Raw genomic sequence first — 103,399 nt, forward strand, 5'->3', positions numbered from 1 at the left:
CGGATATAATGAATATCACATTCGCAGTCGAACATTTCCCGACAGAGATTTCAACTTAAAAAAAATATTACGGCCATAGTTTAAAGAGTGACTCAATAAGCATGGCATTGGGTCATTTATCAGTACAATAACATACAGGGTGTCCGGCCAGGGGCGTAGAGGGGGACCGGTACCCCCCTCGAGCCAAAGACTGGCTCTAATTTACTAATATATACTTAGCGAATATGACTAAGCCAGAGACGCAGAGACACTAAGAAATACTTGAGACGCGAATAGAACAGAAATTTTTTGGCGCTTCGCGGACATGTCTCAATAAATAACTAATCCAGATCCATGTAAGGGTTTAACAACCTGTTGACAGTATACATTTTAATTAGCGGTTTAAAGTATATTTTTTGTAAACACAAGAACAAACCATCAATATTATAATAATTTGGTATATTATTGAGCACTGAGCCAACCCCTAGACATTTAAAAAATGATGTTTTTTTAACCTCAAATCAAAGTTTTTTTTTGCTCTTTTACTACTGGATTTTATAATGGTATGATTGGTAATTATTATTCCATATTTCAGCTCATAAAAAAACCAATTGTGATAGAATAAAATAAAAAAGATCAAAACTCGAAAAACATATTTATTTGCGAAACAGTTTTCGTTACAAATGATTTACATTAGTTTAGAAAATTTAATTTTATTTAAACAAAAAATGAAGTCTCACTTTAAATTTATCATGTTTTGTTTAAAACTGAAGATTTCCTAATATTAATACATTTTTTTTGTATTATTTTCATGTTTAAAATAAGCTAAAAAGCAGATGCTTATGACTACTAATAAATGACTACAAGATAAATCTTCAGGACTACAACTACATAGAAGCCGGGGTAGTGAATGATGAAGACGTCTTCGTCGACATCGTAGCCCTCACAGGTTCCTTTACAGATCCAACCATCATCTGAGGATTAAAATAAATCAGAATTTTTAGCAGGGTCGCATCAAACAAATATCTCAGGAGGGGGGGGGGGGGTATATGCGCGCAATTTTTTACTCCCCCCCCCCTTTAAAATTGAACAAAAAGCAGAAAAAGGAAATAGATGTGTTTATGAAATGTTTGCCACTTTTTTGTCTAAGATTAAAGATACACGAAGTGTTTCAATTAGACAGTCGAAAATAAGTGGTTTTAAAATACCTTAGATATTTGTTCCTTGGGTTGAGTTTGATTATAATTCTGCATAGCCATCATATACTTCTCCTTCTCTACTATTCCTTTAGCTTCATAATCCTTCTTGGTTTCCTCATCCAACATTCCCCATCTTTTCCCCAGTTCCTTGGCTAATACAGGCACAGATACATTTCCCAGTTCTGCTATTATGTTTGCTCTGTTATCTTGGGTCCATAGGAAATATCCACTAAACATTATATTAATGTATATATATTTATATAGAATATAATGTCAAAGGTCCATGTGAAATATCCACTAAACAATACATTTTATATATAAAGTGGATATTTCCTAATGACCCTGGATATTATGTTCTATAAATATATATATATAAAAATATCCACTTTATATATAAATATATAACACAATATCCTGGGTCCATAGGAAATATCCAATGAACACATAAATAACCCACAACTTAATTTAAGGGACTGTAAAGGAAAACTGAAAGCGGGTATAGGCTGCACGACCCACCAGTGTACATTTGAATATTCGAGCTGGGCCAACCTTTGCAGTCCTACTATAGACGTTACCGCCAATTTACAATTAATAAAGCGGCAGAAGAGTGTGGCTAAAACCTAAGTATCTTAGGCGTTGATTGAGACACTTGAGAGTTCTAGCTAAAGTTCCTGTCTCAAGAAATTGATATAAAACGGTGTACAATTTATACGAAAATCTATATATATAAAATTTTGAATAAAAATAGTAGGTTTACACAAATTATATTCAGCAAATACGCAACTTGTCTGAAAAAGACGATATCCCAGAGGAGCCTATAAGTAACTTAGGTTTGCTCATATTATAATTTAATGATTTTCAGTTTTTATTTTTAATAGATATAATTGGTATGGATTCCGGTTTTCCTGTTCCCGGATTTTCAGATTGGTTGCATATTTGCTGAATATGATCTGTTAAAACCTACGATTTCTATACAAATTTTTATATATATAAATTTTCGTATAAATTTGATTCAGTTTTATATCAATTTCTCGAGACAGGAACATCAGATAGAACTTTCACGGGTCTCGATCAACTCCTAAGATATTTAGGTTTCAGTCTATACCGCCTTTCAGTTACCCTTTACAGGCCCTTTAAATAGTTCATGGTGACTTAAATATTACCTGAGGGGTCTCTTAGGAGCACAGGGATCCTTCACCTTGATCTTGTTGATCTTCTTGAGATCCTTGATCTTCTTGAGCTCAGTTTTCTTCTTGGCCAACTCCACCTTGTTTAGGAACTCCTGAGTAGGATTATAATCCTTCATAGAGTTTACGAACTTCTCCTTCTCCTCCTTGGCCAGCTGTTCATACCTTGTCTTGATCTCAGGAATGATGTTTTTCCACCTTTGCCCAAGCTCCCTAGCAACCGTAGTTACAGAGATATTTCCTAATTCAGCAATAACCTTAGTTCGTTCATCCATACTCCAGAGCATATAGGAACTAAACAGATAAATTTAGGATAAACATGATCAATATTATTGATATTATTTACTCCAGAGCATATATGAACTGAACAGATAAATTTAGGATAAACATGATCAATATTATTGATATTCTTTACTCCAGAGAATATAGGAACTAAACAGATAAATTTAGGATAATCATGATCAATATTATTGATATTCTTTACTCCAAAGCATATAGGAACTAAACAGATAATTATAAGATAATCATTATCAATATCATTTATATTTTTTACTCTAGAGCATATATATGAAATAAACAGTGTGTTAAAATGTATTTACCTCAAAGGTCTCTTAGGGGCCTCAGGGTCCTTTGGCATCTTCATCTTCCTTTGCTTCTTTACAATCTTTTGTCCATCACCTACTGCCCCTGGGTTCTCAGTCTCAAAATCAAAGGTAGGTAAGCTCTTCTCTAAGGTACTCATTTTAATCTCAGTTAAACCTAGAAAAACATTAAAGTTTTGATCATAAAATTGGTTAAGTTTATAAAATATCACACAAAAATGTTAACAAATCATTATCAAGTGCTCAAATGTAATGAGTTTAAATATGAAAATGTTAAATACACAAAGAAAGGTTTCCGGCCAAAAACTAAAATTATATAAGTTACAAATTATTTGTTCAGCTCTTTGCTTTAAAAACATAAGAATTCTATTGATGAAAATAAGACCCTGATACAATTATACATTTAGATTAAAATGTAATGATGAAATCTTGCATTGAGACATTCCACTTGCAATAGTATTTTTTCTGAGCGTTTGGTTTAGGACTTTCCAAATACTACTACAGTACAACATATTCAAGAATTATAAGACATAACCTTATTACGAAAAAATAGAAGCACTCAAAGATAAGACATTTTTAACAACCTCGATAAAATCTGCTAAAAGCTAATTTTGACAAACTCAGTGTCAAAAAATGTTAGCAACCTGCATACAATGGTTTAGTTTAATTTACATTGTTATTTTCTGGTTATATTGCACAGTGACCAATGAATGTACTCTGCATGGTTTCTAATAATCCTCCGACACATCAAGGTCATAAGAACCATCCTCCGAATCCTCCAGCTCATTTGGATCATCCTCGTTTTCATCGCATTTAAAGAATTCCTTTATAAACAGCTCAACAGGACTGATCTAAACAGAAAATAATGTTGAGAAATAAACCTATGAAGAAAACATTAGTTCTTTAAAATTAAAGTATCTAACCATAGAATAATTAAAATAACAGAAAGGACACTTGATGTAATCTTTACAAGAATTAGGGGGTTTTTCGTTCACAATAACCCAAAGGTAGAAGCCCAAAGGAGTTACGCGCATTCGGCGTAGAACAGACCTTCTGCGTCTGTTATTCTCCGCACCATGCGCGTAACTCCTTTGGGGTTCAGTCTCAGGGTTATTGTGACAGAAAAACCCCTAAATCTGGAAAAGGCGACTCCTTTTTTTCAATTTGTTATTTTAATTAATTTACGTATTTAACATTTAATATGTGATCAATTCGTGTAATTACCTCGATTGAATTAGATTTCCCTGTTAATGAGTGTATCCATCTTTTCTTGGAACCCTGCTTCTCTTCTACTTTCCACTGAGTCCAAGCAGCAGACCAACAATCCAGGGTTAGATTCCTTTTCTCCTCGGCGTTAAGTTCTCCAGACAGTATTCTCTTCATCCAATCATTTCCAGGTCTTCTGTCCGCCTTCCCTCCACGCGCATTCACAAATACAAAATCCTTTCCCTCCGCATCAGTTCTGTATATTTTTATGTAGTTGTTTACAGCACTGTAAAGTCCTGGCATAGAAAGCCGAAGTCTGCCGTAAGAAGTTCTGTAAGGACTTAATACCTTGACAACTTGACTGGTTCTTCCCTCCCGGCCCTGAAGTTAGCTATCGTCATGCTGGTAGTGAACCCAGGTCTGAAAGCACCAGTTGTAGCACAAATCAAACCAATGAGAGAGCTTCTAGCCTCAAACTCTTCCTTCTTGTCAATACATATTTCTTCATCATCATCTTTTCTCTTCTTTGCAAGGACCTCAAATGTGTGCGTAGATCTAAGAACTACTTGGAGCAACTCAAACATACGTTCAGGGTTAAACTTCAACATGGTTTCATCCTTTCCAGAGATTCATATAGTTAACAAAGATAAGGTACAAGAAGAAATCATATCTTTGTTCCAAAATAACTAAATTAGATCTGGGTACTATCGTGTTGGATACTCATAATTCCGAACACTTGATCTCGATATCCCTTGTCAGCATTTTTAATTTAAGGATATATATAACCTAAACCTTTCCATTTTAGATATTAATCCCCTCAACAAAGCTACCTTCATCCTTTTACTGGGTTCGATTACCATGCAGGATATCGAATAAAGATTAAATTAATCTGCAGATTAACGAAAAAACTAAATCAAGCACTGATCTCGATATCCACAATACAAGAGTTCCAAGCTTTTGGCATTTAAACATCATAAATATAAAAATATAAAATTTATATCTCTTCCTTGGATTTCTGTAATGAGACCTCAGCACAGATCTTAGTTTCCAGGTTCTTGATCTGCTTGGAGAATTCCCTAGAATTGTTCTCCAGATAACTCACATAGCTCTTCTGCTCCAGTGGTTTCATTGTCTGGTCAACTTCAATTATGTCTATACAAAATAATATGTCTTAAACAATCCTTTATCTTGGTTTTATAAGTCTGCCTTTTCCAACCCAAGTACTCAGAGAGACAGCTTATACAAATTGTAAGGCTAAGTTATAAATAACTTTTTATTCTTATTCAGTTAAATGTTTAAAAATTGTTTGAATAGGTATTATTTTAACGATTTAAGATGGGGCGCAGTTAGCATTAACCAATGACCAATAACTAGTTCAAATTAGTCATTATCAGCAAATCAAAGAAATTTGATTTAATAAAAAGAGAATAAAGATGTCTGTTTACCTATTATAAACTGAATAAGATCAACGTAAGCCAGGATTGCACTCTTCTTAAACCTAGGAGATTCCTTCTGCTCCAGGTAGTCGCTAAGACTGGGCAACATGAAGTTGCTCTTCTCCGGTGTGATCAGGTCACATATGCTGTTGAAGTTATTTATCTCCATCTTCCAAAAGGATAAAATATTCTTTAATTGTTTCTTATCAGTTCTCTGATTCATCTCAACTTCCCAGTTCCTCAGTTTCTCCCAAAACACAAATTCAAGAACATATACATTGAAGTCTTCCTGCAACTTTCCAGGGTTAAATATGTATTTAATTCATCAGATAAAATAAGGAGAATTCCACACTTTTGCTTGTTTACTAAATCATACATGAAGGATATATATTTTGAAGTGAAGATAATTATTAAGTTAATAATTCTGTTTGTTTCATTTAACTCAATTTCTAGTTTGATTGTTTTAACCCTCACCTGATAGGAAACTGTCATGGTCTCAATATCTACAGTAACTTTAGTTTTTAAACATTTCTGTTTAAGTTACTCCAGACATGCCTATTCAAAAAGGGATATAAAAGAATGCTTTAGGACTTTTTCGTTGTTAAACAAAAAGTTCTTAAAAAGTTGCAGATTTCTGGCACCCTCTGAATCAAGGTTGTATAAGATGTTTGATACTCTGGGTTCACTTCAATGTAAATTTCGTCTTTATTGCAACGGACACCCTAAATTCTCATATGACGTCACTTAAACTTTAACTAACAATCATCACATTTACCAAACATTGATTTTGCTAACAAGCTTAAAGCTAAAAAATGCAATTCTAATTCACGTTTTCCTTCCTCTAGTTTTCATTTCTTTACTTAAACTTAATATATATTTAATTATTAGCTGGACAAAGAAAATTGAGTATATTATCATAGAATAATAACAATACAGATAGAACAATAGATGTCGTCTTTTCAAAATTTAGAGGTTTTTCGTTCACAATAACCCATAAATTTTGAAAAGACGACATTTAGTGTTCTATCTGTTATTGTTAAGTAATCTATGTAGTAATATATCATCAACCAAGAAAATAAGTACATTTGTACTTACAACACAATTCTCACTTTTAAATATCAGCAATCTTTACTCTGAGTGCCGTGTTCATAATAATTGCAGTAACAGTAATGAACATAACGGAATTATGCTTATTAATAGCGCCGGACTTGTACAAACTGTAATTAATGTGATTTTAAGTTTTACATTATTTGTCAGATAATTTTCAAATGGATGATAATGGATTAAGCTACTTGTGTAGATAATGTGATTTTATGCGAAGATTTGCTATTAAAGCTGATCAAATATAAAATAAACTGAAAGGAAGCTACATAAAATGAATAATAGACTGAAAAGAAGCTACATGAATAATAAACTGAATTAAAAGCTACAAAAGTAATAAACTGAAAAGAAGCTTCATGGATAACAAACTTAAAAGAAGCTACATGAATAATAAACTGAGAAGAAGCTACATGGATAACAAACTGAAAAGAAGCTACATGGGTAATAAACTAAGAAGCTGCATGAATAAAAAACTAAAAAGAAGCTACATGAATATGAATAACGTTTTATAAATTGGAGAGATTTAAGGATTCACAGGCAGCTTAATCTTCTTTAGTTTCTTCAAAATCTTCCATCCATCCATTTTCCACCATCAATGGTTGTTATCAGCTCAGAGCACATACATCTTCTCATAAAGACAGTTTAACTCTCATTTTCGTTATTCATTTTAATCTTTATAACAAGTTTAAATACTTAGTAATTTCATTATACAATTGGTCAAATAACAGTTAATATTCTTTTAAAAAAGGTCAAATTGTTTTAAAATCATGGCCTTTAAAAATGTTATATATCTATATATGTTTTATCACATTAAATTAAAATTTTTAATACGAAAAAGGTTTCCGACGGAAAAACAACATTTTTAAAACAAATGCCAGATCATTTCCGATTCTGACAGATGAATTTGATGAGAGTTCAGTTGGAAGTTTGCTTATACTTCTGCATAGCCATCATATACTTCTCCTTCTCTACTATTCCTTTAGCTTCATAATCCTTCTTGGTTTCCTCATCCAACATTCCCCATCTTTTCCCCAGTTCCTTGGCTAATACAGGCACAGATACATTTCCTAGTTCTGCTATTATGTTTGCTCTGTTATCTTGGGTCCATAGGAAATATCCACTAAACATTATATTAATGTATATATATTCATATAGTATTTTCAACTTTGTTCAGTTTAAATATACATTTTAGATGTTTAAATATATATTTTTTTCTGAGACAAAATCTTTTATGGGTCTAACCCAATCATCAGTTGGAATAAAAATGAATAAAAATATGTATATATATTTATAACATCTTACTAAACATTATGTTTCATGCCTTGCAGAAATTTTCAAATCCGATCTAGTTTTGACATTATATAACACCAAACATTGAAATAGCCTATGACCTTAGTCTTATTAATCAAGGTTAATATATTACCTCATGGGTCTCTTAGGAGCACTGGGATCCTTCACCTTCTTGATCTTGTTGATCTTCTTGAGATCCTTGATCTTCTTGAGCTCAGTTTTCTTCTTGGCCAACTCCACCTTGTTTAGGAACTCCTGAGTAGGATTATAATCCTTCATAGAGTTTACGAACTTCTCCTTCTCCTCCTTGGCTAGCTGTTCATACCTTGTCTTGATCTCAGGGTTGATGTTTTTCCACCTTTGCCCAAGCTCCCTAGCAACCGTAGTTACAGAGATATTTCCTAATTCAGCAATAACCTTAGTTCGTTCATCCATACTCCAGAGCATATAGGAACTAAACAGATAAATTTAGGATAAACATGATCAATATTATTGATATTCTTTACTCCAGAGCATATAAGAACTAAACAGATAAATATAAGATAATCATGATCAATATTATTGATATTCTCTACTCCAAATGATCAATATTATTGATATTCTTTACTCCAGAGCATATATGAACTAAGCAGATAAATTTAGGATAATCATGATCAATATTACTGCTCATCCTTACTCCAGAGCATATATGAATTGAACAGATTAATTTAGGATGATCATGATCAATATTATTGATATTCTTTACTCCAGAGCATATAGGAACTTTACAGATAAATTTAGGATAATCATGATCAATATTATTGATATTCTTTACTCCAGAGCATAAAGGAATTAAACAGATAAATTTAGGATAATCATGATCAATATTATTGCTCATCCTTACTCCAGAGCATATATGATAGATTAACTTAAGATGATCATGATCAATATCATTGATCATCCAGCGCATAAAGGAATCAAAACATATTTATTTCAGATGATCATGATCAATTTTATTGATATTCTTACTCCACAGCGTTAGATTATTTTGACAAGATATTAAACTATAATAGTTCAGTTTTTCTTATGATTGTTTTCATCAATAAAATAATGTAATGAGCAATGAGCACTATTTGATAAAATTCACTATAATATCCAGGGTGGCCAAAACTTTTTTTGAAAAAATCCGTACATTTTCAGAGGAAATCCGTACAATCCGTACAATTTTCGAAAAAAAATCCGTACAATCCGTACAATTTTCGAAAAAAAAGAACTAGAGAACTAGAGAACCAGAGTACCAGAGTACCAGAGAACTAGAAAACTAGAGAACTAGATAATAGAGAACAAGAGAACTAGAGAACTAGAGAAATAGAGAACTAGAGAACTAGAGAACTAGAGAACTAGATAATAGAGAACAAGAGAACTAGAGAACTAGAGAACCAGAGAACTAGAGAACCAGAAAACCAGAGAACTAGAGAACCAGAGAACCAGAAAACCAGAGAACTAGAGAACTAATAAACTAGATAATAGAGAACTAGAGAACTAGAGAACCAGAGAACCAGAGAACCAGAGAACCAGAGAACCAGAGAACCAGAGAACCAGAGAACCAGAGAACCAGAGAACCAGAGAACCAGAGAACTAGAGAACTAAAGAGCGTTGATTCTAATTTTTAAAACTGTTTAGATCAGTGTGTAGGCCATTTAACAACCAAACAATTAAGTTATAAATAGAAAGAGTGGAGTGTAGATTTAGGATCTAATATAATTAAAAATAGCGTGGTACAGGGGTTGCACACTCAATTAAAAGAAAGTTAATATTAAACTAAAAAAGAAAAGATTTACAGATAAACGGAAGAAACCTGAGAGGATGTTCTCAGATCTGATAAAGAGACAGATAGATAGATAGATAAACAGACAGACAGATAGATAGGCAGAGAAACAGATAGACACATACACATATAGATATACAGAGAGACAGATAGGATATATAAACAGATAAATAAAAAGATAGATAAACTGACTTGCAGATAGATAGACAGATGGATAGACAGATAGCTAAATAGATAGCTAGACATACAGCTAGACATATAGCTTGACATATAGCTAGACAGAGAGCTAGACAGATAGATAGACAGATAGATAGACAGATAGATAGACAGATAGCTAGACAGTTAACTAAACAGATAGCTAGACAGATAGACAGATAGATAAACACAATCTCAAATAACACTTCTGGAACATATTCTCAAATGAACACTTCTGGGATCTTGAAAATTATGAATGAATTTTGATTGTCAATTGAAACGTTAATCAATCTAATATTATTTAGAATGCAGAAAATAAGTTAAACTAACTTCAATTTGACGAGATTTTTTTGTTGAAATTTTCATGAAAAACTTGCTGAAATGAGTGAAAATAAAAAAAAACCCGGTGTATTTCCAGGATAAAAATCCGTACAATCCGTACAATTTGAAATAAATCCGTACAATCCGTACAATTTTAGGGTTACAAAATAAAAAATCCGTAAAATCCGTACATTTTGGCCACCCTGAATATAAGTAAAATAATTGCATTATTTTGGTGCAATCAAAAGAAATATACTCGTTAATTTTATTATTGTGAATTAATATATTAGATCCCGATCTGATGCTGTGACCAGGGTACAAACGTTATAACGCGTTAGTACTCTGCGTCTACGACACCAAGTGTTCTGACACTGTTGCTTGAGTGCAAACAGTACAAGGCATCAGTTCGCTGCAGCTATGACACTTAAGTGTTCTGACACTTTGGCTAGAGTGCAAACGGTACAAAGCCTCAGTTTGCTGCGGCTATCACACCAAGTGTTCTGACATTTTGGCTTGAGTGCGAACGGTACAAAGGATCAGTTCAGTGCAGCTATAACACCAAGTGTTCTGACACTTTGGCTAGAGTGCAAACGGTACAAAGCATCAGTTCGCTGCAGCTATGCCACCAAGTGTTCTGACACTGTGGCTGGAGGCAAACGGTATAAATCATCACTTCGCTGCGGCTATGACACCAAGTGTTCTGACACTGTGGCTAGAGTGCAAACAGTACAAAGCATCAGTTCGCTGCGGTTATGACACCAAGTGTTCTGACACTGTTGCTTGAGTGCAAACGGTACAAAGCATCAGTTCGCTGCAGCTATGATACCAAGTGTTCTGACACTGTTGCTAGATGCAAACGGTATAAATCATCAGTTCGCTGCGGCGATGACACCCTGTGTTCTGACACTGTGGCTAGAGTGCAAACAGTACAAAGCATCAGTTCGCTGCGGCTATGACACCAAGTGTTCTGACACCTTTGCTTGAGTGCAAACGGTACAAAGCATCAGTTCGCTGCAGCAATGACACCAAGTGTTCTGACACTTTGGCTAGAGTGCAAACTGTACAAAGCATCAGTTCGCTGCGGCTATGACACCAAGTGTTCTGACACTGTTGCTTGAGTGCAAACGGTACAAGGCATCAGTTCGCTACAGCTATGACACTTTGGCTAGAGTCCAAACGGTACAAAGCGTCAGTTCGATGCGGCTATGACACCAAGTATTCTGACACTGTGGCTAGAGGCAAACGGTATAAATCATCAGTTCGCTGCGGCTATGACACCATGTGTTCTGACACTGTGGCTAGAGTGCAAACAGTACAAAGCATCAGTTCGCTGCGGCTATGACACCAAATGTTCTGTGTTGCTTGAGTGCAAACGGTACAAAGCATCCGTTCGCTGCAGCTATGACACCAAGTGTTCTGACACTTTGGCTAAAGTGAAAACTGTACAAAGCATCAGTTCGCTGCCGCTATGACACCAAGTGTTATGACATTTTGGCTAAAGTGAAAACTGTACAAAGCATCAGTTCGCTGCGGCTATGACACCAAGTGTTATGACACTGTGTTTAGACTAAGCAAAAGACTTATACAATGATTTCATGATGTACGTGGAACACATACTTGTACAATGTATATTATACATCTCCCAGGGTGCATATTTTCAGAATTATTATTTATGTTTTGGTAAACAAAAATCAATAATTAGACATCTAAAGACTTATTTCATCATTCTTTTTGATACCTCTTACACAAAAATTCATTTAGTTTCCCCAATTCACCGAGAAAAGAACCCTAAAGAAGTATAAATTCTAGGTATTTTATTTTTAAGGGGGGGTTGAGAAAAATGATTTTTGGAGAAAATATACACCCCTGTACAATGAATCTCTAAAGTTATCTGTTTACTGAAAATATACACCCCTGTACAATGAATCTCTAAAGTTATCTGCTTACTGAAAATATACACCCCTGTACAATGAATCTTTAAAGCTATCTGCTTACTGAAAAAGTTTATAATTCCTAGATCGTTGACAGAAATGTGTAAAGCAATTTAAAACTATTCACCTTAGAGGTTTCTTAGGGGCCTGAGGGTCCTTTGGCATCTTCATTTTCCTTGGTTTCTTAGGGGCCTGAGGGTCCTTTGGCATCTTCATTTTCCTTGGTTTCTCACCAATCTTCTGCTCATCTCTAGTTGAGCTTCCAGGCTCAAGATCACTCTCAGAAGTCTCCATTGAGACAGATAAACTCTTGTCTTCAGTGCTCATTTTAGTCTTGGAGATATCTTGAAAAAGATACATTTTAAGTACTAAAAATACCAACGTTACCAAAATGAATGCTTTAAAATGGTAAAATAAACGAAACAATTGTTCTTAATCAGGATTGACATGAAAAAACCCACCAAAAAACTAACAATAAAACCCAACTGAAAGTGGGCTTATTGAGTTTTATTGTCTTTTTTAGAGTTTTTCTAATTATTGCCTTTTCTTTTCCCCTATAATGACAAACTCTTCAAATAAAGATCAGGTCAGCAATCAATTTTATTGCTTTTAAAGGGAGTAAATACAGCACTAAAACTGACACATTTATTCTTTTCTTAAGAGTTTTGTTTCGATAGAACCAGGATATAAAATCCCTTTATCATTCTTTTGTCTGAGTAATCTAAAGTTTTTCGGTATTGTACAGTTGTCTTCCTTCTTAAAATTATCTAGGGATTAATCAGAGTAGACCCACCAACAATCAGAAATATGTATCCAAGTAAGAAAATTGAAATAGTCTGAAGGAACAATATAAAAAATTGCAGTATTTCCCCTTTGAAGAAGGGAGGTGATATTGTATTTGAAGAGTATTTATATTTGATTGTAAGGCCTATTATGACAACATTATTATTACTCATGAATATTAAGTTCACCTATTGCTTAACTAGTCTTAAGAATTAGTATTTATTTTAGTAGACTTTCAAATTGAAGCCCCAAAAAAAAAAAACAATAACACCCACTGGGCTGTTTTTTAAACCGGGGTTTTCCCAACCCTGGAAAATCAAATTCCTTTAGTAGATTTGGTATTAATAGATAAATTAACATTTTATCAATGAAGAAAAGTTTTCAGACCAACAACCACTTATATATGACCCTGGTAATTAGTTAAGTTTTCGATATCACAAAAGTAATCTGTTGGGGGCAAACAGAAATATATACATTCCTATTAAAAGATCACAATAGAAACTTCTGAGTACATTCATTCAGACCATGATTCATTTTTAATGGAATCTAACGATATCTACTTGTTGCAGAGACTTTACACTTTTATATACATTCCTAGGCTTTGTAACGCATCTTAATAATCGTCAACATCAAATGTGTCATGAAAAAAGCCTCATTAATGGTTTATTTTCATGTACTTAATAAACATCATTTTTATCTGCTTACAGTGTACACTGTTCAGACATATTTTTTGTATATTAAAATAAGATCCTTAAACTCCTTATACTAAACAATTAAATCCGAATACTCTTCCGACTTTCAAGGTCACTAGGATCATCCTTTATATCATCCAGGTCATAAAGATCATACTCTGCGTCCTCAAAATCATTAAGATCATATTCTGTAATCTTCGGATGATCGGGATCCTCCACAGTATCCTCCAGCTAAATTCTATGAGCCTCAATGTCCTCCCGATCATTAATATCATCCTCAGTATCCTCCCGATCAATGGGACCATCCTGAATAGCCTCAAGTTTGTTGGGATAATTCTCATTAGCCTCCAGCTCATTAAGATCATCCTCAGCATCCCACAGCTTATTGGTATCATCCTCGTATTAAGTATGCTCCTTTAACAAGCAGCTCTTCGGACTGATCTGAACGATTAAAAATTTATATTCAGGGTGGCCAAAACTTTTCTGAACAAATCCGTACAAAAATCCGTACATTTTCCGAAGAAATCCGTACAATCCATAATTTTTTTTTTTAAATCCGTACAATCCGTACATTTTTTTAAACCAATCCGTACATTTTTTTAAAATCCGTACATTTTTTAAGAAATCTGTACAATCAGTACAATTTTCGAAAAAAATCCCATTTTTGAAAAAAAAACATTAAAATTCAATTTTTCATTCATTGTCCTTTGTGTTCAGTTCATGTAAGAGGATTTAAACTTCTTCAGCAAGAATCAATCTGTAAAAAATTGGCTTCATACATATATACAAACTAAATACTGGGTACATGATACTAGGTGCATGATACTGGATACATGATACAGGGTACATGATACAGGATACAGGATACTGGATACTGGATACTGGGTACATTATACAGGATACTGGATACAGGAAACTGGATACAGGATACAGGATACTGGGTACTGGATACAGGATTCTAGATACGGGATACTGGATACAGGATACTGGGTACATGATACTGGGTACATGATACTGGGTACATGAAACTGGGTACATGATACAGGATACTTGATACAGGATACTGGATACAGGATACAGGATACTGGATACAGGATACTGGATACAGGATACTAGATACAGAATACTGGATGCAGGATACTGAATGCAGAATACTGGATGCAGGATACTGGATGCAGGATACTGGATGCAGGATACTGGATGCAGGATACTGGATGCAGGATACTGGATGCAGGATACTGGATGCAGGATACTTGATGCATGATATTGGATACAGTATACTGGATACAGGATTCTGGATTCTGGATACTGGATACTATATCAGGATACTGTATACAGGGTTCAGGATACAGGATACAGGATACTGGATACAGGATACTGGGCACATGATACAGGATACAGGATACAGGATACAAGATACTGATACAAGGTACTGGATACAAGGTACTGGATACAAGATACTGGATACAGGATACTGAATACTGAATACTGAATACTGAATGCTGAATACTGAATACTGAATACTGAATACTGAATACTGAATACTGAATACTGAATACTGAATACTGAATACAAGATACTGGATACAGGATTACTAGATACAGGATACTGATACTGGATACAAGGTACTGAATACAAGATACTGGATACAGGATTACTGGATATAGGATACTGGATTGATACTGAATACAGGATACTGGATCCAGGATACAGAACACAGGATACTTGATGCAGGATCCAGGATACTGGATTCAGAATACAGGATACTGGATACAGGATATAGGATTCAGGATACTGGATACAGGATACTTGATACAGGATACAGGATACCGGATACTGGATACAGGATACAGGGTACAGAATATTGAATGAATACTGGATACAGGATATTGAACTTAATACAGGATTCTGGATACTGGATACAGGATACTGGATACTGGGTACATGATACTGGGTACATAATTCTGGGTACATGATACTGGGTACATGATACTGGGCACATGATACTGGGTACAGGATACTGGGTACAGGATACTGGAACATCTTCTTGAATAAGCAATCAAATAAGTACTTATGGAACATATTCTCAAATAAACACTGCTTGGACATATCTCGAAAATTATGAATGAATTTTGATTGTCAATTGAAACGTTAATCAATCTAATATTATTTAGAATGCAGAAAATAAGTTAAACTAACTTCATTTTGACGAGATTTTTTTTTATTTTCATGAAAAATTTGCTGAAATGAGTGAAAATTTAAAAAAAACGGTGTATTTTCCATGATAAAAATCCATACAATTTGAAAACAAATCCGTACAATTTTAGGGGTAAAAAAAAACAATCCGTACATTTTGGCCACCCTGTATATTACTAGACTTTCTTATTATAATTTCACATGTTAAATTCTATTTCATAAACTTTTTTCAAGCTAACAAATTTATTTTAAACAATTATGCTGAAATACTCTTATCCCAAGGTATTTTCATTCGGGGAATATGTGATTTAGTTCATAAAAATCTATATCAAAGAAATAAAAAAGAGGTAAACATCTTAATAGAACCAATTTCGTCCATACACTTTCAGAATTTAGCCATGTTGACACCAACGCATTTTATTTAACATATTGTTATATTTTAATACGCATCACCTTGTGAGTAAAGGTTTATTGGGTGCTTGCTTGAAGATCCTAGAAAGTTTAACTTTAATTGATCTTCCAGCAGTCTTCTGCCTTGCATTAACCACAAGGAGGTGCCTTCAGTAGAATTGTGTTTTGTAACCTCTATTTCCAACAGATAAGTTCTTATCTTCGGCATTCATTTTTTTCTTCAAACACGGGTTAACAATTTAATTTTTCATTGAAAATACAAAATGTTTTAGTATCAACTGCATGTTGATTCATAAGGTTTACAAGCAAAAGCAAAATTGTGGCTCATCTCACTTACAATTTATTTATCATGTAGATACTCACAATATTAAATAAAAAATTGTCATGTTTCGAAAATACTGAAGATTTGATGTGTCAAAATATATTAAAACTTAACGTAAAATAAAATAATTTAATGTATCAGTTAATTGAAAAATATCTTTTCATTTAAAATCAATTTAGTTGTAGGTTTAATCAAAATATCTCCGTGAGCACTTAGCAGGTTACAAATAATCAACATTGAAAAATATCTTCTCATTTAAAATCAATTTAGTTGTAGGTTTAATCAAAATATCTCCGTGAGCACTTAGCAGGTTACAAATAATCAACATTTAACAGATTAAGGGCGACCAAAAATTCATTCTTTCTTTCACTTGGCACAAAAAGCAGGGGTGTATCCTCAATCAAATACAAAATTTCCCAAAACCAGAAGGAAAATTTATTTGAAGGAGGATCTCTAGGATTCTAGAAAAGACGGAGAAGACCTGTCTCGTCGAATCCCGCGGCGTGGCCAGCATTCCTAAAGTAATTAAAACATCTATGTTAGATCGAACAGATTGGCGGGTCAAAAAATCTATATTATTTTTTTATAGTTAAGATCATGAAACTGGCCCTTTAATTTTACATAGATGGCTTATAACAAATGAACGTAAAAGGCATTTAGGCCAACATGAAATTGTGTGACAAGGTAAGCTAGATACATTTTTAGAACTTATTACAACTGAACCACCCTGTACTACTAAACATGACAATTACGTGCATAGTTGAAAAACTGTTATAATACCCTTCCAAACAAAAAAGAAACCTCTCTATACTTAATGGGGCATATTTAATTATGTTGAGTTCATCTGCAACAATTCATAAATAAACAATAATAAACTTTGCCGTCTCGACATTGTCATCTATAATGAGAAACACTGTATAAATCCATAAAGGTAATCACGTTTTAGGCAGAGGCTTGAAGGACTTAGCTGTTTATACTTTAAATAAACAGACAAGTTCATAAACCTATGTATAAATTCTGCGCAGATCAAGACGACCTTTTAGACATTTTAACTGGGACTTCCTGTACCTGACAGTGAAGACGGAGTTCTGTCCGTTGTAGTGCATCCTCCTCTCCTGAGCCTTGATGAAGATATGACTCTGATCTCCCAGACTAGCGGTTATTGAGGCGAACTTGTTTCCCAACCTTACCTGACAAACATTGATTTATATATATTTAATTCTATTTCATTGGATTCTTTCGATTTGAATCCAGGTCCGGGATCTTACAATTTCGTTAAATCAGATAAGTTTAAAATATCAAAAGTATACACCATCAAGCCGCAAAGATATAGGGAATTTAAATTATTACAAAATTTGTATTTCTGATAAGAGTAAGGGCCAAAGGTTTACATTCAGAAAGTTAAAAGTCCTAGGTTTAAGCAAATAAAATAATCTAAGAATGCTTTATTATTAATAGCTGGAGTAACTATGCTAGCTCCCAAGCTAGTTTTTTCATAAGTTAAAAAATGTAACCTACTCAATTCCCATATATGAAAGTATAATTTAAAACTGTTGCTAGTGCTAACAGTTTCATCATATTAAAAAATGCACCAAACATGATTCTTTTCATTGGGTTGTTTAGGTTTAGAGTATTTACCTTCCCAGTGGATGGACTAGACTTGAGAAGGATGAACTCTTTATCATTTCTCCGTTCCACAACAGTTAATCCGTCCGGCTTCTGTTGTATATGGATCTATACCACAACATTTACAGCAGAGATTAAAAACTGTGCTCTGTATTATTTAAGGGGATATTGTATGAGTAAATGTTTATGTTTGTTTATAATACTGGTGAATAAGTGAGTCTTTTTTGGTTAAAATAATTTTCTTTTAAATATTAGGCCAGTACCTTTTCCTTTCATTCCTTGTAGGCAAAAGTGTAAATGAATTGAGTCGTTGCGACTTACAAGATTTCTAATCCCTACATCTTTGCAACCTGATGATGTGAACCTTTGATATTTCAAACTAAGATTATTTTGATTTAACATGATTTATAGTTTAAATATCTAAGGTCTACAACATTGAGTTACAAAGATAAAGGGTTCAGAAAATCTGAATTTGTGCCAAAGGTTCAGTTTCTTTCAAATCCAACACATAACAATTCAATTTCTTTCCATCCAAGTGTATTGTAAATGTGTAAAATGTTTCCTGTCCAAAGACCCAGCAATCCTCGTTCTTATAGTTTCTCCAATACTGAGCTTTACTGAGCTCTAGAGAACAGATATCCACACTATCCTCCAGATTCTGTTTACACGATTCCCTGGACAGTGAACAATAATTTAGTTAAAAGATAGAAAAAATATTCAGAAGACTATTAGATCTGAGGCGCGGTTTGAGAGGAATTAGCAGAGCTTATGATCAAGATCAGTTGGATCCGCAACATTTTGACTTTCTTTTTCCGGATACAAGAGTTCATCAAGTTTCAGCATAAAAATAAGCGGGAAAAAGAAGAACAATTTAACTTTATCGACCTCCTTGTAAATAAGTAGAGTAAAATTAAATAAAACTATATTTGTTGTTGTAATGTTGTATCATGAGTGCGAGAAATGTTTTGCTGTGATTTTTACTTTTTCCAGTTTGTTTTCGATCAAATTAAAGTATTTTTATTTCGATCTGAAACAAACCAGAAAACATTAAAATCCTGGCAAAACTTTTATGTTCTGAATAATACCAATTACAATGACATAAAAGAAATTTTCATGAATGGATCCGAATCCGGATCCGTTTTTTTAGGGCGGATCAAGACCTGGATCTGTTTCCCCGCATCAAAATGAAAAGGATCCTTGGCACTGGAAATTAGTCCTAAGACTCAACTGCCATTGAGACTAAATTAGTCTTAAGCTATGAATAATATCGGAGCCCAGTCTACCTTAGATTATTGGAGTTGAGACTAGTGGATTTAGAAAAAAGACTATGCTTTAAATCGTGGCCTCTAAGCGGTAACTTTGACGAGATAAATATGATCAAATATTAACATGCCAACGCATGTATATTATTTATATCGATTAATACAAGTATCAACACCTGCCTCGAACTCTTATATTAAATCGCTATATTTTTAAAACCTAATGGTGTAAAACTTTCAAACTTAATAACTTTGTTATGAAATCAGCCACCTTGAAAATTATCACTGTTTATTGCCTTCCCAAAACTTTGGAAAAAAGGACAGAGACTCAATAAATACTACATCTCACTAAATGAATCCCTATATCTGTGCAACCCGATGTCGTAGACCTTTGATATTTTAAACTGTGAATTCTGTAAGATAAAATAATTTAAGTTTAAAATATTAAAGGATTACACATCAACTAAAAAAGATTTTAAATATCTTAATAGTTAAATGTTTAAAATGTTGGAAAGATATAAGGAATAGAAAATTAGAGTTTAAGGAGAGTACTCTGTTGAATGATCTACCTGAAGAGGGTCTCAGCAACGTTGTTCTCGTAGAGATCGTGGAACATATCTGATGTAGTTCTAGCTCCAGCCACATCCACCAGGTATACCAGGGTACAGTTGTTAGCAGTGAAACTTATACCTGGATACAATAATATTATCATCCTAATTCTTGTTTCAAATCTTCTAAAGCCGCTCAATCTTAACAACATGAACACTTAAATCCGACTTAAAAAGAACTATGTAGGTTTTTTCTATTAAACTAAAAAGGAATTTTTTTAGAGTTAAAGTAACAACTCCTCTTAGGTCTACATTGATTGGGAAGAAAGGAATTGAGGCTTTGCCACAAATTTTCTTATCCCTATATCTTTGCAACCTGATGGTGCAAATCTTTGATATTTTTAAAATATGTAGTATTAATATTTCGAAATATTTAAGGTCACGAGGTTGGGTTGCAAAGATATGGGAATTAAATAATCAGAGATTGTGTCAAAGATTTTAAATTCCTTTACAAATATCAGTCAAGCTCTTCCGTAAATAGTTTAACATTAAAACTATATTTTCAACTTGTTGAAAACAAAATGTATATTATAACCATAAATTTACTTTCTACTTATAACACAAACCTTTAGGATACATCTTGGCGTTCTTTACACTGATATCATCCATGCACTGTACCTCAATCCTGGATCCGTACTGGAGCACACGTCCTGATTATCATTATCATTAGTTTAGTTTATTGAAAAATCAACTTTTTTACCATTTCATGAAATAATACAAGAACCTTTCCAATGTAAAAGAGATTTTCATTTTATGTTTTCAATAAAATTAAAGAAATGATTTTCTTGCAGTCTTAATAGATAAATGTAGAAACTCAGCGCTGTGCACCCTTCTTGTGAGGGATAAAAGCTTTAAATTTAAATTGAACTATTTTTGTCACCCCTTTCACAATACAATTTAACAAAATCATACTGACATCCTTCAATCATCATTCAGTGATATTTTTGTCTGAGGGGAAACTTTTTATTTCTCATTTATAAACTGATGGAAATGATGGAAAGATATGCTTAGATGAAAAATAGGATTAATATCAGTTTAGATACAAGGTTACCGACATAAGGTTCAGATTCACTGTACAGAATAGTTTTTTGCATTTTTGGTTATAAGCAATTGTATATATTTTTCTTCCGTTGTCAAATCATGAACTGTACCTTAACAGGCGACAAATTCAGAATTAGTTTCAAATTTTTGTATAAGAAAGGCATTAATAAAGTCTCATTCTTTTGGGGCAATCCTGTCGCAGGATGGTCTATTACAGCCAGACATTCTCCTATATTTCTGTGCAGTTCTTATGAAATCTATTTTTAACTTAAGATTGAAATCTTACCTTTAGGATGAACCATGGCCATCTGTAGACCACAGGCAGACACTGCCAGGGCAGTATGATTCTTCCCGTCTCTAATTCTAATAGCCTTCAAACACAGTTAACTAATACTTTATTTGTTTATACAGTATACAGTATCTGAGATTGGAGCTTCTCTGTAGAATATCGTTCATTTTAAACGCGCGCTTATTCTTGGAATCCGATGTGTGCAATTTAAATTTTGAGGTTGAAGCCTTGATCCCACAATTCAAATTATCCCGACAGGGTATTGCCACCACGGGATAACGAACAGGATAAAAATTAATTCCTATATCTGTAAAAGACGGAGATCAATGCATGCTGAGATTCATAAAAGATAAGTTCCGACTTTTGGCCTCTCCCAGAAGCGTTAGAAATAATTTTACCTCGGACTTAAGTTTTACAAATCCGTGTCTAGAAACAAACGGTTCTAGACTTGGATACGCAAGTTGTGAATTTTTATTTATAGTGACATAAAAAGCACATATTTCTTCATGAAAGTGTAATTTATGGTAAAAATAATAATTGCAAACGATTTTCGGTTAATGAAACATAGCCCCAGATTTCACAATTATTTAAAAAGACTAAAAATGCCGAAATAATTTCAGATGACAAAGCTTTTTATTCTGTCACTTTTAACCCATTTAAAAATGTTTTTTTTTCGTATTTCCTTTACGTGCTTCTAGCTGTTAAGTTAGACTTTTAGATAGGGTAGATCAAAACAATTTAAAAGTTTGTGTGAAAAGTATTGTTTAGCTTCCTTGTTTGCTGATATATCAACCACAATCTTGTGGTTAAGATGTAGAGTTATATATCCGTCTATATCAACAAAAGCTGGGACGCCCTCCTAAAACATTTCAGATCAAAATGCTGAAAATATTGTAGCATTCTGATTTTATTGGTCTTAAAAACCAGTATATTCATATACTTTTACTTTTACTTCATATCAATAAACTGTACACGAAATAATATTACTTCATTTAAATTCCCAAACGCCAAAATTTTGTGAATGTACATACAGGGTGTCCCACGAAACATGACAGTTGGTGAATAGTTTAGAATGTCTTTTTCCATAATTTGTTAAGTTGTTTGGTACCAAAGATCAATAAAAATATTATATGGGAGCATGCTATATTAAAATTACTTTCAAAGTAAAAGATAATGAAACAAAAGATTTGTTTAACTTAAAATAACGATTTATTAAATGTCATGTTTCGTGGGACACCCTGTACTTGCAGAATGTGAATTAACAACAAATAGATCGGATGTTATATCTCCTGTCTGTTCAGTACAAGAGGTTATGGTTTACAAAGTGTACAGTACACAAAGTACAGAGTACATGGTAAAGAGACAATGCACATTGTACATTGTACCGGAAGTCCACGTATAAGATAGCTGACCTGATCTATAGGTTCCACGTACTGCTGGTGTACGGGAGGAGGGAATGGGAACAGGTTCACCTAAAAATACAAGTGCTTAGGATCCGGATTTAACATTTCTTCTCCATCCGGATGCGGATCAGTATGCGAATCCATTTGAAAAAACATCAGTCAAAACATATAAAAAAAACCACTTTTTTAAATCTAGATCGTTCTTTCAATATAAGCTTTTTTCGGAGTTCATCTTCATTCCCAGAAGTCGTAGACCTTTGAAATTTTAAATTGTGAATCCTGTCAGGTCAAATACTCAAGTTTGAAATTATTTTAAATATAAGAGATTGAAACCATCAGGTTTCAGATATAAAGGGATATCCAAGGTTTACCAAATTGGGTTGCAAAAATATTGGGATTAGAAAATCAGAAAAATTCCGTTTTTTTTTATTCCCGACAAATACAACCTAGTTTCATTTTTAGCAAATGATTCACTAATCTTTATTTACAAGATAGAAAACAAAATTCAACCGTCGGTTAGATTTAGTATAGTTTAGTATGGGTCCAGGTCGTCGTAAAAGTTTCATCCTTAGTGGGTCACTCTGGACAGTGTACAATATTAACAGTAAATCTTTATAACAAGATATTCATATATATATGTTGCGTAGAGCCTGCCAAACGGCTGGACCGATTAAACTGAAATTTTTTTATGGACACTCATTGGCTGAAAAAAATTCGAAAATTCATTTTTTTTTCTCTCTCAAAATTGTTATCGAATAAAACCCTTCATGTGTTATTTCTCTGTCGGTTTATAACATAAGTAATTTTGGATATTTGTTTTAATTTTCTTCAACTTTAGCTGATCAAGACATTTTCTTATTCCTTTAATGAAAGTCAGTACATTTCATAATTCTGTTATTCTCAAATGAGAGATGTTAAAATTTGGAACCTTTTTTTAAAGTAATTGATACAATAAACCAGCACAAAACTATGTTTTGAAAATTCGTTTATTTTCATATTTTTTCTTTACCTTTACTCAGGGGTTTAACAATTGTAAACAATATCATACATAAAACAAACTAACAAAATAATAGTAACTACTCCTATACTAGACTACCTAAGTATATGGTCCTGAACTACTCATAGACTGACTACCTGAGTATATATAGTCCTGAACTACTCATAGACTACATGTGTATATAGTCCTGAACTACTTATAGACTAACTGTGTATTTAGTCCTAAACTACTCCTAGATGACTACCTGAGTATATAGTCCTGAACTACTCCTAGACTGACTTCTACCTGTGTATATAGTCCTGAATTACTCATAGACTGACTACCTGAGTATATCCTGTGTATATAGTCCTGAACTACTCCTAGACTACCTGAGTATTAAGTCCAGAACTACTCATAGACTAGACTACCCGAGCATATGTCCTAAACACCTCCTAGACTAGACTACCTTAGTATATAGTCCTGAACTACTCATAGACTGACTACCTGAGTATATATAGTACTGAACTACTCCTAGACTACCTGTGTCCTCAACTACTCCTAGATGACTACCTGAGTATATAATCCTGAACTACTCATAGACTACCTGAGCTGAAAACTTTAGAATGAAATATCCAGAGAAGCTCCTAAATCCTTAATATCCAGATTAAATATTGCTTGTTCTCCACATGAATTTAAACTCCAGATTAATTATTCGACGGGATATCTGGATATTTCATTCTAAAGTTTTCAGCTCTGAGTATATATAGTCCTGAACTACTGATTGACTGACTAACTGAGAATATAGTCCTGGACTACTCCGAAATTGGACTACCTAAGTATAAAGTCCTGAACTACTCCTAGACTAGACTACCCGACTACCCGAGCATATATTCATAAACACCTCCTAGACTACCTGAGTATATATAGTCCTGAACTACTCCTAGACTGTTTACCTGAGTATATAGTCCTGAACTACTCCTAGACTACCTGAGTATAAAGTCATGAACTACTCCTAGACTAGACTACCCGAGCATATATTCCTAAACATCTCCTAGACTAGACTTCCTGAGTTTATAGTACTGAACTACTCCTAGACTAGAATACCTGACTATATAGTCCTGAACTACTCCTAGACTAGAATACCTGAGTATATAGTCCTGAACTACTCCTAGACTAGAATACCTGAGTATATAGTCCTGAACTACTCCTAGACTGCCTGAGTATATAGATAGATAGATAAATATTCATCATTAAAGGTTTTAATTTTACATAGTTATATCTTTTTATATACTAGACTACCTGAGGAGGAGAATATAGTCCTGAAGAGAAGATATCATGAGTAGTACTAGAAAACCTAGGAGAGAACGGAGATCCAGCCAAACTGAGCAGATACAAAATTAACAACAAATTTAGGTTATAAAAAGAACTGTTGAATAAAATAGTTGATTAAAAAATTTACTTAAATCTGTTTTGGTTTACAAATTATGCAATGGCATTTTTATATATTACCGATTAGTTCAGAAATAAAATTCGATCCTATATGTGAAATGTGAATTTAAGTAAAAGAATGGTTTAAGTTTATATTTTGTGTTGATTTTTCATACTTTACTCAGTACATACAAAATATTCGTTCATCGAGCTTTGAACTTAACAATTTTTAAACCCGTTACTGATGCATACCTAACATTATTCTCCGTAACTCTGAACTCATCCCTCGGCCAGCACTGTTCCTCTCTACCACTATTATCAAGCACTGCAAAGAGCTGAGGTGATCCAGAAAAGACAGGGTTAACCCCACGAATATCTGGCCTGATCTCATTGTATCTCCTTTCTTCAAACCTCTGTGGAGAGTTGATTATTATATTTGGTTCCGCTGATATCCTAGATACAGGAATACTTCTCGTCTGCAGCGCCGGGGATCCGTCGGAGTTCTGGAACGAGTAATTACTATTCCTTACAATCTTCAGGTACTCATTCCGTTCCTGTTCCTTGGAAGCCTCCTTCCTTTTCTCGATAATCGAAACTCGATCTTTGGCTGGGACTGTCCCCGTTTCTACTGGAACCTTTTTAGCGATAGGAGGAGTAGCAATCCTAGCACTTAGATCTGGCACTTGCTCCGGGATTGTGATACTTTTAGCGTAGGATTTCTTGGCAGTAGCCTTTACCACAGGAGTGCTCCTAGGAACCCTTGGAACATCATCATTCCGGGGTTTCAGGACTGGCCTTTTTTCAGGCTTTAAAGCAGATTCTTCTGATTTGATCGGGGTATTTGACTTTAAGATCCGAGTACTCTGCAAGTTCTTTACCTCACCAAGAACTTTGGTCTCAGAGATCTTTCCGTCATTTCCGTTCCTGTTCTGCAGGGCGAACTTCTCTTTGAGAACAGGTTTCTCCTTCTGTCCTCTGGGAAGATCATTTTTGACTCCGATATTCTCCTTGTTCTCTGGTCTCTCCTGTTTAGTCATTGTTCCGTTCTTTGTTCAGATCTAGCAATAGAGCAATATACATTATAATATATTTTATATGCAATTTAGCAAAAGCGTAAACAAACATAATCACATGAACGACATTTAACGGTGTTAGAAAATACAAAGTTTTACTCAAGGATTTAGCTTCTATTTTATAATTTTTACAATGTATGTATAAATTTACAAAAATTTCAATATTCTTGGTAAATAATTGTAAAATAAAACATTTTTGATAATAAACTTGTTTCAGTTGATAAAAAATAGCATGAAAGTTTAAAATAATTTAATGTCTCCAATTTGAAAAAATCGTTATTCTACAAATCAAAATAGTCTACTGGACAATAATATATTTTTTGAGACAAGAGTATGTCTTCGAGTTTAGTTTAAACTGGAATCTTTGACTGCTAATATGGAGTTAAAGACGTTTTTATTACTCCATCAAGGCAATCCTGACTTCGGCACCATGACAAACTCACGAGAAAGAAAAAACCAACTACGGAAATTTTAAACCCCTAAATCTCCGCTCCTATCATATATAATCTATACTCTTAGCCCCCCTGGCAGCCTACGGTGCCTTAGACGGCTAAACCTGACCATTAAAAATTAGGCAGTTAAAAAAGTTATGCATTAAGTTAGAGAAGGAAAACCCATTTCAAAAAAACTATTTGGATGATAACTCCCCTTAACCACGAATGACGTTGCTAGTTAGTTATGGGTTTTAAGTTTTTTTTTATTAGCCAGGGTGAGATTATGTCTGTGTAAAACCGAGTTTGAGAAACAGTTTTTTTGGACTATATACTGCATTGTTGATCTTTAGAACTTTCCGTTCATAATAACTCATAGGAACAATGGTTTTCCCAACTTTATAACTTTCAAGAGATAAGATGATTAAGGGTTTTTAGCAAGGGTTATAGTAAAAGTTGCCGAGCACTGCGGCAAGGATAGGCTTAGGGGTCAAGCGCTGCAGCCACATTATCAAATTGAAAAAGTGATGATCTGTGGGCTTAGGTTAGGACTATTTCTGGGCCAAGCGCTGCGGCCACATTTATCATTTTGATAAAGCAAACGCCGATAGGAGGGATTAGATAAGTCAAGACAATTTCTGGTCCGAGCGCTGCGGCTACTTAATTCTGTTCATCAGACCTATACGAAATGTGCATGCATCTTTCCTACATAAGTGTACATCTAACCTATATAACGTGTGTATCCGACCTACAAAAGTTGTGCATCGATCTACTAAGGTTGCACACCTGACCTACAAATGCAATGCATCCGACCTACAAAATGTGTGCATCCAACCTACTGTAAAGTTTGCAACCGACCTACAGTAAGTCGGATACACTTTTTTTTCAATGGAGTTCAGTATCCGACATACAGTTCAACGGACCAACAGCAGCTAGAAACTGCTGAAACACTACGTTCGGGTAGGTCCGAAGTATCGTAGGACAGATTTAATACAATCGACCATTTGCTAGAAGATATATTGGTGCGGCTAAGGAAGCGCTATGGGTGAGCGCCTTGACGCAAGATAATGCTTGTGAATACATTGCGGGATGAAGGCTTCACGGGTGTGGCCTGCCTTCCCTCCCTCCTCAGGATAGATAAAACGTGATTAAGAGAATTCATGAAAACTGAAACCTTCATGAAATTAAGAAGTTATACATAGCCTTTAAATAACCATTAACTGTAAATCACATAAACTCCATAAACTTGTCATAAAAACAAAAAATGAAGAAAATTGCTTTAATATCCGGTTGCAGTGCAAAGATAATTTAAAAAACATTTAATTTCTTTATCTTTTCCCAACGCGATTTAGACTATGAATACTGTTGGATAAAAAAGATTGTGTTTAAAATATCAAAGGTAATTAAACGATCAGGCTTCTAATATTGGATTGGATTTAGGTTTGTGGCAACAACTTGGTTCTTTCCGATACGAACACATCTACCATGAATATTCCAGTATTAATTCTTCACATTTGGTTTCTAAGACTAGTTAAAAGTACGCTATTAATCAGAGATCCCACAAGTTTAATAGAATCTTTCTCGATCGAGAGCAGGTTGGATTCCAGTATCCATTCTTCACATTTGGTTTCCAAGACTCGGTAAAAAATCCTCTACTTATCAGAGATCCCAGAAGTTTGATCGAATCATTCTCGAAAGAGAGCATGTTGGATTCCAGTGTTCATTCTTCATATTTGGTTTCTAAGACTCGGTAAAAAAATCCTCTATTAATCAGAGATCCCAGAAGTTTGATAGAATCTTTCTCGATCGAGAGCATGATGGATTCCAGTGTTCATTTTTCATATTTGGTTTCCAAGACTCGGTAAAATATCCTCTACTTTTCAGAGATCCAGAAGTTTGATCGAATCTTTCTCGAAAGAGAGCATGTTGGATTTCTATTCTGACGCCATTCTACTCCCTTTTCGTTGATTCATCATCGCCACTGTATACGAATTTCTGTCCAATCTACTTATCACAATCTCTCAGAAATAGCATTTTCCTTAACATGACACAACACAAAACGTAATAAAATGAAAATGGTCGGAAAAAAAGTACTCTTTTTACGAGCTGTCTGTAAAATGTTTCATAAAAAATCGAAATCACAAATACACGAGTTTAAATGTTTAGTTCATAATTACTACTTCAAATTTACATTGTAGGATGCATATATTTAATTTATGTACAAATTTCAGAGTTTCTATTTACAGAACTACTAGTGTGTGTGTAGTGTACTTTATGATTGTTTACATCTGCTTCAATTTAAGCATTATTTTAAACAATTCAAATTCAACAAAAAGTTTAATAAATTTTCTCTAAAATGCTTCTCAGGTCACGATATAGCCGCTAGTGAGGTATAAGAATATAAGAGTACAATTATAATTTCAGGTGCCACAAGGCACTCGGATCATCATTTCCGTCTTAATCCAATCTTTGCTCGGCTTAATTTTGATAGCGGAGTGGTTTCGATTCCTGTTATTGATTTCCGTGCGGGTTTCAATACAGATTTACCCACATCCTTCGGCTGGAGTTTGGTTCGCCCTGCCCAGGTGACGGTTCTTTCCCGCTTCATAGGAATCTGGTTCTCTGTCTCTCCTCTCTTTCTCTTGGTTCCACTCACCGGGGTTTCCGTGTTCCCGTTCCGGTTTCGGAGAATCCGAGGAGTTTCAGGATTCTTAGACTTCTCTCCCTTCTCCAGGTTGGACCGGAGAGCACGCACCTCTTGGGTGAGGTGATCAGTCTGTTGACTAACCTTCTGCTCCATGGCCTGAAAGAACAACAGATTAAATAAGACAGAGATAGTTGTCGACTAGTAGTTAAGATTAACATCTAGGTGAAGAAAAAAAAGACTTCAAATGGAGGGCATGGAGAAAAAAGTTACATGGAAGCATAATACGAAGCCAAAAAATGAAGTAATTATCAAACAATACCAAAGATATCTCACCTTTAATTTATTGGTTAGATCTTGACACTTTTTCTCCACCTCTGCTAGTTTAGCGGCAGGAACCATATTGTCGGAGATATTCTCCGTATCAGAATCATCCCGTCCCAACCCTTCAATAGATCGTTTACGTCGACTAGGTTTCAAAACCGGTCGTCCACTAGACTCTCGTTTCTTAGATCTAATATTTGCGGCAGGACTATTTATGGCAAGGTTGGCTAGTTCTCTACTGATAGATTTTCTAGCTCCAGGTTTAGGTTGAACTACAGGACTATGCTCTGTATCGGAGCTTGAGATCTCATTCACCTAAACGTAAGAATTATACATAAAAATAAAAATGGAAATATTGATTTTTAATTTTGAAATTTTGTAAAATCGAGAAAAAACAACATTTTTGATCTGATCGATCATAAACCTTTTTGACGTTTATTAAATTCAAACAACCGAACCCAAAGTCAAGACCTTCATTGGTCTTTTTTAGCTTTACCGCTAAAAAAAGTCTAGTCTTTCAACAATTTCAGTTTGAACACGTGTAAGAATACTATGATACAAGTCATACAACTTGTTATACAGCTTTTCACCCACCCCCCTCATCCTTCCCTATAATAGGCTTGAAAATACTTGAGAATAAGGCTTGATTCCAGATTGCTATACCTGAAGTGTTTTATCATTGGTTGGAGGTTTAGCAGCAGGTTTAGTGTTGGAGGTCGGTTGCTGTTGACTGGAGGTAGAGGAACCAGGTAGTATCACGGCACTCAAACTATTGAAAGTTTTAACCTGAACCTTCTCAGGTTCCGACTTCGTGGAGTCGTGAACAATACGGGACGAGGTTTTCGGAGACTGCTCTCCGAGAGAATCAACCAGGTTTTTCCCCGCTGCCTCCTCAGGTTTCTTCGAGTTGGGGAATCTTTAAAAAGTTCCAAAATTAGCTATTATTTTTTGATTATATATCCAAAAAATGGGCACAGAATTCCTATTGGATACTTAACTAGCTTGATCAATACTTAAGTGTCTCCAACTTTAATCTTCTCACTTCAATGAATCAACCCTTCCGTCGCTTTTCACAAAAATCCATAGCAGGAAATAAGTAATTGGACATCTTCTAATTTTTTATCTTTCAGGTTATTTACTTAAAACTTCCATTCTTTGGTTTGTTAATTTAACAAATTTCGTTGCCATATAAGTTGTGTTTTTACAGCTTTTTTCCATTAAATTAAAATAGGGACTTAAAATTTTTTTTTGGAAGTCAACTGACCTGGATATAATGCTGAGGCCTTTAGATTGTTTGCAGGGTTTAGGAGGTAGAGGAGGCGCATTAGTGTTGTTACAAGGTTTCTTGGCAGTATTTGATCCTCCACGTTGAAGTTCCTTCTGACGTCGTAGAACTTGTGCTCTAGGAGGCCCTGGAGGATCCAGCATAACAACCACTACACTGGTATTGTCTGCTCGCAGCTTATACATTTTCCACCTAAATTAAGAATATTGAAAATCTAAGAAATTAATGACATTGCATTTTTTAAATATTCAAGATCGATAAAACACTAAACATAAATACTACACTATTCAAAAGTTAGATGATCTCACATAATTTGTTTTATTCTATGGTAATATTCCGTAGATATGAAGAAAATATATTTGACCGTCTAAATAAATAAAGAAATTATCAACCCCCTCCTTCCCTTGGAAATTAAGACCGAGCCCCCTTCAAAAATAACAGAAATTAATGTAATAGCTATAAACAGGTATTCATTCTATTAGAATTAAATTAGAAATTAGAAATTATCATCTATCCCAGTATACCCCTACCTATCCACAGCCTGATCGACTAGACGTTTACTGGGGTTCTGCCAGGCGTGCCCTGCCTCAGGGTCCAGCATATGCTTCTCGTTATTCTTCTCCGCAACCTTGACAGCATTGACAGCAGCCTGTGGGGACAAAACATTCCAAGCTCCATCTGTACCCAGCACCAAACATCTGCAAGTAAACACTTTTTACTTCAATAAAACATTTGTGCACTTACTTGGTAAAACTTTGTAGCATAATTGAATAAAAAAAAACTTTAAGATCTGAAGAAAATGTTCTTTGTTGTTAAAAGAAACATTGAAGAAATTATAGATCGACGAATAATTTACATTTTAAAATTACAAGTGAATTTATTTGGAGTAGGTTCTTCTAAATGTAGGGGGGCCAAAATCTTACTTCAATTAGAACCATTTTTATCTTTTAAATAAAAAGAATAAAGTTTTTTGGGTTTTCTAGAAAGAAGGAATTTTTACTGGCGAACTTGTTCACTCTTGACCGGCCATGAACCTGACGCTTATTGAAAAAACTAGCAGAGAGTAAACAATACAAATATAGATGCCAACTGACCTGTGTTTGCTAATATCTATAGAGTAAACATGAAGATCTGGTTCAGGAGAAACGACAAACACATCCTTCTTACTGTTGTAGGACCAGAGATCTCCAAGTGCGCGCGCCACTGCCAGGAAAGGAACTTCATCGATAGGTGTGCTACGGCGAACAGGGCCGGTATGACCTTTATGAACAAAACAAAATAATTTTCGAACTTATTCATAAATTTTTGGAACCGGATATTGGTATGACAATATTAAAATAAAGTGATGACATAAAATTTACCAAGAATCTTTCATCTTAAGTGTATTTGCGGAATTCCGATATCCGATTCCCGGAATTCAGATTTAACCAATTTTTTCGTATTTTTGAAATCGAAATCTGAGCTTGGATTTAGTCTTATTTTTAACTGTGAAAAGTAAGAGAAAATTTTCGGAATATTTGTTCAGAAATTCCGGGAATTATCGGTTAGTGAAAATTCCTATGTTATGTGGCAATGGTACATAGTGATAATAATTTGTACATAAAAATAACGATTTGTACATAATAGTAATGATAATTTTACCAATTTTAGGACGGTTCCATACAACTCGAGGAACTCCTGACTTGTTAACAACCTTCCCTCCAGCAGCTTCAATCCTAGCTAGCTCTATCTCACATTCAGGTTTATGGTCCCGGGTTAAAGGCCTAGAAGTAAGACATGATAATATCATAAATTTGAAGGAGACTAGAATTATGGAGAGGGAGTAAGGGTTGCTTACGTATTACGCCAACTCAGGAATTGGTTCTTACTCAATAACAAAGATTGGAGACAAGAGCGAGGGGAAAGCTGTCTCTAACGTTACGTCACTAAGAAGAGGGAGCTTAGTAATTTAGTGACGGAATATGAAAGTTAAAAACTAGTTTTGTGATTAGCAATTAACCGACCAGTAATAGCTAACGACAATATGTTTTAAAACTTTAATCTGTAGAAGTTTGCTTTTATCAAACAAGCAAATGTGTTACCCTATTGCCCACCACTATCTACAGTTTGACACGAACCTAAAACAACCCTTATCCAACTCCATTCAATTCTATATAAATAGAAAAACACTTGAAACAATTCGCCCGTTTTGCATTAAAGCATAAATTTCTTAGAAGATTGTATACGACTTAACTAATCCAAGGATTTAACTAAGATGATTCTAGGTAAATATTAAACCATGTACATTGTACAGTGTTCACAAAGAAGTTTTTTTTAAAAAAAAACATGCGATAAAGACGCAAAAAAAAATTCACTAATAATATTAAAAAGCCCATTAAATTTCTAGTATCTAAATAAACCCCGAAATTGATCTTTAGTAACACTTACACAGCGTTCCATACATCAGGATGGTCAGGGTCCTGTTCTCCTAGTACTATTCCACTGTCGCCAACATGGCCTAAAAACAACACATTCAGCGAACAAAACTTCGAAAAACATCTCGGAGATAGGGAAATTCAAAGGTGGGGGGGGAACTTGTATTGAAAAAAAATTGGGTGAAAAGCTAGAAAAGAAGAGGTTTTAAAATGTACTGATTTGTTTTAATACTTTCTCCCAATCATCAAAATTTAACCCAGTGCATAGGATCCATTTAATTTTTCTTTAAGATACAGATTTTTTAACAAACAAAAGTTTTAATTAATTTTCTTCGTTTTTTTTCGCTTAATTTAATGCTTAAACTTGAGGAACCATTCTGCGATAAGAAAAGTTTTGATTATCTCTCTAATTTAACAGTTTAGATTTGAGTTTTAGGAGTGAAGTTTTTTAATCACAGTTTTTGATTGATATTTTGCCCCTTGGATCAGGCTCTGTGGATCCGTTTTCTTTGCAGATCCGGATCCAGGAAGGCAAAATAATGCGGATCCGGATCCTTTGCACTGGTTTAACCCCTCCTCCCACAAAAATTAAACCCATCTATTATTACCTACGAATATCTTCCCCCTTCTGATGAAAGCAATACTGGCAGTAGTCCCTGCCGTGCTGGGTAGTCCTGAACCAGTCTTAGTCCAGTTCTCCAGGTCCCCCCACATATCCTGCTGGGTCTTCAAGAACCCCTCCCTAACCAGCAAAATCAAACTCACTTTTTTGGATAAATAAATTTCTTCTTTAAATATCATTCCTACTCCCTCCCCCTTCCCTCTCTAGCATTCTGGGTGTTAAAGGGATTGAAAGCGTAATTTCAAATTACCCTTCATGCAAAGATCGCGTTCGATTTACAACGGTGCCCTTAATAGCTCTGTCTCATCAAGCATGAATTAGATATCTTCATTTAGCGGTTTCTTTGCGAACAAAACTTGCGCCTTTCTTTAAAGAAGTAATGGAGAAATTCTCGGAACTAAACATCAGTTTTTCCCACATTTTTGATCAGATTAAGATTTCGAGGGTACTGATGTAAATCAGGCATTGCCATTTTTGCTGAACTGAGTAATTGGAAATTACACTTTCAGTTTGAAACAGCATATTTCTCTCGCGGTATTATTATTCATCTCAAAAAGGTAAATTAAAATGATGTAGACAAGCAAAAGGGCAATTTCTTTTTCCCTTCATAATAGAAACAATCATCAAAAGAAGATCAACCCAGACCGAAATAATTTTTCAACAAATGTGAAACTAACAATTGTTTTATCTAATCTATAAGGGTTTAATTATCATTAACACCAAGTTTTAAATATTTCTCTCTCTCTCTCTGTCTCTGAAGAAGCAAACCGGAAAATACTTTTGAAGAGTTTGTTTAAAATTTCCCTAATAGATTTCAAAACCAGATCGTCATTCTCTGACCAAAAACTGGGATGCTTGGTTATGTTGTCCATCAAATGTTCCTAAAAATATTTAAATTAAGTAATTTATTGAACCTCGTCGTATGTCGTTCTATTTATACCCGAGTCCTTAAATTTGATTTGAGCGCGGTCATTTTCATCCCAGAAAGGTAAATTTGTAAACGAAAAAAAACTCTATTTCGTATTGCTAAATCTTTTAACTTTCACGAATTACACAACAAATATGAAGCTATACTTATGACAAACGTTAACTGCTGAGTGCTGGGGTATTTAAAGATTGATCCTTCTAAAAATAAGTTAAAACTGGGGAAGACGACATTTCCCAGGAAACATTGACACCGTAGTTCTGATGGCAAAGATGTCGAGTAGATAATTATGGACTTTAGATGTTAAAAATCATCATGTCGGAGCCTAAATATTTGCAGGGTCAGACCAGAACACCAAAGAATAAATTGTTAATATTAAAATGTGAGAGAAGGATCCAAATCAAATCAAGCCTTTAGGGAGGTCCTACTATCCCCGCTCTAAATTCAAAACGACATTACAATATCAAAAACGAAACAAGTTTGCTTTAAACTATTGGCCAATATCTGATCATAGGTGTTGTGGTCAGACCCTAACTCAAATTTTAGCCCGAAACCTCGAGTGATTAAAAAATATACTTTATAAAAAGTGATGATCCATAAAGTTCTGAAAATATGACAAACTTTAACAACTAAGTGTCTAATAGTCGCAGTCGCTCGGCCCCCCAACCCATCTTAGCCGCAGCGCTCGGCCCAGGCATAGTCCCAACCTATCCTAACCCACAATATAGATAACAAGAGTAGATTGTAGTTGTATAATAATTAGATGTAAAGAAAATGTGTGATTGTAAAAGGTTTCGCGGTTTATTACTTTAAGTATGTATGGATATTGTAGCCTAAGATAGATGGACAACTTATCACGTGACCTATTAGTTGGATTTGAAATGTAGGTCCACTATCCCGCAATAAGAATTGAACCAACTATTGGACTTAAAATCTTTTGCTGAAGTTTATGGCCTTTAAATAGAAAAAAATGGCTTCTCTTTGCACAGAGTTATCGCTTTAACTCACCTTGGCAAATAAAGCTGCCTCCTTCCCTCCATGTCCGTCATATATACCGAAGAAGGCGTATTCCAGGTCTAGTTCGTCCTCTGTTTGTTGATATGCCACGGAGAACACATCCTCCATATACTTCCGTCCTCCCTGGTTACAATGCCCGGTCACGCGGAGGTTAAGTCCTAAACAATTGGATGGTTTATGGTTGAAATTTGTAAATAAATATAATCAAGTTTCGGGGGAAAAATCAGGATCGGAAAAGTTTTCAGTTAAAAACCCCTTAATAATTCCTGGAGAACGATTTTTGAAAAATCGTTCTCTATGGGACGGAGGGGCTATCACAATTTACTATGCAGTTTGGACAGAAATCTGAACAGTTTATAAAACAGCTTTTAAATTTAAGTTTACGTAAAACTTCCAATCGTAAATCATGACGAACCCCCGATACGTGAAGATAAAATGCTAATAAATACGTGTGGCCTAAACACTTCGATCCGTGACAAAGTAGTTTAGGTAAAATAACTTACCAATGCTAGGTGCCATCTCTGTCTTTAATACTCCAATTTGTCGTTATTAACTTTATTATTTACAAATCGGACTTAATCCTTGTCAATATTGTACTCTACAGATATTGATCACATTTCTGAAATTATAAGAAGTTCAATTTTCACTTATCAATTCCATTTTCATCTGCGTATCAAAATTTCAACAATTTCTTTCACAAAACTATTACAAATCCGTTAAACTAAAATTTCTTAAATCCAACTGGGTAATTTCCTAGTATACGATATGAAGCCTGGTTCAATGATAAAATATGAAATATTGAATTTAATGATAAAGGAATGGATTGTCAGACTCAGAAACGTTTGAATATTTGAACGGTGCGTGTTGCCGTAGAGTCGACTAATGGCGCAACTGTATGTGACTATGTGGGCCCAGCCCGCCTTGTCTGAGCTCCACTCCAGTCTAGACCAAGAAAGGCAGGTAGATATTCAAACAGTTTAAATCACCCTAGCTACAGGGGAACTAAATATTCTTCACATTTTCAAGGTCGTAACAATTTTTAGTATGCACAAAATATTAAATCTATTATTTATTTAAAAATATTCTTTTTTATTAGAGAGAGAATAATTGGTTTTACCAATATTTGTGGGTTTATGAAATTTGGGCGGGAAGATAAGATTCTTCTTTCGCGGCACAAAATTAGACATTCCCCACATGATTAATTGATTGAAACACAATTACACAAATCACATTATGAATAAAATAATAAGGCGGCCTGCTTATAAGACTGCTCTCAACATAAAGATGTATTATGTATCTAAATAATGTATAAATCAAATACCACAGCACCAAGCAAAATTTAAAAAAGGTGCCAACAGGATTTTTTATGGACTTTAGATGTNCATTCGAGCAGCTTAAGTTATGCAGAGGAAAAACAGGCGTACTCGAGGGGGGGGGGGGCTTTGAAAGCTTAATCCCCCCCTTGAATCAGTAAAATATCATGATTTCCTGGGGGTTTCAGACCACAATTTGTCTGCAGAGTCATGATCGCCCAACCCTTCCCAGAAAACAAAATAAAATAATTATAGGGAAATTAAAAAGCACGTTTGCGAAAATAAAATAAAAAATAAATGTTTGGGGCACCATCAGTCAAACATCAGTCAAACATTTTGGATTCTCATTTTTTCAGAAATCCCGTGTATTTATTTCAAACGTTTTGTTCAATTATTAAAAAAAAATTAGCAATTTGATAGAAAAAAAAGCTTTAAATGCACCCCCCCTTCTTCTGAAAGGGGGGTGCAATGACGAATTGCACCCCCCCTCCCCCGTCCCATTTAAAAGAAATGGTTTCTCATAATTTTCTAAATCTAGCTACCAATAATATAGCTCAAGCAAGAGTTGATTTCCTTCCCAAACCAAATTATAATCTTATTGTGTTACTCATTATAATAGCTGCATTTTAGGGAGTTTCAAAACATTATTTTAAGCAAGGATATTTGTCATTTTTAGTCAAAGTAGAAGGGTTTTTTGAGTACTCAAAAATTCACTAAGAATGTCTCAATGTCTCAATGTCAATAAATAAACTCTTTTAAAGAAAATATTAGAAATTTTATTTTTTATTCATCTTTATAATATCATGATGAGGCTGAGGGACAAGAAGCCTTGATTTTAAATAATGAATTTTTTCCTTAAGCTAAAGTACCATTATGGTACCATTCATTTATTTTTATGTATATTATATATTTAAACTGAAAAGTTTCAGACACTAAAATGTAACCCTTAAAAGCTTAAATACACTTGTTAAAAAGGTTAGTCTTTATAGTGTACATTGACAATGTAATAAAGAAAACCATATACCACCATAAAAACAAATCAAGCAAATGTTTATTTGGGCACCATCAGTCAAACATTTTGGATTTTCATTTTTTAGAATATCCCGTGAATTTATTTCAAACGTTTGTTCAATTATTTAAAAAAAAAATTAGCAATTTGATAGAAAAAAAGCTTTAAAAGATTTCATTATTTAAACAGAACCAAACTGGAATTTTTCTTTAGCAATATCAGAGAATAGAATAAAATCTTGAATTTTTATTTCTTTTTTATCTATATCTTCTAATAGGAAAGATAAGGAAGGAAAACCCCCCCTCCCCCCAATTCGACATGAGCATAGTACAAATAAACAATGAAGATGATAATTTCTCATATATTATCTAATAGTTCCGAGTCCGAATTAGAAGATTTTAGAACAATTAAACAAATAAAATACTCACAACATCATTTACGACTTTGCCTATAAATATTATATAAACAATTGATCGCTCAAAAGAACATATTTTATAATAAAACAAAAATTAACAATTATTTACAAAAGAAAAGTTGATTAAAAAATGATTTACCCTTAAAATGTTATCTATTGATTAGTCAACTTTATTTTTAGAACAATTAAAATTGTGCATTGAAAAGAATTCAAATATAAGTGTTAATTTTTTAACCTAATGTTCCTTTGCCAAAGTTTGGAATTGTAATAACTGACGTGAAAAATGTAAAATTAAAAAAAAACTTGTGCCTAATATGATCATTTAACATTTGGACTAACCTACAATATATATGCACTAAAATATTCATAAAAATCAAGTGAATTTGATTACATTTCGGTGTGGAATTGAATTTTCAGTAGTCATCAAAATGGTAATTTTTAAGCGACAAAATATTTAAGCGCTTTAACATACTTATTATGTATCTGGAATCAATTGCATGAATTGTATTAATAACGATCTTTTGTACCAAAATTATTTTTCTTCGAAATATTGTTTCTTCCATTGAATCATTTTTTATTATGCATTTATGTCCAAATTAAATATAACTATAGGCCGGTTTTGATCAGCTAACATTATTTCAGTCTGACTAAAATCAATCAAATCGGTAAAGAATCTACAAAACAAAGGAATGTCGGTTAAGTAAAATGATAAATTACAAAATAAAGAGAAGCATTTTGGTGAGCAACGGTTCATGAAATTGACCGTTGGAACATCCTTCAGAAATTTAGTTGAGTGCAAACTCTAAAAACTATAAAATTATTTAACAGCATAATGAGGGCATACAAGTTGTAAAGGAAAAAGGTTCCACTGCCAAATACATATTTAACCATATATTTAGAAAGCAGATTGTCGGGATATTTCGAGACATGTTAAAATCAAAAATAAAAGAAATCTTATAAAATATCACAGTTTATGNTTCTAAATCGAATAAATTTACATTAATTTTCCCCTTTTCTATGCTCATTAACACAAAAATAATCTTGTTTTCTACATGATCAAACAACCGTCTTGTGTTAACGTCCAACTGTAAGAAGAACGCCAGCTAGTGATGGAGGCCAACTTAAGAAGAACGCCAGTTAGTGATGATGTCCAACTGTAAGAAGAACGCCAACTAGTGATGGTGTCCAACTGCAAGAAGAACGCCAGCTAGTGATGATGTCCAACTGTAAGAAGAACGCCGGTTAGTGATGGTGTCCAACTGTAAGAAGAACACCAGTTAGTGATGGTGTCCAACTGTAAGAAGAACGCCAACTAGTGATGATGTCCAACTGTAAGAAGAACACTAGTTAGTGATGGTGTCCAACTGTAAGAAGAACGCCAGCTAGTGTTGGTGTCCAACTGTAAGAAGAACACCAGTTAGTGATGGTGTCCAACTGTAAGAAGAACGCCAGCTAGTGATGGTGGCCAACTGTAAGAAGACCACCAGTTAGTTATGGTGTCCAACTGTAAGAAAAACACCAGATAATGATGGTGGCCAACTGTAAGAAGAACGCCAGTTATTGTTGGTGTCCAACTGTAAGAAGAACACCAGCTAGTGATGGTGTCTAACTGTAAGAAGAACACCAGCTAGTGATGGTGTCTAACTGTAAGAAGAACACCAGCTAGTGATGGTGTCCAACTGTAAGAAGAAGGGGTAAAACTGCTCCTATGACCAGCATTGCTAGTTCAGCTTTAGAAAATCCTCCAGCTTGTTCTCCATGCGAGTGCCCAATATTTGTTACCTAAATATAAAATATATTTCAGGTCGGTTGGCCGATCTTTTTGGTTTATTATGAGAACAAAACTTGTGTCTTAAAGGAACTGTAAGCTTAATTTCAAGTGACCCTCCATGCAAGGACGGCAATGTACGATTTACAACGGAATCCTTACAATCTTTGTCTGGTAAATTATGAAATAGATATATATTACGTTTCTATTTTTGATACTACTTATTTTTATTTGTCTACAAAATGGTGTATTTCTTGCTTATAAGAAACAATTGATAGATGATCTGAATTAAACGCTTAAAGGGACTGTAAAGGAAAAATGAAAGGGGGGGATAGGCTAAAAGCTTATCACTTTAGCTCTTGATCGCGCCCCATGAAAGTTATATCTGTCTAGAGAAATTGATACAAAACTATGTCAAATGTATACGAAAATTCATACATATAAAATTTTGTAAAGAAATAGTAGGTTTTAAGGGCTCATACTTAGGTTTCAGCCTATTCCCCCTTTCATTTTCCTTTACAGTCCCTTTAACCGAGTCAGAAAACGACGTTATCTTCCACATTTTTAAACAGATTAGCGTATAAGGGTACCGTTAAAAATCGGACATTGCCATCTTTGCATGAAGGGTAACTTGAAATTACGCTCACAGTCCCTTTAAATATCTGATTACTAGGTTTAGCTGGCTAATTGTCCCGTTGACGGCTAAACCTTCGCTGCTAGGTATTCCTTCATTCATGTAATACCCTCAGTTTAAAATAATCAATAAATAGATTTATTAAACTCAATTTGTATTTCATACCTCTGGCAGAACATGAACTGTTGCAACGTACAAGAATGTTCCAGCAGAGAACAGCATAGCAATACCTAGACAAAAAACTTTAAATTTTACTTTTTAGAAGGGGGGGGGCAGTTATTCGCAGAGAACTTGGACAATTTTATTTTAAAAATGTTCTAGGTTTCAGTATTAAAAATAATGAATCAATTTAGCCTGACAGGTTTAAGAGAATAGCAGATCACACAAAAAGGTAGACGTGAACAAAAATCTTTTGACAGAAAACAGCAAATAATCACTGTGGCAATTGCATTCACTCTCCAGTTAGTTATCAATAAGTATTAAGTACTGTAAGAAACAGGATCATATTCTTCCAAAAATAATTTAAATGTTTAAAAAGCTGAAATTTATCCATTTTGTAATGGTACCTGTAGCACTGAATGTATCTAGATTCTCTCTCATTTGTTTGTTTGTTTGCTGTTTTGACAGAAAACAGCAAATAATCACTCTCCAGTTAGTTATCAATAAGTATTAAGTACTGTAAGAAACAGGATCATCTTCTTCCGAAAATAATTTAAATGTTTTAAAAAGCTGAAACTTATCAATTTTGTAATGGTACCTGTAGCACTGAATGTATCTAGATTCTCTCTCCCATGCAGGGTGAGCAGAAGAAATGTAACTATAGCCATAACCGGAGCAGCCAGGGCGAAAATTAAAAGATGTCTCCTGAAAAAAACGTTTGATGCGATTGTTTCTGATTGTTTTTGATTGTCATGACTTGGAAAGTCAATTAATTGCAGTGACAGTTCACCTCAAAATTGTATCCCATTGTTTCCTAGACTAGGTATGCAATCAACTACCTGATCCTTCACCTCTTTAATCTCATATGTAGAAAAAGTATAACCATATACCTGTTCCTACTCTTCTAGATGAGTAGGAACAGATATTTCTAATCCATCCTGGAGTAGGTAGGTATGTAACGTACTAACTACCTGATCCTACTCTTCTCTAATTCCTCTTGGAGTAGGTATGTAAACAACTGGTCTGATCATATTCCTCACTAGTCCCTAGTGGAGTAGGTATGTAAACAACTGGTCTGATACTACTCCTCTCTAATCCCTAGTGGAGAAGGTATGTAACCAACTATCTGATACTACTCCTCTCTAATCCCTCCTGGAGTAGGCATGTGACCAACTACATGATCATTCTCCTCCCTAATCCCTAGTGGAGTGGGTATGTGATTAACTACCTGATCCTACTCCTCACTAGTCCCTAGTGGAGAAGGTATATAACCAACTTATACCTGATCCTGCTCCTCTCTAATCTCTCCTGGAGTTGGCATGTGACCAACTACCTGATCCTTCTCCTCCCTAAGGGTATGTGATAAACTATCTGATCCTACTCCTCTCTAAGGGTATGTGATAAACTACCTGATCCTACTCCTCTCTAATCCCTCGTGGAGAAGGTATGTAACCAAACCAAAGCTGGCGGGAGCTTTATGCAACATTATTGCAAGGAACACGATCATTTCTACATCCGTCTAGTTATCAGGAGCCAACAATGAAAATATGATAAAAGAAGGATGGGATAAAAACATGAATAAGGGGTTTGGTGGAAATAGGATAAAAGATGGATGGGATAAAAACATAATTCAAGGGGGTTGGTGGAAATAGGATAAAAGTGTGATGGGCTGAAAACATGAATCCCGGGGTTTGGTAAAAAAATATAGGATAAAATTAGGATGGATTAAAAACATGAATCAACGGGTTGGTGAAAATATATAGGATAGAATTAGACGGATTAAAAACATGAATCAAGGGGTTTGGTGAAAATATATAGGATAGAATTAGATGGATTGAAAACATGAATCAAGGGGTTTAGTGAAAATATATAGGATAGAATTAGGATGGATTAAACACATGAATCAAAGGTTTAGTGAAAATATATAGGATAGAATTAGATGGATTAAAACCTGAATCAAGGGGTTGGGTGAAAATAGGATAAAATTAGGTAGAATCTAAAAATTAAACATAAGTAAGGTTGTTTTAAAACATAAATTAATTGGTTGCATTCTAAGTATGACTACAAGGACCCCCCGCCCCCCCAGAATACTGGGGTAAGATGAGTAATATTTGAATTGACTCCCGGCTCCCTGATTAGTAGTTGCAGCAGCTCCAAGAGCAACACCATCTGCTGCTGCATGAACAACTAGGCCTGAAATATACGTTTTTGGGAATTTTTTGCATAGATTACATTTTGAAAAATATATTGTCGCAGAATTTCTTCTGGAATGAATTACCCCCCCCCCTCCCCCCTTCCCTGTTTTGACTCTGGACAAAACTCTTTCACAAAATTTTGTACAAAAATCTATTCAAGCAGGCTTTTCTTTTTCCCTGTTCAAAGTCCTCCAGTAAATTTACCTAAAATGGGAGTTTCCCAAGAATTTCTTTTTTGCATATTTTTGAACCCTTTTAAATGATATTAATGATTTTTAGTCAAATTAAATGTTTCACTATAGTTCTAATAAGTAATAAAAAAAAAGAATCACAAGAACCTTGCACCTGATTTCTTTTCACTGTTAACTAATCTAAATGATATTCAAAACATTTGTTTGATGATTTTAATCAGCTAAATTATTCTATGATTTACATGATAATCAGAATATTTTAATCTTAAATTTTGGTTGAATGAAATTAAATTAGAAATATTTTTGTTCACCTAATGTTGCAGTCCAGGAAACATTGCCTTTCCTCCCTGCACCACCAGATTCTATATCACGGGACTTACTTACAGCAATCTAAAATTAAACTATGTAATAAACTTTTTTAACAATTTTTTTAAAGGATGGTGAACGTAGCTTTTCACACCTTTATCTGAGCAATAATGAAAAATATATCGGCGTTTCTCTATCTTAAATTGTGATGAATTCTGTCAAATTCCTTCTTGGACCACAGTTAAAAATTATAAACTTCCGTCCAGAGAAAAACAAAATTATCTTAGTAATTTGGTACAATTGTGAATCGGATTTGCCACTTTATAAACAACAAGATTGTAATGCAAGGAAAGTTATTTCAGTGGTGTATGCATCTTATGTACTTCTGTGTACTGTCTCTGCGCGGTAATGTAAACACAAGACGGATGTCGAAGCATGACATGGGATCCATCTTTAACTTAAGAAATCAATGAAATAGGAAACTATTATGTGAATTATCAAAATTATCAAATTTTAATGCTTTTAACCTCCTCGGATACTAAACGAACACTAATGCATCTATTCTTGTTTACAAATTCCGCCCAGAGAGAACTGGTTTCAATATGTGCGCAGAGTTTACGCAACTGCAATTAGCTTTCCTTGCATTACAACCTTGATAAACAAAGTATCACTAACAATCACGCGGAAATTCCATTTTTTAAAAAGAAGAGAGAATCTAATTCCGATCGAAGATTTTGAAAAAAATCGACAACAGATTAAAATGAATAATTTTCCACCACATTAAGTTAAAGCTTTAAATCTCAGTCCAGGTTGAAATAAAATCAGGTTTTACTAGGACCACTGGACTTAAATATAAACTCCTCAACAGTCCTTTTAAACTCCAAATTCCCTCTAACCTGATCCACTACAAGCATGAATATGAATCCAAGAACTAAAGAGACTCCGATAAGATGAGGAACAGGGTTATCGTGATCCTTTCTATCCTCGCCATGCCCGTGATGCTTTTCACTGAAAGTATATATACCCTAAATATTTATATTAAGTAGTATTCTCGTTTCGATGTCCGATCATAACTTAAAAACCTCTTGACCGATTTACCTTAAATTTGTATGGGGGAACTCGGTAAAACACTGGAATGTTCTTAGCTTGGTTTAACGTAAATTAACCTTTTAATTGAAAATTTAGTTTCCAGGCAAAGCTGGGTTCCCCAGCTAGTAATTAATAATAATAATAAACAGTCAACCAACATTCTGTCGAATTCTAGGTCTAGTCTCTTGATCAGAAATAACCGTCGAAGGACGGAAATGAAGGGCAACGAGTACCGCAATGTTAAGTAACAGGGCAATGATTGTCACCTGGACTAGTCAATCCCGGCACCATTCGTTTTCATATTAATAACCTTTAATTTTTGTTTTTTTTTGGTTTCGAATACATAAATATTAAATCATCTTAATTTATGGAGGTAGAAAAAAAACCAACTGATCTTCATTCATAAAGAAAGTAGTCATTACTAAAAAAAGAACTTTTTTCACATACCTGTAGGCCATATTTAGAGTTTCCATTCCTTCCGGTATAATCACGCTTAGAGCAGTACCAACCAACAATCCTGCTCCGAGTACAGATACAAGCTGAAATACAAAGGTTTAGAGTAATCCTACTCCTAGTACAGATACAAGCTGAAATACAAGGTTTAGAGTAATCCTACTCCTAGTACAGATACAAGGTGAAATACAAGGTTTAGTGTAATCCTGATCCCAGTACAGGTACAAGGTGAAATACAAGGTTTAGAGTAATCCTACTCCTAGTACAGATACAAGATGAAATACAAGGTTTAGAGCAATTCTACTCCTAGTACAGATACACGCTGAAATACAGGGTTTAGAGTAATCCTACTCCCAGTACAGGTACAAGCTGAAATACAAGGTTTAGTGTAATCCTACTCCCAGTACAGGTACAAGGTGAAATACAAGGTTTAGTGTAATCCTGCTCCCAGTACAGATACAAGGTGAAATACATGTTTGACAGTTTCAAACTAGGGTAGTACCTAGATGGACTATCCTAGGTGGCTGTTAGTTAGCAGTTGGGCGGTGGCGTGTGTCATTGGTCTGTACTTAGAAAGTTGTCCACACTTACACAAGTGTTGTAACCAATTGGTACATTAATAGCTGTTATGGCTATTTTTGACGAAGTCTCAGCCCTGACATCTACGGAATGATGGTTTAACGCTTGTTTGTTTGTGTAAGCATGTTTGCATTATTAATAATATTACAAAGAATATAGACCTGGAGTTTCTCCTCTGAGAATGAGATGAAGAGAGGAATGGATCCGGCGAGGTATGATCCAAACAGCATCACAATACTTAAAACATCGTTTCATCTTTTATAACGTAACTTTTTAAAAAGTATTTTTTTTGTACAACCCCAATAAATTTATTAATTATAAAGATAGAAATCTGGTATTAGATATTAGAAATTCATTCAGAATAAGATTTGAAAACTTTTTGTCTTAAAAAATGTTGATGAAATTTGCAACTGCTGATTAGCGATTATCGTGAATTGTACGAAATATTTTCATACAAAAAATAAAAAAGAGAAAAAAACCTGAAAATGACAAGTTTAGTTGATCCATCCATGATTGAAGCTAATCCGTCGGCCTCTGGATTGTTATCTGTCAAAACCTACAATAAACAAAACTCGTAAATAAATTTGTCAAAACGAACACCTTTAATCAGAGCTTTAAGTTGACTTAGAACAATGAAAAAGAAGTTTAATTAGTTTTTAGTTTTCCCATTTAATCTTCAATTTATCAAGAACCCCCTGCTAAGATGTCCATGCCCGATTTACAGCCGTGTCTGATCCAAGTATGAATTTTTGTTTTAGAAAACTCTTAATTTTGATTTGATATGTCTCTGCAGAAAATGACTATTTCTTGCTCAAACGGATGACTGCAGAAATTATCAGAATTAAAACTTTTCGAGTCAGAAAAACGACATTATCATCGACTTTTTATCAATGGTACACTGGTACAGTCTTTTTGGTATCTTTGTGTTGACCCTTTTAACTTTATTTTCATGCAATAAATATTATTTAGATTTAAAAAATAAATGTTAAAAAGAAAATATCATGAATCTTAAAAAGTATGTACAAATAATTGCTACCTGGCTTCAGTGAAATGTACAAATCATTGAATCAAGCCAAACAGTGCAAATTCTATCAAAACCAACTATGCTTTATATAATTAATTATTAAGGAAAACAACAAGGTAATCTCCAGACGTTTTTGGGAGGTTGAGAGGTTGAAAAATCTTTCTTTCTCCTTAATACATTTTCCCAAATTAAAATTTGCCAATTATTCTCATTTTTATTTGTCAAAGAACAACAATATAGATTAGTTTGTTGCTAGGACAAGCTGCGATATTTAAATTAATTAATGACAAACAAAATTCTTGATTTACAAACCATAATTAGTATCATTGATCCCTTTTAAAATAATCAAAGACTTTATTTTTATTACTTTAATTTTAAAGGGAGTGTTCGTGAAAATGAAGAACACCAAACAATCTAAATTAAAAATCTATCCCTAAAACATCGAAATATTTTTTTTAATGCCGCCTTGCTGGGACCGCAAAAGAAGACAGCTCGGTAAGAGAGCACCTTGATCGACAAGCAAATTATTTATGAGTAATTCTAAACCCCTTTTTAAATTTTCACGATCACTTCCAAAAAGAAAAGGAAAAGTTTCAGGGGTGTATACTTTCTTGAAAATCATTTATTTTTGGGGGTTTTATTCGCTATATTGGGGAAAATACATAAAACTTTCGGTAAAAAGTATGAATTAGGATGAAAAAACTTGCTTTGGATGTCAATAGGGGGAATTCTTAAAAATATACATCCCTGACTGGAAAACTATATAAAGAAGACGTGAAGTGCTATCAAGGCAAATAAAAATAAAATGAACAGAACACGTGTTAGTTGTTACAAGAACACGTGTTGTTTGTTCCAAGAACACGAGTGGTTTGTTACAAGAACACGTGTTCTGTTTACAAGTGCTATCAAATAAAACCAAGTGTATCACTGAAAACAGCATAATTGCCTCGGAGAGGTTTATCTGTTCCTCCCCGCCAACATTCAACATTTCTTCTGAAATTTTATTCTAAAAAGTCCAACAATGAATAAGTGTTTAAAAATAGTTAATTTAAAGGGATACTTCAGGAAAATGTTAAACTTTTAAATCTGTTATGTATAGGTTCAAATCAATTTTGACAAAAAATAAGAGTTGGAGGGAGTAAATCGATTGTCAAAAATGAAAAGAGATATCTAATCTTTATAAATGACTTAAGATCTAATCATCAAGTATCGATTTTTATAAAAAGGGTTCCAATCGAAAATTAAATTATTTCTATTATGGGTGCTACAATACATAAACTGAAGAAGTCTTCTTATCCGAAAGGTAAAAACTGAGATGTAATAAGTTCAAAGATCTTGTTCTATAATGTAAGGAATGGAAATTAAACGGTGTTAAAACAAATTCCTCTTCTTAATTCGATGCGGGGATTTAATGCCCGGTGAATAAGGATAAGGAGTAATATAAAAAGCAATGGGTAAAATTCTATAATTAGATCGGAGGTGCGGGGGGAGGGGAATGGCAAACATATATATCATCGAAGAAATATGCAGGGTTTAATAATGATTGAACTGTAAATAATATGTTTTTAAGCTAAATAAATAATTCGCATATTTTTAATCATAAGTTTTTCAGGATTTCTGAAATTATTTCAAAGCTGTGATGTTTGAAAAGTGTTGAGATAAGGAAGTGTAGATATATCTCCTAGATCTTCTTGAGGGTATTTCAGAACTGTGAAGTGAGACTAGTTTTGAGATAAGGAAGTGTAGATATATCTCCTAGATCTCCTTCAATATCAGGATGCCACGAGAAATTGAACAAAGAGGCAGGAACCAATCCAAGATCCTAGGAGAAAAAAATTCAGAGTCAAAGTTTATTCCGAAAAAATGATGTATTCCTTATATCTGTCAAGGGTGAAAAAGAAAATAAGATTTGAGATGGAATTTAATGAATTTGAGCCGCGGTTTAAATCCGCCAAAACCCGGTTTAAATTCAGCGCCGGCTTAAATCTTGAAACATTTGATACAATTTTAAGTGGAACCAACCATATTTAAACCGCGACTTAAATTTAAACCGCCGCTCAAGTTCTTTAAATTCGCCCACTGGGAGTCTAAAACTTTTCACTTTTCAGACCGGGTTAAAACCGGTTCAAGGATCCTGATCCGGAGATAATCCCAGCTTTTATTCGGATCAAGTCTACAGAGAAAGTGAATCGAGCTTTAGACTCGCAGCACTGGAGATAAATTCAGGAAACGCCCTGTATTTTATGTTTTATTTTAAAAAAAACTCACTAGAAGAGAAGATTCTTCATTGGTGAACTTAGCTCCGGTAACCGAGTCTAGTAGAAGGAACGGGAGCTGGTTCTCCAGATTCTCCGTAACATACTCGTGGACAGCAGATATAGATTCGTATACAGAGAACGTTCCCTGTAGTATAAATCCGTCTGGGAACCTAATCCGAACTAAACAGTATTTATATTTACGCCTTCCAACTGATGCTTCCTTTTCTCGCATCGCCTAAAATACAAAAAAAAACATTTCAATATCAATTAATAGAGAATAAGTTCGATAAAAAAAATGCAATAGAATAAAAACGTAAACTTATAAACACAGAGAGAAATATGAAAAATATACATATAACAAGTGTTCACAACCAAGTCGCTAAATATCAACCAAAATAAACACAATAAACTATTTGTCTACAGAAAACTTCAAGTATTGAAAAATGAGAATCAGTTCTTTTATTGGTCAATACTCAATAATAATAATAAGTGGAAAAAGATGAATAAGTTTAGAAAACGCTTTTGTAAAATAAATTTGAAAACTGACGTGAATACTGTAAATGATTCTAATACATTTAATGTTTTAGTTTTATTTAGTTTTCTTGAACATTTCTGGTTAACAAATTATATATCCAAAATGTTTTCTACGAGATTTCGTCCTGTATACATCCCTCAAAACCGTCTCCATATTTGCTTTGTATTTGTTTCTTCCGCGGTTTTTTTTTGAACAAATTCTCGGTGAGTAAATATAAACTGTCCTTTTTAAGTAACTAACCTTGGTTCTCAGCATCATTTCTCGTTCTAGTAATTCAGATTTATTCTGCTGATCCTTCTTGAGTTCCTCTGAGGTAATGGAGAAGAAATCTGAGGGTAGGGATCCCATCCCAGATACTCCACCGCTACCTAGAAGAATAACAATCAGCCCTAAACGAAGTTATTAATCTCATAGCCTTCATAGCAATCTGTACTCTTCCGAGATCTTTACATGCTTTAGAAGATATTTCTTTAAATGAACTTAAGGTTACATACAAATTGTTTTTAAATCAAGCTGATGATGAACTCAGGAATATCATGAAGCATAAATTCTACTACAGTAAAAGCTCTGACATACCATGGACATTCAACTGTAAACCCAAAAGTTAGCTCCGCTTTCCTTTTTGTTTTATCTTATTGACTTAGAGGTTCTAAGTGACTGTAAGCGTAAGTTCTAGTGACTCTCCGTGCAAGGAAGGCAATGTCCGATTCACAAAGGGTACCATTAAAAGCTTCGTCTGATCAAGCATGAATTATATATCAATGTTTATAATTTTAAGAGCTGATTATTTAGATTTTCTCAAATAATGTGACTTGAGGATTTCTAATACTACTTTATAATATATTGAAGTAATTAGAATTCAACATTTTTAAACCTATATAAACCTATAAAGTATACTGTCCACAATGTTCATCAGATAAATATTTCAAGGGTACTGTTGTAAATAAGACATTGCCATCTTTAATTGGAGGGTCACTTGAAATTATACTTACAGTTAATTTAAACTACCCTAGAAATAAGGGACTACAATGGTAGATATTACAATAGTAGGGACTACAATAGTAGATACTACAATAGTAGATACTACAATAGTAAATACTACAAAAGTAGAGACTACAATAGTAGGGACTACTGTAAAAGGGACTACAGTGGAAGGGACTACAGTGGAAGGGACTACAGTAGAAGGGACTACAGTGGAAGGGACTACAGTGGAAGGGACTACAGCGGAAGGGACTACAGTGGAAGGGACTACAATGGAAGGGACTACAGTGGAAGGGACTACAATGGAAGGGACTACAGTGGAAGGGACTTCAGTGGAAGGGACTACAGTGGAAGGGACTATAATAGAAGGGACTACAATGAAAGGGACTACAGTGGAAGGGACTACAATGGAAGGGACTACAGTGGAAGGGACTACAATGGAAGGGACTACAATGAAAGGGACTACAAAAGAAGGGACTGCAATAGAAGAGACTACAGCGGAAGGGACTAAAATAGAAGGGACTGCAGTGGAAGGGACTACAGTGGAAGGGACTGCAGTGGAAGGGACTACGGTGGAAGGGACTACAGTAGAGGGGAATACAATGAAAGGGACTACAGTGGAAGGGACTGCAAAAGAAGGGACTGCAATGGAAGAGACTACAGTGGAAGGGACTAAAATAGAAGGGACTGCAGTGGAAGGGACTACGGTGGAAGGGATTACAGTAGAGGGGAATACAATGGAAGGGACTACAGTGGAAGGGACTGCAGTGGAAGGGACTACGGTGGAAGGGACTACAGTAGAGGGGAATACAATGGAAGGGACTACAGTGGAAGGGACTGCAGTGGAAGGGACTTCAGTTGAAGGGACTTCAGTGGAAGGGACTACAGTGGAAGGGGCTACAGTGTAAGGTACTACAATGAAAGGGTCTACAGTGGAAGGGACTACAGTGGAAGAAACTACAGTGGAAGGAACTACAGTGGTAGGGACTACAGTGGAAGGGACTAAAATAGAAGGGACTAAAGTGGAAGGAACTACAATGGAAGGTAATACAAAGGAAGGGACTGCAGTGGAAGGGACTGCAGTAGAAGAAACTACAGTGGAAGGGACTTAAATAGAAGGGACTGTAGTGGAAGGGACTGCAGTGGAAGGGACTGCAGTGGAAGGGACTACAGTGGAATGGACTACAGTGGAAGGGACTACAGCGGATGGGACTACAGTTGAAGGGACTACAATGAGAAGAGATATATTTCAAAAAGTCAAGCAATGAATTCTACTGGAAATAACAACTCCGGTTTACCTGGAGGAAGGATGATAAGACCTCGATCAAGTTCAGCAGTGAGAGGTTCGCAACTCTTCAAGGAATCCTAAACAAAGTTAAGGATGAAATCAAAAAGATGAATATGTCTTAAAAATGTTAATATATATATATATTGAAAAATATCAACTAAACCTGGAGCATCGCAAGATGTTCGATTTCACTTGATTCTTCAAGAACCCAAAACTCTTCTTCTCCCCCCTCAGGTCCAGGAAGAAAACAAATCTTCATAAAACCAAAATTTTCGATTTTTTAAAACAATTAAAATTGAAATCGTGTTTAACTTAAAAAGAAATATAAACATAAGATACATGATATTTCTTCCTGTTCTTAGGTAAAAATATCTATTTATGCAACTGTCTGTTATAATGCGGGACAATATGTTATTTGGCTGCGATTTTTACTTTTTTGTTTGTTTAAGGTTTAAATTCAAGATTTTTAATCCCTTACGTAGTGAGTGATTAAAAATCTTGAATTTAAACCGAAAACAAACAAAAAAGTAAAAATCACAACAACAAAAACATAATTTCCTAAATAGTAACACAAGAGAGTTGGAGAATGCATTTTAAAAATTAAAATCCGCGAAATTAAAAGGGAAACCTGCTTTGCCGGTATAAAATGTTACTTATTTGCCTCGGAACCAATAAAAAACTTTTTATACTCAGGATCATGAAATTGTGAGTAAAAATGCGGGTTAAAAAATCTTTCAAAATTGAATAAAAAACATCCTTGGTTAAAACAAGTAAGAAACTTTTGTTTACCTTGAATCCACAAGCCAGGAGAAACTCCTCGCTTCCTTCCATGCTTCCAACCCTCTCCTTGAACGCTTTGTTGCTCTTCCTGATCTTCCTGAACTTCTCCTCGGTCGGGTTTAGTAGAATATTGTCAATATACTTGCAGAGGGTGTCCACTCCGAGCTGAACCTTGTCCCTAGGGCTGTTGCAGGTGTGAATAATAAGAACTGCAGTGAGTCCTCTCTCCTGTTCCAGCTGACTGTAGAGAAATTCTTTAATCTTCATCTTCATCTCTTCCCTTGGTAGGACGAATTCACCAATGAGAGGACACTTAAAGAACACACCCTGAGCAGCCAGCTGGGACGGAGCCTCAAACTCTTGAGGTTCACGCTCTCCGTAAACACTCTTTAACTTTTCTATCTCCTTCTCCATCATCTGCTCCTTCTCCAGCTCCCTCCTTGCCTGCTCCTTGATCAGCGCCCTCTGCCTGTTCTTCTGGAATTCTTCGGTCTGCTTACTCTGCTGCTCCGATATCCTGTTTAGTGCTGCAGCTCCAGCCTGCTGGGCGGAGCTGCTTGGATGTTGCCGTTGTGCTGTCTTCTGTTGCCTGGCGGCGGCAGCAGCTGAAGCGCTGGAAGCTGCTTGTGCTGCTGCAGCATCTCCAAGCTTATGTCCTCCTCCAGCAAGCTTAAACTTTGCCTCAACCTTCTTCTTCTTAAAGAAATCTTTGATTGCCGACATTTTCTCACAGTAACTTCTTATGAATCTATCTTTTTAATCATTTAAATTTAAAGTCCATCTCCCCTGGAAGTTTGAGTTCTGAACAGCTGACGCGGAGTTCGTCGAAGTTTCTTCGTCCTGCGAGCATAAATTTACTCCTAACATAAAACTATCCTCAACTCGTGTTCTTTTAAATGTTAAAATTAAAACACTTGTAAGAACTTATTTTTTCACCTTTTTGCTCAGCCTTCTCGAGTGTTAAAAGTCATGAGCTGAAATAATTAAAATCAAGAATAAAACTTGTTTGAAAATAATGTAAATCAATATTACACCGCGACACAAGATAATTGATTTTATTTAGAATTTTACAAATATAGTTATAACCCCATCGCGGTTTGGTATTTTTTTTTGGGGGGGGAGGGGGAAGACCAATTTTTCAAGACCTACTCATTTTTGAACATTTTAGACACCTAACTTTAATAGTTGAGGTAATACGGGAAGGTTTAAAAATCTTTCAAAAAGTACGTCAGACAAAAAATCTAAAAACTATTTTCAAAAATTTTAACACTTATTTTTTCAGGGCTTTTCAAATATTTAAAATGTAGATTAGAATCTATTAATAAATTTCCAAATTTTCCCCCACTTATTTAGTTAGAAAAGTGAAAAAGTTCTAATGAAAGTCCTTTTTAATTCCAAATAACATGTTATTGGGGGAAAAAAAAAATCCCCAACTCCCAATTGGGTTAGAGTTTCAGAAGTATTTGGTACGAGTAGAAAAGTTTTCCTGATCCTTTCTCCGTACCACTTCCAGGCAATCAGAACAAACAAACTATTTCCAAGGATTATCAAGAAGAATTCCCTTAAATCAAGAAATTGTCAGAAATATTGGTGAGACAAATCAAGAAATAGTTAAATAATTTTTTTTTAATGTTAGATAAATCAAGAAATGGTCACATAAATCAAAAATTGGTCAGAATTAATCAAGATACAGTCAGATAAAACCAATAAATATTTAGAGAAATATAGAATTTTTGAGAGAAATATAGAATTATTGAGAGAAATATACAATTATTGAGAGAAATATAGAATCATTAAGAGAAATAGAGAATTATTGAGAGAAATAAAGTATTATTGAGAGAAATATAGAATTATTAAGAGAAATAGAGAATTATTGAGAGAAATAAAGTATTATTGAGAGAAATATAGAATTATTGAGAGAAATATAGAATTATTGAGAGAAATATAGAATTATTGAGAGAAATATAGAATTATTGAGAGAAATATAGAATTACTGAGAGAAATATAGAATTATTAAGAGAAATATAGAATTATTGAGAGAAATAAAGTAATATTGAGAGAAATTTAGAATTATTGAGAGAAATTTAGAATTATTGAGAGAAATGTAGAATTATTGAGAGAAATATAGAATTAATATCTGGTCAGAAGAAGCCAAAATCTGGTCAGAAAAACTAAAATTTGTCGGAGAAATTACAAAATCAGTCATTGAAATCAAGAGATATCAGAAAAGAGAATTTAAAAACTGGTTAATTGCCAGTAAATTAAATCTTCAAAACAACAAGCTGAATAAATAAAGTTCCCAAAAAATGATAAAAGTTTCCAGAAGTGAAGATTCGTGTTCGAACCTACCAGATAAGTTTAGACTGGAATGATGAGAGTTGAAGCCAGGAAAGAGCAGAGTTAAATGATCTGGTTGTAACCTCCTCGTATCTTTGGTAATCTCCGTTCAAGGAATATTTTACGGCTTCCTCTGCGTTCCTGAGTAATGAACATTACAGTAGAAAATTTCAATCAACTTGCATATAATTTACAGCGGTGTTCCTAACTTACAAAACCAAAAATTGGTTTCATTGGTGAGATAATTAAAACATCTATTTTCTATATTCATTGGTACTTCAGCAGTTAAGCAAACTGTCAAGCTTGTTTTAAAAAAAAACAGGAGTTAAAAAAAAGTTTTTTCTAACCATAGTTTTCATGGCTTTTTATTTCAAGTAATTTATTTTAAAAATTCTGGACGCTTCTTAATTCAGACACCTTCGTATTGAAAATGACTGTTTTGCAGATTCTAAATAATTTTTAATATATTACAATATTACCTAAGCAGAAACCCTCCTAAAGGAAGCAGGGCGTAATCGAGAACTATTCTTTGTAGCTCCGAACCTATATCTGATATCACACCTGTCCAGTCTCCTATTTGTATCATCATTATTACGGTTATAATTGAGAACTATTCTTTGTAGCTCCGAACCTAATCAATAATTACGGCTCCTGTAGCAAACTTCAGACCATGCGTCCTAGACTTTTTTCATAGTAAATACGACCGTTATTGGTCTGATGAGTTTTTTCATAGTAAAATACGACTGTTATTGGTTTGATGAGTTTTTTCATATTAAAAAACGACTGTTTTTGGTCTGATGAGTTTTTTTTTCATAATAAAATACAACTGGAGTTATTGGTCTGATGAGTTTTTTCATAGTAAAATACGACTGTTATTGGTCTAATGAGTTTTTTTCATATTAAAATACGACTGTTATTTGTCTGATGAGTTTTTTCATAGTAAAACACGACTGTTATTGGTCTAATGAGTTTTTTCATGGTAAAATACGTCTGTTATTGGGCTGATGAGTTTTTTTATAGTAAAACACGACTGTTATTGGTCTGATGAGTTTTTTCATAGTAAAATACGTCTGTTATTGGGCTGATGAGTTTTTTTATAGTAAAACACGACTGTTATTGGTCTGATGAGTTTACAAAGTATTTCAAACTATCTTGAAACCAACACTTGAACAAACATTGAGTGTTGTCTCAAATAGATTTGCTATTACATATTAACAATCTTACTCCGCCTTTTAATTACAACGTGGGTACCCCCATTAGTAACTAAATTAGACGCTAACAATGCAATCATGGAAATAGTTTTAACGTAGAAAAATAAATAGTGTGTTATTTACTTACTCTCAGTAGAAACTGTAGTATTAAGACTAAGGATGTTAGCTAACCATTCCATGACATGTTTCTGAAGGAGAAAAAATATACAATTGAACACGGAGAAGATTAGATTGGCAAACAAAGGTTAAAAAACATGATCAAGGATCAAGAGATGATTATGAAAATCTCCAGAGTTTTAGAACATGATCATAGAATGAGCATGAGGCAGCTGTCGTATCATTTATCCAGTCTGCTCCGTAGGATAAACTCTCTTCTCCATGCTTGTACCTGAACAGAGTTCGGAACTAATAATAAACATGAGTTAAGTTACTTCGGCTAATTCAACTAAATTGAAACACTTTTTAGTTCGAGCTAATCTAGGCGGCACAAGAGAAGTGTTAAAACTAACTGTAGCTAGTTGAACTACCTCTCTCGTTTTAATAAATTGTGACCTCAATCAACATGATCTTATTATCTTGCTACTAAGCTGAAGCATCTGGCTTGATTAAATAAAAGCAGAAAAACTTCCAATATGATATATTTGTTGGTTCATTTCATTAAAATAGTTATTAGTGTATCCAACCTTGCAATTATATCCATATTATCAAGAACCAGGTAGCCTCCGTGCATAGCTGCTACTAGGAACCTTTGGCCTCTCTGTTTAATTCTCCAGACTCCGCCCCCCACCTGGATACTGTCAACCTCTCGCTTCAGGTTCCTTTCGTCCCATCTCCTCAACCATTCATCATAACTACCTAAACAAGAAATAACAATAAATAGCAATAAATAACAGAAATAGCAGCTATAACAATAACGGCGCTACGACAGTTGTGCAAGCATCTTTTTTACTCTATGTTATTTTTGTTATATATGGCATTTTTCTATCTGTAACTATAACAAGCTAAAATACCGAAGTAAAAAATCATTCAATCAAGTCAAGTTAGTCAGATGTGACGCGAAAAAAAAATTAAAAGATATGTCAAACTTAAAAAACTTTTTAAAAATGTAAAAAAAAGATTTTCTAAAAAGAATTGTCAACGTATTAAAACTCCTCAAGGATATAAAAAATAATTTTTAAGATCTTGGTCCTAATACTTAATAATGGAGAAGCAATCAAATTCTAATATTTGAGTTGTTGCATTTTTGTGAAATCGAATTTACAATTCCCGAGATAGATTAGTTCGAACCTGTGATTAATTGATGCTCCTTTTCCCTGTCTGATATCATAGCTGTAACTCCCATACTATGGATTTTAGAGTTTTTATGTACCAAACCATCCGTTCTCAGATCATAGCAGTTTAAACTACAGATCTAATAATATTCTTCTTCTATGTTGTTTCAGACATCAAATATATTTTCAAGACCAACTTAAAGGGACTTAGCAGGAATTTTAAGTAACCTTCAATCTGTAGAGTGGCATGTCCGATTTACTTTGGTACCACTTGGACCTTTATCTGATCAAGGTTAAGCTTACGCATTTTATCTTAATAGTAACTGTCGTTTTAAATTTTTTAAAATATTAATATTTATTTCCGGGAGACACAGAAAATAATCATTTGAATTGGAATTGGAATTTGTATTTGAATTTGTAAAAAATCTAGTTAGGGAATTATGTTACGTCATTAAGGTAACACTAAAGGGCACTTAAGATCTTGGCTCAGCGAGAAAAATGAAGATTTCTTTATCGTTGATGACCAGACTGATTAGTCAAATAATTTGACTAATAAGTCTGATGATCAACGATGAAGAAACTCAAATATTTAAAGGATACAACTCTTTAATTGAAGGGTCACTTAAAATTACGTCTTTGAGTCCCTTTAAGGAGACAATCCGGTTTCTGAGTTGGGTATTCGAGGGATCAGAGGCCGAATTTAAAGAATTTGAGAGAGACTACATGAATATTTTGGTAAAAAAAAGTATCAAAGAGGTGTAAATTAACTAATCATTTGAAATCTAAAATAATGTTTGAAACGCGGCTAACACCATGGTTCCACTTGAAATCGTATTGAGTGTTTTGAGATTTGAGCCGGCGCTCAATTGGAACAGGTTTTTGGCGGTTCAGCGACGCGGTTTCAATTCTTTAAATTCGGCCTCATAATAATGTTTCAGAGTAGAATATTATCCTGCCTACAATCATCTCCCCCGGAGAAAACTAGATTAGGATCTCTAGCAGAGAAACAACAAGTCCAGGACTCGTAACCATGTTCACTGTACTCATTAATAACCACTGCCAATCCATATTTTCATTATTTCGATTTTCCCAATTATAATGTCAGTATCTTATTTAGTTTAGTGTTTAAAGTTTTTTAAGTATTTAAAAACACTTGTAAAAACTTTATTAAAAATAATTTTTTAACTTTATTAATTTGAATATTTAGCCCTTAGCCCATTAAAAAGTAAAAAAAAAAAATATTTTTTTTCCATATGAATACTTGAATATGAAAATATGCCTGGTTCTGAGTCTGTATAGTTTAAAACTCGAACCTTCCCCTTGGAATCACTATAAATCAAAAACAACATTAACAGAGCTTTGTGGATTTTATCAATCATTAGATGAAGTGCCCGGCGCTGCCCATTGAATTTCAAAACACCTCAGGAACAAACAAATTTCGGATTAAAAAAAAATTTTTAAGTATTTTAGCCTCTGCTACCCGGCCCCAAGGTAACCATGGGTTCCTTCTAATTAATATACAAGGGTGTACTGGTCTACACAATATTTAATATTTAATATGGTATTCTGGTCAACACAATGTCAGCTATTGGGTCCAGTCAATCCAGTCGTTTGGCTAGCTTGATTTAACATTATTTTAGATTTCAAATGGTTAGTTTTCCCACCTCTTTGATAATCTTTTACCAAAATATTCATTTAGTCTCCCTGAAATTAACAATCATTTGTCAGGCCAATTCATTGGTATACCATGCTTAGATTTTTTCACCCAGCAAATTCTCAATAACGTGTGGGGCCAGATCTTTCAGAAAAAATGTACCCCTATTTCAATTTTTCGATCGGTCTATTATCATTCTTGATAAATACTCATCAAAAAATTTTACACCTAAGAAAGAACACGTACAGGTCAGTGAAATCAAATTATGTTTGACAAGAAATGTTAAATTTTACACCTAAGAAAGAACACATACAGATCAGTAAAATAATATTACGTTTAACGAGAATGTTACAGTGTACACCTAAGAAAGAACACTTACAGATCAGTAAAATAATATTACGTTTAACGAGAATGTTACAGTGTACACCTAAGAAAGAACACTTACAGATTAGTAAAATAATATTACGTTTAACGAGAATGTTACAATGTACACCTAAGAGAGAACACATACAGATCAGGGAAATCAAATTATGATTAACGAGAATGTTAAATTGTTAAATCAATACCTCACAATAAATTATGTTTATCGAGAATGTTAAATTGTTAAATCAATACCTCACAATAAATTATGTTTAACGAGAGTGTTAAATTGTTAAATCAATACCTCACAATTATACGATCATAGTAAATGTTCCATTCTAATGCCAAAGCCAATCCTGTAAATAAACATGATAAAAGATAAAATTTTATCTGGTTCAGAATTCATTAAATTTTTTCAACGCACCCATTATTTTTTATCCAACCTATAAAAGTGTCACCGTTAAAAAAAGTATTTCGTACAAATTGTTGAAAGAGTAAAGCTACTAGGGGAAAAAAGGAAGAAAATGGAAAGAATTTAAAAATACCATATTTTTGACTCGCGTACCTTCTGATATATCTGTTGAACTAAGCATAGAAGCAGTCTGTTCTTCTGGTGTATATTTATAAATAACAAGTTGACCCTTAGCGTTAACAACCCCCAAAACCGGTTCACGCATACTCCATTTCATATCCAAAACTGCAGGACTCTCTAAGCGAGATACAAGGTGGGAGTCCAGACCCACAGGACTCTCAGGCTGTGAATCAGGGTTTGGCGTGTGAGTAAGCTTATGAAGGTATATGCGTCCTAACTTCTCTGTTTCAGGACTTTCAGATTCAGGGTTCAATTTGTTAACCTAAATTTCAAAAAATAAAAAATTCGATTTTTGAAATTTTAACCTTTAGTTTAATTCAAGAAAATGAAGTGAAAATGTTGACAATAGCATTCCGTTAAATAGAATACCCAGCTCCGGATTGTACCTGATATGTTCCAGAAGCTAGAATACTTATACCTTATATAGTTACTAGAATACCCAGCTCCGGATTGTACTTGATATGTTCTAGAAGCTAGAATACTTATACCTTGTATAGTAACTAGAATACCTAGCTCCGGGTTGTACCTTATATAGAAACTATAATACCCAGCTCCGGGTTGTACCTTATGTAGTTACTAGAATACCCTGCTTCGTGTTGTACCTTATATAGTAACTAGAATACCCAGCTCCGGGTTGTACCTTATATAGTATCTAGAATACCCTGCTCCGGGTTGTACCTTATGTAGTAACTAGAATACCCAGCTCCGAATTGTACCTTATTAGAACTATTAGAAAAGGAATCTGAAAAAGAGGTCCCGTTATGAACCCCCCAGACCTTATATAGTAACTAGTACGGGTTGTACCTTAGTCACTATAATACCGAGCTCCGGGTTGTACCTTATATAGTAACTAGAATACCCAGCTATGGATTGTACCTGATATGTTCCAGAAGCTAGAATACCCAGTTCCGGGTTGCAACTAATATGTTCCAGTAGCTAGAATACCCATCTCCGGGTTGTACCTGATATGTTCCAGTAGCTAGAATACCCACCTCCGGGTTGTACCTAATATGTTCCAGTAGCTAGAATACCCAGCTCCGGGTTGTACCTGATATGTTCCAGTAGCTAGAATACCCAGCTCCGGGTTGTACCTGATATGTTCCAGTAGCTAGAATACCCAGCTCCGGGTTGTACTCACAACTATCAGCACTGTATTCTGTATCGAAGGAGAAAAGAGTTTCCGGCCGAACCAATCCTTGCTCTTCATCTGTCATTATTTCTTAAAATATAATTCAACTAGAAACATAACATTTAAATTTCTAGACAATTTATCATATTTATAACATTTATTACAGTAAGACTAAGGAGTATTTAACAACAACAATATCTGGAAAAAATTTGAATATCTTAAGATTTAATTTGTAACATCCAAATGTCTGCAAAAACAGATCCAAGTTACATTAAAACAAATTAAGCTTCTTCATCATTAAGAAAATAAGTATATCGTAAAACTCGGTTATATTTTATTCTTTTAAATATCAGATGATATTTCATGGTTTTTGAATTGTTAACCCTGATGAATTGCTACCAGCTGTTAATTCTTGCAGTACACGAATTAACCAAACAATAGAAGAAAAAATTATAAACATTATTTTTAAAAATTAATATATTGTTACAATTCTTTCTTAAACTTAGATTATGACTAGGCATAGTACAATTCTATCAAATATAACTTGGCATCAACTGAATACACTTGGTTCTCATTTTCTAGTTGTAAATTTCTTACTTCCACTATTTTATTACATTACTATATATATACAATATACATTTAAAAAGGGTGAACTGTTTAATTTCATTAATTTGTGCAAAAGATGAAACTTAACTTTTCGAGATTTCTTCATCGGCAATAGTGATTAAATATATATCATAATATCACATGCTAAAATTATATAATAAAGAAAAGGTTCCAATTATAATATATAAATATTGTGTATTCATTTCAATTCAACTTGGTATTAAACTAACGATAGATAAACGAGCTATAGGATCACAATGTTGAGTGTGGGTGGAAGGAGTTTATGAGTTTTTACTAGCTCTAAGTCTAGCTAGACCAGTACTCCGGGAGGAGCTCTGTACTGGAGCCTGAACTCCAGATGATCCAGCCTCACCACCCAGCCTCCGGTCCTCCTCGTCGTCCGAGGTGTAACTGGCGACAGCTCCACGGGCCGAGGTTGCCTGCATGAGATCTTGATCTGGTCCTGTTCTGTTCTCATAGAGAAGACAATTCAAGGTTTCCTCGTATATCCGAGCCTCAGGAAACTCAACCTAGACACATTTGTAATTCCTTTAAAGGGATTGTTACATAATTTGATGATAAACGTTCGCTAATGGCATTTTTAGACGTCTGTACTCTAGAAAGCAGACAAAAAAAATAACAAAATTTGTCCTTCTTCAACATCTTCAGCATCGATTACCAATTAAAGATGCAAATGACTGTTATCTTAAAAAGTTTATACTGCTAGTTGTTTAAACAGGTTCGGATTCGCATCTGACAGATATCTGAACTTTTCAGAGGTATAACATTTCATGGACACATTTCATGGATATTTATTTTCCTCCAAAAATAAATTTATTTTTAGTCCAAAAATATATTTATTTTCCTCCAAAAATATATTTATTTTCCTCCAAAAATATACTTATTTTCCTACAAAAATATATTTATTTTCCTCAAATAATTATTTATTTCCCCAAGCAAACATGAGTAACTTCTAAATTTGGAAGATACAAATTATTTTCAGAAAGGAGGGGTGGTTTTTTAAGAGAATATACAACCCGGTTTATAAAGTAAAATGGTCCGAATATATTTTCCTTCATGAAATGATCACTTAGAACTCATTAAAGAACTATAAAGTGCACCTTTGTATTTTTACGATCTGTAGCATAGACAATAGCAGTACAGCAGACTTCAGCAATCTTCTTACCGTGACCATAGAACGTCCAGCAACAGATTTCATTGGATCCTAGGCAGGGTGTATATTATTATTTCATCTTAAAGGGACTGTACACTTAAATTAAAGTTACCCTCGTCATAGAGTGATATTTCGGATTTATAACGGTACGTTTAAACCTCAGCCTAATGAAATATCCAAGTATTTCTAGCTGATAATTTTTATATTAAATTGAATTTTACTGCATAAATAAATTGCGGATTTATGAAGCAGAGACATTGCAGGAAATTTTCAAGATTTAACTATTTTCAAGCAAAAAAATCGGCGATGTTTTAATTATTTTTCTTTAACAGGTAACACTGTGAGCGGACATTTTGCGTTCAAAAAGTTATTTTTATTTACCTATAACATCCTTGATGAACAGAACCCTATTACTAAACCTAAGAGAGAGTTTATCAAAGAGTTCAATATTCTTGAGAAGATTGTCGTCGCTAGCCCCGGTGTAACTGTACTTGTTATTGTGCCGGTTGATCAATAGCTTCACCACGGGTTTCATCTTGTTCCCGGAGATCAGAGCCTGCTCCTCCCTAAACCAGGAGATTTTAAAACTAGATCAATCTAACTTTACCCAATTTCATTTTTCTAAAACTATCAAGATTTTAAAAATCGGTCATGTTACATCGTCTATACGCAACATCCCTCTACTGAACTTCTGACCTACTAACTTTCCGACCTACTGCAATATCGGACCTACGCCAGCTGTTAATTTTTGTATTATTTGAAGGTTGGGTTAGGTTAAGACCATTTCTGGGCCGAATGCTGCGGCCACAAGTCCATATAGCAGCTGTAAAACAACGTGCTAGCAGGTCGGATGTGTAATATGGAGGATTTGGCGTAGGTCAGAAGTGGAGTATAGCGGATTTGCGTAGGTCGAAAAATACACCATCTTAAATATCACTACAGCTGTATTCACAGATAAGAGGAAATTTTTTACAATTGAGAGGCGACATGAAATTCGTCTTCTATCTTTGAAATAATTTGCGGCATTCGGTAGTCAAACTTATCTTACACATATGGTTTATAAAAGAAAAATTACAGAATAAACTAGTCCTGCGAGTTCCAAAATGTGGTCTGCCTTTTTTGTGCTTTCAAAATTATAAGTGATATTAGAAAATCAAAGATGATTTTCAAGTCGTCGCTTTTAAAATCCAGCGATATAATTCCTCCATGCAAGCACTAGAATGTGGTATCTACCTAGTACTTGTGATTAGAGGAACACGACAGATAGGAACTACATCAGCCCTCGAGTCCCCGTACTGTCCTAGCAGAGAGTCACACTCCTGGGTCAACTCATCGATACAGTAGTACTTAGACTCAGCCTAGAGAACAGATAACATATTCAAAATATGTCCGATTCACAACGGTTCCCTTTAAACCTATGCATACGATAACGTACATTTTATTCTTTAAAAAATTCATTACTTTTAACTTGGGGTTCGCTGTGAAAGTGACTTGCGGATTTGTGCTGCAGTGGTAATGAAAGAAATTGGAAGAATATAGCACTCTTCAGAATAGAAAAATACGATATATTTATCATTATTACACATATAGTGAATCCGACAATGACATGCCACTCAATAAATGGAGGATTAATTAAAGTTAAGTATTTATTCCCTTAATTAAGTTTTCAAAATTCTAGAATTGAGATTATAAGAGGCTTAAAGTTATAATTTTAGTTTTAAAACTCAGTTTGTTCTTTTGATGGTAATTACATGAGTGTGTATTTTTATGTTTGCCGGCAAAATATGAGCTTTCATTGGGTTTGAGGGAAAAAATGAAGGGGAAAGGGAAAGGGAAGGGAAAATGGAAGAGACAAGGGAATAAGGGAGGGAAAAGGGGACGAAAGGAAGGGAAAAGGGGAAAAGAGGAAAAGGGGCAAAAGGGAAGAGGAAAGGGGCAAAAGGGAAGGAAAAAGGGACAGAAGGGAAGGGAAAAGGAAAGGTAGTAAACAACAAAAAAAGGGGGGGACCTTGAAGTTAACCTTTTTAGGGCACCAAAACGCTCCATTATAGTACTGAAATCCAAAAAACTTCTTTGTATAAAAATGTGATTCTGAAAAGGGGGGGGGGGGGCGAAAATATGCGCCTCACAACTAATATACACCCCTGGGTAATTATCGACTTAAAGGGACTGTAAGTGTAATTTCAAGTGACCATCCATGCAAAGATGGCAATGTCCGATTCACACCTTTTTCCAGGCTTAAAAGTGTTTAATTTTAATAATTCTCATATGTTTTCCTGCCGTAGAATTGAGCAAGTAACCTTTGAAGAGACCCTACACTTGAAAATCAGTTTGCAAAATTATAATCATTGCCATCATAGAGGCTTTCTTAAAGTTCCCTTTTGAAGAGGCAACTCAATATCACCAACAAAAATCCCTTATATCTCCCTGATCCCTAGAGGTCAAGCTCATCTTACCAGTAGCTCTTGTAGTTCTCGTTTAGTATCCGGGAGCGGAACTGCTCCGTCCCGAAGAAAATTAAGAATACTCCCAAAATGTCTCCCGCTCCGATCTATCAAGATCCAACCGTCACTATCTGTAAGAACCTCTAGACGACCGGAGAACATTGCTCGGAGCATATTGTCATGTTTTGTCAGAGTTCCTGCAGAAAAAAAATGTCAGTAATCCATTCGAAAATTAATGTTTTTGTTGTTTATTATAAAAAACAAGGATTTGGGTTTGCATCTTCATTTGAAAAATTCACAATCTTTAGCTACAGGATACCGTCTCTTGAAAGGGATGGCAAAGGGAGAAAATATCCCCATAAAAATTAATTTAAATTTGAATAATGATCCGTTCAGTAATCTTATGAGTATGTATCCTATCATAATAGGAATGATAATAATAATTATAATAATAATAGTAAGATCTAAAAAAGCACCCGACCTCGAACCCCCAGATCACCTTAGGAGGAGGGATTTTAATTAAAAAACTTTTTTTAAAACCAACCTATAGTTGTGTAGTGTAGAGAACCACCAACATTTAGTTTAACATACTGAGATGGATTTCCTTTAACAACACTAGACACATCATTGTTAGTCTCTATCAATGCCTCAGCCATTATTCTGAAAAATTGATTTGTATTAATTGTGTTTATTGTACTTATTGTTAGGTTTAAGAACGATCTCTTCTCCGATCTCGTGAACGGCTCCGTCTCCGAGCATCTTTTCTTGGCCCCCGATCTCGGCTGATACTTCGGTCCTTTCGTCTTACCGGAGACCTGCTTCGGGACCGTTCTCTCCGATAGGGAGATCTAGTCCGGGGTTTATCTTCTCTCCGGAGTTCACTTCTACTTTCATTCTCCTTCCTGTGTGAGTTACCATTGGAGAACTTGTCTCTTGGTTTAGGATCAGAGAGTTTAGAACTGTTTCTAGGTTTATCATGTCCTTTATCACTGCTCTCGCTATCCGAACCACCCTTCTCCTTCTTTTTCTTCTTCTTTTTGTGTTTCTTTTTTTCTTTTTTCTTCTTTTTTGATTTCTTTTCTTCCTTGACTTCCAGATCTTCCTCTTCTTCCTCGCTGGAGGATTCCGGTTCGGATTGAGCAACCGGAGCAACTCCTTCCATCAACAGTTGTCTCTTGTCTTGGTCTAATTTCTCCAAATCCTAAAACCCCGAACCCTTCTTTTCTACAATTTTACCAATATTTCACTTATAAGGGGACTAGTAACGTAAGTGAATATTAATAACATCACTATTTTTGTACCTATGGCAGCATTCTAACTTAGTGGAAAATAATCAACATATTTAGCTGGATATGAGTAAAGAACCTGGCAAGCTAAAGGGTGATATGGAAACGGCTTAAAAGTGACTTTTGAAGAATTTCCGTCTATTTCCAAGATTTATCGGATATCCCTCAAAAACTTAAAAGTGTTGAGGATTTAAGAATATTTTCGACCCGTTTCCTCAATATTTACAGTTGATTCGTTTCCCATTTATTTTCATTAGTTTCCGCATAATTATTAATTGGTTTCCGGTTTAAAGAAAAAGTTTAAAATTTTCATGTTTTTTTATCAGTTTCCTGTTTTTTTACCCGTTTTTGAATATTAGATGTTGTATTAGCTTACAAATAAAGTTGAGATAATTTAAAGATGTGTAGAAAAGAAGTTGAAGGTTCCTTTGGAAGTTTGTATTGATGAATATGATCAACCCTGATCATTTTACCAAGGATCTTGAACCCGTTGAGGTTATCTGAAGCTAGGATCGTACTCCGCTGATCTTCGTAGCATAGAAACCCAAATCCCTGAGACAAACACTTTTATAATTTGAACTAATGAAATACTTCCTTCTATAACGTGCGAATATTGACAAACTTTGAAGAAGAGAGAAAAGTGAGCTTAAGTTTAGTTTCCAATTACCCCTATTGGGATGTAGTGGAGGTTGCAGTGGTTAATAATGCATTGGAAGGTTCTTTTTTTATTCTTAAGTAAAATGAGGCAGATTAAATACATATTCGCTTTTTATATAAAAAAGAATTCAGCAAATGTTTTAGGACTTCTTGAGAATTTTTAATTTTTTTTTATTTTTATGTGTAGTAAAAAATCTTTTTTCTTTTCTGATTTTTTGTAGGTATTTTGGCCATTTCAGATGCTTTTATATCTATATAATAAAGCTCTCCGCTTATATATATATATATAAAAATAAGTATTCATAACATGTTTTGAAGTTTTATTGTATCATATATATATGTGTGTCAGCTATAGCCGGCCAAACGGCTGGACCGAATGAGCTGAAATTTTTTTTTGGATACCCTGGGGGTAACATAGGTTAAAGTATTTCAAAAATATTTTTTTTAATTAGAAATTTTTTCCCCGATGTTCTTAAAATCCGCGGGCAACGCCGGACACTTCAGCTAGTTAATTATGCATTGTAACATGGTACATACATAAATATTCATCAACATTCATTATAAGGCATTTAATTAATAATCTACCTTGCTCTTTCCGGTTGTATGATCTCGGATAAGATTGATGTGAACAACTTCTCCGTACTGGCTGAACATACAGATAACATCTCCCTCTGTCAGCTGATAGGGTAAACCTCCCATAAACACCCAAGCAGAATCCTAACAATAACATTATTTATCGGTCTGGAAAATGAGATGCAATTTCTCTTGTATTCTTTCTGTTTTTTTAACACATCTTTTGAAAACTTGAGGGTTAATCAAAATATAAAATTAAAAGGTAACCCCCAACCCACTCCCATTCCACCAACCAGTTTTAAGTTTTGTTCACCTAACTAAACACTTCATACGTCAATATCGGTCAGTAATAAAATTCTTTTGATCACATGGCCGCAAAGCTCGGCACAGAATTGTCCTTACTAAACCTAACTCATAATATTGGATAAATAGCATGGTTTTAATTTTTAAAGGATAAGGTGTGCTAGCTTAACTTGCTTTTCATTTTAAGGACTTATGATGATGTAAAAAAAAACATTGTAATATATTCCCTACTTTGAAGTTGTCAATTTTTCATTTTAAGGACTTAGGATGATGTAAAAAAAACATTGTAATATATTCCCTACATTAGTTTTTTTTGTATATTTAGTGGGAAAAAAATTTAAAGATGCGGGATTAACTCTCGAGCAATGTTTGATCCAAATGAACTAATCTACTCTACCTTATACTCCTGATGCCAGGAGTTCTTTGTGCCCGCTATTCCCATCTCTAGCTCCCTCTCATTCATCTTCATCTGGTTCCGTGTCTGAGTGAGAGGATTCATCTTTAATCTGAAACATAAATAAATGCAAAACCTTTACCTTACACAACGTGTATTCAAATGAAAATTATAAAAGAACCAAATGTTTAAGAATTTGAACAATCGCTGAATCGGACAGATTCATTTCTTCTTTTTGGATTTTCCGTCGGACACGTCGTTCTCGTTCCTAGCATCCTGCCACTTCAACGGCTTAGACCTAAAAAATAAAACATGAGAAAATAAGAAATAATATCAAAAAATCTGATTCCAAATTTTCCCCGGGGCAAATGTTTTATTTGACAACGATTTCTTGGCATGATGATTGCGTTTTATGATGCGTTGGAGAACAAATTTATAAATTTGAAATCACCGTTTAATAATTTTTATCCCGGTTCATTTATTCTCCAATATTTAGGGAATAACCTTAAAAATAAATTTAAACATGCAGAAATAAGAGTTTTTGAGGGAGGGAATGATTTACCAAGAAAATATATCACCCATTTCCATATTTTCTAGAAATACGGAAAAGAGAAAAAATGGTTATTAAACCAGTACGGTATTCTTTTTGTTACGGAGTACGAACCTGTAAATCCCCCAAGGTGGAATAGTGAGAAGGCTGGCAAGGAGTAGACCGGCTCCCAGAATATAAACAGTCTGGCTAAACTGTTGGATCGTATACCCCCAAACCAAACCAACTGCTCCAAACAACACTTAAATATTTTTAAAATTAGAGTGAAATCTATTAACCTAATGCTATTAACGATCACGGCATTACATAAAATATAACAAATTCATCAATAAAATCTCTTTTAAAGAGACAATAAGCATAATTTCTAGTGACCCTCCATAAAAGTCTAACTGATTATTTCTAGCAGAAAAACATACAAATGTTCAGAATAAAACACTTTCAACATAGAAAAACGACAATAAAATTTTGATTCTGGCATCGCCATCTTTGCATGGAGGATGAATAAAATATTTAAAATTAAACAAATATGTTCTCTTAGTAAAGAAAGTAATTTATTAATACAAAAGCATTTATATACGTAATAAGGCAAGAGTGATATATCAACCAATCACTCAATCAAGAAGAAGACCAATCAAAGAATCAGTAACTACAGGGTGTCCCACGAAACATGACAATAGCAAGACGACTTGGAAGTAGTCTTTGGTATTTGAATTTATTTGTGACATTTAGTCTTCTATCTACTTTAACATGTATGATTCTTGAAACAATTATCACATAATTCTCCTAGCCCTGGCATTTCCAAAAAGTGGTTTGCGTTTTTTGTGCTTTCAATATTACCGGAGATATAAAGAGTTTGGTTGAGATTTCAATTTTGTTAAATAAAAGCAAAATTGTCGAAATCTGAACGAAATTCTTCATATCTCGGGCAATATTGAAAGCACAAAAAAGGCAGACCACATTTTGGAAATGGCAGGACAAGGGAAATTTTGTGATTATTATCTCTAGAAATTTACTTTTAAAATTAGGTTGACAAATAAACGCAGCAAATTATATCAAAAATCAAGACGACATTCAAGTCGTCCTGCATACTGTCATGTTTCGTGGGACACCCTGTATGAGATTATTGTTTTCTATTCTACTACTCGAACCTATTATGATCTGATACAGTTTCTCTGCTCTACCCTGTCCTACATAATCCATGTGGGTTGGGATTCTCTTGATCATATCCATTCTGATTCTGCAATTTAACGTTATAAATTATATAAAAATATAAATGTATCAAATTTCGGGTAATCAAATTCTAAAATATAAATAATTATTAAATTTAATCAATCACAGGTTTAATCACAAGGAATTGTTAACTGAAATAAAATTTAACTACAGAGTATTTTCAACGATATCTCTGTTCACAAAAGGATCACCGGGGTTGAAATTGTTTAAATTACCTCTCAATATAAAGTGTACAAGTGTCATGATTTAATACTGCGTGTTTTGTATAATGTAGTTTCTCTTCAAACTATGGAAAGTTAAACTAAAAGCTGATCAAAATTTGTTTGAATAAAGGCACTATCATTTGGATTCTATGGTATACGTGACATAAGTTTGTTAGGAGAGGATCTCCTGAACTATTTTGACGACGGTTTCTGCAAGTTTATCGGCCTCCTCTTTAGTTTCAGCCTCAGCGTACACACGAACAACGTCCTCCGTTCCACTAGGACGCACAAATGACCGGCCTCTAAACCAAATTTAATTAGTATTTCTACCATGGGTATATACTTAAATGAAATATCAACCCCCTCGACAATCTTTTAAAAAAAAGATTTTTTTCCTTAGAGAGATGGGGAAAATACATGAATTTTGGGAGGAAAAGATAAAAATAGGGAAAATTCTAAATTGTTGAAAATTGATTATCACAGTTCTATTTTTACTCAAAAATTCTCCTGAAATTACTTATCTCATTGCCGGGGATATTGATTAAGTGTTCACACCTCTGTGAAATATATTTTACAAAAATTTTTATGTTACCTTTTAAACTTACTTTTAAACATATTTGTACATATTTTTATGCCTACACCATAAATAGATTTAATTTTTTAATGTATTTTTACTCTATAAAAGTTTGAAAGAAAAAAGTAAAAAAAAAAACCTTTTAAACTCCGCTACTGCCTTGTTCACCCGTTCTTGAAGTCCTGCTGGAGACAGAACCTGCCTCTCAGCATCCCCTGTTGTTATCAGGGTCCGGTCTTTTACACTGGCCTAAACATGCTTTGTAATTATTATACTTTAAAGGGACTGTAAGCGTAATTTGAAGAGGCCATCTAAGCAAAGACGGCAATGCCCGATTCACAATGGTACATTTGAAACATATATTTGTTCAATAATGTGGAAGATATTTTAGTTTTTTTTAACTTGAAGTGTTCATTTCTGATTATTTCTACATGTTTTATTTCAGTAGAAATGCGCAAGCCTCTTTTGTAGAGAACACGCATTTGAAAATTATAAGTTTTAAAAATTATAAACATTAACATCTAATTCATAATTGACCCGGGTTCTTAAAATAACAGCCCAGAGGGTTTTAATGGATTATATTGGGTTATATTGAGTTTTATTGAGTTTTATTGAGTTTTATTGGGTTTTATTGGGTTTTATTGGGTTTTATTGGGGTTTATTGGGTTTTATTGGGGTTTATTGGGTTTTATTGGGTTTTATTGGGTTTTATTGGGTTTTATTGGGTTTTATTGGGTTTTATTGGGTTTTATTGGGGGGGGGGGGTTTAAATGGGTTTTATTGGGTTTTATAGGACTTTTCAATTTGGATGTAGTTAAAACCTACTAAAATTCATAATAATTCATAATAATAAGACTATTTAAGCAATAGGTGAACTTTATAGTTATGAAAAATAATAATATTGTTGTGATGAGGGTTTGCATGATTTCCGTTTCTTTCTTCATATTTATTAAAACCCGAACCTTCATTAGTTTATTCGGAAGATCTGAGTACTGGTGAAACCAATCCTCCGCGCTCCAACCTCTGAAATGAACCAAATTTAAACAAAACAATAATTTGTTATATATATAAAATTTTGACCCAAGACCAACTTTTATGAATAACTAGAAGTAGTTTAACTATGTAGGCGTAGTTGAACCACTTCTCTTATGCGCCAGTTTAAGTTGAAGAGAAGAGTCTATGTAGTCGATGATGTTCAAACTACTTCTCTCTATTCATAAAGTTTCATCCCCGATGATTAATCCTTTTAAACCTGGCGGCTAGAACACACTCGACAAGAAGCAAATCGGAGATTGCGTCTCCAACAGTTTGGTTTATCACATTCATTAACATGGCTAAACTTTGAGCTGACGGCGTCTCCTAGAACATCAAATTTAAATTATTTCTTTTTACAAATATTAACCATCGGACTCAATTAATTAATTGCGATAAGTAGCTTAATTATGTTAGGCTAGATGAGCTCTGCCACTTTCTGTTGAATATTCTCATTTAATCTGACCTCTGGACTATGGTCAAACCGAATTTATTGTTACAAACAATGCTTAGGATCAGGGGCACGGACAAATTAGACCAAAATTAGGATAATTAATAGGAAACAATCTCAGGATTGGAATAAAGAAAAGTCCCCGATAGCATCTTCCCATACGTATTTGGGAGCCGGGGGGTGCCGGAGCTCTTGGGAGTTAGCTCCAATGGCGGTCTGGGCTCTCCAAGATGGGGGGGGGTTTCAGATCTAACACTTATCTTATCTTATATTGTGATGTTTAGTGTCAACACTGACCAAAATTGATATGGATTAGACCTAGCCCCAACAAAGTACCGCTTCTATGGGCGTTTTCTTTTACTTGTAATTCAAAAAAATTTATTTTATACCTTGATCAGTTTTTGTGCTCCTTGGCTGAATACAACGGTTCCATGTCCGTTGGCCTCGAAATATACTCCGATATCAAACTCCAGTGCTGCGTGATGAAGGAACTTGACTCCGGTAGGAACACAGGAGACAGGGACACCCAAGCTCTTGGTCATATAGTCTGTAGAGCTTCCGTTAGCGTAGGCAGTCTGTACACAACCAATTCTACAATTTGAGGATTTTTAACAATATTACAAATAATGAAATTTCTTTCGTAAAATTTGATCAAGATTAGTATTGCATAAAATTAGACATTAAGTAAAAAAGCAAATCTATTAATTTAAGTCTGAAAGCATATTTGAAGTGCAAGACAAGTTGAGTACATGGCTGTAACTGAGGCCCCCCTTTGTGATCAAAGGAATTGAGTCTTTGCCACAAACTCTGATTTTCTCTTCCTAAATCTTTCTAACTCAATGTCACAGACCTTAGATATTTCCAACTATGAATTCTGTTAGCTCAAATAAAATAAGTTTGAAATACTATAGGTTAGCACCATCAGGTTGTCAAACTATAAGAATTAGAAATTTTTAGCTTGTGGCAAAGACTCAATTCCTTTCAAGTGAAATAAGAGCTTTTTTGCTGTTTAAAAGGGCTTTGACCCTCCCCACTATTTTTCCCTATGTGCCCCGCTCTACAAAAATCCTCCAGTTCCTGGTCTTCATACGAAATTGAATTTCAGAATGTTGTTGTTCTTTACTCCTTGTACCTGATTTTATCCGAGAGTCCTGACTCCGCCAGCAGGTGTTTGAGATATCCAGCAACTAGGGTTGCAATCCTGTCTCCGTCCAGTAGATGGAATACGCCTGGATAAATAATGTATTTTTCTTCTTAAAGAAACTGTTACCGAAATAATGACCATAATCATTATAAGAAATTAACAACGGTATCCTTTTAACTCTTTTTCTAAAAAAAACTTTTACTTTAAGTAAAAGTATCCAGGATTCAATCCTGTAAAAAGGCCAGAGTTTGCACGAAAGATACATCCCGATCGTAAGTGCTATGGTCGGCACTTTCCTAAATTATCATCCTAGGTTTTACGTACTTCATATAGAATATACAATCTGAGAAAAACCAAAAATCCAAAATATAAAATATCAAAAAATCAAAAAAAAAAAAAAAAAAAAAAAAAAAAACAATTTTGTAAAAATTAAGATAAAAATGAGCTAGTGCTTTGCCATGAAACACCGGGAAACTCAATATTTATCAAATTTTCGATTGTTTACAGATGGGTAAAAAATACATCATGACTGGTTGAAACAGGTCCACTTATACAAATTTCATTAGTTTGTTTTTTTCCAAAAGCCCAAAAATGCACCGAAATAATGACCTATCATCTTAATAAGCAGACCTCAACGGTAGACATTTAACCTTAGTTTCTATGTGGTGTACAAATTCTGTCTACCTACATAAAGAAAAACAAAACGGTTTCTAGTAAAATTTGTCAAGGGTTTATCATTCACCTTGTTTTCTATAAAAATAGATAACCCTGTCTGCATCTCCATCCACTGACACACATCTAAATAATTTAAATCAAATTTTAAAGCTCTTAAGATTCTGCTATAACTGTAAATTATTCTTTTCTTTATAATCAAGATTTTTTTATGAAGAGTAATAAGCTTAAAATACTAAAGCTGAGGCTCTAAGGTAACTTTAAAATACGAGTTAGTCCTAAAAATAATAATAAACATAAAATGATCATTTAACTAATCATGAAATATTCATTGAACTGTGTATTTGTTCAATAAAAATATTAAAGACCAAAGGGGGAAAATTTTAAAGCTTAAATGATCTGAAGAGTCTTTATTGGATAATTCTTGGTAAAGAGTTAAATCCTGAAACTGAAAAGGTTAAACTATTCAATCTCTGAAGCAAAGCACTATCCCGACAAATATTTTCGCCTTCTGAATAAATGACAGATGACTTATCTGACCACAAGACAAATACATACAGAAATATCTAAGAATGAGTTTTCACCTAGTATTCTCAACTGCTTCCAATCCTGCTGGAGCTTCTTGATGAACCTTGACAAAGTCTGCTCCGCAACCTGAGTTCAGCTCCCCAGAACCTAAACATTATAACTAAACCATCCAATCCCAAAACCTTGACATTATCTGCTTTGCAACCTGAGTTTAGTTTCCCAGAACCTAAACCTTAAAAATATCCTTCCAATTTTAAACCTTGGCATAATCTGCTTCGCAACCCGAATTTAGTTCCCCAGAACCAAAACATTAACATCACATCCCCGAAACCTATACATTATCATTAAACATTCCAACTCTAAACCTTGACCTAATCTACTCCGCAACTCCCCGGAACCTAAAATTTATAATTAAACCTTCTAAGCCCAAACCTTTAAGTAATCTGCTCCGTAACCTGAGTTACCCTCCCCGGAACCTTAACATTATCATTGAACTTTCCAATCCTAAACCTTAGTAAAATCTGCTCCACAACCTGAGTTCAGCTCCCCAGAACCTAAACATTAACAATATCCTTCTAATCCTAAACCTTGACATAATCTGCTTCGCAACCTGAGTTCAGCTCCCGAGAACCTAAACCTTAACAATAAACCTTCCAATTCCAAACCTTGACCAAATCTGCTCCGACACATGAGTTCAGCTCTCCGGAACCTAAACATAAACATTAAACCTTCCAATCCTAAACATTGGTAAAATTTGCTTTGCAACCTAAGTTTAGCTCCACGAAACCTAAATGTTATCATTTAACCTTCCAATCCCAAACTTTGGTAAAATCTGCTCTCCCGCCTGAGTTTAGCTACCCGGAACCTTATGGGATCGAAACCTTCTACATTTTCAATAAAAGTAAATAACAGAACTATTATTGATGTTTTTATTACTATTTTTTAGGGTGAAAATATTCAAGATTTTGTTTTTATTTCAAGCCGTTGACTAACCTGTATTGAATGCAGTAACCTCTAATATTCCCTTTAGCCTTGTCATGAACTCCTGCATAGCGAGAGCTCCGACACCATTAGCTCCGTCAAACATAATCTTGGGAGAATAGTTCCCAAACTCTTTTATCCCTCCTAGGAAACTGGTAAAAGCTGAGGATAGTTTGGAGTAGTATCCATCCAGGGTTGGTTCTCCATATCCACCTCCAGTATTGGTGGCAACTACCATGTAGTGGAGCTGGGGCGTACTCACAACTCCGATATCGGTTGCCACGCCTCCTGCCGCTGCTATACCGGCTAAAACGGCGTTGGAGAGGGCGGGACTAGTCTTTCGTGTATCTCTTCCCACAAATACACGTCCTGCGCCTTCAGTAATACCACAACCACTAAAGATTTGTAAATATTATAAAAAAAATCTTTAACATGCAAAATATGTTTTTGTTTGTTTTTGAGGGCGGCGAAGGATATTAATAAAGAAGGGAAAAAACTGGTGAAGTCAAAAACCCTTATAAATATATTTGTAAAATCCCTAATGATGGAGTCTAGGACGTCAGGAATCTCCCGGTCGGTGGAGTTGGCGAGGTTGGTTGCCAAGGACTCCCAGGAGAACTCAAGCATCTCCCCCACAGGGTCAACCAACTTCACGCCGTTATCACATTCCGGGTTGTGAGAAGCGGTGATCATCACTCCTGAACATGAGATAGGTAAGACGTGTATATATTGAAGAAATACCGCCCTGAGGAGGAGGGGTGAAATATTTTCGGTGATTTGGGGGGAACATCAGCTTGCAAGTTTTTCTATCCTTTTGGTACTTTTTTACCAAAATTAATTTTATCTTTAAATAAAATGATTAGTTTTAAGAATATGTATGAGAACATATTTCTTCAATGTAATATGTATCAGGGTTTAACTCAATGCACTATCAGTAGAAACAAAAAGGATATATTAACTCGCTGAAATTGTCACAAGTGATCTCCCAGCGAAAAATATTCCAACAATCCAGTAATGCAGTAAATGAAAGGTGGAAAAGAATGAACCAAAATTAAATTATTAATTTATCACTTTTATTTATTTCCGATGATTTCTAATTGGTAAATAGCCCTGTATCAGACAGATCCACTGCGAGGTTATTGGAGAAAGGCGTCAAATTCTTTTTACAGAAACATCAGAAAGAAGATGTTGCTGTTACAGATGTATGATTAAATAATAGTGTGTCCTCTTTTTATGCTAATACTCCCTTCAAGATCCTTTATAACTTACCGATAACCTGTCCAGACTTAGCCCAGGACCTATTTCAACACACAGTTTATAGACTTGTTTTGAAACAAAGATGGAAATCATTCTTCGAGCCTATTCTAGTTTCAAATAGAGGATCTAAATCTATAAGCAACATGTCCCGGAATACATTTTTTCACACATGATTGATGAGCATGTGCATACACTATGCAAAAATTAATCTTGATTTAAACATAAACAACCTTATTCAAACAATTTAATTCTCTAAAGTTAATGGAAAAAATAGGAAACTCTAAACCAAATTACGAATTGATTCCAAGACTAGTTTGGATAGAAATGATAAACTGTGTATCCCTGAGGACTGCCATGGCACCCATCCTGTACATCACATGATCCAGAAGCTCCGCCTTAGTCCTGAACCCAGCTGTACCATAGCTAATCTTTGTATCAATAGTCCTAAATCAAAACTCTTTAGAGTGCCTTAGTTCTAAACCCAGCTGTACCATAGCTAATCTTTGTATCAATAATCCTAAAGTAAAACTCTTTAGTTGCTCCGCTTTAGTTCTAAACCCAGCTGTACCATAGCTAATCTTTGTATCAATAATCCTAAATTAAAACTCTTGAGTTGCTCTGCTTTAGTTCAAAACCCAGCCTTATCATAGCTAATTTTTGTATCAATAATCCTCAATTAAAATTCTATAGTTACTTCGCTTTAGTTCTAAACCAAGCTGTACCATAGCTAATCTTTGTATCAATAATCCTAAATTTAAACTCTTTAGTTGCTCTGCTTTAGTTCAAAACCCAGCCTTATCATAGCTAATCTTGGTATCAATAATCCTCAATTAAAACTCTTTAGTTGCTCCGCTTTAGTTCTAAACCCAGCCTTATCATAGCTAATCTTTGTATCAATAATCCTAAATTAAAACTCTTTAGTTGCTCCGCTTTAGTTCTAAACCCAGCTGTACCATAGCTAATCTTTGTATCAATAGTCCTAAATTAAAACTCTTTAGTTTCTCCGCTTTAGTTCTAAACCCAGCTCTGTACCATAGCTAATCTTTGTATCAATAGTCCTAAATTTAAACTCTTTAGTTGCTCCGCTTTAGCAAAACACAGCTGTATGATAGCTAATCTTTGTATCAATTGTCCTAAATTAAAACTCTTTAGTTGCTCCGCCTTAGTTCTTAATCCAGCTGTACCATAGCCAATCTTTTAATCATTAGTCTTAAATTAAACTCTTTAGTTTCTTCGCCTTAGTCCTGAACCCAGCTGTACCAAAGTATTAATAGTCATAAATAAAAAAGTCATTGACAAGAGCATCAAGATAGTACCCTAAATGAAACTGACCTAAGTGTTTTTTGACATAAGGTTTTTCTGGCATAAGGTTTTTTGACCTGAGGGTTTTCTCACCTCTCAAGGGTTTTCAAGCAAAAATTGTATTAGATCTTGAAATAGGCTAGGTTAGGTTAAACGTTGTAGGTATAGATGCATTGGAATAAGACTTATTTTAATGGGGAGTCGATTTTAATCCGTAAAAAACACGGTGGAAGTGAAAACTACTGTACTTTTTCTTTAAAACTTTTCGATAATTAGGTCGGGGTAAGTTACCATAGTATCGATAGGATTTATCTGACATTTGACAATATTTGAATTGTAGCTCTTTATCCCAATATTATTCTCGACAAACTTAACCTTGCAATTCATGTATATAAATATTTTACAGATATCTATGTATCACTTACTGTTGTACAAGTAAAAATATCTTCATCCTATAAACAAATATTAAGAAAATTGTGTTACCTAGGATGGGAGGCAAGTGCGACTTCAAGAACTTTGGCCCAGCGGGACATTTTCGAATCTAAAAAAATCATAATTTTTTCATCTTTTTTCTTCTAGGACTAGATGAAGGTTTCTTCTGCACCCTGTAGAACGCAGACAGGGTTCCAGGTTCTGTAAATTCTTCTTCTCCCGGCCAAACAACCTTTTCAGATTCAAAATCTGGAATCTCCTCATAGTCAGATTCATCCTGCTCCTGCTTGCTTGGCAACCATTCCGTTGACTCCGGTAGCCATAAAGAGTTCCAAGTTTGGTTACGAAATGTTTTCGTTAACTGATCTCCCCAACCATTCTCACGTTTCCAACCTTTATTTGCATTCTCTGTAGGAATTGATAAACCCAAATCTTCGATTGTGTAAACTTCTTTTGCATCTTTAGAGTTGGGAGATATATCTTCTCCTAATGCTGCTGAGAGTAGAAGATCAAGCTGTGCTTCCTTCTTCTTACTGACTCCGGCCAGGTTGCAGAAACATGGAAGCATCATCTGGACTAATCTGCTAGGTTCAGATATCCAGGATTCAAGATGTGAGATATCTGTTCCGTGAACTTTGTTTAATTTCAAGGTTTTAGAATGTCCAAGGAGTCCCTCGGATATCTCAACCACCCAGGCAGCAGCAAACTCCTTACTACTCTCCTCCACATCCTCACGTCCTATCCTCTCCACCAGGTTATCTATTAGAATTCTAGCTCCTCTCCGCTCATCTATCTTCTCTATAAACTCCTTCCAGACTAGAACTAGGTCTGGGGGGATCTCGACGTTGTCCTCCTCTTCCTCCCCCTGCAGGGTCTCCAGGAAGGATTGCTCAGGTACTAAAAGATCTTCGTTAACTAGAACCCGGGCCAGAACCTCGGTTTCTATGTCTAGGTTCAATATCTCTGCTCTCACTACACCTGAAATATAAACCGTTTACAAACCTTAAAGGGATTAAAAGCTTAATTTTAATTTTAATCTGATCAATAATTTGGAAGATATTGTCTATTTCCAGGCTGTAATTGCTTAATTTTGATAAATTCTTATAAACAATAAATGCGCGAGTGACTTTTGCAGAGAAACTGCAAATAAACATCACCATTTTAAAGAAACTAAAACATGGATATCTAATTCATACTTGATCAGACAAAGCTTTCAAGGGTACCGTTGAACCGAATACTGCCATCTTTACATCTTTACATGGAGGATAACTTGAAATTACGTTTAAAGCCGAATTTAAAGAATTTGAGCCGCGGCTCAAATATGGTTGGTTTCAATTAAAATTGTTTTCAATTTTTCAAGATTTAAGCCGGCGCTCGATTGAAACCTGTTTTGGGGTGATTTGAGACGAGGCTTAAATTCATTAAAGTCGGACTCTGTTCCTTTAACATTGAATGTTTTCAATGACAATTAATGAAAGCTATTAAATTGTAGAAAATGTACACCCATGTTTGAAAATCTCCGATTTTTTAAGGCTCAAATTATTCAATATTTAGGGCAGACTTAAATTTTAAATTTGACTGGAAAGATTTTCATGATATATGGTTTTAAAATCTAGGCTAGGTTTGTATTTGTGATAAAATCTTACGTTTTTAACAGTATCTACCTTGTGCTTGCTTGACGGTAATATTATTGAGGTTTCCTACGTTCTTGAGTTTATATCCGAGAATGTTTGACCAAAGGCTCAGTATATGGGAGTAAACGTCCTCGTGGGTCTCCTCTGCAATTTATGATACATCTTAGATATTTTTCAATTAAAACGCTTAAAATTTTGGTCCCCTTTGATATATAATTATACAAACACGCGAACAAAACTTTAATAAACATATCGAAAAGCAGAAAAAGAACAATGATTACAAATGTAACAAATACTAATTGCTTATTCTCACCTATATCCTTGACATGCACAGTTCCCCAGATATGATAAACCTTAAGATACATGAAGCACTCCAGCATCCCAGCTAGCTCGGCCTCGAGGCTTCTCCAGCCTCCAGGTCGAGGTTCAGTTACAGCCTTGAAGTCTCAAATATTAAAATTAGAAATAAAACTGGTTGCAATTTGACAACGGATATCTCATCTTTGTTTTTAAATAAAGGAAAGCTTAATCCAATACAACCGAAGTTCATGAATCTGAGAATCTTATGCGTGTATCTTATTTGTAACAAGAAGCAAATGATTATATTTGAATATGGAGATTTTTTCCCTTGTTTTGCCAGTAGTTTGTGCAGATCCAACTCCAACATACCTCAAATCCAGCTCTAAAAAATAATCATGAAAAAAAATGATATGGAATAAAAAAATAAGCAAAAATTTTAAAAAAAGTATTAACAAACAATATTTAAACTAACCGATACAAATCTGCCAAAAATATATACATAACAGAAAAAATATAATATTATAATTACGATTTCACTAAAATTGTCAAGCTCTATTTCAAAACATTTGTCAGTATTCTCTGTCGCAAAAGAGGACACGCTTGTACGGATAAAACAAGAATGAGTATGAAGAAATGATTAGAACCCATATTGAGAACGCACATTAAAGACGAACATTTAGAAATCAGATTGAGCACTTACATTAGGCGCACATTAAGAACACATTATGAAGGACGCACAAAAATAGGACAAAATACTTACATCGCAGCTGTATATAAATAGGACAAAATACTTACATCGCAGCTGTATATAAATGGGACAAAATACTTGCATCGCAGCTGTATATAAATAGGACAAAATACTTACATCGCAGCTGTATATGAATGAAAAAATGAAGCAATTAATGAAAGAAAAATGAAAACTATATTTATTTCACTACCTGAGTATTGTGTGACTAGGCATGTGTCCGTGTGTTGTTTCGTGTCTAAAAAATATATTTATAAGCCAACAGTAAACATTAACAACTACAAAAAGATCTAAAATATTTGTTGTTAAAAAAATATTCAAATTTATTGATTATTTGCTGAACAGTTCGATAATAAATACAAAATCCAGTTCTATGAAAGACGTTTTAACATAACAAACTTGATATTTACTATTGCAGGTTTAAATCCAAACTAATAAATTTAAATCCCTTAATTGGTTTATTTAAAACCAAAATTTCAAATTTGAATTTAGCAGGTCAGATACTCTGATTTAATTTGGTTCTGGTAAAAACCGTGTACTATTTCCTTGGCGATAATATATACATAAAGTTGTAATCTCCGTTTGTTAGTTTGTTTGAATGTCCGATCATAACTAATGAACCCCATGACCGATTTGCCTGAAATTTTTATTGGGGAATTCGGAAGAACCACGGGATATTTCTTGGCTTGGTTTTGAGATTATAAGTTAAGTGGATTGAGTTTTACAGGAAAAAAATAGCTAAAATTGTAATTTCAGACCAAGCACGGGTAAACGGCGTGAGGAACTATGAGTATTCTGGGCAACGCTGGGTTCCCAAGCTAGTATAGTAAACAAAACTGGACTAACCTGATATCAACAATCCAACCTGGAACCTTCAGCTTCTCCGCCGCCTCATGCAGCTTACTTACACCCCAGGTGTTCATTCCTGAACAATAGGTAGCAAAGTTAAATGTCTTCTTGATAATTCACCCCCCCCCCCAAAAAAAAAATTTAAACATATTATATTTTAAGGGGGTTCCTCGCTTGCGAAGAATTAATGAATGAGTTAACAATTTATCCTGTTAAACCTTACCCTAAATTCTTTTCTGAATATTCATGGTTCAGGGATATTAATTCTTCAATCTTACTAGATTCAGTTAACGTCAGGAATAAAATAGGATTTTTAAAATAAATGTTTTGTGAGCAGGGAAGCATTAAAATAACTACAACTCTAAAAGAGGAGAGGCCATCACTCTTTTCTACAAACATCGTCAGCAAAACTATTTTGAACTATTTGAGACAAAAGATTGGCTGTATAATTCAGTTCAGCTTTCTTTCAGTCTTGTTCACTTGAAATTTTCAGTATTACTGATCTTTGTCAAAGAAAAATTAAAACTTTGAAGTAAAAATGTTGGATATTCAGTTTTGAAACCCAGAGGTATAAATATCAAAACTGGCATTTTTTTTATCAACCAACATTTTCAGAGTTTTAAGGAAACAGTGTTTCTTTTATCTCAGTTAAGTAGTATACTAAAGAATTTATTGCTTGTATGATAAGAACCCTCCAGGGGTCAATAATAAATCTTAATTTTGTTTTATCAAGGTCAATATTACTCAAATGAGTTTTAAATCGAAAGTTTATTAAATTATTTTATTTCCCCTAAAATTACGAAATGGAGAAAACACAAATACATCTTTAGGGAAAAAATTCTTTCTTAAATTGTAAGATTTATCTAATTTTTCAATTATCGTTAAACATTATAAAGCCACAAATTTACTTTTTTAATATTTCAACAAGAACAACCTTATATAAAGAGAAAATAACATAACTAAGAGTGGATTGAAAGTACATATTTAAAGACAATTCCGTTAGTACTGGTAAAAAATAGACAGTATACACCCCTTGTTCAGATTAAATTGAATATTTACATATTTTAGGCCATGGTTTCTATATTTTTTTTAATAATTACCTATATGTGAGACGTGATTCAGAAATCTGTTAATCGACATAGACAAGCCCAGTTCATTGTTCATGTCTCTGCTCGCCTAGTAATTATATATGTTTAAAAAGTTAGGAATTAATTAAAAAAAATTAAATGTATTAGGACTGATACTGTGTTCAAATATTTTGAATTTAAAACGTCATTACAAGTGAACTTCTCACTAACACTTTGCATCCACGCATCACAACGGTACTCTTTACACCTAATCATTAATGAGGAAGATATTGACGTTTTTTTTCTTATAGCATGTTGAATTCTGTCTCGTTCCATATTTTTTTCTGCTAAGTATATCCGCAAGACACTTTGTTTAGCAACCAAAACTGATTACTATTAATTTTCACATGAAGAAGCAAGAATAATCTAAAGAATTTTTGATGATACGAAGGTTTCATAAGTACCAAAGTGAATCAGATTATTTTACCAGGGGAAAAGATTTTACTCGCTGAACCAGGAGAAGAAGAAAACGATTTTTTTAAGCAAATAAAGGCATTTTTATATAAAAAATATCGAAATTAATGAAAAATAATGATATCCAATATTTCATTTTCCCCAGGTATCAAAATTGAGTAAATCTAGAAAATATATACCAAAATTAATGAAATATAAAAAATATATACCAAAATTGAATAAATCTTGAAAATATATACCAAAATTGAATAAATCTTGAAACTATATACCAAAATTGAATAAATATTAAAAATATATACCAAAAATTGAATAAATCTAGAAAATATATACAAAAATTGAATAAATATTGAAAATATATACCAAAATTGAATAAATATTAAGTATATATACCAAAATTGAATAAATCTAGAAAATACATACCAAAATTAATTAAATCTAGAAAACATATACCAAAATTGAATAAATATTAAAAATATATACCAAAATTGAATAAATATTAAAAAATACATACCAAAATCTAAAAATCTAGAAAATATATACCAAAATTAATTAAATCTAAAAAATATATACCAAAATTGATTAAATCTAGAAAATATATACCAAAATTGATTAAATCTAGAAAATATATACCAAAATTGATAAATCTAGAAAATATATACTAAAATTGATTAAATCTAGAAAATATATACCCCTCTGGAAGCGTATCTGTACCTGAAGCAAAGATATCGTTGTCTCCACACCAGTTGGCATTCTCACACACCTACTACTCCAAACCTAGAAATTACAATATAATCTTAACTCTGATAAGGGACTGTAAATGTAATTTCAAGTGAAAGAATGTCACTATGGTACCTTTAAAAGCTTTGTTTGTTCAAGTATGAATTAAATATTTATGCTTTAGTTCATAAAAAGTTTATTTTTATTTGTTTTTTCTTCGTAAAAGTGGCTTGCGCATTTTTTGCTTGAGAAACATTAGAGATTAAACCACATTAAATCTACCACATTATTGACCAGATTAAGGTTTCATGGATACCGAGAAACCATATTTGAAAATAAAAATTCATTCTTGATCAGACAAACCTGTACCGTTGTGAATCGAGGATGCGCCTATTTCAATGGAGGGTCACTTAAAATTACGTCCACGACAGTCTCTTCAAATTTAACAAGTTTGCATTGCCTCTCCTACAGTTATAACCAGAAAGACCCGGAATCAATTTTAGAATCGTGTTTGATCTTTGAAATAGTTTACGACATTCATGCGTCAATCTTATTTTACAAATATACTAATTCTTTAGCTAAACTTGACTTCACAATCAATTCAGTGGAAACAGAAACAAACTGCATTATTGTCAGTGTCTAAAAAGCGTTTGCAAGTGGAGGGAGATGGTAGATCCGTGCTTCTCAAGCTGAGCCCATTCCGTTGCCAGTTGCAGTTCGTAGTCTGAATTCGTTTTATAAGCAATCTCTCTCCGTATTGGCAGTAAAGCAAAGTTGTTGATAGGTGATGAACCCTTGAGTTCAATGTTTATTTTTTCACTGATATGCTGAAGAAGGCATGTGAAGCAAAGAATTATTATTTTTCTCGAATAATCTCAAATTCTCAAAACGAAGAGAGAAATCTAATTTTACAAATATCCAATTATGATTGATGAAACAAATGTCACAAACTAGCTCTAGTCCTGCCATTTCCAAAATGTGGTCTGCCTTTTTTGTGCGTTCAAAATCACTAAAAACTAAAACTCTTTATATCTCGGGACAAAAATCGTTGGGAAATTACCCAAAGATCTAACACGACGGAAAAGTCGTCTGATTAATTGTCATTTGGATCCAGGTCATTCTGGCTATGACTGTGTGTAATCTACGTAAGACAGGTCCGTCCTGGAATACGATTTTTGGAAAGTGTAAATTTTAGAAGACAATATTTTTTACTCCTTATCGTTCATGATTGTTCACCGCAGTCTCTGGTTTGATATTTATAAGAATACACAATTACAACAAAAAATATAAGCTTAAAATTAGTACCTGAAAAAAGTCTAAAGCCTTAATATCCCTGGTCAGCACTAATCCTTTCACATAATCCCATTCTCCAGCTTCAAACCAGGGGTTTAATCTTTTACTCGTCATTATTCACTCACGCTTTATTCACATTCATAAACTTCTGTAACAAAACAAAAATAAATTTCACAACCTCGTTTTTTTATTATTATGATAAATTAAAATCGTCAATCGTCTTGTTGTGGCCGCCGACTATTTATAGATGTTTTCCTGATGATACGTGTTCATTTCATCATGCGCAAGTTTCTATTTATGCCCCGTTACGGTATCTACAGATTGAAAATATCGTCTTTACAATATTCACTCTATTCGCAAATAATGGAATTAGTAGTGATTTTCAAAACTACAGGGGAAATTAGTTTCAAACCTAACAATTGGCCCATTTATAACACTGAGCGCTAAAAATTGGCCAAATGTATGCATCTTTAAATCCAAGCCGAGTTAAACAAAACTAAACCATACATTTATAACAAATGGCTATAAAAAAAAAACTATTTATTGGAGCAAGAAATATACCAACAAACCAATAATAAGGTGTGATAATTAGTTTATGATGATTCATGTTTTCATTTTCAAAATTATCCCTATTTTGAAATAATTACCGCATTATTTTAAACATTTCCTGGTTTGAGACAATTACTCTAATTCATATAAAAGTCGATTTTCAAGTATTTACCCAATTACGTCAAAAAAAAAGATTTTTGATAAGGTAAAATGTAAACAAAATAGAAAATAAAAACATATGGTTTTTGTAAGGAATAAAACATTACGGCATTGAAAGATAAAAATATTTATTTTATTTTGTTCTTGCAATGTAGATTTAACAAATACGGGATTTTGATTGTTTAAAATGCAGGAAACTTAATCAACTTTATTCTCATATTTAACGAATAAAATGTGAAAACTTAGATTCTAAATATAAATGTTTTAAGCCGTTTCATTGCATAACTTTTTGATAATCGAAATCTAAATCTTAAAGAATAAATTTGATCAATATATAAAATTAATTACATATATAAAATATTGGGTGTGCTAGAAATTGAAATCGAATTTGCTACCGATGAAATTTTTCTGTGTTTACTAAAAATCTCTGCGTTCAGTTCAAGTTCAAGTGTGAATTAGATAAGAAGGTTAAATTGATAAAAAAATGTTATCTTTTTTAATTTTATGTTTTGTGAACACTAACTCATGTTGAATTTTGCATAAATGTAATTTAAAATACTGAAGAATCTTATACAGAGAATGTAAAAACAGACCGCAATTTTGTGGCAAATTAGCATATAGTGATCTTTATTTAGCAATTCAAATAACTCATAACCAAATTTTTTATATAGATATATTTTATGTAAGTTAATGTAAGTTAAAAAATGTTTTCATAAAATTCCATTCTAACCAATAATATAAACACTTCTATCAAAACATTTCAGAAATAAACAATGCAATATACTTTATCATTTTGAAGTAATCACACCAATAAATCCCTAAATATGCAAACAATGATAACCTATATAAAGCCAGTGGTAACAAGTCGTTTTTATCAAATGTTTTAAAAGAATTTACGTAAATATTTTGTTTTTTAAAATTATTCAAAATTTATCTAATAGTTCTAATAGTTAAAGATTTGCAAATACATGCATCGAGAAATTTCAAATTAAAAGATGATAGAAAGAAGATAGCCAATTCCACTCTTTTAACGGTTTTTACTGTACGTTTATTAACTATCAAATTTAAAGTTTTGAACCACAGGGTGTCCCAATAAAAATGGAAACTAAGAGACGACTTCAATATCTTCTTTGATTTCTAATAGTTGAGAAATGACATAAATTGCATTAAAAAAAGAAAAGAATGAAAGTCGAATGAGCTTTCCAAAATGTTGTCTACCTTTTATGTATCTTTAATAATTGACGGAGTTATTAAACATTTGAACCGTTTTATTGAATTTTAATAAATTGGAATCTAGACAAATTTCCTAATTTCTCCGTAAAGGGTTTTGAAGGTAAAAAAAATTGTAGACTATTAGTTTTCGGTGTTAAATGTTTAACTACAAAGTTATGTTTTCTAAATATTAAGCATGGAGCAAAGACTATAATTGAAGTCGTCATTTCATTCCCATGTTTATTTGGACACCCTGTATGTTATTCTGCTACTGATTTAAATAAAACTGTTTATGTTTCCTTATTTTTGATTTCAGGAATCCCACAGAGGACACAATTAATGATGGCTACAGATAAAAAACACGTTGTGATAATAGGTAAATTTAAAAACTCATAAACCACAGTGGACCCCATAAAATGTGGAATAGAAAGAAGACTGTTAGACTCAATTTATGATTTTAATTAGTCCAATCAGCGTGAAACACAGCATTTATCCAGTTCACAGTTAGACAGTTACTTAATAAGTTGATTTTTAAGCTTCTTGTGAAACTTTTTACTTTTGTAACCACATTATCCATATTATAACCACATTATAACCACATTATAACCACATTATAACCACATTATAACCACATTATAACCACATTATAACCACATTATAATCACAGTATAACCACATTATAACCCACATTATAACCACATTATAACCACATTATAACCCACATTATAACCCATATAACCCACATTATAACCCACATTATAACCACATTATAACCCACTTAAGATTGCTTAAATTGCAGTTTCACACTTTTATGGCTCTGACTACAATAAACAAGATTAAATTAAAAACACTTAAATGCTTAATTAGGTGGAGGTATTATTGGGCTCACCACCGCATATGAACTCAGTAAACATTTCAAGGTCACTTTAGTTGAAAAAGAAAAGGTATTTTATGAATTTTTATATTTGTATTTTTAATAAAATAGCATAACAATTATTATTATTTTAGTTTATTATTAATTTTAATTCTAGTTTGTTTGCAACAAAATAAAATCAAAATCAAGCGATATACTTACAATTGCTTAAGTATAAGTTTTAAAAAAGATTTATGAATGAGTATCTAATCTTAAAAAAGTGCTGGTAAGAGAAGAAGGAAAAACGTAAATACAGCGGAACCCCCGCAAGTGTGGGATAAGAATACGATTGCTATACTTAATTTTTTATTCTGAACAGTTTAATGGAAATTAACAGCTATTGTCCTGTTTAAACAGATCCATTAACAAGCTGATTTTTAATATACTGGATACTGGTAAAAACTATTTACATTTTAGGAAAATCAAATACACATCAGATTTTTTAATTGTCGTCTTCCAATTTCACAATTTTGTTGATACTATTGTACGTTTAGGAAGTTTGTCTTGGAGCTTCCTTCCAGAATGGTGGAGTTATTAATGTAGAGAGTATAACTCCGGTCAACTCATATCTTAGGTAAAACTAGACGTTTCTAGTTTCTAAAGTTTTTGATATCCTTGTTTTTCTAGTTTCTCTACTTTCTGTCATCCCTGTTTTCTAGTTTCTATAATTTTTGACATCCTTGTTTGAAGTTTCTCTGGTAATCTAGAACCCTTGTTTTAAAGTTTCTCTGGTTTTCTAAAATCCTCTAGTTTGATATAGTTTCTGATATTCTTGTTTTTTAGTTTCTAAAATTTCTTGTTTTCTACTTACTATAGTTTCTGATGTCCTTGTTTTCTGGTTTCTCTGGTGTTCAGAATCCTTGTTTTCTAGTTTCTCTTGTGATCTAGAATCCTTTTTTTTACATTTTCTCTGGTGTTCTAAAATCCTCTAGTTTTCTCAAGTTTCTGATATTCTTGTTTTGTAGCTTCTTTGCTGTTTTAAAATTCTCGTTTTTTAGTTGTCTGGTTTTCTAAAATGCTTTTTTTATATTTTCTCCTGGTGTTATAAAAGCCTTTTTTTAGTTTCTCTGGTGTTCTAAAATCCATTTTTTCTAGTTTCTCATGGTGTTTTAAAATCTTTGTTTTCTAGTTTCTCTGGTGTTCTGAAATCCTCTTTGATATCCTTGGTCTCGAGTACTCCTAGCAACACCTTTCTCCGTCCCTCAGCTCTTCTTCAACCCAACTTCTTTCTCTGGGTAAAGCACTTCTTCCTGAACACCTCCCAGGAGAGAATACTGTACCACTCCAAGGGAATGATGGAGATGGGTGAGTTTGCTGCAGTTTTTAGTTTAAAATAAGAAAAATAAAACATATAAAAACTAGTCAGGTTGAAAAAGAAGAATTATATTATGTTAAAAGATTTATTCAAACACAAAGATATTCATAAATATACTAATGGTGTGTTAATTTTTTTATGTTAACTGATTGACTGAATAGAAAAATGTATACTTGATCATAATCTTGATTATACTCCATTCAGTTCTTCTATTTAAGTATTAGCAATACAGCCACTAGTTCAGGATTTGTTTTAAGATCTAGGACTCGACTGAAGAGAACATATATTCTCCATGCAGTTCTTCTATTTAAGATTCAGTAATACAGCCACTAGTTGAAGAGTTGTTTTAAGATCTAGGATTGAAGAGAACATATATTCTCTATTCAGTTCTTCTATTAAAGGTTCAGCAATACAGCCACTAGTTCAGGAGTTGTTTTAAGATCTAGGATTGAAGAGAACATATATTCTCTATTCAGTTCTTCTATTGAAGGTTCGGCAATAAAGCCACTAGTTGAGGAGTTGTTTCAAGATCTTAGATTGAAGAGAGCAGAACATAATCTTCATTATACTCCAGGTCTACTTCTCAGGTCAACATTTTTTGAATCAATCACATTCACGAGGTACACGGTTGCCCGCAAAGGATGAGACTGTAAAAACGACCTGAAACTTTTTAATATGATGATTCCAAGAATGACTTAAGTTTTATTACTTTAATATAGTCTTTTAATGGCGTATTTATTAATTTAGCAAAGAACGAAAGTTTACAGGTCCAGTGGCCAAATTTAAAGAATTTGAGCGGCGGTTTAAATTTAAGCCGCGGTTTAAATATGGTTGGTTCCACTTAAAATTGTATCAAATGTTTCAAGATTTAAGCCAACGCTTAATTTAAACCGGGTTTTGGTGGATTTAAACCGCGGCTCAAATTCTTTAAATTCCATCTCAGGGAATTTAAATATTTGTTCCACAAGTTACCTCAATTATGTTTTAATTTTTACAGAACCAACTGAAATTCATAGACTTGAAGCATTTTTTATAACTCATTTTACTATGGTTACCGACAAAGGATGAACTTCAATAACGACTGTACAGATTTTCATGTTTATCTTCTCTTAGATTCATGATTCAATAATTATTGTCTAGATATTGTGATTTATATTATAAGAAGAGAATCAAAGGAATTGAGTCTTTACTACACACTCTGATTTTCTAATCCCTATATCTTTGCAACCCAATCTTGTAAACCTTAGATGTTTCAAACTATAAATTCTGTTAGATCAAATAATCTAAGTTTTAAATATTAAAGGTTTACACCGTCAGGTTGAAAAAATATCGGAGTTGGAAAATTTGATTTTCTGCAAAGATTCCTTTTACCTTTATAGATCGTTTCGGGTTTCGATAACATTCTCAATCTTTGCTTACAATCTTTTTAGAATTTTTTAATAAAAGATGGAATCCTTGACAAAAAATATTTAACTTCAGTTTTGAAGTCATAAATTCTGATAAGGTGATATTTAGTAAGGTTTCTGACCCTTCCTTGACCGTCTCCAACAAGAAGAAGATGTTTGATGAAATATTCCCTAAGAACTACAGTATCGGAGCAGACCTTGAACAGATCAAATCTAGCTCCGGTATCCACGGAGTAGAGGAATACAACTACGGTTGTATTGAATTAAATAATATAACAGTAAACACAAGGAGTCTAGGTTAGGCTTTGGAAAACAATTATTTTCATTTTTTTTGCTAAACTTTTTTTTTTTTTTGGCTGAAGGTTATAGGTCCGGGGACCCTTTAAATTGGTGTATAGGAGTGGACGATATTTATGTAATCTTATTCTAAAAATTGGTCTTTGTACACTACACTCATATTGTTGGACTATTTTTAATCATAACTTAAGTCTAACAGTCGTCTTTTTCTTTCACAGTTTTGCGTGAACCTGTTAGACTTAGTGTCATATAGTCTAAAATCTTTCAGGGTTAAGCTTGAAAAGAAAACTATTGGAGAGAAAGGTTGAATTTATTGAGGGTGAAGTAAGCCAGGTTATAACTAATGAAGATGAAGTGCAAGGATTAAAACTTAAAGATGGCGGACTAGTGGCTGGAGATCTCTACGTGGTTTCAGCAGGTTAAAAACCATTCTCTAAACATAATCTGACTTTTCCATATCATAGATAAGACATTTCATATATAGGACATTTCATGGAAATACATTTTATAGAAAGAGATTATTTTTCATAGATAAATTAATTTTTTCTTCCAAGAAATCTTATCTAATAAATTTTACTCTATTCTTTCTACGATCTCGCTAATTTTTACTTCACTTTTTATTAATATTTCTGTTTTAAACTGATAAAATATTATACTGTTGATATCTTGTCAAACTTATCACATTTTCTAAAATTGTAATGCGCCGTCTACATAGCCAAAACCTTAAATATTGTCTCTGAAAAAAATGCATTTAAAATTGCCTATCTATGAACATTTTTCTCTGTCTATGAAATTGCCTGTCAACGGAAAAATGTCCTATTTATGAAATCTCCCATCTATGAAATGTCCTGTCTATGAAATGTCCTATCTATGATTTTGTTATCTATAAACATTCCTATTCATGATTTTGTTATCTATGAAATGTCTTTCTATGATATGACCCAACACCATAATTTCAAGTAATCCTCCATTTCTAAGTGGCATGTTGGATTCTCAACAGTAACCTTTCTCTGACCAGTAAAGAAAGAAACATATGTTCAGAAAAAAATCTATTATTTTCTATTGTTGTTTCTCCATTAAAGTTACCTTGGGATTTATGGTGCAGAGACAATGGAGGAACTTGTCAAAATAGAAAAACAGCGATATCCTTCTTAAACTGTATTACATAAACAGTCCCTTTAATAAAAAAAATTTAGTGTCATTGAAAACATGAAAATTTCTATAATATTTCAGGATATCAGTCGTCAAGAATTCTAAAGAATATCGAGATAAGTATTCCTCTGATGCCGATAAAGGAAATTAAACCTAATACTAAATTCAGCAACTATTAAAACTTGTCAAATATTTGTGCAATATATTTGCATGGAAAAAGGTTTAGAATTGAATTTATGAAGCGTTTGAGTGCAAAATATTTCCTGAAATATGTTGTTTCATAATTTTGTTCTTTGCAGAACTAGTTTTTATACCACAATGAGAACCAGCAAACAATAGAATAGAAAGATATTATTAAAGCAATAAAAGTGTTTTTGATGTGTTTACAACACGTCTAATATGTAACCGAATAAATTTGCTTTCTCATAATTGTGCCTTAAATCTGATCTAGAGGAGCAACGAGGTCACAAAGTCGTCCCAGCACTCTCAATTGAATTTGACTTTTTCCTCCTGGCTGGTTTGCAGTGACAAAGCAAAATTTTTATCTTGTAACTTATTAAATCACTTATTAAGTGAACTGGGTCTGTGTACACTGCACAATTGCTGTGTTTGTGTTCATTGAACTATTGAAAGTCATAACTTAAGTTTTATAAAGGTCTTCCAGAGTTCTCTGGTTCTCACTGTATAGGGTGTGTAAATTTTTAGGTATAGTGCATTACATTTTAATTTATATGAAATTTTGTGAAATCTTTTTTGCCCCACAGAGAATCTAATAATACGAAAAAATATTAAGTCTGATACTGATCAGTATATTTAGATGATCCATATTCTATGTAATAAAGCTCTTCGCTCATATATATATAGCTGGCCAAACAGGCCTAACTAACTTAGCTGAACATTTTATTGGGAACTCATTGGTACCCCGGGGGTGACATAGGCTAAAAAACTTGGAAATTAATTCTTTTATAAAATTTAAAAAAAAAATTCCAACGTGTTTTCAAAATTCAACGGGCAACGCCGGGCACTTCAGCTAGTTCACTCTGAAATAAGAGATGGTTACGTTAGGATTTAATCTCAAATGTCAAACACTGGTTTCATAAACTTCTGAATTTTTTGTTTAATTTATAAATGCCTAAAGATATCTATATTGAAAAGAAACAAAAATCTAATTTATTTATCGAATGGCTTGAACTATTCACTTCAACTCATCAAGGATGATGCAGATATTCTTTTTTTTCTAAAAATTGATGTCTTCGGGAACCGTAGTGTTTAGAGAACATTGTACGCTCGGATATCCCTAAATTTTGGGCTAGAAAGATAAGGTTATCTACGTCGTTGATACTCTGACTCGATAAGTGGATTGTCATTGAAAATTAAGTATTTAGTGCCGTTAAGTTGATCTTTAGCCTTGTTTATTATTAATATTTAATATTAGGTTTTCTATTCTCCGTTTAGGCTTACAGCCTGCATCTACCAAGTAGCAGAGCAGCAAAGGTTGTTTTCTCCAAAATATTCATGAATTTTGATATTTTCTTTTAAAATGAAAATTTCAATTTTTTCTTCAAATGTCTTCAGAACTGGAAATATGCGGTTCATATTGACAGCAGCGTGGCAGGACTCTTTACTCCGTACAGAGAAGGAGTAGATAAACATGAGCTCAGGGTTACAGGTACAGTACAGAGAAGGAGTAGATAAACATGAGATTAAGGTTTACAGGTACAGTACAGAGAAGGAGTAGATAAACATGAGCTCAGGGTTACAGGTACAGTACAGAGAGAGATACTCTGGGTATAGAAGCAGACCGAAGGGTTCAATGTTCAGGTATCCGGGATATGGATGGAGATGATCCAACCCTAAGGTTGGAAAGGGTTAAACATCTAACCGAGGTTGCGGAGAGGTTTACTGGAGATAACTGGAGGCAGGAGGAGGTTAGTTCTTTTCTTACGTAAAGGGACTGTTAGCGTAATTTCAAGTGACCCTCAATTCAAAGATGGCAATGTCCTATTTACAACAGTTCCCTTGAAAGCCTTATCTGGTCAATAGTGGTTAAAGATATTGATTGCTATCTAATTAACATATATCTATCATAAAGCACTTTTAAGGGAACCGTTGTCAATTGGGCATTGCATCTTTGCATTGAAGGTCATTTGAAATGAGGCTTTATTCCCTTTAAGGTCATTTATTCATCAATGATCTCACTTTGATTTTACTATCCCAGGTTAGGGTTTGGTGTGGTATAATGCCTGTTTCTCCGGATGATTTCCCTGTGATTGGAGGCACTAGGAGATATTCAAATCTATTCCTCAACGTTGGACACGGGTTCAGAGGTGGGTTAAGTGGATTGTTGTTCCAAATTCACGACGGAGCCCTTTAACACTTTTCTCTGGTCAGTAAAGTGGACGATATTGTCGTTTTTTCAGCTTCAAAAGTGGTTAATTCGGAAAATTTAAAAAAAAACAATAATATCTCATTTATTAAGATTATACAAAGCATTTCTGGGTTCCTTTAATAATCAGACATGTCTCTCTAAAACTGCAGAGTCCCTGGAAATTAAGTCTGCTGTCCCTTAAGCATTATCCTTTATTTTCTCTAATTTAACACATGTTTAGGAACCGCATATAGTCTTCCGTCCGCCAGGTTGCTCTCTCAGCTCCTTCTCTCCAGGTTGGATATAGAACAGGAGAGAACCAGGTTCTGCTTTAATCCTAAGTTTGCAGATCCGTCCAGGTTCGGAATATAGCTCAATTCCCGGGAAAACAGATCCTAGACAGGAAAGGAAAATGTCTCCTCCTACTGAATCTTGGAAAAGTGGACATGGATCGATAGATATTATTTGATGAAATATGAAATTAAAATAATAATATAAAGTGAGCTATTTGCAATATTATCTGAATTGACCATACACGTACACAGCTTGATAGCCTGTGCTGACAGATTTTGTATTTTTGTTTCGCATTTTTTGCACTCCTGAGGATTCCAATATCTTAAATTCATCGTACACATATAAGGCAGAACTTTAATTTAATTAGTTCTTAAAATTAAAAAATAACGAAACTTGGATTATTAAAAAGTATGTGATAAATAGATAAATAAACAAGACAAAATACAGAGATCACAAGAATTAAATAGTTAGATTGGCATTCATGACAATTTAATTGAAATTAAAAGATTTCAAAGAATTCAAACGTGGCCATAAACCATACATTATTCCATACAAATATTGGATTTAGACATTACAATTTTGCTGTTTTTCATCGCATAATCAAATCATCAATGTTTCTGGCATCTGCAGAAATGTGAACTGATACATAATGAAATAAAGCCATATTTTTCATCTTCTTAGTTTTAATATATATATATATTTTTTATCTAATATTTTACTACATTATGCTGCTATATATCCTTCTCGGGGGTTTGGTATAATTTCTCCATAATTCAGAAACTAAACCGAGCTCCTTATCTTAGTTTTCTATTTAGTTTATTTCTCTTTTTTTGTTTTTACGTGAAAACATTTTCAATTTAAAACTTTTGCATAAAATACAATAAAATAGTTTTTATATTTTTGGATCTATAAATACAGTATACACATATATAAATAGTTTTGTAATGTTAGAATATAAAATATAAAATTTCACTTTTATAGTTGGATTTCATTACATTACTATATGGATTTCTTGGTTTTTTTAAATAAAAAAACCTGTTATAATTTTTATTTTGTCGTTTTTAATGATAATTTGATAATTCTTTGATATTTCTTTGATAATTCTTTAGTAAAGATGATTTCCTGGTTTTCTATGATATTTCTACATTGAAGATGATTTCCTGATTTTCTATGATAATTCTCCATTACAGATGATTTCCTGGTTTTCTATGATAATTCTCTATTAAAGATGATTTCCTGGTTTTTTATGATATTTCTCCGTTAAAGATGATTTCCTGCAGTTTTTTATGATAATTCTCTATTTAAGATGATTTCCTGGTTTTCTATGATAATTCTCCATTACAGATGATTTCCTGGTTTTCTATGATATTTCTCCGTTAAAGATGATTTCCTGGTTTTCTATGATATTTCTCCCTTACAGATGATTTCCTGGTTTTCTATGATATTTCTCCATTACAGATGATTTACTGGTTTTCTATGATATGTCTCCATTACAGATGATTTCCTGGTTGCCTGTGATATTTTCCTATTAAATATGGTTTTCTGTGATAATCTAACCTTTCTCCCGATAATTAAGATGATTTCCTGGTTTCTATGACATTTTTACATTAAAGATGATTTCCTGGTTTTCTATGATATTTCTCCATTAAAGATGATTTCGTGGTTTTCTATGATATTTCTCCATTATAGATGATTTCTCGGTTTTCTATGATATTTCTCCATTAAAGATGATTTCCTGCAGTTTTTTGTGATATTTCTCCACTAAAGATGATTTCTTGGTTTTCTATGATATTTCTCCATTAAAGAGGATTTCCTGCAGTTTTTTGTGATATTTCTCCATTAATGATGGTTTTCTGTGATAATTTTCCAAAAAAGGTTGTTTTCTGCTTATTTTTTCATTAAAAAATATGATTTCCATGTTTTCTGGAATTTTTCCTAGGGTTTTTGCTTTGTCTTTAAAAAAAAAGTCTTGGTTTTCCCGGGGGTTTTAAGATTTTTTATGTTATGTCGAGGATTTACTTCTGGAAAGGGATTTTCTTGGTTTGTGTGATTTGTCTGTGGACTGGAGGAAAGTATCTACAATAGGGTTGGCTTCTTAGTTGTTGTGTGTGAGTAAGAAAGAAGATTTATGTACTCTTCTTCTCCTAAGAAATTGGACAATAAAGAGTAATTTTTGCCTGGAGAAACTTCTTCAACTTTAGATTAAACTTTTCATCAACTATTTATTTTAACAGAAGTTTTACAACCCTGTCATTCATTCTCCGTCCGCATACTACACTTGATGATGCCTAAATTCATCAACGATCACAGCCAATTAGTACTTTTAAACTATTAGAATAACATCCAAAATTCACCATGATAATTTTTCTGTTTAAAATTGGTAAAACCCTAATTAAAAACCGCGTCCGATCCTTTTAGTTAAATTGGAAATTTTCGGGAGAAAATCAAAAATCTTTTGAATACAGGGTGTCCCAATAAACATGGGTATTCANCCCCCTCCCATTTATTATGATATAATGATGTAATGAGTTGAGGTGGTTTGAATAAGCATTCAAAACCATGTATTTGAACATTTAACCAACTAAATTAAAGACAGAAAATCAAAATAAAAAATGTCGTCATCAAACCCTTATCCTTTATTAAATCCCTGCAACTTAATTAAATATATTAAATAAAAGAAAATATTCCCTTTAAAGAAAGAGACCAAAGAAATAGTAAACACAAGAAAATGGTTTAATGAAGGAAAAGTCCTTGCAAGAAACTGTAAAAAGAAAGGAACTCGGAAGAAAGAAAGAAAACTAATTTAATTTAATTGATCTTATATATGTGAAAGAATTGGATTTCGGAGCAACATATATTTATATATGTTAAAGATATACCAATGGAAGGAAATAGAAAATATAAAAAATGTAAATTATATGCAAGGTATGCAGAAAGAAAGAAAACGATGGAGGCTTGAATAATTTGATAAAACTGAAGAAATTCCGAGTTCTTCTACCCTGACCTTTACACGTCAATCATCTCTCTTACACAATATTCATGCCACCTTTTATAGACATCCATACATGGATACATTCTGTAGATTGATGAATGGATAGTGGATACATCCATACATGGATACATGGATACATATCTATGCATTGATACACTAGAGATTTGATGTAAATCAGCTTTAAACGCATCTTATAGACAAGAAACATAAGACTGAAAACAAGACAGATGGAAAGGGTAACATGTTTGCGACATGACGGGTACGACTTTGAGACCTCGTAGCTCCTCTAGATTTGATTTTGATTTAAGTATGAGAAAATCAAATTTATTCGGGTAAATACATAAAACTTTTGTTCTTCTTTATAGCTATCTAACTATCTACATATACTTTGCTTTTCTTTCTGTTTATTTGTCTGCAGTCTGTCCGTTTGTGAACTTCATAACCGCTAAACCAATCGGGCCCAAATTTTGTGTGGGACCCCGCATAACCCCAGCGAAGGTTAATGAATGATCGAATTTTCAAAAATTGACTTCCATCAAAATTCTATTTTTGAAAATCTGAAAATCCACGAAATCTTTTATATAAACTCCGCGAAAGGAATTGAATCTTTACCACACACTCGGATTTTCCCATCTCTATATCTTTTTAATCTGATGGCAAAAACCTTTGATATTTCAAACTTAGGTTTTTTGATCTAGAATAATTCATAGTTTGAAATATCTGAGGTCTACGACATTGGGTTGAAAAGATATAGGGATTAGAAAATCAGAGTTTGTGGCAAAGACTCATTTTCTTTGTTGTTGTTTTTGTTTTACAATGTACACAAAGAGAACATGTTAACAATTGAAATGGAAGAGGGGCGCTAAGCTCCCTAAAAGTATACTATTTAAAAAGTTAAGTTATGATTAAAAACATATAAGATTTCAATCATACGTAAAGCTTAATTTAGTTTGACGTGATGAAGGATTTGCATACCACCGTAATTTAACAAAATAGTTTTCAATTATATCTTCCTTTATTGAAGAGCTATTTAGAAGAACAAAATATTTAGAATTTCTAATGTTCTAATTTCTAAATTGCTTTTTCTACTATTGCGCAATTTCGAGGTAATAAGGTCGTACGAGTAATGCAACATAAATTGACGTTCTTCTGCTTAATCTTGAATATACATGTATACAGGATGAATGTATATATTCTATTATCCTATAAAATGTATCTTGATCTTGAATATACATGTATACAGGATGAATGTATATATTCTATTATCCTATAATATTGTTTAAGGATATATTCTGAATTGGTTTCTCTCCAACTCTATATTTATGTGATCCCTAACACTACTAAAGTTAGGCTTACCTCGAAACTTTAAATTCATTTTATTCCTCTTCGATATTCCTTAGTGGTCATACCCTGCAGGCACCGTCAACTTCGGTTTATTTCAAGTAGATTTACCGGGCCAACTTTTAAGCAGCTATAGAGCAAGCTGTACAGTGCACATACAGACAAACGGGACAGTTCACCAAATTAACGTGGATGGATAAGTTTAATTGAGGGATCAAGTGTTCCGGATTAACGATATTACACACACAAGTTCCCTGCTTTGGTAAATGCATTTCTAGGATCGAGAGGAAAAAGGTAGACCAAATCTTAAAAAAAAATTATGGACCCCAACCCCCCTACTCCTCCTTTCAGTATAAATTCCGATAGTTACATTTATTTTAACATTGTTTAACCAAGGTTTAAATGATGGTCGCAAATAACTTCAATGCTAGGTAGCTCTGAGATGACCCCAGTCGAAGTATTAAAATATCAAAAATTTGACCTCAGGGGGACTCTGGGACAGTTTTCGCTCCGATTTAATTTCGGGTAGAGCCTAGGAGAGAATTCAATATGTTCTCCCTAGAGTTATCCGTCCCAGGGGCAATATACGGATAGATAGATAGATACACAGAATATTGGAGAACAGGACAGCCCCCCCCCCCTCGATCTATGGAGGGGGAAACTGCCCGAGAGGGATATTGAAAGAAATATATGTTGTCAAATACGAGATTAAATTAATAAAAAAATAAAAAATAAAACTTATTAGAATTGATTCCAGAATTCACCCTTGGATAAAGGCGGAGGACCTAAAAGACAATTTCTGGGCCAAGCGCTGCAGAATATAGAATATTCAGGAACTGAGTCTCTGCCACAAAATCAAATGTTCTAATGTCCAAATCTTTGCAACCTGATGGTTTAAACCTTTGACATTTCAAACTTAGATTATTTAATATTACAGAATTCATAACTTGAAATATCTAAGTTTTACAACATGGGTTGTTCAGATATAGGGGTTAGAAAATCAGAGTTTGTGACAAAGACTCAATTCCCATGTTGGCATGAATTAATATTTAACACATTGTTTACAGAATAATTCAAAATTGAACCTTGCAATTAAAATTCTTGTAAAAATACTTGAATCCACAGAGCCCGAAATTTAAAAGAATATTGTAGAACGAAACTCCCTAGTTTCCTTTTTGGGGTCTTAACATTTGTGTAGATTTTGATGAAAGAGATTTGAAAAAATGGAGTATATGAAGAAATTAAATACAAAAATATTTCATAACAAAAATTTATTGAAATCCACTAAACTGCCTAACCCCATTCTTGAAACCCGGGTTTCAAAACTGGTTTTCATAACGATACCCTGCCTTAAGTTTTGGGCTCAGGAAAATATATAGATAAGTTAAAGAAGGGTTTATGTATAGAATAAATAGATAGATAGATAAATGGATGTATAGATGTATAGATAGATAGATAGATAGTAGATGGATGATTAGATAGAAGAAATGAAAGAGCTGAGTCTATTATTGGCGCTATAATAATGACATATATACAGATGTAAATGGTAGATATCAACTTAGAAAAAACAGTTCAATCTCTCGAACTGTCAGGTTCGGACTTTATCTGCCTCCATCTTTAATTTATCACGGGCGTGAACCCCCCCTCCTCCCACCAACTAGTAGCTTTTTATTAGATAACGGTCTGAGTTTAACAACTCAATTATAGATTTGTTTTAAATCACATCATTTATCAAATATAAAGATAAACCTATTATCTAGCTCTCACTAGTCTACCTTTACACCTAGACAAACCGACACGGTCATATTGGAATGGAAATTTCAAAATAGAAATGCATAGTCTCAATCTAAAGTGAGATTAACCCAACTATAGTCCCAATCTAAAGGGAGATTAACCCAACTATAGTCCCAATCTAAAGTGAGATTAACCCAACCCTAGTCCCAATCTAAAGTGAGATTAACCAAACCCTAGTCCCAATCTAAAGTGAGATTAACCCAACCCTAGTCCCACTCTAAACTGAGATTAACCCAAACCTAGTCCCAATCTAAAGTGAGATTAACCCAACCCTAGTCCCAATCTAAAGTGAGATTAACCCAAACCAGTCCCAATCTAAAGTGAGATTAACCCAACTATAGTCCCAATCGGAAGTGAGATTAACCCAACTATAGTCCAATCCAAAGTGAGATTAACCAAGCCCTAGTCCCCATCTGAAGTGAGATATATCTAACCCTGGTCACGTGAGATATATCTAACCCAGGTCCCGTGAGATATATCTTACCCTGGTAACAGTACATAAACTATATTTACCCCTTGAGTTGCTAAGAGTCAGAAAGGTGTGAAATGAAATGATATGAATAAAAACGGAAATTAATATTTTACAAATTTCCTCCGAACCTCGCTTCAGGTTTCACAGAAACAGATTTTAATAAAATTGGAATAGTTAGATTCTGTTGAAATATCAGAATTTAATGTAAAAAATAGGGAGAATCTAGGTTTAAATTAAAAATAGGGAGAATCTAGGTTTAAATTAAAAAATAGGGAGAATCTAGGTTTAAATAAAAAAAATAGGGAGAATCTAGGTTTAAATTAAAAAATAATGAGAATCTAGGTTTAAATTAAAAAATAGGGAGAATCTAGGTTAAAATTAAAAAATAGGGAGAATCTAGGTTTAAATTAAAAAAAAAAGAATCTAGGTTTAAATTAAAAAATAGGGAGAATCTAGGTTTAAAATAAAAAATAGGGAGAATCTAGGTTTAAATTAAAAATTAGGGAGAATCTAGGTTTAAATTAAAAAATAGGGAGAATCTAGGTTTAATTAAAAAATAGGGAGAATCTAGGTTTAAATTAAAAATAGGGAGAATCTAGGTTTAAATTAAAAATTAGGGAGAATCTAGGTTTAAATTAAAAAATAGGGAGAATCTAGGTTTAAATTAAAAAATAGGAAGAATCTAGGTTTAAATTAAAAAATAGGGAGA

The 103,399-nt window shown here is 33.6% G+C and overlaps 13 protein-coding genes across 19 annotated transcripts; 1 reads left to right on the forward strand and 12 right to left on the reverse strand.

Moving 5' to 3' along the window:
• Positions 1–621: 621 nt before the first annotated feature.
• Positions 622–16,634, reverse strand: LOC111712136 (high mobility group B protein 6). 4 transcript variants are annotated; one of them, XM_023486669.1, is made up of 6 exons: positions 16,379–16,634; positions 12,447–12,598; positions 12,382–12,401; positions 8,134–8,454; positions 1,188–1,407; positions 622–953 (listed from the first exon to the last, which is right to left on the reverse strand). In XM_023486669.1, exons 1-6 carry the CDS (start codon positions 16,542–16,544, stop codon positions 867–869), a joined length of 966 nt encoding a protein of 321 aa, XP_023342437.1. In that variant the 5' UTR covers positions 16,545–16,634; the 3' UTR covers positions 622–866. The 4 variants fall into 4 exon arrangements, with proteins under 4 accessions (XP_023342437.1, XP_023342436.1, XP_023342440.1 ...); XM_023486668.1 differs by having other exon boundaries at positions 12,382–12,598; XM_023486672.1 differs by lacking the exons at positions 8,134–8,454; positions 12,382–12,401; positions 12,447–12,598; positions 16,379–16,634 and adding exons at positions 2,342–2,659; positions 2,965–3,124.
• Positions 3,170–5,985, reverse strand: LOC111712137 (uncharacterized). Its single transcript, XM_023486673.1, has 4 exons — positions 5,619–5,985; positions 5,180–5,325; positions 4,192–4,790; positions 3,170–3,818 (listed from the first exon to the last, which is right to left on the reverse strand). The coding sequence occupies exons 1-3, from the start codon at positions 5,830–5,832 to the stop codon at positions 4,515–4,517; spliced, it is 636 nt and encodes a 211-aa protein (XP_023342441.1). The 5' UTR covers positions 5,833–5,985; the 3' UTR covers positions 3,170–3,818; positions 4,192–4,514.
• Positions 16,635–16,819: 185 nt separating the features above from the next.
• LOC111712135 (uncharacterized) lies at positions 16,820–26,388 on the reverse strand. Its single transcript, XM_023486667.1, has 11 exons — positions 25,541–26,388; positions 25,160–25,241; positions 22,894–22,953; positions 22,254–22,340; positions 21,479–21,563; positions 20,718–20,801; positions 20,113–20,233; positions 18,847–18,958; positions 18,297–18,392; positions 17,727–17,848; positions 16,820–17,174 (listed from the first exon to the last, which is right to left on the reverse strand). Exons 1-11 carry the CDS (start codon positions 26,323–26,325, stop codon positions 17,120–17,122), a joined length of 1,689 nt encoding a protein of 562 aa, XP_023342435.1. The 5' UTR covers positions 26,326–26,388; the 3' UTR covers positions 16,820–17,119.
• Positions 26,389–28,939: 2,551 nt separating this feature from the next.
• LOC111712134 (protein phosphatase 1D) lies at positions 28,940–36,675 on the reverse strand. Its single transcript, XM_023486666.1, has 12 exons — positions 36,527–36,675; positions 36,015–36,181; positions 34,886–34,962; positions 34,068–34,201; positions 33,473–33,542; positions 32,687–32,808; positions 32,140–32,305; positions 31,576–31,743; positions 31,025–31,237; positions 30,424–30,676; positions 29,773–30,075; positions 28,940–29,595 (listed from the first exon to the last, which is right to left on the reverse strand). The coding sequence occupies exons 1-12, from the start codon at positions 36,540–36,542 to the stop codon at positions 29,239–29,241; spliced, it is 2,046 nt and encodes a 681-aa protein (XP_023342434.1). The 5' UTR covers positions 36,543–36,675; the 3' UTR covers positions 28,940–29,238.
• Positions 36,676–39,317: 2,642 nt separating this feature from the next.
• On the reverse strand, positions 39,318–47,227 carry LOC111712144 (zinc transporter ZIP9-B). Of its 3 annotated transcripts, XM_023486681.1 has the most exons (13): positions 47,171–47,227; positions 46,614–46,690; positions 46,296–46,371; positions 45,550–45,641; positions 44,910–45,021; positions 44,019–44,097; positions 43,453–43,514; positions 42,731–42,840; positions 41,920–42,026; positions 41,328–41,392; positions 40,420–40,542; positions 39,759–40,384; positions 39,318–39,569 (listed from the first exon to the last, which is right to left on the reverse strand). In XM_023486681.1, the coding sequence occupies exons 2-11, from the start codon at positions 46,643–46,645 to the stop codon at positions 40,423–40,425; spliced, it is 855 nt and encodes a 284-aa protein (XP_023342449.1). In that variant the 5' UTR covers positions 46,646–46,690; positions 47,171–47,227; the 3' UTR covers positions 39,318–39,569; positions 39,759–40,384; positions 40,420–40,422. The 3 variants fall into 3 exon arrangements, with proteins under 3 accessions (XP_023342449.1, XP_023342448.1, XP_023342447.1); XM_023486680.1 differs by having other exon boundaries at positions 39,318–39,562; positions 39,759–40,542; XM_023486679.1 differs by having other exon boundaries at positions 39,759–40,542.
• Positions 47,228–48,707: 1,480 nt separating this feature from the next.
• Positions 48,708–53,860, reverse strand: LOC111712140 (UBX domain-containing protein 6). Its single transcript, XM_023486676.1, has 6 exons — positions 53,010–53,860; positions 52,384–52,473; positions 52,231–52,297; positions 50,192–50,319; positions 49,427–49,651; positions 48,708–48,980 (listed from the first exon to the last, which is right to left on the reverse strand). The coding sequence occupies exons 1-6, from the start codon at positions 53,721–53,723 to the stop codon at positions 48,861–48,863; spliced, it is 1,344 nt and encodes a 447-aa protein (XP_023342444.1). The 5' UTR covers positions 53,724–53,860; the 3' UTR covers positions 48,708–48,860.
• A 633-nt stretch (positions 53,861–54,493) lies between these two features.
• Positions 54,494–61,665, reverse strand: LOC111712141 (diphthine methyltransferase homolog). The gene is made up of 11 exons (XM_023486677.1): positions 61,517–61,665; positions 60,399–60,687; positions 60,138–60,189; positions 59,099–59,148; positions 58,776–58,875; positions 57,836–57,951; positions 57,232–57,403; positions 56,676–56,936; positions 55,817–55,910; positions 55,350–55,478; positions 54,494–54,561 (listed from the first exon to the last, which is right to left on the reverse strand). The coding sequence occupies exons 1-8, from the start codon at positions 61,637–61,639 to the stop codon at positions 56,825–56,827; spliced, it is 1,014 nt and encodes a 337-aa protein (XP_023342445.1). The 5' UTR covers positions 61,640–61,665; the 3' UTR covers positions 54,494–54,561; positions 55,350–55,478; positions 55,817–55,910; positions 56,676–56,824.
• A 351-nt stretch (positions 61,666–62,016) lies between these two features.
• LOC111712143 (BTB/POZ domain-containing adapter for CUL3-mediated RhoA degradation protein 3) lies at positions 62,017–66,450 on the reverse strand. The gene is made up of 6 exons (XM_023486678.1): positions 66,323–66,450; positions 65,791–65,975; positions 64,568–64,692; positions 63,716–63,900; positions 63,282–63,385; positions 62,017–62,690 (listed from the first exon to the last, which is right to left on the reverse strand). The coding sequence occupies exons 1-6, from the start codon at positions 66,432–66,434 to the stop codon at positions 62,442–62,444; spliced, it is 960 nt and encodes a 319-aa protein (XP_023342446.1). The 5' UTR covers positions 66,435–66,450; the 3' UTR covers positions 62,017–62,441.
• Positions 66,437–69,119, reverse strand: LOC111712145 (RNA-binding motif protein, X-linked 2). The gene is made up of 4 exons (XM_023486683.1): positions 68,995–69,119; positions 68,307–68,438; positions 67,491–67,616; positions 66,437–66,979 (listed from the first exon to the last, which is right to left on the reverse strand). Exons 1-4 carry the CDS (start codon positions 69,094–69,096, stop codon positions 66,488–66,490), a joined length of 852 nt encoding a protein of 283 aa, XP_023342451.1. The 5' UTR covers positions 69,097–69,119; the 3' UTR covers positions 66,437–66,487.
• On the reverse strand, positions 69,103–70,805 carry LOC111712146 (signal peptidase complex subunit 1). The gene is made up of 3 exons (XM_023486684.1): positions 70,690–70,805; positions 69,656–69,782; positions 69,103–69,289 (listed from the first exon to the last, which is right to left on the reverse strand). The coding sequence occupies exons 1-3, from the start codon at positions 70,769–70,771 to the stop codon at positions 69,214–69,216; spliced, it is 285 nt and encodes a 94-aa protein (XP_023342452.1). The 5' UTR covers positions 70,772–70,805; the 3' UTR covers positions 69,103–69,213.
• LOC111712138 (phosphoacetylglucosamine mutase) lies at positions 70,806–79,452 on the reverse strand. The gene is made up of 13 exons (XM_023486674.1): positions 79,399–79,452; positions 77,956–78,057; positions 77,626–77,654; positions 76,895–77,054; positions 76,369–76,751; positions 75,432–75,522; positions 74,918–74,973; positions 74,164–74,260; positions 73,421–73,622; positions 72,801–72,907; positions 72,511–72,571; positions 71,688–71,797; positions 70,806–71,276 (listed from the first exon to the last, which is right to left on the reverse strand). Exons 1-13 carry the CDS (start codon positions 79,446–79,448, stop codon positions 71,147–71,149), a joined length of 1,578 nt encoding a protein of 525 aa, XP_023342442.1. The 5' UTR covers positions 79,449–79,452; the 3' UTR covers positions 70,806–71,146.
• Positions 79,453–79,455: 3 nt separating this feature from the next.
• Positions 79,456–86,603, reverse strand: LOC111712139 (uncharacterized). The gene is made up of 9 exons (XM_023486675.1): positions 86,439–86,603; positions 85,128–85,190; positions 83,976–84,051; positions 82,873–82,951; positions 82,220–82,264; positions 81,609–81,663; positions 81,295–81,418; positions 81,012–81,125; positions 79,456–80,325 (listed from the first exon to the last, which is right to left on the reverse strand). Exons 1-9 carry the CDS (start codon positions 86,538–86,540, stop codon positions 79,466–79,468), a joined length of 1,518 nt encoding a protein of 505 aa, XP_023342443.1. The 5' UTR covers positions 86,541–86,603; the 3' UTR covers positions 79,456–79,465.
• Positions 86,604–87,902: 1,299 nt separating this feature from the next.
• Positions 87,903–96,313, forward strand: LOC111712147 (D-amino acid dehydrogenase 1). Of its 2 annotated transcripts, XM_023486685.1 has the most exons (14): positions 87,903–87,991; positions 88,663–88,722; positions 89,214–89,290; positions 89,754–89,833; positions 90,389–90,564; positions 91,065–91,161; positions 92,090–92,277; positions 92,546–92,695; positions 93,511–93,572; positions 94,885–94,923; positions 95,005–95,098; positions 95,251–95,357; positions 95,648–95,756; positions 96,039–96,313. In XM_023486685.1, exons 2-14 carry the CDS (start codon positions 88,686–88,688, stop codon positions 96,167–96,169), a joined length of 1,347 nt encoding a protein of 448 aa, XP_023342453.1. In that variant the 5' UTR covers positions 87,903–87,991; positions 88,663–88,685; the 3' UTR covers positions 96,170–96,313. The 2 variants fall into 2 exon arrangements, with proteins under 2 accessions (XP_023342453.1, XP_023342454.1); XM_023486686.1 differs by lacking the exons at positions 91,065–91,161; positions 92,090–92,277.
• Positions 96,314–103,399: the final 7,086 nt, after the last annotated feature.

The sequence above is a fragment of the Eurytemora carolleeae genome, unplaced genomic scaffold (genome assembly GCF_000591075.1).
Source record: "Eurytemora carolleeae unplaced genomic scaffold, Eaff_2.0 scaffold1238, whole genome shotgun sequence".
Taxonomy (NCBI): Eukaryota; Metazoa; Arthropoda; class Copepoda; order Calanoida; family Temoridae; genus Eurytemora; species Eurytemora carolleeae.

Bases quoted from the DNA above. Each gene is read 5' to 3' on its own strand.
- LOC111712137 (XM_023486673.1), bottom strand. From the start codon at position 5,832: ATGAATCAGAGAACTGATAAGAAACAATTAAAGAATATTTTATCCTTT. The intron at 5,326-5,618 runs GTAAACAGACAT...TATTTTGTATAG, and splicing joins TCTTATTCAGTTTATAATAG to ACATAATTGAAGTTGACCAG. The intron at 4,791-5,179 runs GAAGAGATATAA...ATCTCTGGAAAG, and splicing joins TCTCATTACAGAAATCCAAG to GATGAAACCATGTTGAAGTT.
- LOC111712136 (XM_023486668.1), bottom strand. From the start codon at position 16,544: ATGCCGAAGATAAGAACTTATCTGTTGGAAATAGAGGTTACAAAACAC. The intron at 8,455-12,381 runs GTGAATAGTTTT...TTATCTGTTTAG, and splicing joins GCCCCTAAGAAACCTCTAAG to TTCCTATATGCTCTGGAGTA. The intron at 1,408-8,133 runs GTAATATATTAA...TATAATGTTTAG, and splicing joins GCTCCTAAGAGACCCATGAG to TGGATATTTCCTATGGACCC.
- LOC111712135 (XM_023486667.1), bottom strand. From the start codon at position 26,325: ATGACTAAACAGGAGAGACCAGAGAACAAGGAGAATATCGGAGTCAAA. The intron at 22,954-25,159 runs GTAGTCTAGTAT...TTGTATTTTTAG, and splicing joins GACTATATTCTCCTCCTCAG to GTGAACCTGTTCCCATTCCC. The intron at 18,959-20,112 runs GTAGATCATTCA...TTCACTGTCCAG, and splicing joins GTTGCTGAGACCCTCTTCAG to GGAATCGTGTAAACAGAATC.
- LOC111712134 (XM_023486666.1), bottom strand. The intron at 34,963-36,014 runs GTGAGTTAAAGC...AAATATTTTTAG, and splicing joins AGGCAGCTTTATTTGCCAAG to GAACATTTGATGGACAACAT. The intron at 32,809-33,472 runs GTAAGTGTTACT...TCTTACTTCTAG, and splicing joins CCTGATGTATGGAACGCTGT to GCCTTTAACCCGGGACCATA.
- LOC111712144 (XM_023486681.1), bottom strand. From the start codon at position 46,645: ATGGATGGATCAACTAAACTTGTCATTTTCAG. The intron at 44,098-44,909 runs GTTAGAGGGAAT...GTTTAATTTTAG, and splicing joins TCATGCTTGTAGTGGATCAG to ATTGCTGTAAGTAAGTCCCG. The intron at 41,393-41,919 runs GTACCATTACAA...TTTTTTGTCTAG, and splicing joins AGATACATTCAGTGCTACAG to GTATTGCTATGCTGTTCTCT.
- LOC111712140 (XM_023486676.1), bottom strand. From the start codon at position 53,723: ATGTCGGCAATCAAAGATTTCTTTAAGAAGAAGAAGGTTGAGGCAAAG. The intron at 50,320-52,230 runs GTAAACCGGAGT...TTATTCTTCTAG, and splicing joins TCTTATCATCCTTCCTCCAG to GTAGCGGTGGAGTATCTGGG. The intron at 48,981-49,426 runs GTGAGTTTTTTT...TTTTTCTCCTAG, and splicing joins ATGAAGAATCTTCTCTTCTA to GATCTTGGATTGGTTCCTGC.
- LOC111712141 (XM_023486677.1), bottom strand. From the start codon at position 61,639: ATGACAGATGAAGAGCAAGGATTGGTTCGGCCGGAAACTCTTTTCTCC. The intron at 59,149-60,137 runs GTATTGATTTAA...TTTGATTTATAG, and splicing joins TATGATCGTATAATTGTGAG to TGATTCCAAGGGGAAGGTTC. The intron at 57,404-57,835 runs GTTCGAACTAAT...TTTCTTGTTTAG, and splicing joins GGAGCATCAATTAATCACAG to GTAGTTATGATGAATGGTTG.
- LOC111712143 (XM_023486678.1), bottom strand. From the start codon at position 66,434: ATGGCTGAGGCATTGATAGAGACTAACAATGATGTGTCTAGTGTTGTT. The intron at 64,693-65,790 runs GTAAGATGAGCT...TCTGTTCTCTAG, and splicing joins GAGAACTACAAGAGCTACTG to GCTGAGTCTAAGTACTACTG. The intron at 63,901-64,567 runs GTAGATACCACA...CTCCTGGTTTAG, and splicing joins CCTCTAATCACAAGTACTAG to GGAGGAGCAGGCTCTGATCT.
- LOC111712145 (XM_023486683.1), bottom strand. From the start codon at position 69,096: ATGAATCCTCTCACTCAGACACGGAACCAGATGAAGATGAATGAGAGG. The intron at 68,439-68,994 runs GTAGAGTAGATT...TGTTATTGTTAG, and splicing joins CCTGGCATCAGGAGTATAAG to GATTCTGCTTGGGTGTTTAT. The intron at 66,980-67,490 runs GAACCTTCAACT...TCGGGGTTTTAG, and splicing joins ATCAATACAAACTTCCAAAG to GATTTGGAGAAATTAGACCA.
- LOC111712146 (XM_023486684.1), bottom strand. From the start codon at position 70,771: ATGGATATGATCAAGAGAATCCCAACCCACATGGATTATGTAGGACAG. The intron at 69,783-70,689 runs GTTCGAGTAGTA...AAAATATTTAAG, and splicing joins ACTGTATCAGATCATAATAG to TGTTGTTTGGAGCAGTTGGT. The intron at 69,290-69,655 runs GTTCGTACTCCG...TTTATTTTTTAG, and splicing joins CCACCTTGGGGGATTTACAG to GTCTAAGCCGTTGAAGTGGC.
- LOC111712138 (XM_023486674.1), bottom strand. From the start codon at position 79,448: ATGTCCCGCTGGGCCAAAGTTCTTGAAGTCGCACTTGCCTCCCATCCT. The intron at 76,752-76,894 runs GGATTTTACAAA...ACAAATCTTTAG, and splicing joins GTCCTAGACTCCATCATTAG to TGGTTGTGGTATTACTGAAG. The intron at 74,261-74,917 runs GTGAATGATAAA...TTATTTATCCAG, and splicing joins CTATTTTTATAGAAAACAAG to GCGTATTCCATCTACTGGAC.
- LOC111712139 (XM_023486675.1), bottom strand. From the start codon at position 86,540: ATGACGAGTAAAAGATTAAACCCCTGGTTTGAAGCTGGAGAATGGGAT. The intron at 84,052-85,127 runs GTACAGATACGC...TATAATTACTAG, and splicing joins CAACGATATCTTTGCTTCAG to GCGAGCAGAGACATGAACAA. The intron at 82,265-82,872 runs GTTAGTCCAGTT...TATATTTTTTAG, and splicing joins GGTTGGATTGTTGATATCAG to ACACGAAACAACACACGGAC.
- LOC111712147 (XM_023486685.1), top strand. From the start codon at position 88,686: ATGATGGCTACAGATAAAAAACACGTTGTGATAATAG. The intron at 89,834-90,388 runs GTAAAACTAGAC...TTTGTTTTCTAG, and splicing joins CCGGTCAACTCATATCTTAG to TTTCTCTGGTGTTCTGAAAT. The intron at 90,565-91,064 runs GTGAGTTTGCTG...CTTCTATTGAAG, and splicing joins CAAGGGAATGATGGAGATGG to GTTCGGCAATAAAGCCACTA.